The following is a 144179-nucleotide window of genomic DNA, read 5'->3' as shown; positions in this document are numbered from 1 at the left end:
AATCTTCCCTTTTGGGTCTTGAAGTATCTTTTCCAAGAAATCTTTTTGTTCCCTCCTCAAGGTTGCCATGATCTTCCATATCATGGTATGCTACGAATGGGGCACTCTGAGCATACGGTTTTGATCAAGTCTTTTGTTTGTTTTTTTTTTTTGCTTGTGGGTTACCCAATGTCGGTTCCACTCTGATTCTTTCGGGAATCATGTGTGATACTGGGACAATCCTTACGTGTTTGTTTTGAGTTAGTTCGTCAGTCCTTTGGACAATTAGTGAAAAGCCCTTGATGTTCTTGGTAACCTCGGCAATTAACCAACAATCCTATAGCAAATCTAGTGCTCAACTACATGGTGGTACTTCTCTTTAAAGTATCCCCCCGCTCAAAAAGCTTCAATGGTTTTCCTTCATCTCCATTATCCCCCATCCATATCCAACATCTGTCTCTCCTACCCCAGCTTATGCATCAGTGTCTCTTTGAATCACTCCTCACCTTTAGCTTTAGGGATACACAATCCTAGTCTTAGAGATCCACCAATCCAAATCAATCAACCAAGCCTCATCTTTCGAGATCCACAATCCTAGTCCTAGGGATCTCCAAAACCCATCTTTCGCCAATCTGACTCTTTGAAATCCTGTTGCATCAGCTTTTTAATCCCCTCATCCATCTCCCCATCCTGGATTCCTTTTATAGCGCTCCGCTCCTTCATCCTCCACCTTCCCTAAAGTCTTAAGCTTGCTTCCTCTTATGCATTTGATTCTCCTTTATCATTCTCCCATAGTGAGAGTTGAGCTAATTCAGCCCCTTCTCTTTGCCGATCTGAGTTTCCTTGCTCATCCGAGATTCTTGTACTTTTCAAGAAGTCGTCGAGCCTCGCTTTCTCTCCCTGCTGCCTTCTTGAGGGGGCATCTTGCAGTCCATTCTCTCCTCTTCTGCTCTAGCCTTGGGCACCTTATTTTCTTATCTTTGATGCCATGCCACTTGCGGCATCACATCAAAGAGGGGCAAAATGTAGACACCTAAAAACCTTTAGAAAATATAGTATTTTTATTTTCTGAAAAATCCCTGATGACATCATCATTAATTAATTAATTAATTAATTAATTTTTATGCCATTAAATCCCTTTATCTTAATTAAAAATATTTAATTAAGGAATCCCTCCCAAAAATGTTTAAATCTTATTTAAACATTATTTCCTTATTTATTAATTATTTAATTAATAAATTGACCAAAAAACCCAAAATAAATAAAAAATTTATTTTTTGCCCAAAGGTTGGCCAATTTTCTTAAGACCACTAACCTCTTCCAAAATCTTCTAATCCTTCTTTAATTTTGATTAAAGGCTAATCTCATCATTTCCTACCCCTAATACCAACTCAAAATATTTAATTAAGATTAAATATTAATCCTCATGTTTATTAAAAAAGTTTTAATAAATATCTCCTCAACCCAAACCCTTGAAATAAATAAAACTTTATTTATTTCCTAAAAATCTAATTTATCCTCATCCTAAGAAGTTCTAGACTCTTCTAGAAAGTCTTCATCCTCATCCTAGGAAATTCTAGACTATTCTAAAAAGTCTTTATCCTCATCCAAAATCTAGACTCTTCTAGAAGATGTCTTCAAACCTAATCCTAATCCCCTCCTAACCTTGTCACATTCCCTAAACATGGGTTAAAACTTACTAACCCAAGCCAAATTTAACAAATATCTCCTCCTTCACCCACTCTCATTAAATGCCATCCACTTGCCTATCCCTAAGCTAATCCTAAACCATCCTAATCCATCCTCTAATCATTTGCACAATCCTAAGCAAGCTTAAAACCTTCCTAATCAATCCTAAGTCAAAATTCCTCTCATCTCCCTCAAAATATTTCAACCATAAAACTTTATGAAGTCCACTAGGCCATAAATGACTCTTCCAAGCCCTTTTATTGCTCTTACAAGCCATTATGAGGGTCTTTATGAAGGTTTTATCCCTTGAGCCTCCTTTGTTGACTCATTCTTCCCCTTTCTTCCATCCTCTCACCATGTGACATGTGTCACTCCTTGATTGGTTGTAAGGAAGCACAATCCATGTGCTCTCCTCTCATGCAATCTGAGCCTTTCATAAGCTTTTTCCCATCCTTGCATGCTAGCCCTTGATCCCTCAAGCCCTTTGCCTATTTAAGGAATCCTCTCCCAAGACATTTTAACACAATCGATGAAGTAAAGTCATAATGCCATTTTAAGAAGCCATTTTACATCAAAACCATACACTTACACCCAAATTCCAACTCCATTTGAAGCCCTTTTTGAAGCATAAAGCTTGAGCATACATCCTATCTATTTAGACAAAGCTACTCAACAAGAGAGCTTCTCATTGAGAGAGCCCATTAATGGCTCATATTCTCAATTGAGAGCTCTTAGTCGATCTTGAAGTTTATGAATTTTTTTTAGTTTGTAGAAGCTTTATTTAAATTTGGTTTCTATTAGCATACTAACATTTCTCATATACAGTTGTAGCTTAGCAATTTCATAACTATGATCTTTCTTCACAATTTTGTATCTTAAGTTTACTGTAATGCAAGGCCAATCGGCTCAACTAATAGAACTTGTGTGTAATCAAACATATTGCAAACTCAATAATAGGGTCATCGATCCCATTGATCAACATGTCATGACCATTTGACTTCACCTTCATTTTCTGCTTGAAAATGTTTCTTGTGGCACTTCTTATTGACTTAGGTCTATCCAGAGTAGGATAACTAGTAACACAATGTATAATAGCCTTGTTAATATTAAGTGGTCTACCTTCTAAACATATCTTTATGTCATATATATGACTCAACACAATCTTGATCCATTCAACTTTGAAAACCTTCAAAAATGCTAGAGCATAGGTTAACCCTTTCTTGGCAACAATCTTGTGCTCATCCTTCAACACTCCATTATCACACAATTTATCATATGCTACACAAAATTTGTAGTCTCCAATTTCTACCACTTTGCATATATAACATGATCATACATCATGAGCCATGAATACCCTTGGTGGAATTGATGATAGGGTGCAAAATTCATCGCCATCCAATGTAATGTTTAGATATCCTTTGAAATTCGATGGAGGACACTGATCATTCCTCATAATCTATACATTACTCTCTTTCAACATTTCCTTCATAGATACATACACAAATGATTCCATCTTTGAACTAGGGTTCAAAAACATTTACTTCAATATCTTTGAAAATAACTTACTTGGCGTTGAAAACCTTAATTTACTGCTATCCTTCAATTTGCCAATGGCACACTATGATTCTCTTTTTATATCATTGAGATCACCTTTGAATTGCTTGAGCTCTAAAAATCACTTGGTAAAATCAAAATGAATGTCAAAATTTGATATATATACCTTCAAGCTATCCATTTAGGTCTGCAATAAATGCATTTTTACTCAGGCAGGTGCACAATAATTATCTTGACCTTTATGAGTTGTGTCTTCATCTCTTTTTATTCAAATACTCAATCACTATTACCGTACTTGATCAATACCAATTTTCTCAGTCAATACATCAGCTCAGTCTATGTAAGCTCTCAGTTTGTATTGCAATGCTTTCCTTTATCAATATAGAGTGTATTACTAATGCTCAATACTTGATAGTAAACCATACTCCATTGTCCAGTACTTCTCTCAAATTTTTCCTAGTGTAGATCGAGTGATCTCATATTTTCTTTCTCCACTACTTCTAGGTTCTACTATCTCTTTCCATATTTTGTTCATCTCAACTTTTCCTTTTTGCTTTATTTCATTCACTATTTGGGGCTGGTGCTCAACAACTACAATTCTTACTATCATGTCCAACCTTAAGACAACTAAAACAAACTAGGTTTCCATTCAACCATTTCTTATAGTTACCTCTAAAATGTGTCTTACTGCAATTCTCTTGGATGTGTCCATACTCTTCATAATAATGACAATTGTACCATATATTGTAATCCCAATTGTAAGAATTACCTTGCTTAGGTGCATGTGTTTTCTTTTCAGATGTCTATTTTTATTTTTCCTTGGATCTATATGCATGAAATCTATGTGCATATTTCTAACACTTATAAAAAATTTCTTTCAAATCTAGGTGTACTAGGTGAATCACTTTTTACTGATCCACACTCATGTTCTTGGTGTCCTTGTTTTTTGAAATTAAAACAATTACCAATAAAATTAGGTTTAGGGTTTTGCATATCATTCTTTCTTTTACATATGTTAGTAGTGTGTCCAAGTTTATCATAGTTATGACAAGTAGGTTTGTCCTTGGATTTTTCATTTCTTTTCTCACCACTCTTTGATGATTTTGTTTCCTCAATATATGAAGAGTGTTTGACATGTCCTAGACTAGAAGTATCACTGAATGACATTGGTGATCTCATCAGTTCTTCAAAGTATCTAATAGATTCACTTGGTTTGTTCATTCTTTCTTAGATCTCAACTCATTCCTTAGTTGGTTACTTTGTAATCTTAGATTTGTGATCTCCATGTCCTTTCTATTCAACTCTTAATTTATAATTAACAATTGGTTGATCATGTCCAAGTGATTGTTTGTAAGCTTCTGCACATCAAATGCACTTTCTTCAAGTCAAGTAGTAGTTTGTCTTTTGTCTTCTTCTACTATGATTTTGTCTTCTTCAACTTTCTTCTTTTTTCCAATCACTTCACATAGTCTTACTAATTAAATTTCTTGTTCTCTCTTGAGTTCTTTGGCCTCTTTGTTCATGATTTTGTTCTTCTCCAAGAGATCTTCTATTGCTACATCACTGTCATCAATATTACCAATATTAAGCAATCCTTGTGTATCAACTTCCCTGTAGAGTTTTTCATTTTGCTGAATGGCCAAATCTTTCATTTTCTTTAAGGATTTCCTTAACTCATCTTTTGGATGTCAATCATCTAGTTCTCAATTATTTTTCCCATTTTGCATTCCTCCACTTCAAGATCTTGTTCTCTCAAGTTGTTGGGCTTCATTCAAGATAATTGAGCTCTAATACCAATTTTTGGAAATTTTAATGGGAAATAGGATATTGAGGGGAGGGTGGTGGGGTGGGAGTCTAATCAAAATCTATAAATTTTATTCATCGATAAAAAAATTAACTATACTCACACCTAATCCATCCCATATTTAAGATCCCATACCATATAAACATAAACATGTAAAGCTGAAATGAAATCTGTCTAAGCATAACATCCATGTAAAATATCAACACATAACACAATAATTTTGGTTAACCACAAACACTTCATTTTGAAGGTAAAATTAGGGCAGGGATGAAACCCACAAATATTTACTACTGCAACAACAAAGTTTTCTTGTTAGGGATACAATTTGATCATGTTTAACGATCTATCCTCTACGGGGTCAGCTCTATTAAAAGTTCTTAAGACTACATAAGGTCTTATCTTGTTAAAGGATTTAACACTTAAAATAAAGTAAGGATTTTGTTAGGAGATTTGAAATAGGTCTATTAAAACCACTATGTTAAGATATTTTCCCTGACTCAATCTGTTAAAACTTTTTAAGCCCCTAATCCTTTAGTTTTCTTTGAAATCTTATTACAGATCTCCTCTCTTCAAAATATCAATCTGATCTTCTTATATGATATTTATATTATGTCCGTTATTGCTCTAGTTTCTCTATCTGATCTCCTTTCAGACTTAGCCTTCCTTTTCTCTATACTTAGCTTGTTCACTCCTTCATTTCACTTCCACTCTCTTGTTTCTCATATTTTGATCCTAGGGTAGGAACCCTTCTTAAATAGATAATTATAGGAAGTTCTAGATTAGGATCAATGCTCCACATTTCATCCTTTTTCTATTTTCCCTTCTATTTTTTTGATTGGTTAATCTTCTTTCCTAGGGATTAATGTCATTTGAAAAAACACATTATCTCCTCCTTAATCGTCTCTACAATCTTTAAAAATTGTGTAGAATTTGGGTAAAATTATTTAAATAAGTTTTGTGCAATTAAAAATTCATATGTCGAAACTAGTTTACTTAGTACTTTAATGTTCTGGCACTCGATCATAACTATCATTCATGTTGTGACTCAACTTCTACTCACTTCACATATACTAACTCACTCGGCATTAACTGACTTCCCAAATACTTAGTCTCTTTTGTGTTACTTGGCTTGTATGTTGACTTGGTCTCTATTGGGGTGTGTGGCAACCTCTGACTTGTTTGACTTATGATAGAATGTAGACAAGTCCTTTCTAGCTTGGCCTTCTTTGGATGACTTAGTCACAATGATGACCATCCAACATGTAGGCACACTAAAAATACCCCAATTTTAAAAACTTTTAAGTTGCCACCCATGATAAATGTTTGCTAGTGTATTGCTTGATTCTAAGAATGTTTCTATGAAGGATTGAATTGTTTCTAAGTCTAGATATGTAGATGTGGAAGAAAAATGGAAGTCAAAGTTAATCTTTTTCCATGGAGAAGTACTTCTTGAATTTTTTGCAATGGAGTAGTCGACTTGGGATTTTCCACCAAAGGAAAAATGCGTAGTGGAAAATTCATTTTCCACTATGCCTTTTGCAGTCATTTTCAGATTTCCCATTGGAGAAGCAAATGTTTCATTTTCCACCAAAGGGAAAAGCGTAGAAAAAAACTCATTTTTTGCTATGCCTTTCACAATCATTTTCAGATTTTCCATTGGAGAAGCAAATCTTTTATTTTCCACCAAAGGGAAAAGCATAGAAGAAAAATCATTTTTTGCTACACCTTTTGCAGTCAAAATTTAGTTTTTCACATGAGAGAAAAGGGAATCTCAATCCAAAATGAAGATATATGGGGTCTAGTATCAAGATCACTTCAAAAAAGTAATTTATGACTCAATCTACATGAAAATTGTGACCACTACATCAAAGTGGAAAATTGAAGATAAGGTGCACTTTCTACACTCAACAATGGAATTTCTACCAAGCATCAAATCCACAATAGAGAGATGGAAAAGAGCTCTTGATTGATTAAAAAAAGAATGATAATCTCATAATAATTTATCACTTGAAGATTTGGACATCAACATGACATTAAATATGAAGTGGATAATTCATTTTCTGCTATGCCTTTCACAGTTAGGTTGAAGTTTTCCATAGGGGAGAAGACATAAGTCAAATTTCTGCAAAGAATGAATTGGAGTGTTTTATAACTAGTGACTTGATAGCAAAGAAGAAGTATTGCTTGTTAATTATTTACAAAGTGTAACTATTGCTAGAATGTGCAAATTTCACCTACAACAAAGAAGTGGAAAATTGAGAACTTGATACGCTTTTCAATCTCTATTCAGGATTTTCTACCACAGACATTCTAGAGGCTCACTCCCAATATTAAGTAGAAAACCAACATGGTAAGCATGGAAGATAACATACTAGCAAATTGAAGACATCTAGGTTACATAGCATGTGAAAGAAGAGTGGCTGGAAACTTTATTTTATCAATTCTGATTTTTTAATAGTCATATAGACCAGCATTCAATAGGTCATATCTTTTTAGTTAGTGGCTATTTTTCTGATTTCTCTTGTTAAAATTAAGATAACTAGGTTTGGAAAAACATATCCAAAGCTGAGCTCAATCCAATAGTGGAATCAAAAGATATGCCCCCCACAATGAGACCCAATTTTATAGGTAGAATTATTTTTTAGTTCAACCAACAAAGGAACATTTTGATTTGAATTTAATATATTTTGATATCACTTGTCCAAACATCATTCAAATATGTTAATGCATATCCTTATAAATCATAGTTTATAAGTATGTTTGTTTTCAAAAGAAAAAATATGGGAAATCAAAGAGACAATCTTTCAAAACTAAAAAGTCACCAAAAGAAACCAATCAGAATGTGAAAAGAATCTCCATGAAGAAATAGTTATAGAATTGAAAGGTCACCATTGGAGAACTAAATGGTTAAGAAGAAGTCTATTTATTGTAAATATTTGCTGATATGCAGGGTTCTTCTTTCTGTGAGAAAAAGAGAGCTAAAGTAGGGGGAAGGGACTTAGTTTAGTTTTCTGCATTTACATTATGCATGTTAAGAATTTGAGTTTTAGTTTAGTTTTTTGCATTTTCATTATGCATATTAAGAATTTGAGTTTTTGTAATAGATTTAGCATAAGCTATGAGCAAATAAAATCTAAGAATTCTTATTTGTGATGTTCAAGGCAATAGGGGTTTTATTTTGAATTGAAGCAATTACTTATTTCTCCTTTGATTATAATCAATCAAAGTATTGTTATTTTCAGTTTTGGGCATCATCTTGCATCTTGTGTTGAATAATGAATGGGTTGTAGATTGGAGTATTTTTAGACGTTCCTATTATAGGAATTGGGATTATTTAACTTTCTCTTTCATTTCATTTTTACATTGCATTTGCATACATAGCATTCACATTGCATTACCAATGTCGGGGAGTCATAAAAAATGTGAATTCCTAGGGTTGGCTAGGTATAGAACTAAATTCTCTATTTGAGTTAATCCTATCTAGGGCTAGTTTGGTTTTCCTCTTTGGTTCTTAGGTTAAGAACACAAGGATGGAGACATATGTTTGTAGATTTGAGCATCAACTACATGAATGTAATACTACTTTTTGTATTAATTATTGGCAATTAGCAATTTAGTATTTAAAATTGCTACAGTGAATTAGCACTTCTCTAATTTATATTTGTATATTGTATATTATATTATTGTTTAAGCATTCAAATTTTGATGGTAAGAACTCATTTTATTGATTCATTTAGAAAGAAAATTATTTGACTAATACATTGTATTGTTTTTTTTTGCACTACACAAATTCAACTTTTATTATTTGGGTTCCTTACTAAAGATTAGGTAAAAAATATTCATAATTTTATAGTTTTATTAAGGATTTTATTTTAGTCTATCTTCTTCTAAGTTCTACTACATTCATATTTGAATATACCATTATTCTTTTGTGAGGTCATGCCCAGGTATAAAGAATGATAGTTAGTCAATGCCATACAACTTTTGTTCTATTAGGAGAACCCAAAATAAATGGAATGTTGAAAGGGCTAGCTAATATTATTTGAACACAAGGATGGAGACATATGTTTTTAGGTATGAGCATCAAGTACATCGATGTAATACTACTTTTGGTATTAATTATTGGCAATTAGCAATTTAGTATTTAAAATTGTTACAGTGTATTGGAACTTTTCTAATATATATGTATATTGCATGTTATATTATTGTTTAAGCATTCAAATTTTGATGGTAAGACATTGTTTTATTAATTCATTTAGAAAGAAAATTATCTTGTTGAGTTGTTTTTTTTTCATAGATTGTCCCTTCAATTGTTGTTGGCTTTTCTGCATATGATGGAATGAAGTCTTGGTTGGGTTGCCCACTTGGGTAAGACTTAGTTTATAGGGTTGTCCACCTGGACAAGACTTAGTTTCCAACTAGTATAATGTGTCAATCTATAATCAATACTAAACCTAGTATTATATCTTGACTTGTAACCTACACATTATAAAAATGTGAAGAAGTCACTATCCTTAGAAGTAGCTATGCCTATTCATAAGCCAATCGTACTCTAAAAATATTTAGAGAAAAGGTGCTACACTCAGTCATAAGATAATATTTACTCTTAACAAATACCTAATATTTTTTAATTTTTTGTTGTTAAACTAGGAATATTTCAAAGCCTCTGCAAAATGTTTTGGTAGTCACACTTATCAACATTTTTTAGTAGAACCATATATTGATGGCTTAGTGTTTACTATCTTATGCAACTACAAGTACAATTTAATGTTAGAAATATAGGGAAATATTTGTTCTTTAAATGACAATGTTGATACTATAATTGATCAAATAACTTATGAAATGGATCAACTACTCTTCCATTGGTTGAGCTTTGATCTCAGAAATATAAAAAAGGCTAATCAAACCTTTCAACTAAAGTTAACTTTATGGCTGAAAATTTATGGCAAAACAATTTGCATTTTAATTGGCCTAGACATTGTATAAAATCATTGTTTAATACCTTGATATTTTTGTAATTTATGTACACCCACCAAAAGGATTTTATTAGCTTTTCTAGTGTGGAAACGTAGTATGTACCATTGATAGCTTGGTCTCTTCAAGAGGCTCTAGGAGGAATTGTGCTATATAAATAAGCATTAAATATAAGCTAGCAATAATCATTAAATTTGAGCTAAGAGCACACATGAGAATAGACCAAAGTTTTTCATTACATATATTCATTCAATGTTGGATCTATAATTAATTTTTGGATTTTTTTAAAGTTTTTTTTTAATTTACTCTATTGCAGTTGAAAAGGAATCATGGACATATTAACCTTGGACTCTTTTAGTATAATAAATCTAATCCTGAGAAGGATGTGAAAAGGCTTTGAATTACTTCCTAATACTTATAAATATCCCTTTTTAAAACTTGAACTTCAGGATAACTTTGTGCATCAAGTCATGTTGCCCACCTTCTTTTTTTCTTTCAACCTTAAGGTGTATATATGGACATTAGGGTTTTTAATTCTATTTTACCTTTCTATCGTGAATAAATTTCTTAATCTTTCATTGGCTAGAATATGCCCATTCCTTTTGTCCTTCTATCTTGGATAAGTGACTCGTTATACAAACTAATCTCCTTTAAAGCTCCAAAATAGTCCAACATGAAAACTAAAGTATCGATAGTCTTGGATAAGCTACATTACTCTTTTATCACCTTGATCTATACAAATCTACAGTTTCTTTATTCCCTAGATTATCACGCAACTTCCTAAAGCTTCCCCAAGATAATAGCTAAACTGCACAAGGTTAGTGCTAAAGATGTTATATAAATCATTCCTTAATCAATCATAATCACTTTCTAAATTGGTTAATTGATGAGATATCTTCTAATTTTTGGGTATCTAACTAGAATATTAATCTAAAAAATTATTAAATTTAAGCATCAACTTTATCAATCATTCAACTAAAATTTGTGTGACAAACTTAATCTCTCAACAAAAATTCCTAGTTGAAAGATCAATTTCTACCTTGAAAAGATCTTATCGAGTGTTGTAGATAAATGGGTACAATAATTAACATTATATTTTATAGTTATTCTGCCCATTATTTTCTCCTTGATTTGTATTATGCTTATTATTCATCTATTGAGTTAGTGTTGTTTGTTGGTAATTCTAGTCTTGCATATAAAGCCAAATCTGTAATATTTTATGAACAACATTGCCTTGATTTGTTGTATTATTCTCTTCAACACCAATAACTTGGCTGATTTTAACTTTGTATTTCTTGATTTGACGGTATTAGTAAGATTGAATTGCTTGAGTTGAGGATTCCTATAAATTGCCACGTAGAAAATTAGTGAGACACTATGTATAATCTTTCTTTATGTTTTCTTTATCTTCTCTTATTTTTTAAGACCACCTTGCTAGCTCTTGGTAGAAACTATGCTACCCTGCAACTCTAGTTCAACTTGTGCTAGTTAAGGGTTGAATTTCAATAATAGTAGTGCAATAGAGTTCAATAAGTCAAAGAAATAATTTTTATTAATTTTGAAGATAATACTATAATTTATATACCTAAATCTCCCATTATTTAGTTTATAATCAATTAACAACTCTTCATTTGACTCATTAGTAGAGTTAGACATGTAATTGACCATCCTATTTTCCTCCTCACATGAATTCTCATTTAGGGAGAGGGATACAAGTAATCCATAAGTTCTTATAGTTTATTGATAATGCTATTGAAATTCTAATTATTTGAGCCATGGTTGCAAAATGAATTTAAAATTATCATGAAGCCTCCTTTAATCTATATAGAAGTTCTACATTTATAGACCTAACTATAAAGTATGGGAATAGACCTAAAATATTTATCCATGATCTAAACTTTTTGGAGTAAAAATTATACACCATATAATAATCATTTTAATTTTTCTCATTCTTCCATATTTTCTTTGTCATAACTATGTAGGTGCCCTTTTTATGCAATTAATTTGAGAAGACTATGAAACATCCCCTTTCTAATTTTATATGATATTTAAAGCCTCTAATCAGATTTTAAAATCAAACAACCAATATTTCAAAAGATCAACCAATTTCTCAATAAACCCAAATTGGGTATGCCCAAATTAGTGCCAAAAACTTCACAGCTTCACATATTATTAATAAATCTAAAAGTAGACTTTTTTATGTAAAATTTTCCAGCATAATGGCCCACAAAAATTACATTTCCAGATCTATATATAATTTACACAATATCTCCCAAATGGAGGACAAAAACAATGCTCATTGGGCTTCTGAAAACAACGCAAAATAGCCCAGAAACACCACAAAACACTAATAATATATTACAGAATAATAACCACAACTCAATACCTATATTCACCTCTATTTTAACATCTAAATTTCTAAAATACAGCATTAAAAAAAACTGATATGAAATACTCAACCCAAAACACCAAATTCTTACAATAAACACACCTGAAAATTCACAAATTTGCACTGTTTAGCACAAAGGAAAACTCTACATGAGGTTGCATATGGAATAGCCTCAAAGTCCCATCCTTAGCCTCCCTAGAATCCTAAAAAATCTCATCCTAGGGTCCCCTTCTCCACAGGTTTGGCAGCCTCTGAAGAACAACAAAGTAATGAGGAAAAATCAAGTTCTAGAATGAGCCCGAAATGCCTCCAAATCCCTTTAAAAGAGGGAAAAACCCTAACTCATGACAAATATGGGTAAATAATACATATTTTAATAATAATTTTCATTTTTTAATCCATTGGTTTCTAAATATTAGCCCCTTTTGCCAAAACTTCACTTTTTTGAGTTTGCCTACTTTAGCACAAGTTATTATTTTTTAATTATTTGAAAAGGGGACATGACAAGTCCTTCCCTCCTAAATATTGTTTTTCCTCAAGCAATGAAGGTTGGGATGATCAAGAATATGTGCTCCTTCCCAAGTTTCATCCTCTAATGGTAATTCTTTCCATTTGAAAGTGCTCTATGATGCTCCTATTTCTTAATCTTTTCTCTCTTGTATCTAGAACCTCTTCTCGTATCAAAAATAATTTACCTTCATCATCAAGAGGTGGTAATTCTATAGATACTATGGTTTGCTGGCCTTGAACCTTCTTCAAGAAAGATACATGGAAAATATTATGTATTTTTCTGTTTGGTGGGAGCACAATTCATAAGCTACCTCTCCTACCTTCCTGATGATCTTATAAGACCCATAGAACCTTGGCTTGAGCTTCTCTTCCCCACTCCTCTTCAAGGTGCTTTGCTTATATGGCTGCAACCTAACAAATACCAAATCTCTGACCTCAAAAGATCTTCCAGTCCTTTTGCTACCAGCATACTACTTCTGTTGGTTCTATGCATGTTGTAGATTATCTTTGAGGGACCTTATTATGTCTTGGCTTTTCTTGACAAAATCACTTGCTACAGGTACTCTGGTATCTGAAAGTACTAGATCAACAAAGGAAAGGGCATCATAACTATAACGAGCATGAAAAAGAGACATACCAATAGACATGTGATGAGATGTATTGTAACAATACTCCCCTAAGTGCGACCATTTCACCCAAGCATGTTGTTGATTTAAAACATAGTTCCTCAGATATCCCTCTATCCATTTATTAACTATCTCTATTTGTCCATCTATTTGAGGGTTATAGCTAGTACTGAGAGTAAGTTCATTTCTTGCTAAATGAAAGAGCTAGTTCCAAAAAGAGCTAAGGAATCTATTGTCCCGGTCACTAACAATATTTTTAGGCAAGCCATGTAATCTAAAAATTTCCTTGAAGAACAATTCAGCCACTTGTGATGCCTTGAAATCAGATGTGATGGGAAAGAAATGTGCATACTTAGTTAGTCTATCTACCACCACATATATGCAATCCTTACCTTGAACCTTGGGCAACCCAATGATGAAGTCCATGGAAATACTTTCCCATTTTTGCTTAGGAATAGGAAGTGGCTGCAACAACCCTACAGGAAAAAATTGCTAACCCTTGTTTTGTTGGCATACCATACATTCCTTAATGTGTTTAAGGAAATCCTCCTTCATACCCTTCCATGTGAACCACTCTCAAAGTTTCTTGTATGTCTTGAAGTATCCTTGATGACCAGCCAAAGGTGTGTCATGAAAGGCCCTCAATATCCTCTCCTTAATTTTTGATCCTAGCACTAATAAGATCCTGTTCTTTTAATAAATCAATTCATCAAAAACCGTGTACCTATTATCATCCACTAACTTATCCAAAATCTTGGTTGCAAAGGAATCTTTAGCATACTTTGAGATTATGGAGACCATCCAATCAGCAGAGATAGATGTTAAGGAACACAAAGTGGGCTTTCTTGAGAGAGCATCAACAACCACATTATTCTTTCCTTTCATGTATTCAATATCAAAATCATAAGCTTGCAATTTTCTTACCCATTTTTGTTGAAGATCATTCAAATCCATTTGGTTCAAGAAGAACCTAAGGCTATTATGGTTTGTCTTTACAATGAATCTCTCACATACTAAATATTGTCTAACCTTATGAAGTGCATGTATGATTGCCAACATTTCCTTATCATCAATGGAGTAACCTTTCTATGATTGATTTAATTTTCTACTCTCAAATGTCATTGGATGTCCCCTTTGAGTTAGGACATCCCTATACCTTCTCCAGAAGCATCACATTCAACAACAAAAGGTAAAGAGAAATCTGGAATTGCAAGCACAGGGCATGAACTCATCACCTCCTTAAGCTTATCAAATGTTTTTTGTGCCTCTTCTGTCCAAAAAAAGCCCCTTTCTTTGTCAAATTAGTTAAGGGATAGAAAGCTGAGAAAATCCCTTGGCAAATATCCTATAGCAGCTACACAACCCAAAGAAACCTCTCAACTATGCAAGATTAGTGGGCGGAGGCCAATCCAAAATTGCTTGGATTTTTTGTTGATCAACCTGCACTCCTTTAGAACTTATAATGTGTTCCAAATATAGGATCTTTGTCACGCAAAACTCACATTTAGATAGCTTAGCATAGAAGGATTTCTACTCCAAGATTCCCAAAATAGTGCCTACGTGCTTTAGATGCTCTTCCCATGTTTTACTATAAATCAAGATATCATCAAAAAGTACCAAAATAAATTTTTGAAGATGCTTGCTGAATACCTTATTCATACAAGATTGGAATGTTTCTAGTGCATTAGTGAGGCTAAATGGCATAACAAGAAATTCAAAGTGCCCATAGTGACATCTGAAAGCGGCCTTTTCCACATCTTCCCTCCTCATTTGGATTTGATGGTACCCTGATCTTGAGTCAATTTTTGAGAAGTGTACAACACCATGTAACTCATCAATGAGTTCATCTATTTGTGGTATGGGATACCTATTTTTTATGGTCTTCTTGTTTAGAGCCCTATAGTCTATACACATTCTCATTGTACCATCTTTTTTCTTGACAAGTACCATAGATGATGCAAATGGACTAGATCTAGGCCTTATGAATCCCATGTCCAAGAGTTGCTTAATAGTTTTTTCAATTTCTTCCTTATAACCTCTTGGATGGTGGTATGGAGTTTTTATAATTGGGTTGGCACCCTGTTCTAACTCTATAACATGCTCAAAATCTCTATCTGGTGGTAATCCCCAAGGAAAATCATTGAAAACTGTAATATGCTTATCAAGAATATTTTGAATTTCAAAATGGAAATTACCTTGATTCTTTGGAGAGCTTGTTGGATGGATTATGACTCTTGTTTCCCATGCTACTTGTCCTCTTCAAAAAGTCCTCTCCATCCTCTTTGCAGTGACCACCTTAGGTGCTCCATTCGATAAACCTCTCAATAAGACTTCTTTCCCATTGGAATGGAATTTAAACTCCATAGTTTGATGGTTCATGTAATAGCCTCCAATAGAGTGCAACCACTAAACACCCAATACAAGATCTGTCTCCCCAATGCCAACAACATAGAAGTCATCACATAACTCATAATTTCCTAAGGTTATCTTGAGTTGTTTCACCACCTGTGTACAAGGCATAGTGAATCCATTAGCTATAGTAACATTGAATCCCTCAAAATCTTCTTCTTTAAGCCCTCTTTTCATGACAAATCCCTCATTAATAAAATTGTAAGTTGCCCCACTATCAAGAAGAACTATCAACCTTTGCCCTACTAGTACCCCTCGAATTTGAAAGGGATGGCATCTTGCGACTCCTAATAATACTGCTAAAGTGCTATCCTTGCTGATTTCTTTTTCCTTCCCTTTTTCTTCCTCCTCCTTAGTGTTATGAAATTCCTCATGCTCATCCAAATTAGATTCTGAAACAACTTCAATATAGTGCACTTGACCTTTTCCCAAACATTTGTGTCCTAGAACCCATGGTTCTCTACAAGTGAAACAAAGCTTTTTCCTTCATAATTCACTCCTAGTCTCTTCATCTACCTTCTTTTTTGCTATATATATCACATTCTTTGGTGGTAGTGCTGGAAAATTATTTTTTTTAAATTTCTCCTTATGTTGCCAAATATTCTGGAGGTTTTTGATTAGTGACTGGTTTCATAGGGACACAAGTTTCAAGTTGCAAGCTTCTTTTGATAGCTTCTTGTAAGGTTGAGGGTGAGAAAGCCTTAAACAGGCCCTTAACATAATCTTCCAAACCATCAAGGAAAAGATAAACAATCCTCTTTTGACTCATATTAGGTACCATAACAACCACTTTTTGAAACTCCTCTATATACTCATTAACTGATTTGGTTTGCTTCAACTTTGACAATTCTTTAAAATACTCTTCATCATCCTTGAGGTCAAATCTATCTATCACTCTTTGACTAAAATCATCAAATGTAGTTACTTGATCATGACCTTGAGTAGTCATTCCATGATACCGCCAATCATAGGTTGCATCTTTCAAGTGTAGACTTGTGAATTTAATGGCATCACCCTCCTTCATGGGGTTAAGTGTTAAAAAGGTTTGTAATTTTTGCAGCCATGCTCTCGCTGAAATTTTATTTGTTCCATCAAATGTAGGTGCTATAAACTTACTTATTTTACTTTTGAGCTCTCATCCACTTATGTCATGCTCCCTCCTGTACTCTTTCTTGGGCATCAAAGTGTTCATCATATTCACATATTCTCTAAAAGGAACCAAACTCTGAAAGTCATCATCTAAGCCATTGCAAGTAGCTCTTAATGCAATCAAGTTACTTGTAACCTCTTCCACAAGACTAAGGGTTGGATTTGGTATTGTTGGATCATCTATAGGTAGGAAAATAGTTTTTGTTGATTTAGATGGTGTGGGTTTCAAATTTCTTGGCTCCTCAGAAGTGCTCCCTTTCTCATTAGTAGATGCAACTCCTTGCAGTTTTTCTATCAATATCTGCAAAGCCTCTCTAGTTTCTGCCAAACTATCCATTGTTTGTTTTTTAGTATTCTGGATATCTTGGAAGAATTTATTTTCTATCTCATTTGGGTCAGCCATACTTTTTCCTTCCTTGGATTTTGTACTTTTACTCTTAACTATAGGTTTGATCAAAATTTCTTTATTCTTTTCTCTCTATGAATATCTCTTTTCTCTTTCACTTAGTTGCATGCAAACTTCTACAAACCCTCAAGCTGGCAAGATCATAACTCTAGTACCACTAAAATGTCCCCTTTCTGATTTTATATGATATTTAAAGCCTCTAATCAGATTTTAAAATCAAACAACCAATATTTCAAAAGATCAACCAATTTCTCAATAAACCAAAATCGGGTATGCCTGAATTAGTGCCAAAAATTTCACAGCTTCACATATTATTAATAAATATAAAAGTAGAAATTTTTACAAAAAAATTTCCAGCATAACAGCCCACAAGAATGATATTTCCAGATCTGTATAGAGTTTACACAACAACCCCCAAATGGAAGACAAAAATAATGCTCATCGGGCTCTCAAAAACAACACAAAATAGCTCAGAACACCACAAAACACTAATAATCTATTAGAGAAGTATAACCATGAACCAATACCTATATTCAGCTCTATTTTAACATATAAATGTCTACAATACAATAGCAAACCAAACTGATATGAAATACTCAACCAGAAACACCAAACTCTTAAAATAAACAATTCGAAAACTCACAAATTTGCAATGTTCAGCACAAGGGAAAACTCTACATGAGCTTGCATATGGAATGGCCTCAAACTCTCATCCTTGGGTCCCCTTCTCCATAGGCTTGGCAGCCTCTGAAGAACAACAAAGCAATGAGCAAAAATCAAGTTCTAGAATGAGTCTGAAATGCCTCTAAATCCCTTTAAAAGAGGGCACAACCCTAACTCATGACCAATAGGCGTCAATAATCCATATTTTAATAATACTTTTCATTTATTAATCCATTAGTTTACAAAGATTAGCCCCTTTTGCTGAAACTTCACTTTTTTGAGTCTGTTTGCCTTAGCAAAAGTTATTTTTTTTTAATTGTTTGAAAATGGGACATGCCACACTGAATGTGCAACAACTTTTATTTTCAAATTCAACAGAAAGGTTAAAAATGTCCTTTCACTTTTCTTATACAATATGTTTTTATTAAATAAACCCTATAGCACAAGTTAATCATTTCCTAATGGTTAAAGTGACAAATTAGAGGACATTATATCATGCAATGGTTCAGATGATTCTTCGATGGAATATTGTTCATATTGATCATGGTTTATGTCCTTCAAGGCTTCAAGGAGTCCAACTTGGTAACAATAAATATGACTATCTTATATGCCATTATGTTATATCTTACTTGTTCAACATATGCTTCTAGGTTTTTTTTGAGGTTAATTACTTTCATCTTTATGTTTCCTCTATAATTTAATAAGATAAAACTACATTTCCTTTAGATGTGCATGTAGAACAAGATTTTAGTGTGCAAGGAACATTAACATTAAAGAAAATATTCACAAACCAAAACTAAGTTCACATATATGCTTAGACAAAGAAAACAAACAAGAGATGCAAACCTCAAAAGATGAAGCACTTCATTGCTTTCTTGATTTTGTAGATGTGTCGTTTGATGTGGATGTATGCTCAAGATGCTCAAAGTTGCTTCAATGGTGGAGATGGGTGATGGAAAATTGGTAGCTTTGTGAGCTCTCAATTTGGCATTATAAGGGTATGGGTATGGCTTTTGGATCTCAAAAGGGCATGATAAATTTACTCAAATGGTTGTGATTGAAATGGCTTGGGAGGGGATTCAATTTATAGGCTAAGGGCTTGAGGGATGGAGGGCTAAGATGCAAGGAGAGATGAAGGCTTAAGGAGGGCTAGGATGCACTCAAAGGAGAGCACATGGATTGTGCTTATTTAGCACCAATGGGAAGGTGACACTTTTCACAAGGAGGATGAGTGTGAGAGGGTAGGGTAAAGGGTTGGTTAAAGGCATTATGAGTGGGGTTGAGTATGTAAGAGAGATGTAAGAGGAATGAGTGTGAAGAGGGAAGAGTGTGGAAGATGGATGTAAGAGTCATGAGTGGGCTTGTAAGAGTCTTTTATGTTTTGTAAGAGCACTCATGACTTGGTGGTTGGGATTCTTTGAGGGAGACTTTGGTTTGGTTTAGAAAAGTCTTAAACTTGTTTAGGGAATGTGACAACATTAGGAGGTGGATTAGGCTTGGGTTTAGGATTAGATTAGGGATTTTAGAGATGTGCAAGTGGATGGCATTAATGAGGTTGGGTGAGTTAGTGGCTAAGCTTGGTTAGTATGGGTGGATGGGGTGGATTAGGCTAAATGGAGGATAAGTTAGGGGTTTTTGGATTTGAGGATTTTATTTATCAAATAGATTTATTTAATAAATGGGGATTTTTGGAATTAGATAGAAGGATAGGATTTAATTGATAAATAATAGATTATTTGATTTATCAATTAGGACTATAGATGATTAATTAAATTAATCAGCTAGGGGATGGCAAAGGATTAATTGAATAGGAATTTAATTAATGATGCCTTTAGAGATAACTAAATTAGATTACCAAAGCAGTGTAATCAAATTTAGGTGTCTACAGTGCAAAATTATTTCTGAGGACATTTTATTGTATTTATTAATTAAATCTCAATGTTTTTCCTAATTTTTTTATATGATGGTCAAAATAAATATAAGAGAAGAATATCAATCAATAACTCTTTAATATTTTTGAAATTAACTCTTAAATTTTAATTTAATGTTTATTATATTTGATTTTTTATAGATCACAATTAGATCAAATTGGTGGTAAACTATAGAAATAATAAGTATTTACCTACTTTTCACTTTTCCATCTTCACGTATAGTGACCTAAAGTATAAGAAAAGATTGTGCCTCATTTTAATCATCTTATGAATTTACTATCATTAATCTATGCTCATATTTCAAATAGTTATATCCACACCTATAACCTCATCCTTACTTTAGTCCATATATTTTTTCCACATTGGATGATATTACAAGTGGTCATATTTTCAACATTTAGAAATTTTCTTTTCATATTTGAACTCTTGCATTTCTAGTTCAGTTTCATATGTTAACTCTACTCCATGTGTTAATAGTTATGTGATCAAATTGAAAAATTACAATAGATATAAATGGAAGTGAAAGAATAATAAATCAAAAGTACACCAAATGAATGAAAAAATGTAAAATTGACAATAACCACACACAAGAAGAATCTTCACGTATAAAGGGTCATTACTGTATTGCCACATTCATCTTGTACCTAGAAAGATAGCTTTGAAGTATCAACATAAACTTCAATATTCTCTTTGAGTTAGTTTTAAGGATTATTTGATACAAGTAGCCAAATATTTTGAAGTAAAATCATATTCATGAAATAGATGACTCAGGACAATCATGTATTATATGTAATTGAGAGTAGAATGTTAGAATTATAGAAAAATTATAAGAATTTTCCAATTATAAAGAATGTCATTTTGATAGACAATATACTCAAAGTCATATCGCACAATATCATATTTACCATGATATTGCTACCATTTGTCTCATCTTGATTAATATAGAATCAATTAAAAATATTATCAAATGTATATGCCCTTCTAAACATGATCATTTTAAAATCATAATCAAGCATCAAATTAGACATACATTTGAGTTCTCCTTGTAACATGTTATGCTCCTCCATTCAATTAACAAATATAATAAATGTCATGAATACACTCATATTTATAAATTTTCTTTTTAATTAAAATAAGAAATGCATTCCATCTAGTTCTTATGATTGATCACCTTTTGTATTTAATGGCTACAAAGATACTGAAATGAAATATTGTTCTTGTTGAGGACAATAGAGTTGTTAGAATATGTTCACTTGTGAATTTGATATCTCTAAATTAAAAGCCATGATAATATAAATTTTGGATTAATAATATGTTTGATTATATTGTATTTGGTTAATGCTCTTATTTGATGGTTAAACTTGTGGTTGAAATGAAAGTCAATGATTCATAGATTGCACAGATGATGTATATTTTGGAGTTATTATGAATAATTAATCATAGACCATGTAATTTTTTTGTTAGTCATATTATTCAAGAAAATCATGTACCAAATTTTACAAATATTTACTTAGTTCATAACATTGATTTGATAGTTGCAATTATAATTGGAATGAAAATATAGTGGTTCTTAGATTGCATAAATCATGTACTTATGAGTCATTAATCATATATGACTTTAGTTCTTACTAGTCATATTTATTCGATTATCACAAACCAAATTTTGCAAACATATGTACTTGTGTCTCTTTATTATGATAAATCACTAGATGTGATTTGAAATGTTGAAAACAAGACATACATGATTTAATCTAAAAAAGTCTCAATAATATATATATATATATATATATATTAATATATTTAATACATAATAATATTTATTTTAAATCATTTTTCAAAAATCAATAATTTAAAAGTTAAAAATACAACTTTATGAAAAACCAATTAATTTTTATGTTCATTTATCTTGCTCTTCACAATACAAATGATGACAATAATCATGTCTAATATCATTAAGCAACAAGAAAGACATTAACAAAATTAGGAGTAGAATCTAAAAAATCAAATAAGACATGAACAATTGATATAGTGAAAATTTTAATTCAAAGCATTCACAAATCAAATAATACAAATGATGACAATAATCATATCTAATACAACTTTATGAAAAACCAATTAATTTTTAAGTTCATTTATCTTGCCCTTCACATACAAATGATGACAATAATCATGTCTAATATCATTAAGCAACAAGAAAGACATTAACAAAATTAGAAAATCGAATCTAAAAAATCAAATAAGACTTTATATACTGAAAATTGTAACTCAAAGCATTCACAAATTAAATAATAACTCCATCCATGGATTGATGTTTTCAACACGAATTGAATTTTAAAAAAAAAATCATTTACACTGATGTTCCCAAATATGAACTATAAGAATTTTTCAAACAATTAAAAAACATTGATACATTTTTGTTTTTAAAATTATGTAAAATGAAATAATTAATTCAATTTGGAGTAGTTGGAAACTTTCCGTCTTAGCTAGCCCCCAACTTCTAACCACCGAAGACTAATCAAAAGCTAAATTTAGCATAGTCAAGCTTTAAAGTGTTTCTTGTATTTATTTTCTAATTTAAAAAGAAGCTGTGAAGTTTTCTAAATCTTTTAAATTGACATTTTGAGTAATAATTATATTATAAGAAATGACGCTCTTTGTCTGATGCATTGAACCCTAAATAATATATAATCAATTTGACCACCTTAGTCGGTCTCAATGATTGTTTTGTTTTACCTACCTTTATATTAGTGGTTAACCAACCTTATTCTCTTGGAAGTAAACACAACTCTAAACTCTTTCTCAACATATGACCCCAAAAATTGTATTTAATTTTGTGGATTTATGTTAAACGGCTTTAATTTATTGCTGGAATTATTTGGTTTATAGAAAATTTGTTAGGTACTTTGTTGAATACATCGGTATGATGTATATTTGTTGGAGTTGTAATTGTATCAAAATAAATATATTGGAGTTATTATTATTTGGTGATTAACATTAGGTTGAATAAGTTCATTTATTTGTATAACTAATCAATTTTGAAAGAGTTGTTGCAAACTTAATTGTTATCAAATAATGGTCATAAATAAAGGTGTGCTCTTCATTTTAAAATCTAAATCAATGTTGGAACCATATGCATTGATGAAGTCAACAATTGATGGATTGAGATTTCATAGATACAAAAGAGAAATACTTTTGCTCCTAATATGAAAACTGAGCTAGATTTCATATGTTAATTGTTGATTTCTATATTTATTTAGTAGATACAAAATAATGAAATTAGTTAAGCATCTATTCAACATAAATAAGTGAAAAGGAAATAAGAACTTACATGTCCAATGTACAATTAATAAATGCTTACTTTGAAAAAACTTACACATGATTGAAAAATTTGGAGTGTGAGAACAATGTCTATTTTATTTTTACTTCATTCATTTTGTAGGGAATTGTTAAAATTTGCATATGCTTTGAATTGTGTGTGACAACATTATGACATTACAACTTTCAATTTCTAGATTTTGACTAGTCAAAGTTCCATATTTATGATTTTAGTCTCAATAAACCTTCAATAAGCTACATGGAGTATCTCATGTGCCCTAGTTTATTTTCATGAGATTTTTGTTATCATATTCATCTTTATTATCCCAAGAAGCTTAACTAGATTAATACTAGATTTTTTGGTACTAGAACAATGAGTCATGCATTTGATACTTTTACCAACCACTAGTCTTACCTACTTTATTATGGGTCTTAAGAGGCCTCATGTAAGAAACCAAATTAATTTTGGCAACTTCTAGCTTGTGATATAGTAGAAATGAAGTATCTACATATTATTAATGGGTCTAAATTCTCCACTAGAGTGGTGTTCCATATCCCAAGGCTAATTATAATAAATAAATGATATAATTTTCTATGCCTTTGATTATATCCAAACTTTCATATGATGGTATTCTCAAATTCTAGTTGAAATACATCATTTCTATAATTTCTATAGAAAGAGAAGTTTGATATCATTTTGAAGATGAAAGTGTTAGTAGAAAGTAGTATAAAGGTAGTTGAGGGAATCAATGTTCTAAATAAATTTTATTTTATTTATATTCTATTGACGAACAATTTATTTTTAATTTTTATCTTGGATTAATTTCACATGAATACTTACATGTCCCTTGTAGGTGAACCAAAGTATAGCACAATAGTAGGGTACTCTAAATGATCCCCTCTAAATTTTTAACAAGGTACAAATCCCTTGATTAGATGTTCATTGAATTCTAGTAAAGTTAAAACAAGCAAGCACTTTTTATTAGAAAGAACTAAAGGCATCTCCATTCATCATATCAATACATAACGAATGCATTGTATAACAATCAATCTCCTTATGTTTAATTCAAAGACACACATATGTTTCAATCAAAGACAAATAAATACCACAAAATGACCTGCATACATTCTTTAACATATATGGGTTGGAGCATTTATGAAATATGAAGATGAACATATCAATTGGAAATTACTTTCATTAGGCAAGATACATTTCAAAAATCCCTAAATGCACACATTTGAAGGGTCAATTCATTTGACACTCAAGAAACAACTTTCATTCACAAATAAAGGTTCCCATCATTCACCATATATTCATATCCCTAGAAATACAAAAAAAATAAAAAATTCTTTAGAATGCATTAATATACTTAAAGTATTGGAAAAAGTTGTCCCACCCTTCACCAATTAGCAAATCAGCCATATAAAGTTTTTACATAACCATAATTAAACTAGCAGTTGCATGTTTACGTAGGTGCAACAATTAGCTGATTGTAGTAATTTGTGTTATTGAATGTAATGTATAATATTTCTATTTCCACATACCGTTTTTACATAGTAAAAAGTATTAAACACAAGAAATGATTAGAAATAGAACAATAACTATAACATAACACTAAGTTTTGTAAATATAGTTCAATTGTAGTTTGCATTGTTGAAAACTATGATGTGCAGCAAAGAAGATCGCATAAGAAAGTTTGAACTTTTGAGTTGATGTGGTATACTGTGATCTACAAAAGAAATATTAGAAATATGTTATGTTTGTTAAAAAAATATTTTCATGCAATTTTTTTGTGTGTGGTGTAGATATGTAGATATATACAAAGAAAATGTAAATGTGGTATATAAATAACTAGCTAAAAAAAGTTTTGTATAAGAAGAAGATTGTGAGTAGATAGACTTACAAAATATTGCAGTAGGTAGAATGACATGTGTTTGATTCTAGATATCTTTTATTCAAAATCAGATATGTTGTACACCTACATTATAAATGTAGTATTAGTTATAAACAAGAGGAAAGTAAATTTATTTATAATTTTATCATGAAAATTTGGTGTATATATTTTTTGGAAAAATGGATATAAGTTTGATTTGTTACCTTTTCACATATTTGTTCTCATGTTGTCCATGGTGTACCTAGTTGGAGAGGTGATAGTAGCTATAGGCACACCTTTTTTTTCCTAGATGTTGTGTAAGAATTATTTTGTAGTTTACAATATCTTTTAAAAGACAATGGTAGTTTTATATGAAGGGCTTCAATAGATTTGGCTCTTGAAATTGTTGTAAATGTCAATCCTTGATGCTCTTTTTTCCCAATGTCTATTGTAGCATTTTGTAGAGTGAGTCCTTGGGATTTTTGAATTGTTAGGGCCCAAGCCATTGCTCTTGGTAGTTGTGTACGATTTTCTCTAGTAATTGGAGTAATAGGAACATACTTTGGGTTAAGTGTATCCCATGCTGGACCAATGTAATTTTTAAATTTGACAACAATATATTTTGAAAGATATGGAGGCTTTGAATTTGCATCATAAATTATTTCCTTGATTTTCTCGAGTGATCTATTTAAAATTCCAACCTGGATCCATAGGTTTGTTGTTAACATGATCCGTCACCCGATGCATAGTAGCACCTCTTTTTGATGTTATGTTGAAGAAGATTAATGAAGTATAGAAATGAGGAAGATTGATGAAACCTATCATGGAAAAATCATTATTTTGTCGCTGATATCAAACATACTACTTGATGGTAAGATAATTGCAAATTTGGTTTGAATGCTATCATTTCATTGATTGATGAAGAGGACTTGAAAATAAAGGATAATGAGAGTACCTAGAGAAAGGTTGAGTTATATGGTGTATAAAAGAGGTACTAAGACCAAGAAAGACTTTGATAATATAGCATATTACTTATCTATTTAAGGCTATAATGAAAGGATACTTGAGAAAAGACTAGAAGAAGACTAAGAAAATAAATGTTTCTACCAAGCCTAACTAAGCAAATAGTGGAAACTGAGCAAGTTAGTATAGGCCGAGCAGGAAGTTAGTTCAAGTCAAGAAAAGGAAATTCAATATGTGTTGAGCAAAGAGAAATCTAGTAGGTACTGAGTGAAGAAATCTTAGTGCATGTTGAGCACCAGTAAAGACTTAGTCTATACCGAACAACCTAGTGTTGACCAAGCATCAAAAGATAGTGAGTGCCAAGAAAACACCATGTTATTGTCGAGTGCTAGTAAAATGAGTTTGATTGAAGATTTGACAAATCTAAGCCAAAAAAGTTGATTTCTTGAATTATGTGTAGCATGTGGAAGATAAGTATGATGAGCTGGTGGCACAAAATTCAAGATAAACCATTTCAAGAAAAAATTGAAGAGGATTGTAAAGGAAGTTTCTAGAAGAGAACAAAATGGAAAAGAGGGTAGATTCGATGAATCTGACTTAATCCTAAGATGGATGATTGTGGTTAAGCAGAAAAAGATCTAAATTATCTATTTAAGGAGATAGTAGGCCAAAAGAAAAGTGTTATAGTGAGAACCAGAGATAAACAAGGAGTCTTGAGGTGTTGCTTCATTTGGTGGCCGAAGGGATGAATCTGTAGTTAGCATACTAAGTAAGAAGGCTTAAGGATGTGAAGGCTTCAAGGGTGAATAAGTTGTTAGAGATGAATGAGATTGAATTTCAAGTAGTATGGATGATTGAATAATTGATCCATCATTGAAAAGTGAGTTTTTTTGTTATTAGAACAAGTCCTATTAATTTCAAACAATTGTATTAATCTAGATAAATCCTTTAGATTTAGGTTGACCTAACAGTCATGAGTAAATCCTTTAACAAGGTGACATTCTAATAAAATTTTCTAAAGTCCTCTAACAAGGCTCATTCCTAATAGGGTGATTGAAATCCTTTAACCAAGGTCACATTTAATAGTGTGCATTGTAACCTTTGTGAAAGAAAAATTTTGAAGGTACTTAAAGCAAAGATTAAGATGTATAGAAAGGAGGTGCTCAAGTTAAACATGGAAAAATTTCCTGCATGGAAAAGTTTGATGAAGTTGCATCTATGAGGACTTGGAGATTATGCATAGGCAACCATCACCACCAAATACATTGTAGTAACTAGAGCCCAAATTATTGAACAAATCAAACCAAAGAAAGAACACAGTCAGACAATGTTGAAGATTGCATCTTGCCTTAACTATTCTGAGTTTGAAAACATCAAAACTTCAACCACTTCTAAAGGAATTTGGGATGCCCTATAGAAGATCTATGGAGGAGACAAGAATGTGTTGAGAGAAAAACCAAAAAGTCTAAGAGGAAAATTTGATGAAATGAGAATGCAAGAAGATGAGACTATAGTTAAGTATTATGGAAGAATCAATGATGTTGTAAATGTAATCAGAGGAGAAAATAGAGTTATTGATAATGAGATTATGATAAAAAAAGTGTTGAAAACCCTACTACATATCTATTGTATTAGAGTCTCTACTATACAAGAACTGGGGTGTACTCCTGGTAGTGATCTAACTCTTGAAAGACTGGGTTGTAGAGTCACTTCTTTTGAACTTTCAAATTTTAATAATTTCAAATATAAGATTATTGATTTTACTTTCAAAGCTAAGCTGACAATCAAAGAACCTAAAGGAAAGAAAAAGTCAAGCATGTTGCTAGTGATAGTGACAGAGATGATCAATATCTAGAAGAACTAGAAGCATTGCTAGCTAGGAGATTTCATAGAGGCAAAGGAAAATACATAGGTAAGTTACCCATCATATGTGTTTTAATTGTAATGAAGTTGGTCATCTTGCAGCAAGGTGTGCTAAAAAGAACACCAACAAAAATGAAGACAAATCTAGAGGTGAAAGATGAGAGTAACAAAGACTATAAAGACAAGGCAAAGAAAGCTTCTTACATTGCTGAAGAAGAATCTAATGAAGAATCAGATGATCATGATGATGAAGTTGTGTATGTTGCTATGAAAGATGATTAAGATGAAGATGAGGCAACTACATTAGTATCCTAGGTAACCAAAGGTGAAAGGTGGATCATTGATAGTGGATGTTCTTATCACATGACTAGTGACAAAACTAAGTTCATTACCCTTGAGAATTACAATAAAAATTGTATTAGATTTGGTAATGATGCACCCTATCCAATGAAGGGTAAAGGATCAATAATACTAACAAATAAGATCATGTGTGACAATGCTTACTATGTAGAAGGACTTAACAATAATCTGTTGAGTGTTGCACAACTTGTTCGTGATACAAGGCTAAATTTGAACACAAGAAAGTTAAGATCTATGATGCTAATGGAGAACTCATTGGGAGTGGATATTAGACAAGAGGTAATCTATTTTATCTTGAAATGCATGAACCTATTGGTCTTGTTGTACAATTTGATGATGTATGGCTATGGTACAAAAGATTATGTCATTTAAATTTTGACAACCTAATTAGTATTAGTAGAGTGAAAAGAATCAGAGGTTTGCCAAAGATGAAGAAACTTGATAATGTGATTTGAAAACAATGTTAGTTAGGCAAGATGAGAAAGTCTAGTTTTAAGAGTAAGGCTCATACTTTAAAATAAATTTTGGAATTAGTTCATACTGATCTATGTGATGAGCTATCATTTTGCATGATGCTTAACGATAGGAATCCTTTCAAATTCCTCTATTGAAAATCTAATCTAGGATCAACTCCAAGGTTCTAGGCAATCTTGTGACCTACTAAAATCCACTTAGTTGAAGATAAATGAGTTTGTTCATAGGGAGGCCTTTGTTAGTTTTGACCAATTTCAGATAAGATGTTCAATCTGCTTCTTATTTCAAAATTAACTACAAAAGAGATATGTTTTTGGTATTTTCTATGTTTAAAATGAATGCAATCTAGCAGTGTAACTATATGAATTCGTAACTTAAAAAAAGTTTAGTAAAGAAAATAAAAAAGATAAGGTAATGGGAGATGAAATAAAATAGCATGTGAAACTTAGTAGAAACTAAAATATGTTTCGCTTCTCATCAAATCGCAAAGCCATAGAAAGTGTGCTCATGTGAGACAAGAAGCTATGTAGGAATAATAGGGTGATCTCTTCTCCAACTTGGTATGTCAGTGAAATTCATTAACATGTGAAAAACACTAGAACTAAAAGATCACACAATCAAATCAACACAACAAAACCATTGGCTCAATTATTATCATGAACAAGAATCCACAAAAAATAACACACTCCGACAAGAATAACTACACTTAGAATGAGAACACCAATAGCATATATTATTGTATAAAAATAATGGCCTGGAATACATGTTACATTCTAGAATCTATAAGAAATCAAATCCTTAATTTTTAGTAAAACAAATCTAATTATATACAAACTAACTCTCTAAATGATTCTATGTAGGACTCAACCCTTGTTTATATTAATTAATGGATGCATGAACCTCTACATGTCTTAAAAAAGAAGAAGAAGTAGATAGGAAGAAGGAAGCTATAAGAGGCTCTAAGAGTTGCTAGAAGCTCTAAAAATAGAAGCCTGACCTTCTCTAATCAGTTGTAGGAGTTAAACTATCATTAGGATGTGTTTTCGATGCACGGAAAACTCTAAATTAGCAACTAGCAGTTAATTGTCAGCGCACTGTCACTTCCTAAAAATTGGTGGGCCACCTCTAGAATTGTGCACCTTGTGCATGCACCTTGGTGATAGGTTCAAAAAATCTAAAAATTTCTTAAGTGTCAAAATTGAAATTCTAGCTTATGGGTTTTCTTTCCCTTTATGCTAGAGTTATGTCTAGATGTTTGCTCTTGAATTTCTCTATAATATTTGTCACTTAACATCTAAAAAATATAGAGCCTTATATTTATGCTTGACTATTTACTAATAATTATTGATATCAATTCCAGTCTCCGCAAAATTATCAAGTCTAGCGTCTAGTTCAAACAATACCTCTTTAGTCTTAAATCCTTGCCTAATATCTTCATTAGAAGAAGCATTCTTGAAAGTTCTTCAAAATTGCTTGACCATTGATTGCACTAAATATAATAAAAAGAGGGGTAAATGCTTTGACCTGGAGCTATGAACCAGTGAGGCCAAAAACGGGGGACCTCATCCCCATGAGATTTGAACCTTGATGGCAAGGATAACAACAGAAAAACTTAACCATCACAACATGCCACTATTGGCAGACCATTGATTGCACTGACTTGAGCTTTATTTTTGAATTATCTTCAAAAATCTCAAGAGTAATAACATCATAATACCTTTTTGCTTCCAACATTGTCTCTTGAGTTTGGTATTTTAACTTTTGAATATCTTCATGAAGTCCTTCCATGACCTTATTTCCCACATTTAGCTTCTTAATCCAAGCTTCTAGTTTATCCAACTCTTCTGCCATATATACATCCATGAGAGTGCAATATCTTTGACCCTTTATTGCTATAAAAACTTTAAGGTCCTTAGTCTAGGTCTACACTTCATCCATCAATCCAAAATCCTAGTTCATCATAGATACCAACTTCTCCACACTAGAATGAATGTAATGTAACAAGTTCAAATTACCCTGTATTATTTCTATACCATTTTGCTCAAAATTGTCACACCATTGTTGACATGATCCTAGAAATGAATCAACCTGCATATTCCCTTTATCTTTCATTTCCAATACTGTAGGAGTAAGTTCTAGGTGATCTTAGTCCAAAGGGCCTACAATATCATGTAAATAGCCTCTTAGAAGCTCATTTTCTTTACACAACATCACCAATTAAGACTCACTTCCATCTAATTTCCTAAACATCTTTTTGAAATCCATAGTGAACATTACATTAGCCGTGTCTATTTTGGGCTTTCCTAACATGACTTCTTTAATCTGATAGTCCTTAAGAGTCAAATATTTGGTATATGCATGTGGAGGAGGAATGACTATATGGGCATGTAAGTCCTAGTCTTTACTCTTCATTATGAAGGAAAATTGTTGCACATCACCTATAGGTGGCTTAGGATTCTTGATTTGTTTTACCAACTCATCCATACTCTCCTCAAGAGTCATATCCAACTAGCTCTTTTACCAAATCATAACCTCCCTCTTCAGCCATATTGGTTTAGTACCCATGATAGACATGTATTTAACTGAAGAGGAGGTTTACACTACTAGCCGTTTACCCTTATCACTCCTTTCTAGAGTCTTCTCCTTTTGAGAGAGATCTACATTGGGAGTCCCTATTGGAAATGATTGAAGAGATCATGAATGAAGAATAATGGAACTGGTAAAGAATGTTTTCAATCATTTTTTTGTCATTGATGTCAAACTTGCTACTTGTAGGAATTAAAATCTCTTTAGTGATCCAAATACTATCAATTGGTTGATTGACAAGGAGGTGGAAATCAAAAAGATGTAACTAGAACACCTAGAGAAAGGTTGAAGTTATGATATTGTAATGAAGTACAAGGATCAGCTAAGCCATTGATGAAATAGTGTATTGATGACATATTCTAAGACACAGAGAATGGACACACTTAAACACATCAAAGATGTAAAGGTTTGGCGAAGTCATTTGTAAAGCCTAACTAAGTTCATAAGAGAGTGTTGAGCAAGCTAGTTAGAGCCGAACAAATTCTTAGTTGAAGCTAAGCAAGTTCACCTTTAGAGTGTGCTGAGTAATCATCAAGTGCCGATTAAATATAAAGTGCCGAGTGATCTTCAAGTGCTGAGTAAATATGAAGTGCCGAGTAATCTTCAAGTGCCGAGTAATCTTCAAGTGCCGAGTGAAGATTAGGTGTCGAGTGAAGATCAGATGCTGAGCAAAATATAGGAGTTGAGTAATACAGAGGGTGTCAAGCATTAATAAACCAATAGTTCCAAGGTGTTGCATTATTTTGAGAGTCAAAGATTCGCCAGATCTGAGCTGACAAGGTTGTTATATATAATTCTATGAATCAAATAGAAGATAAGAATGATGAGCTGGTGGCACAGAACTCTATGTAAAATGTTTTCTAGATGAAGATGAGATATGGGACAGATACATTGTATCCTACCTAATCTATTGAAACCCTAAAGATGGAGAGGGAGAATCGAGCGGGAAAGGTATTCCAGATTTCTATTTAAGGAATCATAAGGTCACGAAACAAGTAGTTGGTCAAGCATGAAAGCATGAAGTGCTGAAGAAGGTGCTATGGAGAAAGAAAGCATAGAAACTGTGTTTCAATAGATGACCAAAAGGATGATTGTATTGGTATAATGAGCAAGAAGACTCAAGGGGACAAAGATTGAAAGGAAGACAAGCTATCAAGAGCCGTAGTGATTAAAGCCAAGCAAAGAATTGAACTGAAGTGTGATCTGTAATCTACAAGATATGTTGTAAGTTGTATTAGATAAAAAGTCATTATTGTTACTCTCTAGGAATTGTAATAGTTAGTCTAAATCCTATGGACTTAGGTTGGTTTAATAGCCATGTTATAAATCCTTTAACAGGGTGACATTCCAAGTGAATGTTCCAAATTCCTTTGACCAGGCCTAATCCTAACAGTATGGTAAAATCCTCTAACAAGGTCACATTTAACAATGTGTTGTAAGCCTTTAACAAGGCATCACTTTAGAAGAGTGAGAATTGAGTAGCATGTTACTGGTGGTTTTTCCCAAATTGGGTTTCCACGTAAATCTTTGTGTTATGTGTTAATCTTGCATGTTTTATTCCTGCATGTTGATTTACTGTAACTTGCTAAGATGGATGTTTTAAGCTTGGATGGATGAATAGTTCAATGGGCTCAATATAATTTGTGAAAAAGTACTATTAGGGCATTTATACCTGGATAACTAATTCACCCCCCCCTCTAAGTTATTATAAAGAGTTCTAACAATCCCTATATCTCTTGTAGCCAAAGTCCTTTCCTCTATATCTTGAGAAGTTTGCTAAGATTCTTCAGGTATATGTCCCTCCTTTTATAATTCATTGGTTGGCCTCTATTCTGGCTCTTCTTTAGGTCCTACTTGTTCTTATCCTTCAGTGAGAGGAGGAATAGGAGTGACCAAGCATTTGTCTAATAAAGACAAGTCCTAAAATGATGGTGGTAATGTACCAAGAGACCCTTTGTGGAAGAGGTGGGATTTAGGTCCAATCCTCTCCCAAAGGTTGGTTTTTGGGTGTATCTTGTATCTTATTAGCCACCATTTCAGTTCCAATGGGTGTAAAACCAAATTTAGAAATGTTGAAAATAACTACTTCTTTCCCTTCTTGAGAGTCAATCCACTATAGCTGCTCATCCTCATAAATGGTAACCCAAATAGGTTCCTTAGGAATGGATGGCATCATCATAGTGGAGCTTCTTCTTCTCTCTTCTTGAGTAGCCCTGGCTAAATGAGTCCTTTTACTCAAGGGGAGATTATCTTCTTCATCTTCTTCATCGTCCGCCTTAGGGATTGTTTGAAGAATTGAAGGAATGGGAATAACTTTTATTTGTAATCTCCCCCTTCATGTCCTTTTCATAGTAGGTCCAACCTTAGCCATCTTAGTAGATGAAGGAGTGACCTCTTCCTCTTGTGTAGGTGGTAACATCTCTTGTGTTTCCTACTCTAGTTCTTGCTCCTATTCCTATTCCTATGGGGGCAATTGTGCGGTACCTTGGGCTTGAGCCACTTCTTCTTCTTGAGGCTCTTCAACTTCGGGCTCAAATTGAATTGGTGAATATATTTTTCTCTTATTCTTGTCTTTATCTTCTCTAAAGCATCCAACATCCCCGTCATGTTGATATACTATTTTCGACTTGACTAGAGATTAAGCAGGGAAAGTTGGTACTATAACTTTTGCACCTTTACCCTTAATTGGGCATGTTGTGGCTTGAAAGGCAACAATTTGTAGAACTAGGTTGAGGTTAATAGGCTTCTTGATCCAATCCCTTGTCAACTAAATTATGTGCCTATCCCTATGGCTAATATCTATATATTCATCCTTGTCAATCTTTGTGTTCATAATCAACCTATCATATATCTTCTCTCAGTTATTCAAGGGATCCAAGACCTCTTGAGTGTCTTGTTGAAGGGCCTTGAGTTTCTTTAGATTCACTATCATATCAGCTACCCTTAGGTAAGTAAATCTTTTAAATTAGATATAATAGGTGTCAATCTCTGTGATTCTTATTGCTGCCTCTATTGACATCCTCTTACCATAATCACCCTCTATGAATTAGATGATTGTAAATATGAAAGAATCATTCACTATCTAGAATTCCTTGCTCTAATTTAAGAGCTTCTTCTTTACCAACTAAGGATATAATACATAGGGCCAAGCATTGGCATCTTGCATGCTTCCCTTCTCTTTTAGTACTAGATAGTTAGTTGTCCTTGGTACCAAATAGTACACCAAATATGATGTCATGTAAAACTTTTGGTTGGCTTTAACTCCTACCAGTTGTTCTTGTAAGTTTTCACTTAGTATTATGGCCCAATCAATTGGCATTTTGGTTGTTTTGATGGTGTTTATGAAATGGACCATCTAGGTATGAAGATGCCCAAGTACCGATAGACCCATAATTCTACTCAAAAGTACAATGGCATATATCATGTCATCCTTCATATATTCCCTAATCATGTCTAAATTTCTAGCTCTACATGCCACCAATGTTCTATCAATAAAAAATGATAATTGTATGATCTTTGTGGCCTTCTTTTCATTCTCCCTATATCGTCTTTGTGCTTGATGATAGATTATCTTTATATATTGATCAGCTCTAGGGAGATGGAAAAAATTCTCAATGTTCCTCGGTCTTAGGTCCAAGACTATATTCCCTATGAAACTTTTGACAAATCTTTCTTTGGACACATAGTTCTTGGCTAAAGTCATAATGAGCTCAAAGGACTACACATATGTGGGATGTGATGTGGCATTCACCAACCCTGATTTGATAAGTGCCGATACCATCAAGGATCTCTCTTTAGGCTTATTATAGAGTAGAAGGAAATCATTTTAGTCTATGTGTTAGAAATTAGTATCACTAATCTCTGAATGATTATCCTAAAAATGTGATTTCTTTGGTGCACATTGAATCTTGAAGACAAATATGTGTTTCAAAGAAATCTTTTAGGATGAACCTCAAATTGAAATAATAGTTATATGAAAATATAAGCAATACCAGAAAATATTAGATCACATAAAAGAGAAAAAAAGACACCAAGATTTAGTGTGGTTCACCCAATCCTTGGGCTATGTCCAACAATAACAAGTCCAATATTATTATTATCCAGTGATTACAATCTACCACAAGAAGCTACAATATCACCATTACATTATGAAATCCCTAACCCTAACCCTTTTTATCCAAGTTTTTTCCACTTACAAAATTAGGGCTAGAATAAGTCATCTAATAAGAAAAATAGTAGCCACTGCCTTTTACAATATAAGGTCATTTTTGTCTTTGGCAGCATTGCCCCTAAAAACCCTCATTGGGGCATTTCCCCTAAAAACCCTCATTGGGGCATTTCCCCTTGATCCTACCCTGTACTACGATAGGGAGCCTACCTGGCATGTTTCCATAGTATCCCATAGTGGTATTGCCCCTTGTCTCCATCTTGGTGGTGTTTCCCCCAAACCCTTATAGAAATAATAAAGGGAGAAAATCGTGCCGAATAGACCTTGGAGTCTGATTAGGCTCCACATTACAATAATCTCCCACTTGGAGACTGATCAGAGTCCACAAAAATAACCTCCCACTTGGAGATTTATCATAGTACTGCTAAACCTCTAGCTCTCACTAGAATATTAAACCACCCTAGACTCTATTGTTCTTTTATTTTTTTCAATCTAAAAGACCAACTTGAGCTAAAGAGGAGTTTAGCTTCTCCCTTGTTATAAACATATTAGCTGGATTATCATATGTATGTATCTTCACCAACTTTAACTTTCCATCATCCAATGCTCAATTCCTAGATGACTCATATACCTACTAACGAATCCCATTGCATGTGCAATATCTAGCCTTGTACATACCTTACCATACATCAAGCTTCCTATAGCTGAAGCATAAGGTACCTTGGACATTATATCCTCTTTTTCTTGTATCTTGGGACACATCTCCTTAGTCAACTTCAAATGACTAGGTAAAGGTGTGCTAATAGTTTTAGCATTGTCCATAGAGAAATGTTGCAACACCTTTGCAATATAATTGCCTTGAGATAATGTCAATTTCTTGTTCTTCCTAACTCTCCAAACCTTCGTACCAAGGATTTATTTTTCTGCCCCAGAATCCTTCATAGAAAATGAATGTTCTAACTATTCTTTTAACCCCTTAATGTGATCAATGTTAGACCCAACTACAAGCATATCATCAACATATAAACATAAAATAATGTAGCTATCATCATATAACATCTTAAAGTAAGCACAACAGTCTGAATGACACCTACTATATCCATGCTCATGCATAAAACTGTCAAATTTTAGATACCATTGCTGAGGTGCTTACATCAAGCCATATAAACTTTTCTTCAATCTACACACTAAGTTCTCCTTATCTTTGACCTCAAATCCCTATGACTATGCCCCATATATATTCTTCTAGATCACCATGAAATAAGGCTATTTTAACATAAAGTTTCTCTAAAAAAAATATTCAGTAGCCACAATACTTAAAAAAGTGCGAATAGAAGTAATTTCAACAACAAGAGAAAATATCTAATCAAAATCAATGCCTTTTCTATGAAAATCCTTTTACAACTAACCTAGCTTTAAATCTTTTCTTACCTCCATCCTCTTCTTTCAACCTATATACCCATTTATTTTGTAAAGGCCTTTTACCAACAAGTAATTTGCAGAAATCCCATGTCTAATTTTTTCAGTAAAGAGTCCATTTCCTCTTTCATTATAGACTCCTACTAAATCTTTGTATCCACCTACATAACTTCATCATAACATTCAAGTTCAGTGGCATCAATAAGAAAAATAGAATACAAAGAGGGAGAAAATCTTTTTGGAGGTCCACTTAGCTTTGTTGACCATCTAACATTCACTGGTGTGCATGGTATTTACTATTGTGGTTGTTGCAGATTAGGAGAATTGTTGGAACATCATCTTTTGGAGTATCATCCAACACTACATAATCATTTTCTTTTTTCTCATGTTGCTGTAACGAATCTTTGTACAACACTTTGCCATTGAATAAGATGCCCCTTACAATTTTATGATTTTCAAAATCCCAAAGCCTATAACCAAATTCATGTCGTATCCAACAAATACACATTTCTTTGACTTAGCTTCTAGCCTGGTTCTATTTTCAGAATCAACGTGGGCAAATGCTTCACAACTTAAGGTTTTGAGAAAAGAATAACTCGCCTTCTTACGAGTCCATTCTTCCTCTAGAATACCACAACCCAAAGGAGTAGAGGGACCTCTATTAATCAAATATACAACAATATTGATAGCCTCCACCCACATGTTTAAGGGAAACCCAACATGCAACCTCATGCTTCTTTCACACTCCATTATAGTCCTATTCATACATTTAACCACTCGATTTCCCTATGGATTCCTTGGAATAATTTTTTATCTATGAATACGATTTGTGGAGCAATAATCTTCAAATTCATGACTACAATAGTCACCACCCTGATCAAATCTAAGACATTTTAGTTTCTTACCAGTCTCATTTTCAACCAAGCATTTCCATTTCTTAAAAGTTCAAAATGCATCAAATTTATGTCTAAGGAAATAAACCCATACTTTTCTAGTCGTATCATCAATAAATGTAACATAATAATGAGAACCACCAAGGGAAGATACCTGAGCTGGTCCCCATACATCTATATGCACAAGCTCTAATCTCTTACTTTTCTTTTCCTTCCCATCTTCACAAAACTCACTATCTTTTGTAGATAGTAGTTTTCCACAATCCATTAGAATTCTTAGCTGTGTTTTCTGGGTAGATTGTGTTACAATTTTTGCATCAACGTTTTGGATCACACTCTGTGATCCGTCATCAGGATGAGAGAGCTGAAGGAAAAAAGTGGAAAGATTGCAGACCCAATGAGGATAAAAAGGTGGGGAAAGGAAGGGGGGGTAGGTGCACCACAATCAAGAATAGTTTGAGGTTCAACAATAAGGTAAAAGAGGGAGGAGAACCCAAAGAGAAAAGATAAAAATATCCAACCACATGAGAGAAAACAACATCAAGAAATAATGACAGATTTACTAATAAAAAACCAATGTGAAAGATCTAAATGTAACAAATGAGGGTAACCCGAAAGGTGAATAGGAAGGTTGGAAACAAAATATTAACACAACATTAGATAAATATATACAAATATGCATGATATTTATTATGTATATATATATATATATATATATATATATATATATATATATATATATATATATATATATATATATATATATATATATATACAACCTCAAGAAATGCTAAAGAAATTCTAAATAAATAATAACCAAATAATATAATAGAAATTATTATTATATAATAATGGTCATTATTATATAATAATAATCAATATTATATAATAATAATCATTACTATATTATAATAATGAAAATAATAGTAATGAAAAAAAAAAAAAAACTAGAAAGGGACTATAAGACAATAACGACATGGATACAACCTAAGAATGCTTAAGTGTGCTTTTGTGTGTGTGTGTCTAACACAGACACATGTGTAAACACCAAAGAACAAATTTTGACGTACACACACACACACACACACACACACACACACATATCATGAAATAAAATGAAAAGAAATTGAAAATAAATTAGTAAATGAATAAATAAATAAAATAAATTTTTTAATAATAATAATAATAAAAAATTAAAATAAATAAATAAAAATAAAAATAAAAATAAATAAATAAATAAATTAATTAATAAATAATTTTTTAAAAAAATTGAAGCTGAAAATATGAAAAAAAAAGATAAAATAAAAACTATTAAAATAAAACTAAGGGAAACTGGAACGAAAAATTGGGGGGGGGGGCAAGAGCAAGAGAGGCAGAGTGGAGGATGATGAGAGAGAGAGAGAGAGAGAGAGAGAGAGAGAGAGAGAGAGAGAGAGAGAGAGAGAGAGAGAGAGAGAGAGAGAGAGAGAGCATTAGGGGTGGCAGGAAAAGTTTCTGATACATGATAACAGGGGTGTCCATGAATGGCTAAGAAATAACCCTTCATCTTGATTAAGATTCCACGAGTGGATGCCAATTGCAATGGCCTCTTTGATTTTTCGTTTAATCGAGTTTTGATGGCGCGCCCTATTTCTCCTATATAGGGAACACCACATGAACATTCAATCTTGTAGACTTCAGATTGCAAAAGGGTATCTTTTGAGTCTTTTAGAGAGCGGATAAGATACGATGTTTGATCAACGAGAAGGGTTTGAACGTACTACGAATGCCTTTATTGGCAAGAATTTTGGCAAACTTATGGGAGATACCATTGATGAAGGGCAGTGAGACCCTATGCGAGTGAGAGATTTTGGGAGGTTTGGATTGAGAAAGAAGAAAGATTTTGGTGTCTTTGATAGCTTTCGTAATTTGCCTGCTCGAGTACCCATTCATTTGGAAGATGTGGCACATATGTGAGAGCTCAAGGTCTAGGTGTTTATCATCAAAAATATGAAAGGCTCTCAGGATGAGTGTCTTAAGAACACCAAATTTTTGACTAGGGTGGTGGTGTGAAGATGAATGGAGGTATAGATCCATGTGGGTGGATTTTCGAAAGACATGACGGCCTATGGATCCATCAGGATTCTTGATGAGTAAGATGTCCAGAAAAGGCAGTTGGTTGTCTACCTCAATCTCTAATGTGAAGGAAATGCAAGGAGAGATACTATTGAGATACTATTGAGATGGGATCACTATCTTTTGTTTTCCAGACACACAACTTTCATAGAAATTCATATTAACACATTCCAAGCCTAGTAAAACTTGCTTTGAATGAAGTATTTTCATACTTTTCTCACTTATGTGCCCAAATTTGTTATTCCATAGCTCTGTCTCAGAATATACAACTATTTTTTCTCCCTATGCAATTGCAACAACTATTCTTGAACATTCATCTTTCTCTGAAATAATCAAAGTAGAAGGAACAATATGACCTATACAAAGATATATGGTACCTGCTTTCACAGCTTTTTCTACTACAAAGGAACCTTTTGAAACTTTCCAATTTTTATCATTAAAAGCAATTACACAACCCTCATCACCAAATTTCCCTTCTGAAATTAAATTTCTACTCACCCTTGGAACATATCTTACCTCATGTAGTAGCCAACAATTCCCATTCTACAACTTAATATTAACTTTACCCTTTCCAACAATCTAATAGGGTTCATGTGATGTCCCCATTTTGGAAAATAATTTAAATAATAATAATAAGTATTTTATATAAAGTAATATTAATAAATAATATTAAAATAATAATATTATGCTATAAGTAATATTATAAGAATTATAGTATGTCGTATTATAATAGTAATATGAATGAAATAGTAAATAATGATATAGAAATACTATATTAGTAAAAGTATTATAATAATATTATTTATAAGTAATACTATTATAATCCTATAATACTTTATAATCATATTAGACTTATAAATTCAATATTATATTATAATCATATAATAATGTCATATTATGTATAACGTATTATAATATAATCAATGAAATAATAATAATTTAATATAATGATATTATGATTACTAAGATATATTTCAATGTGACAATACTATATTAATAATGAATTATAATAATGTATAGTTGATATATTATTAAATTAATATATATTACAATATAATTATTAATATAATATATTAACTAAAGCTTATTAATATAAATATATTATTAATATAATATAATTATTATTATGAAAAGATGTGTCTTTTACCATTAAAATGTATATGTGTGGAATAGTAACTTTGAAAGGGTATCAGAGGGGAATGAGATAGAAATCATAAAAACCATCCGTAGAAAAATGATGGACCCCCAATTTGGGTTCATTACAGTTCATTATCCCCCAAATAAACAAGCCCAAAATCCCCTTAGAAATAATTAATAAAATAACCCCTATGAGGTGTAGCATGAAGTGAAACACTAGATTCTAAAACCCATGAATCATCAATACTTTCTAAAGAAAGAAGCAAAGCATCCTCTTCAGATTTTTTACTTACCACATTTCCTTCCTTGTTCCCTTCTAGCTTATTTCGTTCATTTTTCTTTTGAGTCTAGCAATCTTTCTTCTTATGCCCTAGTTTCCTATAGTACCAACATTCTCTCGATCCTCTAGATTGAGACCTCTTCCCCTTTGATTTTCCTCTTGATTTCCAAGATTTCTAGAATTATTTCCTCTCACTTGTTCTACTTCTACTTTGTGCATTCAAAGCACTTCTTGATGTAGATCCAATTAAGGTTTTCCTACAAGTTTCCTCACTCAAAATATCACTAATCACATCATTACATTTTAGGGTATTAGATCCAGGAACATAATTACTCATAGCTATTACTAGGCCATTCTAGCTTTCAGACAAAGAACACAAAATCAAGAGAACCCTAATTTCATCATCAAAATTGATACCTACAAAAAATAACTGACTAGTAATAGTATTAAACTCATTTGAATGATCCATAATAGATCCACCTTTTGCCATCTCCATATTAAATAAATGCTTCATGAGAAATAGCTTATTTGAAGTAGAGGTCTTTTCATACAGTTTCACTAGGGTTTGCATCAACTCTTTTGTCATCTTTTCTTTTTTAATTTTAAATGTCACTGATTGTGCCAAGCTTAATCGAATGCTTCCAAGTGCTTTTCTGTCTAAAATCTCTTAGTCCTCATGTGTCATAGTTCCCTATTTCTTGGATTTTCCTTCCAACAACTTCCATAAGTCCTTTTGATAAAGATAGTCCTCCATTTACATCTCCCATAAATAAAAGTTTTGCCCATTAAAATTCTTCACCTTTATCTTACCCTCATCTACCATCACTCCCACTCAACCATGAGACTTTCCTACAAAGGATCGCTAGAAAAAAATGATGACCATTTGGCTTTGATAACATTTGCTAGGATAAACCTCAAAGAAAAATAATAGTTACATGCAAATATATCCAATACCAAAAAATAGTATATCTTATAAAAGAGAACACAAGACACCAAGATTTAATGTGGTTCACCCAATCCCTAGGCTACATCCACCAACATCAAGTATAATAATATTATGATGCAGGAGCATCCAGAGGTATAAGGGCAATCCTGTGTCACCCAAAAAAAATGTACTTAGACTTAGTTTCTGTTTTATGTCTTTACATTTTTGGATACCCATTTGGCTCAAATAAAGGTTCCAACTCTCATAGTTCAACTATCAGTGCATTTGAAAATCCCGAAAAAATAGGAGCATGCAATTTGACCATCATTTTGGTGACCTAGAAGGTGTGACTTGGCCAGATGAATGTAATTGAGATTTAGAGCATTCCAGAAAAAGAATCAGGTCAAAAGGCCCCACGGTTTGAAAGTTATTGCAGTTTTTTGGGTTTTGGAGACCTCCCAAGAATGCTTCAAAGTCAGGTTTGGGGCATTAAATGGCCTCGAAAAGGGTCAAAAAATGGGGGACGAGCAAATCTAGTCCATAGAGCTATAGAGCGCTTCGAGAGCTTTCCGAAAATGTAAACGGTTCGTCAATCGGAGCTACGGTTCAAAAGTTATGCCTCCCAGAAGTTCGGCTACCGTTTCTGGATTCTTCTAGATTTGCACGAACTTCTAACGCGGCTTCTGGAACCTTCTATTTTGTCGGTGGATGCCTACTAGCACTTTCTAGAATGTACTCCTAGTCCTTAACCCTCCGGGGTCTATTTAAGGAGATTTTGGGCATTGTAAAAGGCAGTTCGGGGTGGAGTTTGAGAGGAGGTGCTAAAAGGAGAAATATTCTCCAGAGTTATGCTATTGTAAGCCCGTAGGGCATGTTTTGAAGTTTATTTTCTCTGCACTATTTGTACTAGCTTATTTTCTCAGTTAATATAATTCCCCTTTTCTATTGTGTCCATTCTGTTGTTGGGTTGTGTCCCCATCATATTATTATCTAGTGATTACAATATGTAATCCCTTATAGCTCAATACTGCCATAAGAAGCTACAATATCACCATTACATTATGAAATCCCTAACCCTAAGCCTTTTTATCCAAGTTTTTTCCACTTACAAAATTAGGGCTAGAATAAGTCATCCAATAAAGAAAATAGTAGCTGTTGCCTTTTATAATATAAGGTCATTTTTGGCTTCGAGGGTGCTACCCCTTGACCTCATCTTGGGGGCACTTACTTCCCCCAAACCCCATCACAACACAATCTTTTCAGCAAGTGAGGATGATCAGGAAGCCATTTTATCTACACAAAATAGAAAATCATTAGTCTGGAGAATTGAAAATTAAATCCTAAAGAAACCCTAATTGCCAAAAAATCAAACCTAGAACACAAAAACCATAAAAAGCAACTCAAATCCCTTTTAAAGCTTGGGAAAGTAATTTAGCACACCTTGCCTACCTTGATAGGTGTGCTAGGTGCATTTAATAACCTTTAAAAGGTTATTCTGTGCATAGTTGTGCACCTGTGCACCCTTAGGGAATGTGCACATATGTATGTGTGCTACTATGCATATTATTCTTCCATGTGCAAAGGGGGAATGTAGTTAGTTTTCAAAATGGTAAGGGTGCGCACATGCACACCTTGATGGGTGCGTATGTGTGCATCTTTACTTGCTCTTTGGTGCTAAGGGTAGAAAATGATGCATAGATGCACATCTTAATAAGGTGCGCATATGCACACCATTATCTTAGGATCCTTTAGTTAATATTTTAAAAGGTGTGCACATGCACACCTTAGATAGGTGTACATGTGTTGCATATGTGCTCACCTTTGACTCAGGTGTTTTTTAGGTTTTTTAAGAGTTCTAAATAAAGTTGTGCATCTACATACCTATATAGTGTCTTAACACTTGTGTGTGTTCTTGTAGGTTTTGTGCACCTTCAAAGGTGTGTACGTGTAATTCTCAAGGGCTTTGAGGAAACAATGAGAGAAGGGGAGGGGGTTCCTGGGCTTTCATAGGCCTAAGGCAATGCGAACTCTTTGGAGTTGTACACCTACACATGTGGGCATATCCAAAGGGAGATGGAAGTGCATTGGCACATCTAGCATACTTGCATGCCTAGGATAGGTGCACATGTGCACTAGGTGTGCTATTGCATATTGTTGCATTAAAATCACCCTTTCTTCTCAAATTCCCTAGTTATACCACGTGGGTTTTCTTAGTCTTCTGGACAAGGGTTGGACTCTAAGTCCAAGTGGAGTTCAAAAATGACTTAGGCCCTAGATTAGGGGTCTGGGAAAACAAAAAATTTACTAGGGGGTCACCATTTCTAGGAGAAATGGGGTGTGTGTTGTGAAACCACAACAAATAGCCCCAAAAAAAGGGAAGAAATGAAAAATGCATTGATTCATCAATAAGAATTCTTCTAACATGTATCAAAATACCAACTAAATCCCAAACACTTCAAGAATATTTTGAGTTGGTTTATAGTTAAAACTTTAGAATCTCAAATCCTTAAGCTCAATGTGTGCTCAGTGTATTCATTTCCTTCAATATCTTAGATACAGTTGATGATGAGCTTCTAGCAACTTAGAGAAAATATTCCATCCCACTAGTCCATTCATTAGGAATCCTTGCAAAACATATTTCTCAGTCACTTATCTGAATAGATAATATAATCCATTCTAAGGGCTCTTTATGGGTTATTACCTTTTCACATTTGAGGTCCTGGGTAATCTTCTAAATTTTGCTTCATATAGCTTGCACGTTTCTATTTGATTCTTTCATGAAGCAATTTGTATAAATACTCGATAGCCAATTTTGAGTGCATATCCCTAATGTTAGATTACCATTGTCAAACCATTTGAAATTTTTCATTCTTAACACCACCTTTACCTTTCTTATTTTTTTCTATACGCTAATCATGCTTAGACTATGTGGTCAAGGCATTGGTGTCATTTCTTAGATTCATTCTTTATTTATTAACCTCTATGATCCATTTTAAAGAAATTTATGAAAAATCTCATGCCAAATAGTGACGTTAGCAATTCGTTAAAAAGACCTTTTGTCTAAATTGGTAGTCTTTAGACTATCCCTTGCTACCTTTAACCTTGATTTGAAAACACCAAGATAATCAACCTTTTAAATTTGAAAAATATCAAGAACTCTTGATTTGCAATTCTAATTTCAAGACTAAAAATCCTCTATTATTGCAAGTAACATCATTTTTGTAGTTGGTACAAGAAAAGAAGATTATTCCACTAATTAGACGAAGAAATATCTCTTTCGAAAAGTCAAAACAAAAAATAGTGGTTTATGAAATGAGTCAAGATAGAATCTTGATTGCAGCTAACCCCCAGATTGACTCAACTTTGAAAGAAAACACAAAATTGAAATTAGACACACAATTAAAAGCAAACACAATTGCAAAAAGTAAACACACATGAAAAAAAAAATTTGAATTTTTTTTGGGTTTGAAATTTTTTACACTTTTAGGCCTCAATGTAATGTTTTAGGAACTACCCATTGACTAGAAATGGAACCAATTCCTCTTGTAAGGAACTCAACTTAAAAGTATTTTCTCCTAGAATTTCCATGATTTGATAAGGGGCAATCCACAAGCATTGAAACTTAGTGTGGTTGCCCAAATTTTCTTTTGCCTTGTCCTACAAAAGAATAAGGTCAAATATTATGAAAGACTTGAATGTGGCCCACTAATGAAGCTACCTTTTGATGACATCCTAATATCTTTCCATTTTCCCTAAATCAATTGTCTATTTCTCATCCATTTCTAAGAGATTCATTAATCTAATCTAAACCCTATCAACATCTTCAGCATGCTCACTCATGAATTTGAAAACAAGAATCTAGAGGTTAAGTGGGAACACTGGCTTTGTCTATAGATGAATAGATATGGGGATATTCCTAAAGCATTCTTGACCCTAACTCAATCTATCCATAATGCATATTTGAGTTGAGTATGCCAATCTCTAGGGTTTTCCTTTAGTAAATATGTTATCATCATGATCAAGTTCTTATTAGTAGATTAATTTGAAGAGAACTTGATTATAAATTGATTATCCAACACTTACTAGGTAAGGAATAATGATGAAAATGTTGGTCCATTATTGCAAACTAGGAAGAACGACATCCCAAATCTAGTAACAATGTGTTCTTCCATGAAATCTGTAACCACCTTCACTGTACAATTTCTAAAAGTTTCAACTTTTGTCCAATGTGTGCAATAGTCTATAGTTGTGAGAAAAAATGTATGTATTGTTGATAATGGTGGGCTTATAGGACCAAAAAAATCTAGCCCCCACTTTGCAAAAGGGCATACTTCAAATGCTGATTATAATGGCATCGCTAGATGTCTCTCTTTGTTAGCACTAGTTTGACAAATGTGGCAAGTACACACGTGTTCAAAAGTATCCCTGAAGATTGTAGGCCAAAAATAAGCTGACCTTAAAATCATACGAGTTGTAGTCTTTGCTGATCCATGGCTTGTGCCATACTTATCGTGAAACTGCTCCAAAATTTCTTTTACTTGTTTCTATCCTAAACACTTTAGATAAATGCCTTCATAGTTCTTTTTATATAGTTTCCTATTTTGCAATATGTAAGATTCACACTTCATCTTGAGACTTCTACTCAAGGAACTATTCATCTACTTAGGGTATGAATTTTGTAAAATATAGTAAAAAATATCTTGATAGAAAACATCTATTATTATACCTTGATCAATATCAACTTGAGATACGATAATCTTCTTTTGTTGATCTTATGTGTTGGTTTCATCATCAAATCTGAATTCATTTTCATTTCATATCTCATTATCAGCTATCATCTTTCTTAACCTTCTCTACCCACCAACATCATTGGTTGAATCTCTAAATCAAGCTCTTATAGTATCGCTATCTATTTTCCTTGTCTTTCACCCAATTCTCTTTGCATTAGTAATATCTTAACCACAGGATTAGGCACAATTGCATACACCTTTCTACTTAGTATATAATGGCATATTTTCTTGATGTCATTTATCAAATAAAAATATTGTTTGACAAGATTAGAATAGTTCAACTTAGCATTCTTTAGAGGACAACTCATGAAAGCAATGGGTCTTTCATCCTCTTTGTCTTTCTTCTGCATAAGAATCCCAACACATGATTGTTCTAAAAAAAGAGAGTATATTTAAAATGGAAGCTCATAATCTAAAATGCCATGGTATTGGAGCTATGGAAATAGCCACTTTTATGTCCTCAAATGATTTCTTAATTTTTGGAACCCATTCTATTTTCTCTCACTTCTTGTGAAAATCATTAGGGGGGTGCTCTATCTCAACAAATCCACTTATAAAATTTTGCACAAAATTTATCTTTCCAAAGAAAGACTTGAGTTCTTTACAACTATGTGGAGGTGACAACTTTAGAATGGCTTCAATTATCTTAGGATCAATGGAGATTCTGAATTTTTAGATAATGTGACCTAAGAGCTGTCCTTTAGTGACCCCAAATGAACACTTTTGGGATTAAGTGATATGCCATATTTTTCACATCTATTGAGCAATTGTCTTAACTCAGCAATATGAGTGCATCGATCCTTTGAAAAGATAGTTAAGTCATCCATGTCGATGAATATACATTTTTTTATTAGTCCCGTAAAAGCTTTATCAATGGCTTGTTGAAATGTGGCCCCTACGTTGATGAACCCAAAGGGTATTCTTCTATAGGAAAAAGTCCCCCATTTTGTCATGAAAGAAGTTTTCAGTTTGTCTTCTTCATCAACCATCACCTAGTTCTATCTAGAATGTCCGTCTAAGAAAGACATCACTTTGGCTCCATTGATAATTTGTAATACTTCATCAAGTGAAGGCAAAGGGTAGTTATCCTTTTGAGATGCTAGGTCCAAATTGTGAAAATGCACACAAAGAAAAATTTCTCTAGTCTTTTTCCTCACTAGAACCAAGTTAGCCACCCATATAGAATGAAAAATGTGGAAAATTATCTTAGCATCGAGAAATTCTTGATTTCTTTCATTATCAATGGTTCAATAATGGGATTAACTAACCTTTTTCTTTGTCAGAAATGTTTGTCATCTAGTTTGAATGGAATGTCATGTGTGATGATATCAATATCATATGTTTTGAGTTCTTCATTACTCAAAGAAATGACATCTTTGTACTCCCTAAGAAATTGGATCATATCTTCTCTTTCCTAAGTGTTGCACGCCTTTTCAACCCTTACCATTTTAGGATCTTAATCAATACCCAGATTATACAGATCACATTCCTCGATCCCCTTTTCTTTGACTATTCTCTTGCTAAGTAATAATTCATCACAATCAAATACATGAGCCAACTCAACTATCCCCTTAGGGATAGCTTTGGTTTTCAAATTAGGGATCCCATCTTCATCTTCAAGTTTTTCATATTTAGGTTTTTCATCCAAAGTATCATCAATCTCTTTCCCTTTAAAATGGTCATTGCACATGATAAAATAAAGTATGTGTTGATCATCTTGGAAAATTTGGAAGTTCTTAATGTTTTCTAGGATAGATGGGGCAACAACTAGTTCTACTAAAAATATTTTCAATTTTTTTCTCTAAACTGGTTATAAAGCACTAGTTGAAATCGCTAGGGCATTTGCTACCATGTTTCTGCTTCTAGGAATGGACATTATGTTCAAAGCTTCAAAGTCATTCATTAGATCCCTTACTCTTTTATTATAAGTGATTAATCTCCTATCATTACAAGAATAAATTGATTTCACTTTTCTAGTCACCAATTGGGAGTCTCCTTTGATTATTAGAGTTTTGATTCCCTTCTCTAATGCGAAGAGATGTGCACGAATCAAAGCTTCATAATCTTCAACATTGCTAGTATATCTAAACTATAATCAATATGTTTCATAAAAAGACCTACCTTTTGGGTTGATTAATTCAATACCTACACTGGCTCTTAATTTCCATTTAGAGCTGTCGAACTTGAGTGTCTAGATTGGTTCTTCTTTGGGCTTCCTAGACTTATGCTTGTTTGTTCGTAGCTTTTTTATAACTTGAACCTTAATAGAATATTTCTTTTGGATCCACTATAATCTCTCATACGGTGGAATTGATGATTTTCCATTTTTTATCTTTGATGTGGGGGGCTTATGTCTCTCTTGCTAATCTTGAATTTCCCCAATCAATTATGTAATTTTGTCAACTTTAGGCTTAGGATGAAAGAATACTAAAGTCTTACCTTGGCCTTTTATGAAACATCTCCTTCTTTGGATCTTAATTGTTCTCAGTGGAGGAGAAGATAAACTTATACCATTTGAAGAGGTATCACCATATGATGCATTGAGATCTTCTACCTCTTCTCCATCTTTCCCCACGACTTTAGCTGTATATGTGGAACTTAGATTTTTTTGGATACTTATTTTGGAATGCAGTCTCCCTTTATTTCTATTATCTGAGTTAGAACCCAAGAAATTTCTTCTTGGCAATGTGAACATTCAAACTTTGAATGACTAACTTTGTGTAATTTATAAAATTCGAGAATGATAAAAAACACTTGGGTCTGCTTCTTCCTAGGCACTATAATTTTTCCACCATGCTATCTATGAATTGCATTACAATCTCTTATTTTGGAATTGGAATCATGGTCCTTTCATTTCAATCATCTGATGCTTTAGTTGATGTTTTATCAAAAGTCATCACTTTGTAAGAGCCTAAATCAAATTATAAAAATGCTAAATCATTTGGTGCATTGTATTGTGAATCATCATTTTTAATTTTGGCTTAGCATCAATCTTGATCTAATTATTCAACCCTTTGCAAGGTATCCATAGTTTAGTAAAATCAGTTGAAAAACCATCCTCTTATGTATTTTTTCCACTCTCTACTTATTATCAATCCATATGTTTTAGGAATTTTAACCACATGTATATCAATGATTTCCTAAATTTGGGGGTCAACTGTCAATTGTATCCAAACATCTTTCAGAACACCATAAATTTTACTTCCATTTTGTCAAGTTGTATCACTATTTGGTTATAGGGTTGAGGAGTGACTCCCAACCTTTGTGTTGTTGATAGTGGCATGGCATTACAAGAAGCTCATGAATCAATTAAGTAATTATGAAGATTCTTCCTATAAATTTTGATACTAAGCAAAAAGGGAGACACCTCAACCTTGTCTTTAAACATAGTTGGCATGGCCTCTGAAGTATTTAACTATTGTGACACCATCTTTTGAGGGACAATATTTAGATTAGGGGTTGCCTTTATATGATTGAGAGTTTTCATCAGTGCTTCACACTAGTTAGGATAATTTTGTAGCATGTCAAACATGGACATATTAGGCTTTGTTTGTTTCAAATCTTTCATTGCACCATACTTTTTAGTAGACCATGTGGGATTCCTCAAGATTGTAGGCATATTTCCTTGGTTCTAATTTTGATGTTCTCCATTTAGGGATTTGATAGGTATTAGATTGTTACTTCCTCTCAGATCTGGAGGAGTTGGTTGTAATGTGGGAGGAATACCATCGATCATGGGTTCCTTCTAACTTTGCAAATTATAAGTATTTTGATTATCATTTTGGAAAGAAAATACTTCTTCAAATTGAGTAGTTGGTTCTTGACTAAATGGAAAAGATAAATCTTCATTGGCTTGTTGTTTCATTCCCATGTTCTATGAAGAATCATAAGATTCTAGCAGCATGTTAGAAATAATAGTCCACCAAGATAACTGAGAGGGGTCGGGGGGCTGAATCAGTTATCCAATAATTAAAACATTTATCAACCTTAAAAAATATTATCCATTCAACTAAAGTAAACATCAAACATAATAAGATGTACATAAACAATTACACTAGATATGTTAACTAGGGAAATCCTTGATTAGAGGGAAAACCCTAGTGGGAATGATTCCCACAAGATGATGTACTAATATAAATATTCCTTGTTAGATGATGGACCCTATTGGGAGTCTATTACAACATTTAGTACATATAAGTCCCTCTTAGGAGACTTTGAATCCTTGTTAGAAGATTCCAACCATGTTAGGAGTTGTGCCAACCCTATTAGGAGTTGTAGAAGATAGAAGGATTGATTGTCCAAAAAACTTTTGGGGCAAGATCACCAAACTCATTTTCCAATTGATCTCTCGACTATTCCTTGCAGAATAATTGTATGTACTCTACTTTAGCTTCTTTCCCTTGTCCTGTCAACTAGACCTAATCATTGTTTGACCTTGTAGACCAGGTCATGAACCTTAGATTCAAGTATCCAACTTCAGATCACACAACAAAATCTCAATAATGAAGTTTCCTTCACTTCCACTCTACTCAGCTTATCATTGCATTCTACTCTTTTTCCTACTTACAATCATTCAAATTACTGCATACATCCATTATACATGATAAAAGTAAAATTTCCTTCCTTTATACTAAATCCATGAAACAATTCCTTGAGTAAGTTGTTACACCTTCTCAATTAATTATAATCGGACCACATTAACAATACGTCAAACTTAGCAACAACATTAATCTTTCACCTTGCAACTTGAATAACTTTATGTACACATAACATTATGATGAGTGAGCTTAGTAATATCATTGCCAATATATCTTATTCAAATATTTAATGTTAGCTTCTTAGAATAATAAATCTGCTAAGGTATATAACAAGTTTACCATAACATGCCTCTGTAAACTCTATTTTCAGAATAGTCTTCACTGAAACTTGCATAAATTCTTCTAGACTTAATATCTTATACTTTGAGGTTAGCTACAAATACTAGACACATGGTATGATCTCCATTTAACCTCACTACTAAAAGTACTCAATGATCTATCTGTACCAACTTGATCTTTACCACTATTCTTTTGTCAAATACTACATAAAACTATTATGTTGACATCAATGACAAACATAGTCATGAATTTAACATATCATCATGATAATGATATAATCATGTTTCTATAGTACTCCCCCATAGGAATATCATTAGTATTCATTCTTCCAAAAATCTCCCCCTTTGGCATTGATGGCAACATAGGTAAAAAAATTCTAGTTCTAGGAATACCAACTGCAAAAGTTTGTTAACCTTTCTTTTCAAATCCTCTTCATCAATTATTCTCCCCCATTGATACAACTCAATGTGCTTTACATCAAACTATTTTTCCATGTTGTACTTCTCCTATTGTACTTCTCTCCAACTAATTTTTCGAACATGCTATACTTGTTTTCCATGTTGTACCTATTTTTCATACTATTCTTCTCCCCCATTGACATCAATCTCAAAGGTTTCAGCAACCATCAAACTCTACAAAAAGTATTTATGACTAGCTCAAGTGTCCAAAGAAACTATTCAAAAACAACATCCAATAAGAGTCCTAGATTACTCTATCCATCATAGATACTCCCTCATATAGAAAGCATCAACATTTAGTCTAGACAAACAATAGTGCTATATTATACTAGATAGATGCACTCTTGCATCATCTACTCTAATGTAGGAAGGGGCATAACCCCTAACATACCTCACAAATACTTAAAAGTCTCTTTGGTAAAAGGCTTAGTGAAAATATCTACAATCTTCTCTTTAGTGCTCACATACTCCAATCTAATTTTCTTTTTTGCAACTTTCTCTCTTAACATGTGATACTTGATAGAAATATTCTTGGTCTTAGAATACAACACTGCTTGTGTTGTCACAATGTATGGAAGTAGGTTCACTGAATTCTATCCTTATATCCTTTAGCATCTATTTCATCCAAACAACTTGACTACAATTGTTTGCTACTGCAATATATTCTACTTATGTTGTACTATGTGAGGTACAATCCTATTTTTTTCTTAGCCAAGAAACTAATCTTCCTCCAAGAAGGAAGGGTCAAACATTTGTGCTCTTTTTGTCATCCATACTGCCTACACCATTAGCATCAGTATAAGCATATAGAGTGAAATCATTAGATCTATCATACCACAATAAAAAATCTAGTGTTCTTTTCAGTTATCTAAATATTCTTTTGACTATTGCATAATGTGCTTCTCTAGGATTAGCTTGGATCTTGCAACAATTCCAACTGCATTTGCTATATCTGGCCTTTTATGAGTTAGATATTGTAATCCATTGATTATATATCTATACTATATAACCTTGTAGATGAAGTCACAAATCTTGGATCCAAGTATCCAACTTTAGATCACACAACAAAACCTTGGAAATGAAGTTTCCTTCACTTCTACTCTACTCTGCTTATCTTCACATTCTACTCTTTTTGCTACTTACAATCATTTGCATTACTCCATATATCCATTATACATGATAAAGGAAAATATCCTTCCCTTATATTGAATCCATAAAATAATTCCTTGAGTTGACTGCTACACCTTCTCAATTAATTAGTATAGGACCAAATTAAGAACATGTTAAACTTAACGATAACATTAATCTTTCTCCTTGCAACTTGAATAAATTTTCGTACACATAAAATTATGATGAGAAAAATTAGCCATGTCATCCATGTCATCACCAAAATGTCTTCTTCACATCTTTAACTTTGGATTCTTAGAATAATAACTCTACTAAGAGATATAACAAGTTTACTAGAACACAACTCTATAAACTCTATCTTAGAATAGTCTTCACTAAAACTTTTATAACTTCTTCTAGACTTAATATATTATGCTTCCAAGGTTAGCTACATATACTAGACATATAGTATAATCTCCCTTGAACCTCACTACTGAAAGTACTTAATGATCTATCAATACCAACTTGATCTTTACTGTATTTCTTCTGTTAGATACCACATAAAAATGCTATGTTGTCATCAATGACAAACATAGTCATGAATGTAACATATCATCATGATAATGATCTAATAATGTTTCTATAGTACTCCCCCATAGGAATATCATTAGCATTCATGCTTCCAAAACAACATGGAATTGAATTGCATAGGGGTCTAATTACTATTTCTCTATGAATTTTGATTTAGTTGCTAATTTTTATTGTAATATGAGCCATCATTATTAGGTACATTTTGGTTACTGTCATACTAATAGATGTCCATATATTGGGCATTGTTGTTGTTGTTGTTGTTATGTCCAAGAATGCTTCCATTGTTTGGATGAGTATTTTATTTTTAGTTCTATCTTTGGAAACCATTGTTGTGATCAGGAGGATTGGAATTGTTTCCTCCATTGTTGTTTCACACATTTTTATTTCCTGCATTATTGTTTCCATTGAAATTCCTATTGTGGTTCTGATCATAATTTTTGTTGTTGTAGGGACCATCATTTATTCTCTAAAATTTGTTATTCTATCCTTGCAACAACCTCAAATGGGTCAGCTCATTGGTAATTTGAGATATGGTCTTCTTCATTTGACCAAGCTCAGATGTAACATTATTCTTTGTTTCAGCAGATGTTGCAACCTTTTACTCAAAGAAAGTAGCTTTTGGAGGTTCATATCCTAGGTATGTTAAAGCTAGAGCTTGTGGAGTGAGTGCCTACTATAGTGGTGTTGGATTCATTGGTATGAATTGGATAGGCATCATTGGTGCTCCAATAAGATATGTTGGTATTGTGCTAATAGATTTAGTTGGGGGCATCAATCCTCCTCTATTAATATTCGCTTGTTTTGTGAAGGTAATTGCTTCTGAGAAGACCTTGTCCAATGTATCAACATTTGTAGTAGGAAGTCTTCTTAGGAAAATAGTTGTAAGATGGTCCATACAATTTAGATAAATTTGAATTGTGGCTTCAACTTTTATAATGTATAGCATTTCTAGCTTGCGATATGCCATATGAAAGCAATGATTGAAGCATGAAATTGTTTTAGCTGGGTCCCTTTTGATTGATATGAATTGATGATCTATCACAACTGGGTTAATGAAGGTTTTGAATTATTCTAAGAACAATTTTTTGAAAGTGTCTTAGTCTTTGATGTATCCTAATGGTAAATTGATGTACCAATTAAAGGAAAATTTTCCCAATGAGTATGGAAATAAGTGAAGAACTAGATTCTCATTATCAATTTGCTTTTAGTTGTGAATTTATTTGAATACCTTATGTTGATCTTCAACTATTATTTTCTCTCCGTAGATGAATCTTGGGAAAAATATCTCAAGATTCTTGGGAAGGTCATTGAGTACTCCTATCAAGTTGATGGGTGAGTCTACAACATTTTTGAAAAAGGCCATTGGTGGAGGATTTGGTAGAATGATGGGTGGTTGGTTTGGAGGCAGAATTGAGGAAGATGATGAAATTTTTAATGGAAGTGATATAATTATGAGAAATAATTTGTCACTATGGGGCTTACAAAAATGATTGATTTCTAAGAACTTAGGCTGACTATTCTAAGATCTCAAAGCTTGCTAAAATGAAGATGTTGGATTAGGATCTTCCATCTTGCGTCAATTCTAGAAAAAACACACCTTTGTAAAAGAAAATTTTCTCAAAAATGTGGCACACCTTGCACGCCTTGTGCACCTTCAAACAACAATAGATGGAAAATATGTTGATCTTGTAAAAAATGAATAATTTTGAATTTTCAAGTTGTTTTTTTTCTATTCTGAATGGTTCTTTAGCCCTCCTTCAAGTGCCACTTTTTTTGATTTGTCATTTTACACAATGCTTAAGGATAGCAATCGTTTCAAATTCCTCTCTTGAAAAGAAAATCTAGGATTAACTTCATGGTTTTGCATGATCTTGTAACCTACTAAAATCCACTTAGTTGAAGATAAATGTGTTTGTTCACAAGGAGGTATTTGTTGGTTCTAACCAATTTTATATTAGATGTTCAATATGCTTGTCGTTTCAAAATTAATCACAATAGAGATATGTTTTTGGTATTTTTTTTTTGAAAATAAATACAATATAACAATGCAACTATATGAATTACTAATTTAACCAAGTGTTAGTAAAGAAAATAATGAAGATAATGTAATGAGAGATGAAAGAAAATAGCCTAAAAGGGAAATTTCTAACAGACAAAAACCACGGTAACAACATGTCTATGAGTTAAATCATCAAAAAGATTGGGTAGGAAACCAATGAAAATAGGAGTAGCACTTCCTTAGATTCACCGATGCAATCATCAATGGAAAATTAGTAAAAACCAAAAGATGTTTCACTTCTCATCAAATCATAAGGCCACAAAAAGTGTGCTCATGCAAGACAAGAAGCTACATAGGAACAATATGGTGATCTCTTTTCCAACTCAATATGTTAGTAGAATTCATCAACACATGAAAAAATAACAGAACTAAAAGATCTCACAATTAAATCAACACAAAAAACCTATTGGCTCCATTATTATCATGAACAAGAATCCATGAAAAATAACACACTCCAGCAAGAATAACTACACCTAGAATGAGAGCACCAATAACATATATTATTGTATCAAAATAATAGCCTAGAATAAATGTTACATTCTTGAATTTATAAGGAATCAACTCCTTAGTTTGTGTTGAGAGTGGGACATCCTTTAATGAAAAAATATGCTTCTAAACTAATAAAATAAATATAATTATATACAAACTAACTCTCTAAATGGTGCTAAGTTCGACTTCACCCTTGTTTATATCAATTAATGGGTGCATCAGCCTTTACATGTCTTAAAAAAATAAAATAATAAGTAGATAGGAAGAAGGAAGTGATAAGAGGACTTGAGAGTCACCAAAGGCTCTAAAAATAGAACCTTGACCTTCTCTAATCATTTGTAGGAGTCAAAATTGAAATTCTAGCTTCTGGGTTTTCTTCCCTTTATGCCAAAGCCATGTTTGGATGTTTGCTCTTGAATTTCTCTATAATCTCCATCACTTGGGTAACATCTGAAAAATCTAGAGCCTCATATTTATGCTTGACTATTTGTGATAATTACTGACATCCATTCGAGTTCTGCAAAATTATTAAATCTAGCATCCAGTTCTAACATACCTCTTTAGTCTTAAATACTTGCCTAATATCTTCATTAAATGAAGCATCCTCAAAAGTTCTTCAGAATTGCTTGACCACTAATTGTACTGACTTGAGATTTATTTTTGACCCTTTTTCAAAAATCTCGAGAGTAATAGCATCTTAATACCTCTCTACTTCCAAAATTGCCTCTTGAGTCAGGTCTTTTAGCATCTGAATATCTTCATGAGGTCCTTCCATGACCTTATTTCCCACATCTATCTTCTCAATTCAAACTTTGAATTTATCCAACTCCTTTTCTATATGTACATCTATGAGAGTGCAATATCTTTGACCCTTTATTGTTGTCAAAGCTTTGAGGTCCTTAGCCTAGGTCTACACTTCATCCATCAAACCAAAATCTTGGTTAACTATAGATGCTAGCTTCTCTACACTAGACTAAATGTAATGTACCTAGTTTAGATTACCCTATATTATCTATAAACCTTTTTGCTCAAAACTATCATGCCATTGTTGACATGCTCCCAAAAATGAATCAACCTGCACATTCCCTTTATCTTTCTTTTCTAATGTTGCAAGAAGAGTAATTTTTGGGCGATCTTAGTTCATAGGGCCTATAATCTCATGAAGATAGCCTCTTAGAAGTTCATTCTATTTGCGCAACATCACCAATTCAGACTCACTTCCATCTAATTTCTTGAACACCTCCTTGATACCTATAGTGATCATTAATTTAGCTATATGTACCATGGGCTTTCCTAACATGAGTTTTTTAATCTGATAGTCCTTAGGAGTCAAACCTTCAATATTCACATGTGGAGGAGGGATGGCTATATGGGCAAGTAAGTCCTGGTCTTTATTCTTTGTTATGAAGGACAATTATTTCTCATCACCTATAGGTGGTTCAGGCTTCTTGATTAATTTTACCAACTCATCCATACTCTTGTTAAGAGTTATATCCAACTACCTCTTTAGCCATATTGGTGTAGTGCCCATGGGAGACATATATTTAGCTAAAGAGGAGATTTTCACTGCTAGCCCTTTACCCTTATCGATTCCTTTCTAGAGTCTTCTCCTTCTAAGATAAATCTACATTGAGAGTCTTTGTATCTATTGTAGCCAAAGTCATGGCCTCTATATTTTGAGAAGCTTGTTGATGTTCTTCAAGTATATGTCCCTCTTCTGATACTTCATTGATTGGCCTCTGTTTTGACTATTCTTCCAGCATTGCTTGCTCTTGTCCTTCGGTGACATGAGGAAGAGGAGTGACTCAGCCTTTGTCTAAGAAAGATAAGTCCTAAAATGATGGTGGTGATGTATCTAGAGACCCTTGTGGTAGAGGGGGCATTTGGTTTGAATCCTCTCGAAAAGGTTGGCATGTGGGTGTATCTCATATCTGTTAGTGTAAATAATTAATTACTATTTACACTTTACTTAAGTTCACTTCGGTTAATGCATTGTTATATTAGTTTTCATGTAGACACCTAAGAGTATGTTTAGTCATATGAGTTGTCTTGTTGACAACATTGGAGTTTGCATATTCATCTAGGTTGTCATGTAGAGAACACAATTGTTTGCACTCTAATTGAGCACATGGTGTCTACAACATCTCTTTATGAGATACACCTATGTAAGCTTATCCTCTCATCATCACAAGAACTCCTGTGCTCAATGGAGAATAATCCACTCTTGGTGGACATGTGCTTAGTTGTCAAGCTTATCACTTTTCTAACTACTAGTCATTCTAGAGGCCTTTATATAAAGGCACTTCTAGTGTGTATTAATCAATTATTCATTTTTATATTGTTATTATGATCATACATTATTGGTCCATATTGTGCTAAGTTCTTGAGCTTTCTGATCTTGGAGTCATTTTTCCCTAAGGAAAATTTTTACATGCTATCAAAGCTGAGGGAGCTTCATTTCATGGCCATTGGAGACCATTTTTGCTTCACCTCTTGAAGGACCATATTTAGATCCAGAGTATCTATAGCTATTGGAAGCATCTAGAGCCAAAGTGGACCTCACCATTGTGTAAGGAGAGTCAATTCAGTGAATTTTGACTATAAATTTACCTACCCTAGGCCATATTCAAAATTGAGGAATTTTTTTTGCAAACCAGAACCCAAAGGTTCGATGTGTGAAACTGGGATTATTTTTCAAATCTGTGCATTTAATTTTTGGATCTATATTTTTTATTTTAGTCTCTGCATTTTTTTAGAATTGCAAATTTTTTTCAAAATTTTTCGGTCATCAGGCCTATAGGAGAGCATTTATTGTAGGCAAATTGGGTGGTCAAATCCTAGTGCCTATGGCTAGAATACTCCATATTCTATGGCATATTCAACTGGCTTTCATCACAAACCATCAACATATTCCATCACTCCCAGTGAATCACACAAACAGGTAACACATAACAACTAGAATATACACATCACAATGGACATACAATGACAACCTCTAAGCCACTTAACCCTCTGTGACCCTTTAATTTTGAACTCCTCGACAACCAAAAGTTTGGTGAATGTGGGACTAAAGTTCCACACCCAACTGCCAGCCATACCTCCCACCAGCTTCACCAAACATTGACAACACCAATTCTGGTGAGCTCCCCACTTACCGTCTCTAGTAGGTTCCACTTCTTGGCATGAAATATCTACCACCTATGACCAAAGGACCATCGATGCCCAACTCCATGGCCGCTTTGCCACTCCTCAACGTTGCTCTATCTTTGTCAGTCGACAAAGCTCTACCATTGCTTACTTAGCTACCACATTTGTAGGGCCCCACCACATCAACATAGCCACCTTGACCTTTGACACAGTGTGATCTACCATGATAGAGAAACATTGTTAGCAAACACATTAATGTCCCCTGCCAATTTAGCAACCACATAATTTTCCATGTAGCAGGGCCAAGTCGACACCCCTGGACACATGTATAGATTGCCACATCAGTAGTATGGACTACCATGTTAGCTACCACATCAGATTAAACATGCCAAAATCTATATTCCACATCATTGTATATCTCTGCCACGTCAGCATCCATACAGACATTTCAGCTAGAAGGGCATTTTTTGTTGATGTCATCTTTTTCATGAGCCTAAAATTGATGGTCATCTAACTGTCAAAAGCAGGCCATATTTCACTACCACAATGGCCATTTGGACATCAAATTTAACCTAGTAGTTTCCTCTACAAACCCCTCACCACATGTAGTTTTGATTTGATAATCCAATTTTGGGAGGCCATATCTCAGTCATCTGAACTCCAAATCAGGTGCAATTTTTTTGATTTAGGCTAGAATTCTTGAATTTTTTAGTGGTGCTATTATTTTCTAGTTTTGGTGAATGGATTTGTCAGAATATTTAGTTTTTTGAAATTTTACCTATGTAATCTTTCTTTTTGCAACTTCAAACGCTCCATACAAGCTCATCTAGACACATAATTAGGTTCTTTTTTTTGAAATTGCATAATTTTTCGTCTACTTTCCAAATCAACAATCAAATTATAGGCTTGTGTGGACAAAAATGTCACTTTTAGAAATAGGTTCTTTTTTGCATTGTATTGCTTTGATCAAACATCAAATTGTTGTATATCTGAGCTACTTTGCTAAGTACTAGATTTGAACTCCAAGAGGAGGTTGTAAATAGAAAAATCAAAAGTCCACTAAGGCCTAAATTGGCAAGTGGCTACTGTAAACACACTAGGTATAAAGTGTCAAAATCATTCATTAGGGGAGGTTTTTTGATTGAGTGAAAAGGGGGGGGGGGGGGGGGGGGGGGTTGTTGTGTATCTTGGTGTTGCATTCCTCTTTTCTTGATGTTATCTTTCTTTCCTTTCATTGTTAGTGTTGTGGTATTCACAACACATGCCCCATTCCTCACCAAGAATGGGGATCCCCTACTTTTTTTGACTCTCATACTCACTGTTCGAGAGTCAGGAGAAGAAAATTTGGTTAAAGTTGTATCAAATTTCCAAAAAATAAAAAAAAATAAAAAAATGAGAAAACTAAAAAAGGAAATAGTCAAAAAATCCAAAAACAATAGAAAACTCAAAAATGGAGAAGCAAGTTTCAAAAAAAAAAAATGCTCCCCTCACCTGCGTGCACGTGCATTGAGGCACGACACGCATGGTTTTTCAAATGCAAGGGGAGGAGGGTTATAAAACCGTCCCTCCCCTCCTTCTTCATTTTTTTTGAAGTGTTTGAGGAGGGAGAGGTAAGCCTTTCCCCCCCTCTCTCTTTTGTCGTAGTGACCTCATGTGCACGTGCTACACACACGCAGCGTGCTCATCCGCTGAGCCCTTTTGGGCACATGCGCAACACCTATGTAGTACCAACATAATGCCTACACATACACCCACATAGAAATTAGTATAGTTCTCACACTCCTACTCATGTGGTGCCCATGATCATGCCCTCCTAGCGCTAAGTGCGGTGCCCACACAATGCTAGGCACATCAACCACCTCGTGCCCTCATGGTGCTAGGTACAGTGGTTGTGTGACACCCTTTGGGACACTAGTGTGGTGCTCATGCATCTGCCCTAGTGGCATTGGTACCAGTTCCTACAGTCGTGCATCGACACTTGGGCCTACACGGTGCCCGTACCCTTCATTCATTGTTTTTTAAATTTTATTTTTTTTAATTGCAAAAGGTGTTAGTTTTAAATTTTAAAAATTTTAAAAATAGAAATAAAATTTTAAATTAAAACTAAAAAATAAAAATAAATAAATCAATAAATAAAATTAAAAAATAATAATAATTCAATAATAAATAAATAAATAACTAAACAATAAATAAGTCCCCAACGGGGACTTTTTTTTTCTGTTACATTATTTTTCGCTATCTAATAACTAATTGTGTTTTTCTTTTTCTCATGATGCATAAGTAACACAATCAAATGGCATCCACATCCAGATCAACAATGAAACTAGTTTACAAATTTCAAGGCGTGACCCCAAGATCAAGATTACATGATGAGTACACTGAGATCAAAGATACTAACCTTAGACACACAGACTTGGGAGAATTCCTAAGAGTTTGCAACAATTTGACAGAAAGGTCAATCTTGGTGTTCACATTGATTTGATCGAGATTAGTGAATACAGTGTTACATCGTATGTCGGTACAGTCAGCTAAGTTAATCATGACCTTATCTCGACATTTTGTTCCTAACGAGAGGGTAGTTAAGAGTGCCATCGGAGAAGTGGTCTTAGATTTATGACCTGACAATATCAAGAGAGTTTTTCATCTGCCTATAGCCAATTAGTTCATCAGACTTTCCTATGAAGCAACTAAAAGATGTTATAAAGATCATCATAAGGAAGCCATCAATATTATACATTCCTTGTACTTCATTGAGAAGCCACCTCAGGGGAAGACAATCAAAAAAGTGGATATGACTCAGGGATACATGAAGGATGACATCAGATATTCTATCATTCTTTTGAGCAAAGCCATGGGCTTACCTACAATGGGTCATCTTCCTCCATTCATGGTCAACTTCATTGAGACCATCAGGCATGCAAAGATACCATTGGATTGGGCCACCACACTTAGTGAAAACTTGTGTGAGCAGCTGAGGATGGTAAAGGACAAGAAGAAGTTATATATGACTTCTTATGTGGTGTACCTACTTGCAGCAAGGGCAATGAACTATCCCAAGTTATACAAGAAAGGTAGTATGCACAACCCCAATACTTGGCGATACATAGTCTATCCTTAGCTAGTGAAGAAGAAGCTCTCATCATAGAGCAAGCAGTGCATAATTGTGAATGATGCTTTCATCTTTGCAATCATTTGATTTGTCAAAGGGGACTATGGGAAGAGATTGTCTAAGGAAGCCAAGGCAAATGTCATAGCTCTCGGAGCATATTTTATCTAGTTCAAGACATTTACATACATTTGGGTAGGTGATGCATCTATCAATCCAAAGAAACTCCCAAGGTACACAAGTGACAAGTTGGTCCTAATAGAAATATCCCAACAGATTGAGTCAGCTTATGAGAGGATCAAAAGACAACAGAGACCTTGTTGGGATTGGTATTTTGTAGTAGGAGCATATCAGGTGAAGAGGAAACAAGATATTTTGACTTTGAAGTGGGAATGGGAGAACTACCCTCTTGAATAGTATAACTCTCCTCGGCCATTCTTCGAAAATGTTGGTAAAGTGGAAAAACTAGTAGGGAAGGATTTCTATCATGAAGATGCCAACGAGGATCATTGGATGAATGCCACAAATGACTATGATGTTTGTATCAGAGACTATTGTAGGATGACTTTGTATCTAGAAAAAAAGGTTCTCCATTTGATCATCCCTAATGAGATAAGGCTATAGGACTCCAAGGAACTACAAGATGCCCTACTCAATATAGATAAAGTTGGTGAGAGGCCCATTCTAAATGTAGAAGTTGATAGAGAGGAAGGAGATGATATTAATCATCGAGTGAGACATGTCATTCGAATGACAAAGATTTAGATTAAGAAACCCTTTCCACTTGATCCAATTCCTGATACTGTAATCTTCCATGAACATGCTCAACTAGAAAGGGGTAAGGGAAGGAAAGTCACAATTTTTAACTTTGCACTCTAGTCTCCTATTAGGTCAGAGATAGTCTACCAACTTGATCGCTCAATAGGATATTATCACCCTTTAGAGAGAAAGGGAAAGAGGAAGAGAGCCTCTCCTCAGAGGATTTAGAAAGAGCATGTTGTAGAACAAGTCTATTCCCAGCAATGAGAGCCAAGTCCACAAGAGCCACAGGATGGTTGAGCTACCCAAATCCAGGTTGACCTTTAGTTGCCTCCAAATTTGCTGAGCCAACCAGTAGAAGGAGAAATTCAAAAGACCTCTATTCCTCCTATGCAAGAAGAGTTTGCTTCTCCTGTGGTACTAAAGAGGCAACAGAAGATCAAGATTAGGATGAACTAGAGGAAAATAGTTAGTAGGAGATTAGTGCCTAATCCATCAGTTCTCAAAACCATTCTAGAGGGAGAAATAGATGAGGAAGAAATAGAAGTTGACGAGGAGAAAGAACAAGTAGCCTTAAAAAGGAGAACTCAGTTGGCAAAAGCCACAAAATTGGAGAGAAGGGAGAGTGCCATGAGTACCCTGTCACCCACCCAAGCAGAACCTGTAGAACTCTCTTCTTTTGAAGATGAAGTGTAATTATGGGTGAATGAGAAAAGGGAGCAAGGTGAAGATGTTTTCTCCATCCTAGATTTTGATTTCATGCCTATGGGTACAGAGTTCATTGGGGATAAGATCAGAGACACCCGTACATGTGAAATTCAATGGCAAGATAGGATACAAATTTCACCAGAGACACAAGCTCCTCATCTCACTCCTCCATCTCCACCATGGGTCATGGTGGTAGATAAGGGTTTAGTAACTCCCCCACCTCCAAGTTCAAAAGAGGAACATGTTCAAAAGGATCCATCATTACAAGAGCAACCAGAACTAAGAGTTACTAATGAGGCATCAAAAGAGCCACATATAGTAGATTATGCTCATCAACCTTCTCAGGAAGTTGAGGATCAAACTACAAGTTCTATAGAGATCGAGACTACAAAAGAAGAGTCCTCATAGAAAGAGACTCTGAGCAAGAGTGATAAAGGGAAGGAGGTGGTTGAACACATCCCTTGGTCATCAAGAGCTAAGGTTGTAGAGAGACACATCCCAAGATGGTTTCAAAAATAAATAATGAGAAGTGCTAAGCATTAGTTCTGTGCTTCAGAGGATGAAATTTGTGATATTGTAAAGATCCTGAACAAGCTTGAGTCTCCATTACATGATGCAATAGTGTTTGCATTTGTCACTTCCATATGAAACTAGGACTTATTTGCACAAATGGCTCACCCTCCTGAAGGTATAGATGCAAAAGTTGTTAGTCTCGAGGACTATGAAGTAAAAGATATTATGTTGTGAAAGCCTACACAAGATACATCCCGATAGATGATGACCATGGGAGTCAAAGAGGGTTTCAGGCATATGGAACAAGATTAGATTGAAATTAGACCACTTCAAAGGCAAGTTGAGATCCTAAAGGGATATGTAGCTAAATTTTTTGGTTCTCTTGATCCTAAACACCCCGAGGAGACTTTGAATACCATTCTTAAATAAGGGCAAAGTGTACGGCTCAATCCATTTTTTAAAGCTTGTCAAGAATGGTGAGATAGACTTGAGGATAAAGGTGTTACTATAATCACAAGAAGTTTGAAGTTTTTGCATGCTACACAAGAGAATGTGAATAAGATTGTGGCAATTTTGAGGCAAGACATCAATAATATGGATGAGGTACGGGCATGGAGCAAAGATTTACAAATTCTACGAGCCATAAAAGGGAAAAGATACCACATTCTGATTGATGTATATACTAGAGAAGAAATAGACATGATAGATGATTGGATAGAGAGAATAGTAGATGTTATAAAGTGATCAAAACATTGCATGATGAGATACATAGGCTCAAGGACCAAGCCCAAGAGAAAATTATGGAAGTAGAAAAGCTGTATAGTGATGCATGCTTGGACATCTTTGAAAATAAAGAATGAGAGAAGTTATTGCAAGTTTAAGTAGTAGTGGAGAATTTCAAGAAGAATTTAGAGGAAGCATCCAATGATGAAGACATCAGATAAGCCTTTGGGATAGAGGAAGCACTGTTAGAGTTGGACACCAAACTTAGAGATTTTGCAGAGACTCAAATCAAGGTGGACAACTATAGACAGAAGGTCAAGGACAAGTACAAGGCTTTAGATCTTGTAGATGCTACTAGAATTATTGAGATGATAGAGAAATTCAAGGGTAAACATCAAAACATAGCTTTGGGATGAAGATAAACAAAACCTAGATGCCAGAATTTCAATTTTGACACTTAGAAAATTTTTGACCCAATTGAGGTCCATAGTTCCATAGGTCTGTAGCTCCACATTTTTATGTAGCTCCACAAGTCCATAGCTCCACAATTTAGAGGTGTGGTGATAGTTGACTTCCAATTCCAAAAATAACACTTTCTATGCATTGAGAATGTGTTTTGATGGAAAGTTAACTTTGACACACAGCTAGTGAAAGGCCATCTTCTATTTTTGGTGTCTCCATGCACTTCCACTTTGATTGATGGCTTCCTCCTACTTTCTCTCTCATTCTTTCTTTTTTTTTGACATGTAAAGGGCTCATGCATCCAATTAATGAATAAAATATGGATGGAGTCCCTCTAAGCACTAGTTAGATTGTTAGTGTGTATATGATTAGTTTTTTTTTATTGTTAAAAGCATTTTATTGCATGAAAGATAACTCTCACTGTCAACACAAATTGAGGAGACAATTTCTTATAAATACCCCATTGTAAGATGTAACAAGGGCTGCCATTATTATGTAATAAAATTATGCTTTTTTTGCTCGCATTTGGAGTGTAGTCATTCTTGCCTGAATGCATCATTGTTTTGTGGATTTTATTCATGAGATTGTGATTGAGCCAAAGGTTTATTGTGTTATTTTTGGTTGTGCAATCTTTAAGTTCTAGTGTTTTCTATAGATATACAAATTATATTGATGTAACGAGCTTGAGAAGAGTTCATTTGATTGTGTCTACATAGCTTTTTCTCTCGCATGAGCACACTTTCCATGGCCTTATGATTTGATGAAGAGAAAAACATCATTTGATTTATTAAAGATTCTCACCGACAATTGCAGCAGTGGATTCTAGGAAGCACTGCTCCTATTTTGATTGGTTTCCTACCGATTTCTTCAAAATTTTAACTTGCATCTTGTTATGTTCTGTAGCTTATGTGTATTTAGGAATTTCAATTTCAAGCTATTTCAATTTTATGTTATTTTCTTTACTGATTCCCTATTAGAATAGGACCTCATAGTAGCTACATTGTTAGACTTGCATTCATTAAAAAATAGAAAATACAAAAATATTGTTCTTTTGGTGTGATATTTTGAAACAATGAATAAATTTAATTTGATCCTGAGATAAAAGAGTTTTTTGAGCCAGCAAAGGCCTCCTTGTGAACACTCACCTTTTTTCTTTTATTGAGTGGATTTTGGTATGTCACAAGACAAATACTGAACCTTGGAGTGAGCCCTTAAAAATATTTTCTTTTCAAGAGAGGAATTACACAATAGATTCCTGTCATTGATCTCATGCAAAATGAGTGCCCAATAGAAGTGGCCCTAGAAGGAGGGCCACAAACTAAAGAACATACTCCCAAAAATGAGGAAAAATTGACAAAGTTTCAAAATTTTTTGCACCCTTGCAGTAATCTACACTCTGTACAAGTTTAGAAATTACTTCTAAAATTTTCAAAAATTTAGGTATGCAAGTCTGCAGGTTTGTAACTCACAAGTTCATAGGTCCAAAGGTATGCAGGTCCACAGATTTGCAAAACTTTGTAGTGCACAAAATCTAGAACATTGAGAAAATGTACTTCTACAGAAGTGCATTTTTTTGCATTATTTGATACAAGCTGGAGGATATTGATCCAAAATCCCCATGCCAGTGAGAATTAAGATCTACACCAAGTACACACAAGTTTCTCAAGGTTACCCAATTCTGTAAACCACTTAGAGACAAGGGAACATCCTAAGTTCGACCACTCCCTTTTGAACTTTCATCATCTTCTTCAACTCCAGCTCCACTCCAACCACTTGGTGAAACACCACATACTCTAATAGCTACTCCCCAACAACCATTGTAAGTTCCACCAAATCCTCCCATGGCCTTCTTTGTGAATGTTGTAGGCTCGCTAATAAACTTGAGAGGTGCACTCCATGACCTCCCAAAGAATCCCAAGAAATTTTGCCCAAGGTTCATCTACGAGGAAACATGAACTGCTGAAGATCATGTCAAAATTTTCAAAGAAATTTGCAACCAAAAGCAAGTGGCTAATAAGGATGTGGTTCTTTTTTTATTCCCCTACTATTTGGGAGAAATTGCCTTCAATTAGTTCATCAATTTTCCACCCAGATGCATTGGAGATTGGGACACATTCAAAAAATTATTTTTGGAACAATTCAAAACATTCATCAATCTAGCTGTGATACATCAACAATTCATATCAATAAAAAGGGACCTAGTTGAGATAGTTTCATGCTTCAACCATCACTTTCATATGGCCTATCGCAAGTTGGAAACACCATACACCATAACAGTTGAAGCCACTATTTAGATTTATTTGAATGCTATGGACCCTCTTACTGCGATCTTTCTAAGAAGACTTCCTGCAACAAATATTGACACATTGGACAAAGTCTTTGCAACAGCAATCACATTCATGAAGCAAGCCAATCCTAATGGAGGAAGAATGATGCTTCTAGTACAAGCAGTACTTATAATGCCAACATACCCCATGGGAGCACCCACTATGCCTAGTTGGTTCATACCTATGACCCTAGTTTCATTGCAGTAGGCACCCGCTCCACAAACTCAAGCGATAACATATCCAGGGTATGAGCCTCCAAAAACATCTTTCTTTAAATAGAAAGCAATGGTTCCTATGGAAGCAGATAACAATCTTCTTTTGGAAGTTGGTCAAATGAAGAAGACCATGTGACAAATGAACAATGAGTTGACATGTCAGAGATTGTCACAAGGACAAAATAACAACTTCTAAAGAAATAATGCTAGCCCCTACAACAACAATTTTGGTCAGAATTACAATAGGAACTTCAAAAAATAACAATGCAGGAAACAATGGTGGAGGAAACAACTTCAATCCTCCTGATCACAACAATGGATTTCACAAAAAAACTAACAATGGAACACTCAACTAAATAATGGAAGCATTCTTGCTAATAACAACAACAGCAATGTTCAGTATGTTGATATCAATTAGTATGATGATAGACAAAATGTGCCTAGCAATGATGGTTCATACTACAATGGTAATCAAGAGGTAAATCAAAACTCACAAGTAAATGAAAATCCTCCTCCTCTTCAATTCAATGCTATGCTATTGGAATCTTATGATTCTACATAGAATACACAAGTGGAACAACAAGCAAGTGAGGAATTTTCATTCCCATTCAGCCAAGAACTAGACCTTCAACATGACAAGATGTTTTCCTTTCGAAATGACAATCAAAATACACACAATCTTAGAAATAGAAAGGATCCCTTGATGGATGGGATTCCTCTAGGTCTATAACCAACTCCACTTGATCCTAGAGCAAGTAACAATCCACCACTGGTGAGACCAGTGTAGGGAGGACAACAATATCAGAATCAAGTTAATGTACTAACAATACTGAAGAATCCTACTTGGTCCATTGAAAAGTACAACACAATAGAATATCTGAAGAAAACTAAAGCCAATATGTCCATGTTTTTCATGTTACAGAATTGTCCACATCAAAGACAACTGCTCATGAAGACATTGGATAGTACAAAGGTTCACCACAATACAAATGTTGTCCCTTAAAAGACGGTGCCGCAACAAGTAAATGCTATAGAAGCAATGCCCACTATGTCCAAGGATAAAGTTGAGGTACCCCCATTTTTACTGAGCATAAGGATATATGGGAAGAATCTTCACAATTTCCTCATTGATTCAAGAGCTTCATGTAATGTAATGCCATTATTGATAGCCCAAAGGCTAGGAGTTAATCCTCAACTCTCTAATTAAGTGGTGATACAGTCTGATAAAACAGAGGTAAATGTCATTGGAGTATTGAAAGATGTGCAAATACAATTAATAGTTGATCCTCAGATCTAAGATATTATTGACATACATGTGGTTGATATCCCAAAGACATATTGATTACTTCTATGCAGAGAAAAGAAAAAATGTCTAAGAGGATGGTTCTCTACAAACTTCATTCAATTATGGTTGCCATGGAAAGGATTGAACAATGAAATCAAGATAGATGTTGAGCCCAAATTGAAAATAATGATTACAGATTACAATTCCCTGAATGAGATAGCATTCTTACAATCGAATTTGGGTTCATACAAAGTGATGCTATTGAATATGGTTCCAAATAATACACCTCAAGATCAAAATGAAGAACCTAAGGTGTGGGTACCCAAAAGTGAAACCATAACACAATTCATAGATAATATGGTGACTAATTTACAATGTTTAGGAGAAGAAGCTGACCCCAACATCCTCCTCCTTCCAGGATTTTGTCATTTATACAAAATTAGTCACTCTAAATTTGAATGTTCATCATGTCAAGAAGCAGTTGCCAAGGTATTGAATCACATGATGGAAAACAAGGATAAAAAGACCTCAACATATGAACTCATAGAAAATCAAATCTCTGTGAACTCATCCCACATTGTTGAAAAGACTAAAGAAGAAAGTGAAGATCTAAATTTTTCGTACTATGATACATCTTTAGATGGTGGAGGTTTTTCTTCTCCTTCTCCAGGGACAATCAAAGTCCAAAGAAGAAGATGATATGTGAAAGGTAAAGGATGGACCTTAGTAGTCATTCATCTTGAACCTAAAGTTGAGAAAATCAAAGAGTTGATAGGGGGAATTCAAGATAAATAAGAAAAACACATAGTTCCTCTATCTATAGATTATGAAGGGGACTCATCAAATCCTACACAAGGAAAGTTACAATGGGTTCCTAAGAGACAATCATTCAAGGCTCAAGAGAAAGAGAAGTTAAGGATGAATAAACACAAAGTCAAAAAACTCAAGGAAATTGTAGTTTGGATGCTTTGCTTCGACAGTTCCAGATGCAAATAAGGAGCCAGTGTAGGTATTGAACTAATCAACCAAAAAGGTAGGTATTTCTGTGCCACATATTTATTACAATTTAGATGTACCAACAATGGTGCAAAATACAAGGCATTAATCTGAGGACTCCTTTTTACACTCAAAAAAGGAGTCACAACTCTTAAAATCAAGGTGGATTCCCAAGTGGTCATATGAAAAGTAAAATCCATATATTCTTGCAACAATAAAAGATTACTTGTTTACAGGAAAAGGGTATGGGACATATTAGATGACTTTGAGGCTTTAAACATCAAATCCATTCCAAGGAGAAAGAACATGGTACCAGATTCTCTTGCCATCTTAGCTAGTGCATTGCAGCTAGTCGAAAGGACCAAGTTGAAAGGATTTTTAGTAGAATTAGTAGCTATTCCATCCATCCCTAATAATATCATGAAGTTTCAAGTCTTTCAAGATGATAAACATATACTTGAGTTTATCATGTGTAGTCGCTATTTTCAAGGACAAGAGATTGATGATACGCCTAATGAAAAGCCTAAAAATGATGAGCTTGAGGATGAAGAAAAAATCTTTAATTTGAAAAACAACACCATTCCAAAAGGAATGGTTTAACTTGAACACATCTTTGATTGTGGTTAACCGACACTCAATAGAAGGGAAACTCAAGAAAATGGAATCGAAGAATGTGATTCTTACAATTTGGGTTCTGACAAGGAACTTAAAGTGGTATAGATAAGAAAAGTGTACAACTCACAAGAAAGGGATGATATGCTCAAATTATTCACTGAGTATGAGGATGTCATTGTTTGGAGCTATGAAGAGTTAAAATCTTATGATCCTAAGATTATCACATATGACATCCCATTGAAACTAGATGCTAAACATTTCTGACAAAGACAAAGGCCGATAAATACTCTCATTGAACCACTGATGAAGAAAGAAGTCAAGAAGCTACTTGATGCTAAGATCATATTTCCTATTTTCCATTCCACATGGGTCAAAAATTTGGTTCTTGTGTGGAAGAAGACTAGAGAGATTTGTCTTTGTGTTGACTTGCACAACCTAAATTTAGCATCTTAAAAAGACAACTATCCTTTACCCTCATTAGATGATGTATTGCATATTGTGAATGGCTCAAAGATGATGTCCTTCTTGGATGGTTACTTAGGATACAACCAAGTGATGGTCGATGAAGAAGATTGATTAAAGGCTACTTTCACAACCAAGTGGGGAACTTTTTCTTATAGAAGGATGCCTTTTAGATTGATAAATGTGGGAGCTACATTTCAATGAGCAATGGATGAAGCTTTCGAAGGATTGATAAATGTATAGTCACCTACATGGATGACTTGACTATATTTTCAAAATATCAAAGTACCCATATTGCTGATCTAAGGCAAGTATTTAATAGATGTCATAAATACAACATATCCCTCAATCCCAAGAAATGTTCATTTAGTGTTACTAAAGGAAAGCTCTTGGGACATGTCATTTATGAAGCTAGAATCTCCATTGATCCAGATAGAGTTGACTCTATTTTGAAGTTAGCACTTCCATATAGTCACAAGGAACTAAAGTCTTTTTTTCAAAAGATAAAATTTGTTCGAAAATTCATAAGTGGATTTGCAGATATAGTTCATCCCCATAATGACTTACTCAAGAAAGGGGCTAAGAAAGAATGGGTACCATAAATAAAGAAATCTTTCAAAGATATTAAGGTTGTCATTTCCATGACCCCAATTTTGGTAAGTCTAGATTACCAATTACCTTTCAAGATCTATTCTTTTTCTTTTGAACACTCTTGCGTAGGGATCCTAACACAAAAAAAAGAGAAGGAAGATGAGTGACCAATTTCTTTTATGAGTTGTCCTTTAAAGAATGTAGAATTAAAATATTCAAACCTTGATAAACAGTCCTTTGCGTTGATCAAGGTAGTACAGAAGTTCCATCACTAAATACTTAGAAGTAAGGTGTATGCAATTGTTCCTGATCCAACAGTAAAAACACTTTTGATGTAGAATGAACTTGGTGAAAGGAGAGGAAAATGGATGGCCATACTTCAAGAATTTGATCTTGAAATTCAATCTATGAGATTAGTGAGAGCTCAAGGGTTATAAAAAATGATAGCTGAAAATGAAAAGGAATTCAAGTTTGACGATGAGATAGATGAAGATGATCAAAAGAAGATGGTTGATATTAACCAACGAGTAGTCATAGATTTGTGGTACCAAGACATTGTTTATTATCTCTTACAAGACCAATGCCCCAAATGGATGAATAGTTCATAATGTAGGAGACTTAAGATGAAATGTGAGTCTTACATGTTACTTGATAACAAGTTGTATAAAAGGAACTACGAAGCGATCTAGCTAAAATACTTAGGACATGAAGAAGCTAAGGATGTCTTAGAACATTTCCATGAAAAGTATGGTATAGGACATGGATCAATAGAAGCAATACCTCACATGATTTTGAGATCAGGTTACTTATGACCCTTGATATTCAAGGATACTTTTGAACATGTGCACTCTTGTCATATATGCCAAACCAGTGCTAACAAAGAGAGGCACCCAACAATGCCATTAAAACTAGTATATGAGGTGCACCCCTTCGCAAAATGGGGACTAGATTTCATAGGTCTAGTAAATCCACCATCATCGATTGGACATACATTGATCCTTACAGCTATAGATTATTGTACATGATGGATGGAGTTAGAGACATTTAAAATAGCACTGCTTAGGTGGTGACTGACTTTTTGGAAGAATACATTGTTACCAAATTTGGAATGCCTTTCACCCTGGTGTGTGATAATGGGTCCACATTTGCATCTGCATTCCTAACCCAATGGGCATTTGAAAATAAAGTCATCATCAAGTTTTCTTCAAATTACTACCCGCAAGGAAATGGGGAAGCAGAATCTACAAACAAGAACTTGGTCATAGTAATAAAATTATTGCTGAAGGAGAATCCTAGGGATTGGCACACACAACTGAAATATGCCTTGTGGACAGATCAAGTGAGAATAAAAAATATCTTGGGGACTTCTCCATATTTTCTTGTTTACAGACAAGAACCAGTGTTCCCACTCAATCTCAAAATTTTGGTTTTGAAATTCATGAGTGGGTATGTTGAGGATGTTGATAAAGTTAAAATCAAATTAATGAATCTCTTAGAAATGGATGAGAAATGAACAGTTGCATTGGAGCGCATGGATAAACATCAAGCAGTTGTAAAAAGATGTTTTGAGAAGAGGGCCACAATCAAATCATTCAAGATTTTTGAACTTGTTCTACTTTGGGATAAGGCGAAAGAAAAGCCAGGTAGTCATATGCATTTTCAATGCTTGTGGATAGGCCCTTATCAAATCATAGAAATTCTAGGAGAAAACACTTTTTGGCTTAGTTCCTTATAGGGGGGATTTCTTCCCTTGGTAGTAAATGGGAAGTTTCTGAAGCATTACTTTGAAGCCTAGAAGACCAAAAAAGAAAAAAAAAAAAGAAGTTAGATTTCATTTATGCATTAAGCTTAGATTTTCATTCCTATAAGTGTGTTTATTTTTGCAAGTATGTTTTCTTTCATGTTGTGTGTTTGATTTCAGTCATGTGTTTCTTTAAAGTTGTGTCAGTCCTAGGGGGTAAGGTGTACTTGAGATTTTCTCTTAAGACTTCACTAACCACTTCTTGGTCTCAATTTCAGGAAGAGGTATTTCTTTGTCAAAACATTTAGACGACTATGTGTCTTATACCAACCAAGCAGCTGATATTTCATGTGAAAATAGGGGACTGTCAATTTGGAAATAAGAGGCCTAGACCACCAAGTTCTCAACACTTTACAAATTTAAAGATTTCATTATTTTAGGTATTGTTGATTTGAATTCAAAAATGGTGAGGGACAATCCAAATTTCAACTAAGTTCAAATAGGAAGGGTCTCCTCAAGAGGTTACTAAGATCATTGATTTGGCATGAGAGTTTTCCTAAAATTTCTAAAAGAGGAATGCAAGGGATGTTCACAAGAGATCAAATCTGAGAAATGACACCAATGTTCTAACTACACAGTCTAAGCATAGTCAAGATAGCAATCAAAAGAATCATGAGATATCTAAAAGGTACTAAAGACTAGGGTTTATGGTACAATAAAGGAGGAAATTTGGATTTGAAAACATTCACAAATTTTGATTGAGTGGGAAGTGTTGATGACAAAAAATGGACCAGTGGTGGAGCATTCTTTCTTGGTAAAACAATACTGTCTTGGACAAGCAAGAAACATAATTGTATGTCTCAGTCCACAAAAAAGATAGAATATGTGGCAACAACAAAAAATTGTTCAAATATTGTTTGGTTCAAGCAACTATTGGTAGGTATGAAGATAGAAATCAAGGATCAACAAAACAAAAAAAAAATAATAATAATAATAATAATAATAATAAGAATGCAATGTTAAGTCTAAAGGATTCCAAAGAACTAAAATGGCAATAGATACACTCTCAAAATGGAGTATCTTGTATTCAAAGTATAGTTCCATCAAAAATAACATTTTGAATGACATGGAATGATTATTCAAAAGGAAAAAAATTCAAAAGAATGTGGCATCCTGCCAAGAGCCCTCGAACTGATTCTTTCATCTAATCAAGTAATTGATTGATAAAAAGCCTTCGTGGAGATCTTGAATGAATGAGCTGGGAGGAGTGGAAGATTGTTTCAGGTTAGAAAACTTTGATTGATTGCATCCTGGCACATCAAAAGGAAATGAATACACAATGCACACACTAAGTTGGAGGGTTTTGAATTCTGAGATTTTGAATGAAGAGTCATTTGAAAGACAATCAAAATGTTCACAGTTTGGTTAGTATTTGACACATGTTGGAGGAATGTTTGCCGATGAAAAAATGCCTTAGTCATTTCTTCCTTTTTTTAGGGCTATTTGTTGTGGTTTTCATAACACATTCCCCATTCCTCAGTAGGAATGGGGACCCCCTACTTTTTTTGACTCCCAGACTCACTATTTGAGAGTCAGGAGAAGAAAATTTGGTTAAAGTTGCATCAAATTTTCAAAAAATCACAAAAAATCAAAAAATGAGAAAACTAAAAAAGGAAATAGTCAAAAAACCCAAAAATATTGGAAAACTAAAAAATGGAGATGAAAGTTTCAAAAAAAAATTTAAAAAAAAAACACCCCTCCCCTCACCCGTGTGTGCGTGCATCGAGGCACAATATGTCTGGTTTTTTGCACGTGAGGGGAGGAGGGTTATAAAACCTTCCCTCCTCTCCTTTTTTTGAAGTGTTTGAGGAGGGAGAGGTAAGCCTTCCCCCCCCCCTCTCTTTTTCCATAGCACCCTCATGTATGCGCGCTACATGCACATGACGCGCTTGTGCATAGTGCCCTTTTGGGCACATGCATGTTGCGCTTGCATGGCACTGACACAAAACTTGCACCCACACCCATGTGGCACTAGGCATAGTGCCCATGCGGCACTAGGTGTAGTGCCCATGCCCACATGGTGCTATACATAGTGCCTGTGCCTGTGCCCTCCTGGTGCTAGGCATAGTGCTTGTTCCCATGCCCTTGTGATGCATGTGCCCTAGTGGTGCTGATGATAGCACCTGTGCAACGTACCCATGCTTGTGTAGTAGCACTGCATCCGCAAGCGCCAACGCGGCTCCCCCACCCTCATTTCATTATTTTTTAAATTTTATTTATTTTTAATTGCAAAAAGGTGTTATTTTTAAACTTTAAATTTTTTTTAAAAAAATAAAAAAAATAATTTTTAAAAGTAAAAATAAGAATAAATAATAAATAAATAAAAAAACCAAAAAATAAATAAGTCCCCAAGGGGGATTTTTTTTTCTCTTACATTTTTTTTCACTATCTAATAATTGATTGTGTTTTTCTTTTTCTCATGATGTGGAGGCAACACAATCAGATAGCATTCACATTTGGATCAATAGCAAAACCAATTGTTTACAAATTTCAAGGAGTGACCCAAAAATCAAGGTTACATGATGAGTATGCTAAGATCAAAGATACTGACCTCGAACACACAGACTTGGGAGAATTCTTGAGAGTTTGCAACAATCTGACACAAAGGTCAACCTTGGTGTCGACATTGATTCAATCCAGATTAGTGAATGCAATGTCACATCTTGTGTCAGTTTAGTTAGCTGAGTTGATCATGACCCTATCTCAACATATTGTTCCTAAGGAGAGGGTAGTTAAGAGCATCACCAGAGAAGTGGTCTCAGATTTGTGACCTAACAACATCAAAAGAGTTTTTCATCTGCCTAGAGCCGATTAGTTCACTTGACTTTCCTATAAAGTAGCTGAAAGTTGGTATAAAGATCATCACCAAGAAGCCATCGTTATTATACATTTCTTGTACTTCATTGAGAAGCCACCTCGGGGAAAGATAATCAACAAAGTGGATATGACTCAGGGATACATGAAGGATGACATCAGATATTCTATCATTCTCTTGAGCAGAGTCATGGGCTTACTTATAGCAAGTCATCTCACTCCATTCATGGTCAACTTCATTGAGACCATTAGATATGCAAAGATACCACTGGATTGGGCCACCACACTTAGTGAAAACTTGTGTGAGCAACTGAAGACAATAAAGGAAAAGAATAATTTCTATATGACTTCTTATGTGGTGTACCTACTTGTAGCAAGGGAAACAAACTATCCTGAGTTATACAAGAAAGGTAGTATGCATGACCCCAATGCTTGGCGATACATAGTGTATCCTTAGCTAGTGAAGAAGAAGCTCTCACCGTAGAGCAAGGAGTATAAAATTATGAATGATGTTTTCATCTTTACAATCATTTGATTCATCAAACGGGACTATGGCAAGAGATTTTTCAAGGAAGCCAAGGCGCAGATCATAGCTCTTGGAGAATTTTTATCTAGTTCAGGACATTTACATACACTTGGGTAGGTGGTGCATCTATCAATCTAAAGAAAATCTCGAGGTACCCAAGTGCCAAGTGAGTCCTAATAGAAATATCCTGGCAGAGTCACTTAGCTTATGAGAGGATCAAAAGACAATAGAGACCTTGTTGGGATTGGCCTTTTGTAGTAGGAGCATATTAGGTGAAGAGGAAATAGGATATTATGAGTTTCGAGTGAGAATGGGAGAACTACCCTCTTGAAGAGTATAACTCTCCTTGGCCATTCTTTGACAATGTTGGTAAAGTGGAAATCCTGGCAGGGAAGGACTTCTATCATGAAGATGCCATCGAGGATCATTGGATGAATGCCACAAATGACTATGATGTTTGCATCAGAGACTATTTTAGGATGACTTTGTATCTAGTAGAAAATATTCTCCATTTGATCATCCCTAATGAGATAAGGCTACAGGACTCTAAGGAACTATTGGATCCCCTGTTCAATGCATATAAAGTTGGTGGGAGGCCCATTCTAAATGTAGAAGTTGATAGAGAGGAATGAGATGATATTAATCATTGAGAGAGACATGTCATTCAAATGACAAAGAGTTGGATTAAGAAACCCTTTCCACTTGATCCAATTTTTGATACTATAATCTTCCATGCACATGCTCACCTAGAAAGGCATAAGGGAAGGAAAGTCACAATTCCTATCTTTTCACTCTAGTCTCCTATCAGGCTAGAGATAGTTTGCTAGTTTGACCACCTAGTGGTATATTATCACCCTTCAGAGAGAAAGGGAAAGGGGAAGAGAGCCTCTCCTCAGAGGATTTAGATAGAGCATGTTGTAGAACAAGTCTCTTGCCAGCAATAGGAGCTAAGTCCACAAGAGCCCCAGGATGGTGGAGCTATCCAAATCCAGGTTGAATTTTAGTTACCTCTTGTTTTGCTCAGCCAACCAGTAGAGGGAGAAATTCCAAAGACCTCTATTCCTCTGATTCAAGAAGAGTTTTATTCTCCTATGGTTCCAAAGAGACAAAAGAGGATCAAGGTTAGGATGAACAAGAGGCAAAGAGTCAGTAAGAGATTAGTGCCTAATCGATTAGTTCCTAAAACCATTCTAGAGGAAGAAACAGATGAGGAAGAACAAGTACCCTTACAAAGGAGAACTCGGTTGGAAAGAACCATAGAGTTGGAGAGAAGGAAGAGTGCCACGAGTACCCCACCACCCACCCAAGTAGAACCTATACAACTCTCTTCTTTGGAAGATGAAGTATAACGATGGGTGAATGAGAAAAGGGAGCAAGGTGAAGATGTTCTCTCCATCTTGGATTTTGATTTCATGCCTATGGGTATGGAATTAGTTGGGGATAATATTAGAGACACCCCTATAGGTGAACTTCAATAGAAAGACAGGACGTAGATGCCACTAGATACATAAGGTCCTCATCTCACTCCTCCATCTCCACCATAGGTCATGGTTGCAAATAAGGGTTCAGTAACTCCCCCACGTCCAAGTTCAGAAGAGGAACATGTTCAAAAGGAACCATTAGTACAAGAGAAACTAGAACCAAGGGTTACTGATGAGGCATAAAAAGAGGCACAAATAGTAGATTATGTGCAACAACCTTCTCAGGAAGTTGAGGATCAAACTATAGGATCTACAGAGACAAATACTATAGAAGAAGAGTCCTCACAAAAGGAGACTCCAAGTAAGAGCAATAAAGGGAAGGAGGTATTTGAACACATCCCTTCATCATCAAGAGCCAAGGTTGTAGAGAGACACATCCCAAGATGGTTTTGGAAAGAAATAATGAGAAGTGCCAAGCATCGGTTCTATGCTTCAGAGGATGAAATTTGTGATATTGCAGAGATCCTAAACAAGCTCGAGTCTCCATTACATGATGCAAGACCATTTGTGTTCATCACCTCCATACAAAACCAAGACTTATTTACACAAGTGGCTCACCTTCCTTAAGGTACAGATGTAGAAGTTTTTAGCCTCGAGTACTATGAAGTAAAAGATATTATGTTCTGAAAGCCTATATAGGATACATCCTGAGAGATGATGACCATGGGAGTCAAATAGGTTCTCAGGCACATGGAATAGGATGAGATTGAAATTAGAACACTTCAAAGGAAAGTTGAGATCCTAAAGGGATATTTAGCCAAAGTTTTTGGTCCTCTTGATCCTGAATGCCTCAAGGAGACTCTGAATACTATTCTTAGTGAAGGGGAAAGTGTATGGCTCCATCCATTTTTGAAAGTTTATCAGGAATGGCGAAATAGCCTTGAGAATAAAGGTGTTACTATAATCACAAGAAGTTTGAAGTTGTTGCATGCTATTCAAGAGAACGTGGATAAGATTGTGGCAATTTTGAGGCAAGACTTCAGTATCATGGATGAGGTACGAGCATGGAGAAAATATTTGCAAACTCACAAGACATAAAAGGGAAAAGGTACTGCATTATGATTGATGTATATACTGGAGAAGATCTAGACATGACAGATGATTGGATAGAGAAAATAGAATATGGGAATAAAGTGATGGAAACATTGCATGATGAGATACATAGGCTTAAGGAACAAGCCCAAGAGTGAATTTTGGAAGTAGAAAAGTTGTAAAGTGATGCATGCTTGAACATCTTTGAAGATGAAGAATGAGAGAAGATAATACTAGTTGAGGTAGTAGTGGAGAATTTCAAGAAGGCTTTAGAGGAAGCATCCAGTGATGAAGACATCAAACAAGCCTTCAACACAGAGGAAGCACTGTTATAGTTGGACACCAAACTTAGAGATTTTGTAGAGACTCAAATCGAGATGGACAAGTATAGACAGAAGGTCAAGGACAAGTATGAGGCTTTAGATCTTTTGAATGTTGCTAAAATTATTAATATGATAGAGAAATTCAATGGAAAACATCCAAACATAGCTTTGGGATGAAGATGAACAAAACCCAAATGCCAGAATTTCAATTTTGACACTTAGTAAAATTTTGAGCTTTTGACCTAGTTGATGTCCAAACCTCCACAGATTTGTAGCTCCACATTTTCATGTAGCTCTATAGGTCCACAAATTCATAGGTTTTCAATTTATAGGTTCAATGACAATTGACTACTAGTTCCAAAAATAGAACTTTCCATGCATCGGGAACACGTTTTGATGGCTAGTTAACTTCGACACACACCTAGTGAAGGACCAACTTTTATTTTTGGTGTCTCCTTGCACTTCCACTTTGACTGATGGCTCCCTCCTACTTTCTCTCTCATGATTTCTTTTTTTTTGACATGTAAAGGGCTCATGCATCCAATTAATGAATAAAATATGGATGGAGCCCCTCTAAGCACTAGTTAGATTGTTAGTGTGTGTATATTTAGTTTATTTTTATTGTTAAAAGCATTTTATTGCATGAAATATATCTCTCACTCTCAACACAAATTGAGGAGATGATTCCTTATAAATACCCCATTGTAAGATGTAACAAGGACCGCCATTATTATGCTATAAAATTATGCTTTTGGTGCTTGAATTTGGAATGTAATCATTATTGCCTGAATGTGTCATTGTTTTGTGGATTTTATTCATGAGATTGTGATTGAGCCAAAGTTTTATTGCATTATTTTTGGTTGTGTGATCTTTTAGTTCTGGTGTTTGCTACAGATATATGAATTCCACTGATGTAATGAGCTTGAGAAGAGATCACCTAATTGTGTCTACATAGATTTTTGTCTCGCATAAGCACACTTTTTGTGGCCTTGCAATTTGATGAAGAGTGAAACATCATTCGATTTATTAAAGATTCTCACCAACGATTGCATCAGTGGATTCTAGGAAGCCCTACTCCTATTTTCATTTGTTTCCTATCAATTTATTTAAAGGTTTAACTCACAGCATGTTGTGTTCTATAGCTTATGTCCATTTGGGAATTTCAAATTCATGTTATTTGCTTTCAATTTTGTTATTTGCTTTACTAACCCCCTGTTAGAATAGGACCTCATAGTAGCTGCATTGTTAGAGTTTCATTCATTAAAATATAGAAAATAGAAAAATATTGTTCTTTTGGTGTGATATTTTGAAACAACAAACAGATTTATTTTGATCCCAAGATAAAAGAGTTTTTTGAACTAGCAAAGGCGTCCTTGTGAATAGTCACATTTATCTTCTACTGAGCAGATTTTGGTATGTTGCAAGATAAATACTAAACCTTGGAGTGGGTCAGTAAAAAGATTTCCTTTTCAAGAGAGGAATTACACAATGGATTCTTGTCATTGACCTTGTACAAAATGAATAGCCAACAGTTAGTTGAAAAATGGTGTGAATTAATGAATGAAGAAGTTTCTCAACATGCAAATGGATCTTTTCCAAAGCCAACATGTGATCAAATATCTCAAAGTAAAAATTGTAGTTGGGAAAAAATAGATAGGAAAGCCCTAGGACTCATTAGGTTAGGGGTTGATGACAAGATCCTCTATCAAATCATAAAATATAATACATCCAAGGAAATTTGGGATGCCCTTAAAAATGTATATGGGAAAGTGACTGAGGATGATTTCTACAAGATTGAAGATGAGCTTATCTCCCTAGATACTAAGAGCTTTGATTCTATCAAGGATTTTATTATTATGTTGAATGAGTTGAGAACAAAATTTAATGATTGTGGTAATCCGATTAAGGATGACAATTTGATTTATCTCATTCATAATAAGATGCCATCTGAATATTCCACATTTGTCTCTTCTTTCAACACCACAAAGGCAACCCTAGGGTCTTCTTATCAAAAAAACACTTTTTATGAATTTGCTTAGTTATTAGAGGATGAACAAGCTAAGTTGATAAAAATGGGGATTCTCAAGTTTTTAAAGTCTAAGGTGTTGGTGGCTAACAATGAGAGCTATAAAAATTCAACTAGTGAAAGTTCAAAAAAAGGCAAGGGCAAAAAGAAGAAGTGGAAAGATAACAAACAACGGAACATAGAAAAGTCACCACCAACATCAAATCAATAGCAAGGCAAGTATTCTCCTCATACCAACAAAAATGGGGACAATTATCAGGAAAATAAGAAGTGAGCATATTGCAAAAAAATTGGTCATGATGAACATCAATGTTATCATAAGCAGATTGATGAATTGAAAAACATCATGAACAAGCACAATGTTCCATTGCCTAATGCTTATAAGGAAAAGGGCTCTATATCTTTAGATTCTAAGAGAAAATGGAAAGCTTTACTCAAAAACAATATTAGTCAAGGATAATAGATTATTGACTCAGGTGCCACACATCACATGGGTGCTTCAAAGAGATATTTTTCTACAATGACACCTTCAAAGGTTCCACATATCTTTGTAGGGGATGATACTAAAGTGGAAGTTGAAGGAAAAGGTGAAGTTTAGATGGAAAATGGAGTATTCAAAGATGTTCTCTATGTTCCTAATCTGACCTCCAACCTTCTTTCAGTCTACCAAATCACTCACTATGGAGGTGGAAACAAAGTTGAATTTCTTCCAGATTCAGTTTTTGTGAAACAAATCAAAGATGATTCTATGGTTGCAATAGGTGAAGCTAATCATGATTCAAGGATTTACACTTTATCTTCCTTTGTGCCTAAATCTAATGTACAAACCTCATTAATGCATTCAAATATAGAAAGCAAACTATGGCATGAGAGGTTTGTACATCTCAACTACAAGTATCTTCAATAGCTTAGCAACAAGAAAATTGTTCTTGGTCTACCTCAAGTCCAGCTTTAAGATGGTGTTTATTCAGGTTGCACACTTGGAAAGCATCCAAAAAAAATGTTTGACAAGGGGAAGTCTTGGAGAGCCCAATGCATTCTTGAACTAGTTCATAGTGATGTGGAGGGCCCATTTCAGTGCCATCATTTGGAAAATATTGCTATGCACTCACCTTCATTCAGGACTACTCTCACTATAATTGGGTATTCTTCATGGCTCATAAGAGAGAAGTTTTTGAATGATTTCTTATCTTCAAGGCTCAAGTGAAAAAGTAGTTAGAGAAAGCCATCAAAGTCCTTCAAATAGATAATGGAGGGGAGTATATGAACTCAAGACTTATATAGTTTTGTACTCAAGAGGGAATTGACCTTCAACATTTAGTTCCATACACTCAATATAATGGTGTTGCCAAAAGGAAGAAAAGAACCCTCAAGGAGATGACCACTTGCATGCTATTACATAAGTCTCTTGATCAAGTCTTTTGGGAAGAAGTAATGAATTGTGCTAACTACATCCAAAATAGAAGTCCTCATAAAGATTTGGATGGTGTACCTCCTTTAGAAGCTTAAACTAGAAGGAAACCTTCTATAAAGCACTTTAGAGTCTTTGGTTGTCTAGCATGGGTACGAATACCTCCATAGAAATGCAAGGCATTGGAACCTCAAAGTAAACCTTGCATTGTTGTTGGTTATGCAAAATCTCATAAAGCCTACAAATTGATGGATCTAGAGACATATGATTTTTTTTTGAGAGGAGTCTACACTTTGAAGAAAGTTGTCCAAGCTTTACTTCTTTAACTCCTCCTCCTTCTTCCTCTTTCATTGAAGAGAGTGATAGTGATGATAGTGACTTGGAATATGTTCATCCATGACCCAAATAGAGGCATCAACTAGATGAGGTTGAGGATATCCCTTCTACATCTTCCAATAGACCTAAATGGGCTCAAAAAAAATTGGACGCGGAAGGACCATTGGCAAGGAATCTTCAGATACTAGGAGGACAATATCACAACACAACTCACTCCCTCATACTTATATAGCTGTTGCTTTTGATCCTCAATTATTCAAAGAAGCTTTAGGAATTCTAAAATGGGATAGAGAAATGGAGGAAGAATATAATTCTCTTATGAGAAACAACACATTGGACTTAGTCTCTCTTCCTAAGAGAAGAAAATTGGTTTGGTGTAAGTGGATTTGTCAAACCAAGTTTCTAGTAGATGGAACTGTGGATAAGAATAAGTCAAGATTTTTTACACAATGTTTCTCTTAGGCTCTTGGCATTGACTAAACTAAGACCTTTGTACCAGTTGCAAAAATGAACTCCATTCATTTGACACTAGCTATAGTTGTAGCTCAGAGATGGGTTGTTCATTAGATGGATGTGAAGAGTGCATTCTTGAATGGTGATCTTCATGAGGAGATTTATATGGAGCAGCCATAGGGTTTCATTCAAGATTCTATCTTGGTTTGCAAGTTGAAAAAGTGTATCTATGAACTAGAATAAGCTCCTAGAGCTTGGAATGCCAAGATGGCTTCTTTCCTTCTCTAAGCAGGGTTCACCAGATGTCATTCAAATTTGAATGTCTACATTCTACATAGAGATGATTCTCACTTGCTACTTGTACTTTATGTTGATTACTTAATCATTAGAGGGAGTACAACATCCATCATTGCTAGTGTCAAGGCTACTTTGCAGGACAAATTTTCCATGACCGACTTGGGTCTACTTGATTACTTCCTTGGTATTGAGATACAATAGTCTTCATCATGGATCACATTATCATATCCCAAGTATTCTCTTGATCTACTTTCTTTATTTCACATGATTGACTACAAGGATGCATCTAATTCATTTCTTTCAGGTGTTAAGTTAGAAGCAAAGTGTTTCATTCGACTTATTGATGTTGCTATCTATAGACAGTTGTTTGGAAACCTCATCTACTTGACACATACAAACATGACATATCCTTTGCAATTGGTATGGTTTCTCAATTCATGCAAGAGCCACATGAATTTCAATAGAAGGCAGCCAAAGACATCTTACACTATATCTAGGGTACACATACATATGGGATATGCTATGCAGCTAGTACTAGATTACAATTAGTGGGTTATATAGACCTAGACTATGTAGGAGATCTTGATTCTCACAAATGAACTTTAGGATACATGTTTAATCTTGGATTTTAGCCCCATTTTTTAGTAGAGTAAAAAGAAAAAAAGTATTTCTCTTTCATTGATTGAAGCTGAGTATCGAGGAGTTATCACTATGGCTATAGAGGCTATTTGGTTACACCAAATTCTGAAGTAGTGGTTTTGACATACCTAGACCCATAGTCATACATTGTTATAATCAAAGTGCCATTAAAACCTCAAAACATCTAGTGCCAAATCAACACACAAAACACATTGAGGTTCATATGCACTACATTAGAGAGTCAATATATGAGCAAGTCATTGCATTGCAATATAGTCCTTTAGAGCAGTAGATTGCTAAAATCTTCACCAAGCCCTTCACAAAGGTCAAGTATCTTCATTTTCAAGATCTCTTGGGGGTGTGAAATTTTTCACCAAGGAGGGTCACGTGACTCTTCTCTTCTTTATTGTACTTATCTCTCTTTTTGGGGGAGGGTTTTTGCCATGAGGTTTTCCCTCTTTCTCCATTTTTAGAGAGATTGCATTGCATTCCATAGCATTGTATGTACATTATTGCATTTGTACATGGGTATCTAACATGGCCTAGTAGCTAGAACCCATCATAGCTTCTATGACCTTTTCCCCCTAAGTTGCACTTAAGGAAGGGTGTTAGTGTAAATAATTAATTACTATTTATACTTTAATTAAGTTAACTTAGGTAAATGCATTATTATATTAGTTTTCATGTAGGAACCTAGGAGTATGCATAGTCATAAGAGTTGTCTTGTTGACAACACATGAGTTTGCATATTTATCTGGGTTGTCATGTAGACAACACAGTTGTTCACATTGAGCATATGGTGTCTACATCTCTTTACAAGATACACCTATGTAAGCTTATCCTCTCATCATTCCACAAATGCTTGTGCTCAATGGAGGATAATCCACTCTTGGTGGGCATGTGCTTAGGTGTAAGGCTTATCTCTTTTCTAGCTAGTAATCATTCTAGAGGCCTTTAGATAAAGGCACTTCTAGTGTGTATTGATAAATTATTCATTTTCATATTATTATTATGATCATACATTATTGGTCCATATTATGCTAAGTTCTTGAGCTTCTTGATCTTGGAGTCATTTTTCCCTAAGGAAAATTCTTACAATATCTTGTCATCCACCATTTCAGTTCCCTAGGCATAAAATCAAAAGCAAAAATGTTTAAAATATCTATTTCTTGTCCTTCTTGAGTTTCAATTCACTACAGCTGCTCATCTTTAGAAATGGTAACCTAAATAGGTTCCTTTAGAATGGATGGCATCATCACAGTGGAGCTTCTTCTTCTCTCTTCTTGAGAAACCTTGGATAGATGAGTCCTTTGACTCAAGGGGAGATTATCTTCTTCATCTTCCCCATCATCTACCTTAGGGATGGTTTTAAGAACTAAAGGAATGGGAATAACTTTATTTTTAAATCTCCCCCTTTATGTCCTTTTCACAGTAGGTCCAACCTTAACTTTCTTAGCATTTGAAGGAGTGACCACTTCCTCTTGTGTAGGTGGTGACACCTCTTTTGCTTCCTACTTTGGTTCTTACTCCTATTCCTATTCCTATGAGGGAACTTGTGTAGTATCTTGGGCTTGAGCTGCCTCTTCATCTTGAGGTTCTTCAACTTTTGGCTTAGCTTGCTTTGGGAAATCATTAGTCCAGTGAAGTGAAAATAAACCCTAAATAAACTCTAATTGCCAAAAATCAAACCCAAAACACCAAAACACTGAAAAGCAACTCAAATCCCTTTTAAAGCTTGTGAAAACAATTTAGTGCACCTTGTGCACCTTGATAGGTGTACTGGGTGTGCTTAATAACCTTTAAACGGTCATTTTGTGCTCAATTGTGTACTTGCACACCCTTATGGGGTACACACATGTGCATGTGCTCTACTAGGCACATGCTTCCTCCATGTGCAAAGAGGGAATGTAGTTAGTTTTCAAAATGCTAAGGGTGTGCACATGTGCACTTTTATGTGTAGGAAATGGTGTGCATATACACAACTTGACAAGTTGTGCATCTACACATCATTATCTTGAGAGCCTTTAGTTAATGATTTTGAAAGGTGCGCACATGCATTCCTTGGATAGGTGAGCATGTGTGAACCTTTCACTTAAGTGTTTTTAAGGTTTTTAAGGAGTTACCAATAAAGGTGTGCCTGTGCACACCTTGGATAGGTGCACACATGTACACTTTTATAGTGTCTTAAACCTTGTGTGTGTTCTTGCAAGTCTTGTGCACCTTCACAGGTGAGAAGGTGTAGTTCTTGAGGGTATAGAGGAAACAATGAGAGAAGGGGAGGGGGTCCAAGGCTTTTATAGACCTAGGGCAATGCACACCCTTTGGAAGTATGCACATGCACATGTGCATAGGTGCACATCTCCAAAGGGATATGGAAGTGTAATGGCATATCTAGTGCATTTATGCACCTAGGATAGGTGCACTCATGCATACCTTTGCATAAAACCCACCCTTTCTTCTGAAATTCCCTAGTTCTAACACGTGGGTATTCTCAATCTGAGTATAAGGGTTGGATCTTAGCTCCAAGTGGAGTTCAAAAATGACTCATGCCTGGGATTAGGGTTCTGGGCAAAACAAAAATTTCATAGGGGTCCCCATTTCTAGGAGAATGGGGTGTGCATTGTGAAACCACAACACTATGTGGATGAATTAATATGTAAAGCTACAAAGGTAAAAAGTATTTTATTATATTTGTTGATGATTACTCAAGAATGATGATAGTTATGCTTTTGAGAAAAATATCTAATGCTTTTGAAATGTTTGAGTGGTATTTGGCTTAAGTTGAAAAGGAAACTAGTAAAATTTTGAAATGTCTAAGATCTGACAGAGGTGGAGAGTTTACATCAAATGAATTCATTAACTTCTTGAATGAAAAAGGAATCAAAAGAAGAGTTTTTGCACCTAGACCCTGATGCAGTGCAAGGAAGAAGTATCTCTAAAGGAGATGTCCTAGCCCCCAGTTATACAATCATGTAGTAGAAACACAACAAGAAGAAGTAAAAATGTAAGATCTGATACCAAATTACAATACTTGATTTATAAAATATAATTGATTAAATGCAATATGCCCAGCTATAAAGCCTTCTAGGTTAGGGAAACATACAAAAGAAATTACAATAACAATTAGTTCTACAAGATCCCTCAAGATCCAACTTACAAACCAATCTCAGTTAGCCTAGATTTGTAACACAATAGCAATCTGGAAGAAACCACCAAGGAAATCTAAACTTGTGTTTGCAATCCCACCAATAAACCTCCTTGTTTTCTAGTTGCAACCCTAGCTCTTATTTAAGATCCAAGATCCAAGTCTAAACTACCTCACATTTGGCATTCTATCCACACATTTGCAACTCCATCACAATCTTGTTGTAAACTACCTCACATTTTGTGCTCTATGCACAAACTCAGGAAAAATTGCCCTTTAGCTACTCTCATGAATCATTCCATCATAAATGAATGACTAAAAGACTACACAAGACTACCACTTATACCAATATAAGCCACAAGTTGTCCCAAAACAAAAATTAAATAAAACAAAAATTAAATACAAATACATAAATTAAATGCCACAAGTCATCCTGTAACAACAATTAAATGTCCATTAATTGATATCTAAGTAAAATCATGATATCTCCTAGCTTTGATTGAATTAGAAGTCATGCTTTGAATAATAGTTAGAAATCTAGGTCCTCTACAATAACTTAAATGTACAAATTTTGATTCCCCAATGAAAAGTGCACATCCAACCTGAAAGTCACCCACAATAGGCTATCGTGAGAAAATGTCAGAAATTGATACTTCGGGAGAATTACCATATATCCCAACCTATAATGAATTAGGACTTGTGCACTTGATACAAGGAATTAATCTAGGCCCTATTCAATACTCAAAGTGTGTAGCCTCTCATTTATGAAGGATAATTAGTTACACCTCTCACAATAGGCACCTAGAAACCAAAAAAACACAATTTCAGCAACAAGGTTCAAACAGCTCAAACTTCAACTCAATCCATCCAATCTCTATGAAATCATGAGGAGAGGTTCTCCAATGTGTCTTCAACACATCCCTAATGATGAAAAGCATACCCCCAACAAAATCCAAACTCAATGCTCCTAAATTAGACTCTCTAGGTAAATAGAAAAGTATGTCTCATACTTTGATGCCTAAAGAAAGATCAACAACCAACTTCATCTTCACCGAAGGCTTCCACTTCATCAAAGTAAATAGAAAAAATCTAAAGATCAACCATCTATGCTTCATCCATTGAAACATTAGAATTGAATACATATCAACAAACCAATTAGCATGCTTACACCCAAGAAGAAATTGAACACAATGCCTCATCAACAAACCCTCATCCACATAAACAACTAGTGAATCCACACTAGCAACAACAAACTCCAAATCAAAAGAAATATGTAGATCTACATAAACTCATGCCAAACTCACAACCCCAACAAGCACATTTCTCACAACAAGATGCTCTAGAACACACAACTCATCACCAATAATAGATGGATCATCCATGACCAAGTTCTTTGCAATTTCCATGTCAGATCCAACGAATTGGTCATGAAAATCAATCTCTATCCCAGCATCAACAAGGTTAGGAATATCTTTAGCAAAAACCTCTATTTTCTTTGTCTAATAAAAAAAACTAACCTCTTCCATCTTGACCTTTTCATGTCATCTTCTATTATGAACAAGTCTCTTAACCAACTAAAAAAGTCTCTTCTAGATCAATATACTACAGCTCCAAAAACATCTATAAAATGCCTTCCTCATCCTATCCTTATCTCGATTAGAAGAACTAGTTTCAAACTGAGAAACCACCTTCTTAGTTTGATCAGCCAAACAAGCCTCAAACCAAGCAGACATCTTAGAAAAATTCCTCTTCAGCACATCATGGAGATTCACAATCATCTTAGGGTCTAATTCTCTTGGAGCCATCTCCAAAGATCTTCATAAACCCTTTGTAACAAATTATTCCGACACTCCTTGTGAAAACCAAAATTGTTTGCAAGTCAGATTGTAACCTGCCACCTCACATGAAAAATCAAGAACCACATCACAAGTCTAGGACCATGGATTTGCGATCCACAAACTCTTTATGATCATGCCTCAACAAGATTAGTCATCCATCTTTGCATCGATACATCCATTTGTAAGCCCTTTGCAATTTCAAGTTAGAACCATGATCTGCCACCTCACAACTAAGAGATCTAAGATCAAATTAGATCTACTTCTCCAACCCAAGTCTTGGTGTAAACTACCTCAACTTTGGTGATCTATGTACATACTTAGGAAAAACCTTCACTTTGATACCACTTGATTTAGTACCAAAAATTGATAGTTTGGGAGAATTGCCATATCTACCAGCCTATAGTGAATTAGGACTTGTGAACTTGAAAAAACGAAGAAATATAGGCCCTTTTCAATCCTTGAAGTGTATAGCCTCTCATTCATTAAGGATAATTAATTAAATCTCTCGCAATAGGCACCCATAAACTAGAAAAACACAGTTTTAGCAACAAGGTTCAAACAACTCAAATTTCAACTCAATCCATCCAATCTCTATGCAATCACGAGGAAATGTTCTCCAATGTGCCTCTTGCATACCCCCAACAAAATCCAAACTCAATGCTCCTACATCAAACCCCTTCACAAAATGGGATAATTAAAAGGAGGAACAAATCTGTGATGGATTGTGCCAGAACACTGATGGTGGAAAATAATGTTTCTTTAAAATACTAGAGAGAATCTATCAATACAACTATATATACCTTGAACTAAGTACAAGTCAAGAAAGGTACAATTTTACACCTTATGAATTATGGTATTGATACTCACCCAATGTTAGTTTTTTTAAGGTATTTGGAAGCAAGTGTTACATTCTTAAGGACAATAGAAATGGTAAAATTGATGCTAAAAGTGGAGAAGGTATATTCTTAGGTTATTCCACATTAAGTAAATCTTATAAGCATTTAAATAATAACACTAACAAAGTTTTTGAAAGTACAAATGTAAAATTTTATGAATATACAAAATACATGAAGATAAACAAAAGAAGGAACCTGAGAATTACAAAACCTTTATGTACTGCTATTAAGGCATGTCTATTTATGTTGATGATATTGTAGCTACTAATCAACAAGAATCAATGATTGTTGAGTCACATACAATAGATGTCAAGTTGCATTTAGGAGCCAAATTACAAGAAGAAGTTGAGGTACATTCTAATGCCAAGATTAGTTTAGAAGAGAGGAATGCTACGTTACCTGATAGAGAAGTACATAGTGAAACCGAGATTTAACTTCATGAATAATCTATTGTTGAAAGAAGAATATAGCCAAGATTATCAAAATATTTCAAGAGAAATCATCCTGCAAAACAAATCATTAGAAAAAAATAGGTTGGACTAATGAAAAGTAATAGATTAAGGAATGAGACATGTTTGTTAAGCATACATGAACCTAAATTAGTGAAGGATGCATTAGAGAATGAAGACTAGAGTCAAGCCATGAAAGAAGAAATTGACCAAATTGAGAAGAACAAAACATGGACACTAGTACCAAGACTAGAGGACAACAATGTTATTAGAACCAAGTTGGTGTACTAAAACAAATTGGATGAGAATGGTGAAGTAACAAGGAATAAGGAAAGGTTATTCTGCAAAGGTTATGTACAGGATGAGGGAACTAACCATGGAGAGACATTTGCCCCAGTTGCAAGATTAGAATGAGTAAAAAATGTGCTTGCTTGTTCTTCCTATAAAGGATTCAATGTTTATCAAATGGGTGTTAAGTCAACATTTCTAAATGGTATAGTAGAAGAGGATGTTTACATTGAACAACCTAAAGGATTTTTTTGATCCCAAGAATAAGAACATGGTGCATAGACTACACAAATATTTATATGGTTTAAAGAAATCTCCTAGAGCATGGTATGAAAGACTGCACAACTATCTTGTGAAGATTGGCTTTAAGAAGACTAATGACAACAACAAACTATACTTGAAGACAAAAGGAGATAAAGGAATTTTACTAGCTGAAATATTTGTTGATGATATCATATTTGGAGGACAAAATGCATTAAACATTTGAAAATGAAATAATGAAAGAATTTGAGATGTAAATATTTGGAGAAATAAAGTTCTTTGTTGGATTACAAGTTTATTGGATGAAATATGGTATTTACATCACTTAGTCCAAGAATATAAAGAAAATCTTGAAAATTTTTGGTATGGAAGATTCAAGACCAGTTAGTACTCCTATGGTGATAGGACATAAACTATCCAAAACTAATGATTCTACTAAAGTAAATCAAACATTGTATAGGTCTATGATTGGAAAACTGCAATATGTAGCTCATAGAAGACCTGCCATTGCACTAGTTGTTGGGATTGTTGTAAGATTTTATATAAATCCTAAGTAGAATCATTTAATGGCTATTAAAAGGATTATGAGACACTTGATATATATAGAAGACTATGGTCTATACTACAAGAAAAATGACAAGTTTTAATTGAAACCATTTACAAATGCTAATTGGGATATAAAACATTGATGAAAGAAAAATTACAAGTGGAGGAGCATTTTTCTTAGGAAAAATATTGGTTACTTGGACTAGCAAGAAACATAATTGTATTTCAAAATATATTGAACTTGTGGTCATTTACTGTGACAATACAAGTTGTATAAATATATCTAAGAACCCTATGATGCATACAAAGACAACTCACATTGTAATCAAGTATCATTACTTGAGAGAGTTGGTTCAAGACAAAGAAGTGAGACTAGAATATTTGAATACAAAGGAACAAATAGATGATATATTCACAAATGCTTTATGTAAGGATGGACATGAATATCTTAGAGGTAACCCAGGGGTGATACCTCTATCCAAAGCTACTTAAGAAGTAAGAGTAGTGTCGTGCACAAACTAACTTGGATGAGATATTTTAGAACTTTATGTAGTGGATCTTACTTTAGGACCTATTTGAATTAAGGAACTAAAACATAAGTTTTATAGTCACATGAAAGGTGATAGAGGGAGAACCTAAATTGTTGATATTTGCATGAAAAGATGTAAAGTCTTTGGCATTTTTTTCAAAGAGGGAGAATATACTAAGGGAGAATCTACATAAAGAAATCAAGGAGAATGTGAAAGAGAAAGAGAAAGAATTACACTAAATATCTGAAGAAGAAGAGTGATTGTAGCCTATAAAGAAGAAGGACAAATATTGATAGAGGGATAGATTTCAATGCAAGGTATTAAGTTTCTTTTTGGTATTGTTGTTGGTATTGGTTTTCCATAAATGCTAAAGAGGGAGCTTGTTGAAGTTTAGAAATGAGGAAGATTGATGAAACCTATCACAAAAAATTATTATTTCAAATTACTAATGTCAAATCTTCTACTTGCTGGTGATATAATTGCTAATTTTCTCTAAAGTCTATCATTTGATTGATTTATGAAGAAGGTTTGAAAAGAAAGGATAACATGAGTACCTAGAGAGAGGTTGATTTATATGGTGTATAAAAGAAGTACTAAGACCAAGTAAGATTGTGATGATATAGTGTAATGCTATAATGAAAGGATACTTGAGCAAGGACTAGAATAAGACTAATAAAATAAATGTCTCTACCAATCCTGACTAAGAAAACATTGAAAGTTGAGAAACTTAGTGCAAGCCAAGTAGAAAATTAGCTAAAGCTGAGTGAAGGAAATTCAATATGTGCTGAGCAATGAAAAATCTAGTTGTTGTCGAGCAAAGAAAGTTTAGTGTGTGTCGAACACCAGTAAATAATTAGTGTATGCTAAGAAACCTAGTGTTGACCAAGCTCTAGAAGATAGTGATTACTAAGAAAACAACATGTTATTGCGAAATACCAGTAAAATGAGTTTGATCAAAGATTTGGCGAATTCGACCCAACAATGTTGATTTCTTGAATTGTGTGAAGCGTGTGGAAGATAAGCAGAATGAGCTAGTGGGACAGAATTCAAGATAAACCATTTTGAGATGAATTTGAAGAGGATTACAAAGGAAGTTTCTAGAAGGGAACAAAATGGAAAAGAGGGTAGATTCGGTGAATTTGACCTAACCCTAAGATGGACAATTGTGGTTAAGTAAGAAAATATCTAAATTTTCTATTTAAGGAGATAATAGGCTAGAAGTAATGTGTCATAGTGAGAACCAGAGATATAAAATCACTCTTGAGGTGTTTCTTCATTTGGTGGCTAAAGGGACGAATCTGTAGTTGACATACTAAGAAAGAAAGCTTAAAGAGGTGAAGGCTTGAAGGGTGAACAAGCTATCAGAGACAAAGGAGATTGAATGCCAAGTAGTATGGAGGACTAAATAAGTGATCTATACTCTACAAGTGAGTTTTTTTGTTATTAGATCAAGTCCTACTGTTACTTTCTAACAATTATATTAGTCTAGACAGATAATTTGGGTTAAGGTTGACCTAATAGTCATGTGTAAATCCTTTAATAGGGTGAAATTCTAAGGGAATGTTCTAAAGTCCTCTAACAAGGCTCACTCCTAATAGGATGATTGAAATCCTTTAATCAAGGTCACATTTAACAATGTGCATTGTAACCTTTAATAGGGTCGGCTCCTCACAGAGCTTACTTTAGAAGAGTGAAAATTGGTAGCATGTTACTAGTGGTTTTTTCCAAATTGGGTTTCCAGATAAAATCCTTATCTCAAATTGTGTGAATGATTTTGTGATATTTCATGTCTACATTTCTGAAAAGTTCATTTGACCTAGGATAGTAATATACTATGATTTAAGATATTGGATGATCAATTCATGCACAAGCATTTGTTAAGTACTAAAAAAAATTATTTGTACATTTGTACCTTGGATAATTGATTCACCCACCTCTTAGTTATTCTAAAACATTCCAACAAGTTTATCATCTTCATAATGATCCTTTGACTTTAGTGTGGGTATTCTAGCTAAACTAAGTGCTATTGGGAGGTTCAATTCTTTTAGATTTTTTTTATTATGTAGTTTCATCGATTCATTGGTTGCAAATAGATGTGTTTCCATGTCAAAATATTTTCTTTGTCAGTGCTAGAGAATTTTTTTTTTTCAACTCATGAGTGTCTCCCAATAATTTTTAAGGGGTTGAGCATTTCTAATATTGTGTACAATTTTTTGAAATTATTGTTGGGACTGAGTTTTCCCTTGTTGATGAAATATTGTATCTAATGTAATTACGATAGTGAATGCTTACCAAAGCATGATGGTTGTAGAGTTTGAGGCATATATTGATTTATCGAGAATAGTGGTAGTTTCCCTAAGTCACCAATGAGAATGATAGAAGTCCATCAAAAGGTTCTTGTTATCTTTATGGAAATTCTTCATGCAAGCGATTTCCAATTTTAATGAGAAGTTTTGGTCCTAAGAAACTCATTTCATCTATAAGAATGTATTTAATAAGTTTGAAGTCTTCTTGGAGATTTTTTAATGTTTGACCTTGCAAGGGATGCATTTATTTTATTGGTATTCAAAGGCATGTTTGGATTGTTGATGCTTGTATGCTATAAGTTGCGACCCCTATTGGTGTTAGTGCTGGCAATGGTTTCTTGTCATTTTTTTCTATTATATTTATAGTTTTCCTAATATAGTCAATGAGGTATGAGCTGGCAGTGCTTGGTATTCCTTTGATAATCATGCGCAATGGGATCTTTTGGAATGGGTTTGTCTGATGATTTTTGATGATGTCTAAAGCTAATTGTTGTTTTGGGGCAAGTTGGTAGGTTATTTGGGTAATTTACAAATTGGAAGTGTTGCCATTTGTTTGTACTTTTATTTTAGATATGAAATTTGATGTAGATTCATGTCATTCATGAAAAATGGTATTTGTATTCTATTGGTGATTAATATCAAGGTCTCATTTTCAAAGAAGATTGAGCTCATTGATTGTAAAGTTTTTGGTGGCACCCATTTGGGAGGGTAACTCCCATTCATGTAGGTTGGTGTTTTGTTCAACTTCAAATTTTTCATTACGAGTGTCATCATTTTGTTTAGCTGTGGGTATTTTTTCAATTCTGTTAATGTGCCAAGGAGTGTAATTGTTTTCTTGTGGTGCTTTCCAATTTGACACTATTTATTCTTTTATAATGCCAATGTCTATTGGGAGGTGGCAAAAGTTTTTGTCAAGAAATAATTTGCTACAACAAATTTTTTCAAAGTTATCAATAGTTGCTTCAGGAATGGTCTTAAAAAGTGGGTAGACATTGACAATTACATTGGTTTTCCTCTTTTTCCATTAATTCTTCTTTAGAGTTTTAGAGATGTGTTCATTTGGGCTATTTGAATGAGTGATAAATACTCAATTTCAAGAGGGCAATCCATGTATGATTTGATATAAGTGGTGCCTAATTCTTCTTCATTGTTTGTATTGTTGATTCAATGTAGGACCTCTTTGCTGACATTTAATGATATGAAGGATTTGCTGCAAATTAATAGTAGCAATTTTTGTAGCATATGGCATGTTTCTCATGCTCGAATATCATAGTTTGCAATGATATGCATCATGGAATTTCGATATTCTAGTAAAGCATCATCACTAGTTTGGGTTGCATTTGCTATGTTTTGTAAAATGGTATTGTAAATTTATGATTTTTTCTGCCTTTGATGCATATTTTAATATATAATTCAGAACAACTTTTCTTGAAGTAACTGGATGGAAATCAACATTTAATCACTATATTGCAAGCATCTGTGGGTTGTGTATATTTAGGCAATCATCATTTCTTGCAACATTGTAAGTTTTGTTATTTTCATTGTTGCATGTTAGTGTAGATGTTGGTTTCTCTTTCCAGGGAGCTTTGTAGTGACATTGTGAGGTGCTTCTTCTTTTTCGTAAGCAAGTTTGATCTATGCAGTTGGTATGTCTTTGCAAAATATTCAATAGCTGTTCATAATCTAGTGCAAGATCCAATGATAGTATTTGACTACTTTTTAGTAGGCAAGGATCATCATTAGGTGTGTGATGTCTTATGTTTTGTCTTTCTACTACACAACATGGATTCCATGCTAAAACATACTTATTGAAGAATTTTTCTTCTTACTCTATTTCAAAATTGTTTGTCCAGTTTATTCTTTCCATATTAGGTGCATTGGAATACATATAAAGCCATGTAAATGAGAACATCCTTTGTATTACCATTCATACCTATACCAATAATATGTTTCTTGTAATAGTTTTTCTATGACTTCTTCACAAGATATTGTGAATATTTGGTGAATGTATAATGATGTGATCTGTGGGTTTTGGACAATATTATCTATCAAGTTTTTCCTTGACATTTTATTGTTGGGTTTCTATTTTGTGAAAAAAATGTATGTAAATTTTCCCACTTTGTGTTAGTTGTGCTCAAGGTGAAGAAAAGTGTAGGTGTCCCTAGTTGGTGTATCATATTTATCAAGTGTACTCTACTTATATTCCAATAAGCTTGTGTTCTTTTTAATGAAGTTCCAAAACATATTAGCTCATCTAATAATTGATTGTATAGGAATTTTGTAGATTTTGATGAAGGGTTTCAATTGTTTTTGGGATTATTTATTGAATGTTTGATTTGAAGAAAACTGCAACTATTTTTTGGTTGTGGCGTCTCGTAATTAAATTGTGTATGAAGTAGAAAAATATCACATTTTTTCCAAACCTATTGCCATAGTACCTCAATAAGTGCATGGCATATTCATGCATGTGAACTTTCTTCCTTCTTGGTTGAAGTGGGAGTAAACATCCACTTGGAAATAGTGTTGGAAAATCCATGTTTAATAGGCCCTTAGTGTTATATTCATTAACCAAGGAGTTGTATATTTGTGGCCATGGTATGATTTCCAATTGATTTGTGTTCAAACCTAACAATGTCTTTGATAGTTTGCATCTCACGTTCTCCATCGGGTAATTTTGGAATGAATGATGATATATGTTGTAGTTTAATATCATTTGTAAAGGTTGTTTCAAAGTCATTTTTTGTTTTAGTGGCTTGAAATTTTTTGGTATGTGCATAGCATGTGTGATATATTAGTGGTGGTTTCAAGAAATAAGTTGAGGGCATCAATATCAATTTCTAAATATTTGTAGCATGAGTCATTTTTTATTTGTATGATAGTGCATTTAGAAGATTTCTTTTTTAGACATAGCAATCATAATTGTTTCCCTCTAGATTTGTGCGTCGTATAATAACAAGTTCAAGCTCTTGTACTCTTCTTGGTAAAATATGTGCAATGATTGAAATATCTCCAGGGAAACTTATAGTGTGTCCAGTATATTTATATTGTCCTCCTCTTGCATGGGTGACTTGTAACATTGGGCTAACTCTAGCAAATAGCATTTTTTCTACTTGGGTAAGGTTTTTGAGGACATATGGTTGTTTTCCACAGTCCAAGTTATTTTCTAGAGAGAAGTGATATAATTATTTTTATGAGAACCTACTATAGCATATGGTTTTTGCAATGTTTTTTCTTATTGGCATACATGTGTAGTATTCAGTACATATGCTACATGTGCACACTATTAATAATGCAACAATACATTCTTAAAAAAAATTCATTGATTTGCAAAATTCTAGCGTGGAATTCAGATTTTGCATAAGTAAGGATGGTTGTTGTGGGGTGATGAAGTTTCTGATGTTGTTTATATGTAACGAGAGGGGTATTGCTTTAGTTTGTTTTTAACTTTTGAGTTCATTCACTTTGAGTTAGTTTATTGTAGAAGTAGTATATTATTGATAGCTAGTCGTGACATTCAGTAAAGTTTCTTTTATTATTTTCTATTTGCCATAGTACATAAAATTTGATGTGGTGTTTCATTGTTTTTAGTTTACTTTTGTTGAATTCTTTTTAGGCTACACCTTGCTAAAATTTCTTGTTTGTGTTGATAGCAATATTTTATTATTATTTTCTCTCATTTTTTGTTTGATTATTTCAAAATCTATAAGTTGGATTTGCATTGTTCAAAGTTTTGGCAAGTATTAAAAACTAATTTTTCCATCATCAGAAAGACAATATATTTATAATGAAATATTTAACAATAGAGTGCAAAAGTTTTTTATTTTGAGTATAATCGGCAAACACAAAAAAGCAAGAAAGTAATGTGTCAATATAGTGAAGCATAGAATAGTTCAAAAAAATTAGATAAATGTAAAACAACCATAGGAGCATAAGAAAAACAATTTTTTAGATTGAATTTAAAGACAACTTTTTCTATAGGTGTCCACAAAATGAATAAAGAAATAAAACCTTCAAAACTTGGAGTTCAAAATATTAACTATATTAAGATGATAAGGGAATACATTATTATGAAAACTATAGGTTACAAAGGAAAATAGTACAAGCATAGTTTATTTTTTATTTGTATGAAGACTTGTAACCTCTATTAATGGATGGTTGATAATACACTTTATTTTGAAGCACCAATATTTGATATTTCAGCAAGCAAACATTCACTTTTAGATTTGAACTCCAATTTTGTTGCCTTTGTGATGGTAGTTTTTAATTTATCTTTAAAGTTGTATAGTCCATTTGTTATTGATAGGGTGAATCTAAACTTCTTGAAAAATATAGCTTTGATGATGGCTTTAGGAGTTGTATTGACTTGGGTATCATATTGTAACATATATAGTTCCATGGCAGGGATGTGCAATAGGGTTTCTACTAATCCATCAAAAGCAACAACTCAAATATCAATAGTATGATCTTGGAGCCTCCCCTACAAGAGGTACTTGTAATTCCACTCTAGAATGGTCTTTTCACATTTAGAAGAAAACCATGTATTGTCATTAATTTCAACAACTTTTTTCTTGCATTCTTTGCCATTGATGACTATTGGACAAGCTGGATTACAAAAAAAATCTAGTTTAATGAATTTTATGGTGGCTTTTATCATTGTCTCCAAGGGTTCCTTCATCTGAATACATTGTTCAAAGACACTTACAATTGTGATTGAACTTGCTAATGTATTACTACTTGTCATTAATGTTGAGAATAAAGTTATGCCAATATCTTCTCCTTCAATCCTGGATCAGATAGTTTCAACTTTTGGTATGAAATGATCTATTGTTAATATGGTTGTGGTAGTAGCATTGATGAACTTTCTTTCGAATTCAAAAACATGACCATTGCTTATAGAAAGAACAAAAACCTTTTTAGAAGCCTTCAATTTTTTTAATCTGTTCACCATATTGTACACAAATGGGATGCCACAAATACACATCAATGGTTGCTAGTGACATTGTAGTTCTTTCCATGTTTGAATTATGTACCTTGTTATATTTTGGTTTAGAGAGATACTTTGATACTCATGTTTTAGGAAATTTGAGATGACTTGATGGTTAGATACTTTATTTTGATATACTAGTAACATAGATGTTAGATGCTATTTTGTTTAGTTTGATCATATATGCATGATGATTCATATTGATGTGACATGATGCTTTATGATGATATCTAGTTATTTTGTATTTAGACATATACTTTGTTTATGATTATATGATGGACTTATTAGATTTTGGATACTTTGATTTGATGCTATGACTATTTACATCATTCTTGCTTTAGATGTTTTATGATGTAGTGAGTGATTTAAATACAGAATACTTTAATGTTATTAAGTAATGGTTATTAATGTGATTTAATGCATTTATCATTTCGGCTATATTATTATATGCAATTGCACTTGTTCGTGTAGTGTAGTGTGCATGATTTATATCCTTGGTAGTGGCACATGGAGTTAGTGATTCAACTATTCTTACCTAGCCAATGTCGTCCTTGTAGGTCGACGTATCATATTTAATTGATTAATTAAAATTTTGAGTGATTTGATAAATTTGAACTCATTTGCATTATGCGATTAGACTCGTGAGTGTGTCTGTGCATTTAGATGTTTGCATATGTTACAAAATCTATTAAGAATGTTGTGATTTATTAGTTTACAAGAATCTTATATTTGGATTTAATTATTTTAATTCCATTTAATTGGAATTGCCCAATTTTGTCTCAACTAAAAAGGGTTGTTTTAGTGGGTCAGTTAATTTTTCTAGTATTATATCCCACTTTTTAAAGTGAATATATATATATATATATATATCCCAAAAGGGAATTATTCCCTCACTTGACTTGCAAAATAGGAATTTAGAGAGCAAATTCCAAAATCCTCTTTGATGGATTTTCCATCATGTTTGTTGTAGGAGTTACAGGCATGGGATTATTGTGAGGTTGAGCTCATTGGATCCATCTCGGGGACACCTTCATTTGTTGAGATTTTTGGCAGTGACCGCGGGGTGATTATTTTATTGCACACATTCTAGTTTTAGCCCTTTTGGCTACTAGGTAGGGCTCTCCAATTTTTATTTATTTTCGCTTCATTCTAGAGCTTCTTTCTGGTATTAAGTTGTTGGGAGGCTGAGAACTAGTGTTCCCTTCAATTTCTACATGTTGGCTCTACTTGATTGGGTAGCTATGAGTGTTTGTACCTTTTTAGACTTGAGGGTTTGGGGTTTTGTGCCATTTTTGCATATGAACTCTAAACCAAGACTTGATTTTATATTTGTGGCTTTTATACCCAATGAAATAATGGCTTTTAAAATTCTTTTGGAAATTTTTGGTTTATCCTTAATTTGTGTGCCACTTAGTTTTCTCAAGTTTTCTTAGCACTATGGTTGGTTGTGGATCTATACTATCCATTGGGATATCTTTTCAACCCTTATTGTATTTTTATTGCATTGGGATTCATTTCAAATTTGTACTTTCAAATATAGGCTAGTTGAGTGAATTGTTATACTTATGTTTTATTTATTTCTCATCCAACCCTTTTTATTTATGATCATTGTGTATGTGGTGTGCCCACACATGATCATGTGAGCATACACTTCTTGGGTTCTTGTGAGACTTGATCTCCTAGTTGCTTGTCGATTGAGTTATGTTCATTGGGGCTAGGTTGGGAAACTGCATTGCCTATGGGCACTCATCATGCAATGAGCATAGGTATGTAGGGTAGGTTAGTGTGGATGGTCTTCTCTCATAAACTTGGGTCATGTTCCCATCAAGGTATACGTGAATAAGTTTCTAATGAATTGATAATTAAATAAATTCACGAGTAATTAACTAAGATAAGAAATACTATATACCTGTATGACTCCTTTGAAGGTATGTAATTTTTGGGTCTTCAGAGGGGAGTGGTCCTTATGATGTTGAGCTTGGGAGTCCCAAGAAATATACTCTCCACTAAAGTCCCTACATTGTAGACCCATAAAGTGTTTAACCAAGACCTATTGTATTGCACTGTCTCATGATCTTGGATCCAGTCCTCTGTACTATTTGGTGTGAGTGTTAGCCATAGATGAAAATTTTGTGTCTATGAGGTCAGATCACTATCTTCATTAGCACAATGTGAGTAGGCCTACAAGTTCTACATGGTTGGAAGGTGTAGCTACTTTTATTACTACTAGGGAAAGGCATATAGAGTTGGCCTTTCTCCATGTTCAATTCTAGAGTTGGATTCTTAAATGGTTCTCCATATCTTTCATAGTATGTTTCCATGTGATTTATGTTATTTTAGTTCATAGATATAGTTTATTTATGCACATGTATGTTCAGTACGATGTTTCTTTCTACATTATTACATTAGATGCTTGGATTAGATGTTATGGTTAAGATGTTAGATCTATGTGATCTTCCTTATGCTTTAGAGTGTTTACTCCTCGACTATTGTGGATCCAGTACTCCCTAGTCTGGAGATTTTAACTTCTTTTCCCTTCTAGTTGTTTGTTAGCTTGTTTCTTTGTAATCTGGTGTGACAAAATTTTAGCATTGGGCAATACTAGAAAAGTATCACACGACTTAGAGAGAAATATCATGTGATATTGGAAAGTATCGCATGATACTAATAAGTTCTATCATGTGACACTAGTAAAGTATAACATGATAGTAGTAAGTTATATCATGTGATACTAGAAAGTGTCACACAATATTTATAAGAAGTATCACATGATACTGGAAACATATCGCTCGATAGTATTGAACAGTTTCGTATGACACTAGAAAAGTATTGCCTAATTTATTTGCAAAAACCTACTTAAGGAAACAACAGGTATCTCTAGACTTGTTGGTTGAAAGTTGAAGGGTGTTTTGGGTACCCTCTTGGGTTGCACCTTCCTAGGTCCCGATAGGTCAAATATTATTAGTTTTTCATTTGCGTAAACTTTCATAGTTAGTTTTGGATGTGTTGGTAAGTAGTGATGCTTGGAGATTTGTTGGATGTCTGGATTGCTTGGTTAAGTCCTCCATTGCAATCTTTTGATTGATTTCATGTTGATATGTTTGATTCCATGATTGTTCTAAAAAATTGTATTGAATTTTATTTATCCTTGTTCCAAGGATCTTTGAGTGGGGCACTATATACATGTCCATTAACTTGATAGTTCTCTAATCAACTTTACTTGCATCCTTTCGCTAAACTATTGAGATATCTCCAAAATTGACTACGATCCCAATAATATCGACCAAAGTATTGTTAGTGATGTTTGAAATGTCATTTATTGGCTTAAAATTGTATCAAATACTCCCAATACCTAATTCAACATAACAATGTTTCAATATTAATGTATGGTCAAGAGTGATTTCCATGTGGCTATTCAACTTGTTTTATTGGTTGTTTTCTTATTTAATTGAACCTTTGGAAATAGTATATATGCCATCAATCTACACTTTATCATAGTGAAATTCTAAAATGTCATTGAAGTAAGCTATTCATATTTATGTGGCTTGACCATCTAATATGTCAAAGCTGAAAACCTAATATCTACCTTAGTGGTTATTAAATTCTTATTTATTTTTTGGTTATGACTCTCCCTTTGATAGTCTATCTGCTATGATAAGGATTTAAATCCTTTATAGGGATGATACCATCAGGTAGTGTTAGTTCTTTACAAGGTGTATGGATGCCATATTTTTCTCTTTTCCTAGGTGAAACAATTGTTTTCTCTTCCATCATTTGGTCCTTTTGATACTTATATAGATATCTTGGTTGTCCAATTATTTGACTATCTCGATGTATTATTTGTAGGATGAAGATGATTATGGTCCTATTTGATGATGTTTGAAGGATATAGAATTAGTTATATATATATATATATATATATCAAAGAAGATTGAGAATGGTAATGGCTAGCTAGAATCTCCCATGGCCCAACAAACATAACTTGTTAATGATACTATAGATTGTATTTTTAGCATGCTGAGAAGAACAAGTCATTGGATTTGTGTGGCAAATTTTCTAATTGCATGAGAGTGCCATCAGATAAGACAATCTTGTATCGATTAGTATGATCTTAAAAAAATATTACCCTCTTGAAAAAATCATTACCCTCTTGAATGATAAGATTTGAAGGATTGGATTTGTAACAAGATCTCCAGTATTGATTGAACAAATTGTATTGGTAGTCAATATTGCTTCAACTTTACATTCCTAAAATGAAAATATTTAGTCAAATAGTTGTTGTTAAGGTGATAAATTGTTATATTATTATTTCTATAAAAATAAAAATAAAATGATATTTACATATAGAGTAATAATGTTAAATGTATGCACATACATAAAAGGAAATAAATTGAAAATGAAGATTTATAGATGAGTACATATATAGAGGTATAAAAAAAAATTATATTGAGAATATAATTTTTTTGAAGGGTTATAAATGAAATTAAAAAAATGTAAAATAACTATAGCTTAATCCATTTGTGTTCATTCCATCTATGCTCCCTGGTTGGTTTGAAAAAGTAGAACTCATTTCCTTTGACATAGTATTGTGTGGCATTTTTTAACATAGAATTGTATACATCAGGGGTTAGTTACATAGAAACATATTTGGACATATATGTGACATACCCATATATTACATAGCTTTGCTATCCAAAAAAATCCTATATATATATATGTTTTTCCAAGTTATGTGAATGAAAATTTGGAGGAAATAGTGATCTCACAATATTTGTGGTCCATCCATGGTTGGAATTGTCTGAGCTTTTATCTGTCGACATAGTATCCTATATGAATATAAAAGTAGCAAAACAAAATGTGTCAATGATTAGAACTCGATACTTGTAATGTTTTAAATTTACAATTAATAAACCTAGAATCAATAAGAAATAAGTGATAGGAGATATGCAGAGTCATAGAAAATATTTTGCTACATATTAGTAGTAAGGTATTTTTTTAGTATTCATATAAATATTTTGGTGTTCATATAAATATTTTGTTTATGTAGAAAAGTATTTTGCTAGATATATGTACAAAATATTTTTCTACAAAAAAAATAGCTTGTTGAATATTCTATAAAAAATTTTGATCGATATATTCTCTAAAATTTTTAGAAGGTAAAAGAAAACTAAAAAAAATTAAAAATTAAAAATTCTATTTAAGTTTTTCATAATATTTCATTTTAAATTAATTAATTTTTTTTATTGGTAAACAACCAAAGCCTTTGATTATATTAATTTAAAAATAAAAATACAACATAATATCTCCGTTCAAGAAAGCACTGTTAGCAAAGAATGAAGAAGAAAACCTCTAGTTTTTCCTAAGACCATAGTCCTTTATTATTACATCATAAAAAGGGCATACCTCAGTTTTCATATTTCAAATTTGATTTGTATTACAAGGAAGCAGACTAATCTAAATTTTATCAGTTCTGATAGTACCTTTACCAATCAAACATAATCCTATTCCAAGAAAATTGTTCTCACCATAATTTTTATGCTCTTAGAGGGTACCCTTTCTTTGTTATTTTGTCTAAAACTACATAGCTTACTATTCTGCTAATCAATTAAGCAACTTAGAAAAAACCATTAGTATTGTTAGTTAAAAGCAAATGAGAATTTGATTCCCTGGTAGGATACTAAAAGGCTTTGATAACCGAGATCACTCCAAAACAACTGATCATTTTCAAATTTGATCAAAGTATTCACTTAGTCCTAATATTTTTAATCATATCCAGATGCCAGTTTAATAATTTAGAGTCCTAGTAAAAATTGGGTTTTAATATGTCTATATAAATTTCACTGGAAAAAAAGAGGGGGGGGATGGGGTAATCCTTACTTATGTCAATAATAACATCATGTTAAAATATTGTTCTTACTTGAATTGCATTTGTAGAATTATTGTAAATTAAAATTATTTGAATGATATAATTATAATTAATTTAAACCATTGTTCCATCTTTTAGTATTATTTAAACTTGGACAAGAAATCTACAAATATTAAGATGCTAAATAATGTGTTTTATATTAAGAAGCATTAACTATCTAAAAATATGTTATATATCAAGAAGATTCTATATAGATGCTATTTTCAATTCTCTAAATTGACATCTAATAATATAACAAAATAAAATATACCTTATAATAGTATTAGAAAATAACTTATAAATTAGAAATTATTTATTTATAAATTTAACTTTATGTTTGTTTAAAATTTGTGAAGAAAGATATTTTGATATGTCCCAAATTTGAAAAAATTAAAGAATTTGATGCATGTATAATTTTTTAAATAAATTAGAGAACAAAAATAGATAGTTACTATATATTGTATTATTATATTAAGAACCATTGGCTATCCAAAAATATGTTATCTATTAAACATATTCTATATAGATATATTCCAATCCTCCAAATTGACGTCCAATAATATGACAAATAAATTATACCTTATGTAATAGTATTTGAAAAAAACTTATAAATTAGAAATAATTTATTTATAAATTTGTTTTTGTGTGGATATTTTATATGTTTAAATAAATATTTTTATGTATATATAAATATTTTGTTTATGTAGAATTTTTTTTGCTACATATATGTAGAAATTATTTTGCTAAAAAAAAAATACCTTGTTTAATATTTTCTAAAATTTTCAAAAGGTAAAAGGAGAATAGCACTACCCAAAAAAACAACCTAGCTAATGAGAAAACTCAAACAAAATTTAAAAAATCCATTTAGGTTTTTAATAATATTTTATTGTAACTTAAAATTATTTGAATGATATATTTCTAATTAAACATTGTTCTATCTTATACTATTATTAAAATTTGGGCAAAAAATCTACAAATATTAAGATGCTAAATAATGTGTTATTATATTAAGAAGCATTGACTATCTAAAAACATATTATATATTAAGAAGATTCTATATAGATATTATTTTGATTTTCCAAATTGACATCTAATAATATAACAAAATGAATTTTTTATTTTTATTTTGATGAATAGTCCTTTTCTATTAATAAATAATATAATTAATATACTTAGTAAAGAATTTGATGCCTTTATAAATTTCTAAAAATATTAGAAAACAAAAATGAATACTTGTTAAATTAATAAATTTTTAATTACTATATTCACTTTATAAATCAATAATTTTTTAACTATTATATTTTTATTTGAAATTTAAGTATAATATTTAAAGTGATCTAAAAAAATTTTAATCTGTACTTTTCTCAAAAATATAAATAAACTATTATATTATATTAACTTACCAAAAATAAAATTCTTTTTCCAAAACATTAACATATTTATCTATATAAAAAACCCCACTCACAAATTATACAATCAACTAAGAGTAATTTTTTAAAAAAAAAGAATACTATCATATCTTTTTAACATATGATACATAATATACAATATAATTCTAATAAAGATTCAATTTCATAAATAGTAGATTAGTTAAAATTTTATTATACAAATACAAATAGGATAAACATATTATCTTCAAATATAAATATAGATAATATAAAATTATAATTAAGATTTGAAACAATATTTTAAGCTTATAAAGAAATCATTCCTAATTTATAAAGAATATGAAGAAATCTGTAAAATATTTACAAGATAATAATAATCAAACTCTCTCTCCTTACAAAATAGTTTTCAACAATTTTCAATTTTTTTTTTTGCAGTGCACTGGGTAAACTTTTTAACATGACTGGTAGCACTGGTGCGACACGCCCACCGGTACCACGGGGATGGGGGGAGACTAGAACCCGTGACCAACCCCCTGTAACAGGGAAGATTTAGCCAATCGAGCTAGGGCCCCCACCCCAACAATTTTCAATTTTCAATGTAATCTGTTTTTCTATTTTTAATGAAGTGCAAGAGTATTAATAGTATTAGCACTAAGACAATCTATTGCTAATAAGTCATAATAGTAACATTGGATAGAAGTCTTAGAAAACAATTTTGTATACCAACAATAGAGCAAATTTGAGGAAGGGGGCTAACAAAAAATGTCATATTTTTCTATTATTAAATTAATAATACACATGTATTGTACTTGCAAAATAGATAAGGGGATGCATTATTTTAGCTCATAAAGACAAATGGAATCGTGTTTTGTTCTGCACTTATTTTAAAAAACTACAATAAAAAAAAATCCAACTTAGGATTTCAAATGATATAAAGAGGATGGATTTTTCCAAACAGTATATTATATGAAGAACGCTTAGGATTTTGAAATGAAATATTTTATGTAGCCATGCCACATTTCTTACTTCAACAAATTGTATGTTAGACAGTCTAAGGTTGTGAGCAATCGACGTTTCCAAGCGAAAGTGATTTTTTCGGTTAGATTGAATAACCCAAACAAAACAAAAAAAATTTCTTTTGAAGTAGAGATTTGAATGGCTCGAAAGAGTTTTTTCTTCGCTAGGGTTTCAGGCATTCTTTGAGTTTTCTTGTGTACAACTCTCTTTCTTAGCTCTCCTTATGTGTTTATCACCTGTCAAACTGCATTTAGTGTAGGAGTTTTTAGGCTAGTTTATAATGAGCCCGACTAGCAGTGATCCAGTTGTTAATATTGGTGTTCACATTGCTACTTCAGCCATGGCACCTCCATTGAAAAAACATCCTCACAAATTTTTCGTAAATTTCTTTCACGAGGTATTCTTGATATTATCCTTCTTTTGCAAGAATTTGATGCTACTTGTGATTGGTTAGAACAACATACCTTGATAGGGTATTTTGTGGGCAAGACTCCTCTTGAAGCTATGCTTCAAGAATAGGTTAACAAGAGCTGGACCCCTCATGGAGTCTACCTTGATGCTATGCAAAACCTTGCTAAAGTTTTTTTTTAATTTTATTTTGCCAACCCGTTTGAAGTAGATGTGGTTTTTAACAATGGCCTTAGTCAGTGCATTCCTTCCAGCTAGTTTTTCAAAGATGGTCAAGAGACTTCACTATCTCTGACAAAAACAAGCTTATGATTCCTATATGGGTTGAGTTCTTGGGTTTATCCTTGCCATGTTGGCCTTTTATTAAGTCCATTGTCAATACTCTTGGCAAAGTTATTACCAAGAAACATGAAAAGTTTTTCAATGCTTGTCCTCAGAAATGTGTGTGCATTGAGGTTGATCTCTCCAAGGATCTCAAGGATTCTATGGAGATATAGATTGGTTCTGAAACCTTTTCTTAAAAGGTGCTCTATTTGAACCTACCCAATGCCTATTATAGGTGGCGGTCAGTGGAATAGAAGATTAGGGATTTCCCTTTGCTAGTGCCCAGGGTTAAACCCCCACCTAAGGAGGCCCCTATCAAACGATTAGAAGGGAAACAAAAGGAGGAATGGAATATAGTTGGGTACAAGGGAAAGACTCCCTCAACTCTTAAACTATCATATACTACTGTCATTTTAGTTCCTTCTATTTCAATAGGAGCATAAACCCCAACCATTGTAGGGTCGACAATAGTTTTTCCGCAATCAAACCATGTTGTTTCTCAAGTTTTAAAGCTTGGTAGCTCATAGGGGATCAAGGTGACTGCAAGGGCTACCACTTATATTGTGGTTTGCACTCCATTACCTGCATCCCCCATTGTGACTTAAAATGTGTGACATTCTCATAGTCCTTCCATATGCATTGAGAACCCAGATGAGAAATGACAGGCTATTAGTTCAAAGGAGTTTCCTTCTAGCTTCAACCAAGTTTCAACTTTCTTGCAAAATAGTTACCCCTCTCTCGAGGATGAGGAAGATATGGAAGAGTTTTCATGAAATTTTTACATGGAATGTGTGGTCTTATAGACCTCTCTAGAAAGTACTATGTCAGGGACACCCATCATAGACTTGGTAATTTAGATTTTCTTTGCATGCAAGTGGTTAAAATTTCTAGTTTCATGCTTTCTTCTACATGTCGCATCATTTGGCCAAATGACATTATGTTTTCTTCTCAGTACAATACTAGTAGAGGTGGTGGAGTTACTCTGCTTTCACCTCATCTTCATTCTATTATTATTTCACATGGTTCCGACCCCATGCACAAAATAATTTGGCTTTTTCTTTCTATCAACAATCATTCCTTTGGAGTAGTTAATATTTATATGCTTCTAATGATGTTGTGAAAAGATCTCAATTGTGGGGCTAGATGGCTGAAAACTTGGCTCCAACTACTTGGGTTATGTGTGGTGATTTTAATATGGTTGAGTTGGCCTCTGACAAAGATGACATTTTTCCTTTTCACTAGACTACATGCATAATAAATTGGGCCATTATGATCCCAATAGTAACTGCCACTAGCATAGTGGGGTCTGACACACTTGGTCTCACTTTCAAGCTGGTTGTGACCGAATTTTAAAATGCCTCGATCATGCCATGATTATTGCACAATCTTTTTTCTCCTATTGTAAGGATCAAGATTTACCTATCATTCCTCTGCTAGATGTGACATTATTAGACCACTATCCCATTTATTTTACCATTTCTTGGCACACAGTTGTCTAGTGATCTATCAGGACATAGTTTTTCCTCAATATGTCAGTGTTGACACATGCTTCTACTATTGCTTATATCTTATGTGTCTAGAATTTGGAGCCATGTTCGCTTTCTCAAACAGGTTGGATTCAATGGTGGAATGATTTTATTACTAGAAAAACTAGATTTCTATGCATCTATGGGCAGTAGTTGGCAGTTTTTAGATGACAGTCTTTTGAATCCACTACCACAACTCTCAAGAAAGCTTTTAAAGCTCGCATCTTAACCCTTTTGATGTTGATTTACAAATCATGCATGTCAAGCTTCGTCATGACAAACAGATTGAAAATAATTATGCTACTCAAGGGGCCCAAATCAAAGCTCGCCTTCATTAGTTGAAAGATGGAAATAAGGCTTTTAAAGAATTCTTGCAGGCTCTTAGAGCCCATCATACCAATTTTGGGATCAAAAAGATCAAACTGGGTAGTTCTATTCTCTCCAGTCTTCCTGACATCCTGCAAGCTTTTGTTCACCACTATGAAAATGTTTTTTCTTCGTAGGAACATTTAGTTACGCAGGAGGAAGACCTCAAAAAGTTTATTTATGTTACTCCAAACCACTTAGTGGTCGAGTAACATGTTTTTTGTGAGCAGTGTCTCACCATCTGAGACCTCAAGGATGTAGTCTTCTCCATGGTTGATGACAAATCCTTTGGGTGTGATGGGTTTCCCTATGAATTTTACAAACACCTTTGAGAGTCTATTGGTCTTGACCTGCACAAAGTTTATCTTAAAGATTTTTATTCTAAGAGTCTAGGAGCCATTATTCAAAAAGAAAACATCAAATTCATACCTAAAGATGGCAATCCTAAGGATATTTGTAATTGGTGGCCCATCACTTTGCTTAATGTGTCTTATAAGATTATTGCTAAGGAAATATCTCTTAAAATTCTCCACCTCTTGCCTTTAATTGTGTGGCTAGAGAAAATTGGCTTTATTAAGTCTAGGTATATTCTTGACAACACCATTATTGTCTAAGAAGGCATTGAATGGACTCACAAATCCAATCAGCTATTTTTGGTTTTGAAAATGTATTTTGCTAAATCTTATGATCAAATTGAATGTCCTTTCATCTTGGCTATGCTTCAAAATCCAGGTTTTGGTCGCAATTTTCTTTAGGCCGTGGAGATTCTTTTTGGAGATGTTAATGCTTGTATTACTATCAAAAGCTCTCAATCTGCAACCTTTGGGCTCTATCACTCCATCTGGTAGGGTTTCCCTTTGGCTCTGGCTTTATATGTTCTTGTAGCTGAAGGGTTTGGTTACTTGCTATCTCACTCCATTTTTTCTAGTTTGGTCTGTGGCATCTCCTTGCCAGATTCCTCAGCTTGGTCAATGGGCACTTTGCTGATGATTCCTTTCTGAATCTTTTAGAGGAGGAGGAGAACATCACTAATGCTTTGCAATTCCTAGACACCTATTGTCAAGCCTCTAGTTTTTTTATTCAATGGCACAAAACACTCTACTATAGGCAATCTTTTCTCCCAGCTCTACCATGGCTTCACCAGTTTGAATGGAAATGGATCACTCATGGGGATACCTTTTGCTTTCTGGGCATTCCCTTCACCTTTTAAGCTTCACTTGTTGATTTATGGAACTCTGTGCTTGTTGTAGGGTAAAACTACGGTTCAATTTGATGGTATATTTATAGATATGATTGAATAAAAATACCCTAAGAATGTCAATCCAGGATTCGTAAACTCATGAGAGATATAATGGCTATTTTCTCAAGGGATGAAAATGATAAATCAAGAGGTTTATGAATGCAAATTACTACTTGCTAATAAATTAAACTATCCAAATTATCACACATCTAAGATTACTACCGCAAATAAATTCTAATCTAAAGTTTAGGTTCTCATTAACAAAGTTCTAAATAATTAACCATCAAGTAAAATGTTTTTATGAATGCTATTACAAAGCTTTGTGCAATTAAGAGATGATCTGATTAAGAGTTGAAATCCACTTTGATTATGGTAGGAGTTTTAGTGGTAGCAAGAGGTTGTTTACAACAAATTGGTCCTAGGTACATAGTGATGAGGCCAAAATTTGCATTTATTTTATAATAGTTTTAAGATACTTTGTTGATACTCTATTTTATCTTTGTCAAAACATTTGTAGACCTATGTTTACCAAACCTATGATAAACCTATGGGTAGGAACTATGCCATTTTTTTCTAATATTATATATAGTATGCAATATTTAATATAGTTATCAAAATGTACGTTCTTATATTTGAATTTAATTTGATAAATGTTTATTTGCAAATATGTCTATGTATTGAAACTAACCTGTTAATGAAGATTGAAAGATGACTAGAGGAATTCAAAAGTTACGCACCAACATCATTCAAGGAGAAGAGAATGCTAAGGAGTAGCCACGACAGATGAAAGTTGCAACGGTTCCAAAGGACACGACAATGAGTAAGGAGGAGATATGAAGACTTATTACCTTCTCTACATTTATTCTTTGGTGAGAGAATGTTCAAACTTTATTATTCCCACCTTTAGCTGTTATTCTCTCTTCTCGCCTTCATCTGTTATCCTCCTATTTTCTCTCTTGCGAATTTAAAGCTAGGTCATTTACTTTTCTGTTATGGAATAAATGTTGATTTCCTATATATATAGGAATTGACCCAAGTGTGTTAAGCTTTTGAACCAATTAGAAGAAATAGTTTAAGAGAATAGACTATTAACTTTTACAATTGTGTTTTTATAGTTCTATGTTATGTAATGAATTTCTAAAATCTAGTGAAATAGTTTTTGGCTTCTATCTTGTATTAGTAGTTTAGTGAAGCTGACCAAGAGGGCCCACTTGGAAGGTGGATTAGATCAAGATAGAACAGATTTATTTCTAAGAATTCTTAGTTTCATAATTAGAAGTTGTAAGTTCTTTCCTATAGCATTGCACTTTGTGAATGTTCCTATAGCATATGTGAGAATAGTTATTGTGGATGAACCAAGTTGGAATGTTTGTTATCCCTTTATTGTATTTCCAATATTCATAGAGTTAAGTGTGTTAGTTTCCTATAGAAATAGTGTACGTTCTTTTCCTTGCATTTTACTTTCCTGTAGCATAAGCTTAGTGACTCATTAAGAGACCTAGTGCACATACTGTGCCGACCATTTCAAGTATATGTCCCTGGGTTGACAAGATTAAATGCACCTCATAGTAGGAAAAATAGTCCTTAGTTTGAATATACTATTCCTAAGCATGACCTAGAGCATGACTATGATACACCTATTGTGAGGAGGATCATTTTTGGTGCTATTTTTAGGGATGGTGTCAAGCTAGGAGCATTTTTGAGTCATAGTTCTTAGATAAAGTTTTTTATTATTATAGAAATATCCAGTTTGAAGTTTCTTTCACCAGTGTCAAAAGTTTAATTGCATGCATTGAAGAGGAAGATGATGAGATGAATATGGTAGATTTCTTCCATGGGAGTCTGTTAATTTGAACAAAGAAATTGACGAAGAAGAAGTTGAGTTACATTTTGAAGATGCAAGCCCTATTTTTCTCACAACATCATCATTAAGAGCTAAGCCAATAAAGATAAGCGGTCTTCAACCGTTCACTGAAGTCTTGGCTAGTTTTCTTGATAACACTGCTCTGAATCCACTAGTTGTTAATCATCCTATACTCAATGTCCCTTTTCAGCAGCAACCTCATAATCTGATACCTCTAGTCATGGCACAACCTAATTTTCCATTTGCATTTCCAAGTCTTGTAACCAATGCTAATCTTAAGAACATACCTCCCATTGCTCTTCCAAATTTCTATGGCCTTTCAACTGAAGACCCTAATACTTTCTTGTTTGAATTTGATATCCTTTGTCATAGTTTTGACTACAACACTGATGCCCATAAGCTTAAATTGTCTCCAACAACATTGAAAGAATTAGCTCTACACTGGTTCATGGGCTTATGAGCTAATGTAGTAGGAAGTTGGGATGAGATTCAAGCTCTATTTCTAGATAAATATAAAGAATATTGCAAAGCATTTGGTTCAAGAGGGGATGATATCTTTATGATATCATAGAAGGAGGAGGAAACACTAGAAGATTATGTTTCACATTTCTCATATACATGATAGAGAACCCTCAGCACACGTTGTTCAAAGATTCACAAAAGCTAGTTTTTTTGAGAGGTGTGAATGATGACTGTTTAGAAGCATTGGACCTAATGGCTGGTAGTGACGTATATCAAGCTTCCTAGGATGATCTCAAGAAGATCTGTCAAAACTATTCAAGGTCAACCATGAAGAAAGGCTAAGGACCTTGTTCCACAATCACCAAAGGAATCACTCAAGGCATTTCAAAGCTTGAGATATCTAACCTATTGCTAGATTTCAAACAAGATATCACCAATGATGTTGCTACACATTTGGAAACAATGACTACAAAGAAGAAGCAAGCTGAAATTGAGTTACAACTAGCTGAATATTGCCCTCATTGCTAGAAGAAAAAGAAGGATTGCCAATGTAAACTAGTCGCAAGTATGGTGAACCGACATCTTTCTACTGAATACATCAAGATAGATGGAGATAATGAGCAAGTATTCTTTGTTGCTCAATGTTGACCATGGGACCAACATCAAGGTATACCTAAGGACCCATCACAAAATTCAAATTCATATTGTAATCAATGGGAAAATTATAATCCCCAAGGTCCTCCACAAAATCAACCCAATTGGAACAATGTTGGGCATAACAATCAACAACAATCCCAATGGCCTCAGAATTCCCAACCACCTTGGCCTAACCAATAGAGTAACCAATGGTAGAACTAATAGAACTATTGGCAGAACCCAAAAAGCCAATGGCAACCACCCCAAGGGAATTTGAAACCTACAAACCAATGGAGGGGATCTCCAAAATAGCCTAACAAAAATACTAGTTCTCTACAATTACTGCCTCTAGTTCAACAACTTGCTTTAATACCACCACCTACAAATCCTGGACCTTAAAAGAAAACACTATTACTAGCACAACCTTAGCCAAACCCAAATAGCCAACAAGAATAGTAGCCCATGTATAGTGTTGATGCTCAGTAATATCCTACTTACACCTTGAATGTTGTTGATATACATCTGAGATCTAGTACAACTTTACCAACACCTAAACTGCCTCTTATAACTAAAATACTAGATTCTCCTATAGCATTAGAACCCTCAGTTTCTGAAATTGTTGACCCAACCAATGTTACTATGTCAACCCTAGCTCAACTAGCAGTGGAACCTCCTTTTCCAGAAAAAGATGATACAAAAGAAACATGAAAAAATAGAGGAACACTATTTTAATATTGTTGATCAGTTGAAAACCATGCATGTCCAAATACCTCTATTTCAAGCCATTAAGGATGTTCTAGTTTATGGAAAAGCTATTAGAGAAGCCTACTTAAAGAAGCTTGGAAGGAAGAAAAAGGACCCCACCATAGTCCATGTTGTGGGATAATTGGCTGACATCATACTAGGAAAATTGATTACACCAAAATATTCAGATCTAGGAAGTCCAGTAGTGAATGTCAACATAAATTGTCAGTTTGTTAAAAATGATTTAATAGATCTTGGAGCTACTATAAATGTTATGACCAAGGATACCATGAAGAAGTTACAAATAGAAGGACTAAGGGCTACACCAACAATTTTGCAACTTGCAGATAGTTCTACTATTACCACTGATGGGATGATAGAAAACATAGTTGTAAACTTAGATTCTCTAGAATACCCTGTAGACTTCATAATTTTATCCCCCAAAGTTAATCTATTTGGTTACCTTGTCATCTAAGGTAGACCATGGTTAGCCATAGCCAATGCAAACATAAGTTGTAGATCAGGGAATATGACCATATCAAATTGCCAAGCAATAAAGAAATTTGATTTATATCCTCCAGCACAACCATTACTAGTACAACTCATGATGTTGCATAGATAGTTTTTTCTAAAATTGCAAGAGGAAGATTTAGTACTTTAGAGTATCCTCACTAATAGTTGTGTGGTACAAAAAGATGTATCTAAAAGTTTTATATAATTGGAATTAATCGCATATGAAGAGTGTGATAAGAATTGTACTTTTCTTAAAGAGCTTGAAATTCTTTATCCACTTTTACCTTGTGAATTAGAAGCAAGCCCAATTTTTGAAGTTTCTATGATAGAGTCCACCACTACTGTTGAATTGACTAAAGGTCATAATCTCCATGTTAATCCTAAGTTAACACCCACATAGATGGAACAATTAAAAGAATTTCTTCGAAGGCATGAAAGGGCCTTTGCATGGGATTATAGTGATATGAAAGGGTTGAGTCCTACACTATACACTCATAGGATATATATCAATGAAGGCTATCTACCACTCCATCAACCCCAGAGAAGGATAAATCCAAGCCTTAGAGAGATAGTTAAAATTGAATTGCAAAAATTACTTGATGTTGGTTTTATTTATCCTATATCTAATAGTAGATGGGTGTTACCCCTAGTTATTGTGGCTAAAAAGGGAGGAAAATGGAGAATTTTTTTAGATTACAAAGAGTTGAACAAAGCTACCAAAAAGGATCACTTTCCTTTACCATTCATAGACCAAGTTTTGAACACACTAGCTGCAAAGAAATATTTCTCTTTTCTAGATGGGTATAGTGGTTATATTCAAATCAGTATTACTCTTGAAGATCAAGACAAAACCACATTTACGTGTCGATGGGGTACTTTTCCATAGTCTATTTTACCATTTGGTCTATGTAATGCTCCTGCAACATTTCAAAGAGCAATTATTAGCATCTTTGCTGATATATTGCATGATTGTATGAAAATCTACATGGATGATGTCACAACATTTGGAGTCACTTTTGAGGAAGCAATGGTGAATCTTGAAAAAGTTTTGGTCAGATGTCAAGAACATAATTTGGCACTTAACAGTGAAAAGTGTTTTATGCTTATGCAAGAAGGTGTAGTACTTGGTCATTTCGGATCCAACTAAGATAGAGGTAATTCAAGCATTGCCCATACCTACAAAGTCAAAAGATGTACAATCTTTTCTAAGTCATGCTGGATACAAAAGACATTTCAGAAAAGATTTCAGCAAAATAGCTAATCCTTTGTGTAAGTTACTCAAGAAAGAAGTTGAATTTAGTTGGACATTCGAATGTGATTAAGCCTTCCTGTAGCTTAAGAAACTTTTGACTACAGCCCTAGTCTTACAAGGCCTTGATTGGAATTTACCTTTTCATACATACAGATGCCTCTAATTATGGCATAGGTGTAGTCTTAGTGCAGCAATTCCAAAATCTTGAAAATGCAATCTATTATATCAGTAAGAGCCTTCATGGCCTAGAACTGAACTACACTATGACTGAAAAAGAATTGCTAGTAGTAGTTTATGCCCTCAACAAATTTTGGCATTACATAACTAGCTATTCCATATTTGTTCATACTGATCATGTAGCAATTAAATATCTCATGAACAAACTTGCTATAATAGGTAGGTTAGCAAGATGGTTACTATTTTTGCAAGAATTTGATATAATTATTATTGATAAGCCTGAAAAAGCCAATGTTGTAGCTGATTATTTATCAAGAATCCATCATGATGATAATGACACTACTTTGGTAGATGATGCATTTTCAGATGAGCATTTGTTTCATAGTTCTGTTCAAACTGCATGGTATGTAGACATTGCTAACTACATTGCAACCAATAAAATACTAGCACATTTTTCTTACAAGGAAAAGAAGCTTCTTGCAGAGAAAAGATTTTGTTTCTCCTAGATAGATAATCTCTTGTTTTACATTAGACCTAATCAAGTTATGAGAAGATGTGTGAGAGAAGATGAGACATATGAAATTCTACATGCATGTCATAATGAACCATGTGGAGGACACTTTGTAGCAAAAAGAACAGCTTTCAAAATCTTGACAACTAGTTATTATTGGCCTACACTTCACAAGGATGCGGTCAACTATACAAGGAAATGTGACAAGTGTCAAAGGATGGACCGACCAACAAGAATAGATGAAATGCCTCTTAATACTCAAATGGAATTAGCACCATTTGACAAATGGGGAATGGACTTCATTTGACCAATTGATCCTCTATCTAATGGGAAAACCTATATTCTTGTGTGCACTGATTATCTAAAAAAATGGGTTGAAGTTAAAGCTATGAAGCATGCTTATGATGAAAAAGTTGCTGAATTTATGTATGAAGAGATCTTTACTTGCTATGGTGTACCCAAGGAGCTAGTCACTGACCAAGGTGCACAATTCACCTCTAATCTAATCTCAAAGTTGACACCCTCAAGCTAATGGACAAGCAGAGGTCACAAATCGTGAACTAGAGAACATCTTAACAAAAATAGTCCATTTGCACCATAGGGATTGGACCAACAAATTAAAAGAAGTTGTTTGGGCTTATAGAACAACCTAGAAGACTACTACAGGATTTACACCATTTGAGCTCTTATATGGTAAGGTAGTAATGCTTCCAATTGAATTTGAACATAAAACTCTAAGGACAACATTGGCATTGGATATTGAACTTCTTGTAGCACAAAGAGAACATCTTCTGCATCTTAACTCTTTAGATGAAATGTGCAAAGTTGCTTTGGAACATACTGAACTAATTTGTTAACAAAGGAAACAATGGCATGATTCTCATATTATTAGTAAACAATTTCAAGTTGGTGATTGGACACTCCTATATGATTCTAGATTCAAAGATATGCCAGGAAAGCTATAGATAAGATGGCTGGAACCATATGAAATTAGTCATGTCTTTGATAATGGAGCTATTCAACTAATTACCATTGATCTAGTACCCTTCAAACTGTTACTCAATGGTCACAGATTGAAATTATACAAATGGCTTCAAACAAAAGCGGAGTTTCTACAACAGTTTCAATAGTCAGATTCAAAACCAAATCAAGTAACTCTTCTTATAGCTGAAGGTGTCAACCTTCCAACTGCCACCCTTCAACATTAGTTTCTTTGTTCATGCTCATAATAAAGACTCTATGTTCACATAAATTTCACTTTTCTATTCACTTTTTCTTTCCATATCATCTCTCTGCCTTCCACCCATCAACCTCATCTCATTTCTTTATCTTCCATCCATCCACTTTCCACGTCATCAATTTTTCATGTTGTCAATAACCACTGCTAGATGCTGAAAGATGTTGTTGATGATGATATCATTTTCAACACCTTTTTTTTGGTACGTGTGATAATCAGAATGACAGGTATAACATTTTCAAATTATCATTCACTTATAGTCTGCAGATTTCATTAATTAAGTTTAGTATTCCATAGTTTATATGATGGCAACATTATGCCAGTCCCTTACCCATACTAGGTGTGACAAGTGAGGACACTTGTCCAAATTTAGTAGGGGGCAAGGAAGGTCACTAATATCTAATGGAATTTTTATTTATCCATAAAGATTTTTCAAAATCTTCACATTCCCTTCATTAATGAAAATTAATTTCCATAAGTACACAAGTGAGGTTTCTTACTCTCTATTTTTGAATGATTTTCTGTGTCAAGCTATCATGTGAGTAATGTTTAAATTTTATGTGATCTGAACCCTATTTTCGAACAATTCTCACACATATTCATAATTTTCCTTCATTAAAAGTCATATAATTGTGCATAACAATTTGTTATGTCATTAATTGCTTGGTTTAAGAAAAGAAGTGTGAGTTAAATCTACAAAATAACAAAGCAGTTTGAAGCCTAAATTCAAAAAGGGGAAAACAAAGAAAATAGACGAAGTGTTAAAAGAATGGGTGGATAGTTACAAAGGAGAGAACCAGTGGAATACACTGTGTTACTCTCAGCCATAGAAGTTGTGAGAAGGTTTAATGCATCTAGATGGCTAGGGTATTTTTTGAGTCTAACCACATTTGATGAGGAGGCAGCCGCATAATTTACAAGGGCATTTGACGAGGCTGAAGCTTCTGTTTGGGGTTTAAGGGTGATTGCAAAAGAGGAATGCATTGCTGAAGTGACTAGATTACCTGCAGTTGGAGAACATTATCCTAGCACACATGATGCAAGGTCAGCAAGAGTTAAATTTACCAGGTCACCTGCTCCTTAAATGGACATTACAAAGCAAGACTCCAAGAGAATCTCACTGCTGCCACCATACAATGAATTAGCCATGCACATAATCAAGTATTTTACATGCAAAGATAGATTCTCATACTTTCATGCACACCATTTCAAATTACTTCGTCGTATAAGGCATAATCTTATAGTAAATATTCCAAAATTTATAATATGCTTTGTGTTAGTGCAGAAAAGACCCAGAAAGGAAAAGAAAATTTTGTTACACATCATGCTTTAATCAAATTACTAATAGAGAGGTTTCTTAGGGATGTGTCTCTCGTGACATGGGATGAATTTGTGCAAGCCAAAACTCTAGAACCCCAAGCTACCTCTAGTGAATAGCCTAGTGAGAAAAATGTAGCTCCCACTAGTGAGCCTACTAAACAAAATACCCAAGAGGTTGAAGCTGAAAAGGCCCAATAAAATGTGCAAGAAACTATCCCTATTCAAGAAAATGTGCCTTCACCTATGCAAGAGACTCTAAAACCTACTACTAGTAGAGCTAAGAGGAAACAAAAACTGCAGGAAGAAATATCTATTCAGGAAAAGGAAGAACTGAACCCTACAATTGTAAGAAAAAAGAGAACAAAGAAACATCTTGTAGTAGAGAAACCCAAAGGGAAACATAGGAAAAAGGCTATGATACAAGAGGAAACCCTTGTAAGGAGAAGCCCTAGGATGAGAGGGAAAGTTTCCAAAGATTCTACACTATCTAAAATATCCACCAGGGAATCACCTATGCAAATTATTTATGATCACTCGCCTCCCTGTCCTAAGATTGCAAGTATTCTTGAAAAATCCTACTGAGGAAGATAGGGATGAAATCAAACAAAATCTAGATGATACCCCAGTAGACCTACCAGGTACTTCTAGCTATAGGGATGAACCAGTTCCTGAATATGTTGATCCAAACACTGCTCTAGTTCCCCATAAGTCAACATGGATTAGAGGTGTTGTAGAATAGTTATGGTGGGAACAGAGAAAAAGGAAAAGAGATCATGAAGAAGATAGTTTTTCCATCATGCTATAGAAACTCCTTTTTCAATTGTATGGACAACATCTATTTGTTGAAGCCTTGTGGAAAGAAGAGAAGAAAAAGATGAATAAGGTTGTAGTATCTCAAGGTCAAGAAATTGCAGTTTTAAAGGAATAGTTAGCAAGCCAAAAGCAACGAATGGACCATGCCCTCAAGCTAGTTGACCAGGCCCTTGCTTGTAGACCACCACCAAGAGTCTATGCTCTTTGTTTGAAAGAGAAATTTATTTTGTTTCAATTAATGTTAACTCTTAAGAATGTTAATGCAGAGTTCAAATCAGTACAAGAATTTTATGGACTATATCAAGCTCTGCCACCTTGGTAGCATAATTTACTTTGTGAATTATATGTTCATAATTTTTTTATCCATTCAGAGACTCAATGGAATCCCTTGCTTTACATAGGAGATATACACTTAAGAGCCCTCATGTCCTGGATGTCCAATGAAGTGAATTATGATAGGCAGCTAAATAATTACAGGGATTAGGAAAGGACAAAACCTTTGCCTTTAAGTGTAGAGAGTAGAAAATTAGATGAAGTTCTTAGGGATTGGTTCACATTAACCTATGGAAAGAAGAATCTATAAGTAAGGGATAGGATCTTTGTTGCCAGAGCTAAAGTTTATGCTAATTATGAAAATCTACCCTACTTTTCTTTTTAGAGAGCTATGACTAGTGCAAGGAGTAGATGGGCTAGACTGCCTGAATCTCTTAAAAAGTTAGAACCACACAGTTCCATTAACTTGGAAGCAACACTTAACAAGGTTACAAAATATTTAGAGTTAGAGAAGCAAGCCAGACCATAGTTGTGGTGTCCCATAACCATCCAGCCTCCTATGCTCTTGTGGCCTTTGTATGACATTAATACTGACAAACTCGATAAGCTTCAAGAAGATCATAGAAGGGAAGTGTGCAAGAGAACTAGAGGATTTTACTACACTTTCAAGAGCAATAGAAAAGGAAGGACAAAAATTGGAGAATTTAGGTCATTAACAAGGAAGTGCAATGCTTGAGGATAAGCGTTAGTTTAGCAGGGGGTAGATGATGAGACCAAAATTTTCCTTTATTTTATGATACTTTTAAGATACTTTGTTGATGCTTTGTTTTATCTTTGTCAAAATATTTGTGGACCTATGTTTATCAAGCCTATGATAAACCTATGGGTAGGAACTATGGCATCTTTTGCTAATATTATATATAGTATGCAGTATTTCATATAGTTATCAAAATGTGCATTTTTTATATTTGAATTTAATTTAATAAATGTTTATTTGCAAACATGTATTTGTATTTAAACTAACCTATTAATGAAGACTGAAAGATGATTGGAGGAATTCAAAAGTTAAGCGCTAACAACAATCATGGAGAAGAGAATGCTAAGGAGCAACCACAGTAGATGAAAGTTGCAATGGTTCCAGAAGACACAACAACGAGTAAGGAGGAGCTATAAAGACTTACTACCTTCTTTGCATTTATTCTTTGGTGAGTGGATGTTTAGGCTTTGTTATTTCCACCTTTAGCCATTATTCTCTCTTCCCTCCTTCAATTCTTATCCTCCTATTTTCTCTCTTGCAGATTTAAAGCTAGGTCATTTACTTTTCTATTATGGAATAAATGTTGATTTCCTATATATATAAGAATTGACCCAAGTGTGTTAAGCTTTTGAATGTGTTAGAAGAAATAGTTTAAGAGAAAAGATTGTTAACTTTTACAGTTGTGCTTTTATAGTTCTGTGTTATATAATGAATTTCTAAAATCTAATGAAATAATTTTTGGCTTCTATCTTGTGTTAGTAGTTTAGTGAAGCTAACCAAGGGGGCCCACTTGGAAGGTGGATTAGATTAGGATGGAATAGATTTATTTCAAAGCATTCTCAGTTTCCTAATTAGAAGTTGTAAGTTCGTTCCTGTAGCATCCCACTTTGTGAATGTTCCTATAGCATATGTGAGAATAGTTATTGTGGATGAACAAAGTTGGAATGTTTTTTATCCCTTTATTGTATTTCTAGTATTCATAGAGTTAAGTGTGTTAGTTTCCTATAGCAATACTATAAGTTCTTTTCCTTGCAATTTACTTTCTTGTAGCATAAGTTTAGTGACTCATAAAGAGACCTAGTGCACATACTATGCTGACCATTTCAAGTATATGTCCTTGGGTTGACAAGATTAAATGCACCTCATAGCAGGAAAAATAGTCCTTAATTTGAATATACTATTCCTAAGCATGACCTAGAGCATGACTATGATACACCTATTGTGAGGCAGATCACATAGTGTGACAAGAAGTATTATAAACGGATGGATGCGGTAGGAAGAATGCAGTGAAAAGTATTCTATAATAGACAAGGGCCTTGTATGTTATGCAGCAGTAGAAAAAGTTGAATAGATAAGAATGTCACAACCAATTACTTCATCAAAAAATTAAATCCTTGATCAAAAACATCAAGCATTGCATAAATCTTACTTAATTAACAAACATATATGCAATAAGCTTCCTAATAGGTACAAACAATTAATGAATATATAAATGCACACATTCGATTCAATCTGAAATAAACTTCAAACATAGATAACCAGTCAATATGTAAAAGCACACAATATAACACAACTTGAAATGATCTCACCAAGCTTCCCAAGAGGGGGCCCTTCCTCTGGTCCATGTGTGAGAAATATTCTAATGTTGGCTACTACATAGACTTCACTTTTGTTAATACCAAGAATTTCAAAGATAGTTTAAACAGAGTTTATATATCATATGCACATCATCTTATAGAGTTTTTATATTATATGCATATCATCTTATAGAGTTTTAATATTATATGCACATCATGTTACAAGCTTATCATTTGTTTATATAGATTTCCATTTGTTTAACTAACTAATAACCAAACTTTTAATGTCCAATCACCTTTACCCTAAATATGCATAAGAAACAATTTGGTTTGGCCATTGGCCTCATGTCTCTAACCATTCTATTCAATATTTACAAAATGATTTAATCAAAATGAAATAACAAAACAATGGCTCCCAACTATTCATTTCTTCACATGATCGGTCCATGTTCATCCATTATCTGTAGTTTTTGTAGCAAAATAAACCAAGATGTATCATTATTTCGGCATTAACCATCCACTCTTTAGGAAATATTTTATACCTTAAAATTTTATTGAATGCATTATATTATTTAATTATTAATGGCATAATAGGGATTAGGATAGGCTTAAAGCAATGCAAGAATGTGAAAAGAATGTACAAAAACAAAGCACATTTTCACACCCATCATTCCCCCCAGCTTAAAGATTTTGCATGTCCTCATGCAAATGAGGTGATTGGCTAGATCCAATAGGCTCTACATTTAGTATCTCAGTATTCTCTTCAACTTCAGTCATATCAGTGGTTCCCCTATTATGAGAAACAAGTGCTTGCAATTGCAACTATAGCTATTGATTGGATTGTTAGAGTTGAGTAATGGTCCATAACTATGTATTAGAGAGAAGTGGCATGCCCTATTCTACTTTAGGAACTCCATGAGTTCTACGCATTCTTGTAGCAATTGGATTGAAATCATTCTAAACTATAAAAGCTATAGGGGGTGTATTACCACTAGTATTAATCATTGCAAGAGTTGATTCATGAAGAGGATGCTCAATTTGTGTATCTTGGTAAAGAACCATATTAGTATTGGTGGTTGGATGTTTCTTCATCATGGCCTCATCTTGTTGAGTATTTTCCACATGAGAAGCAGGGCATACCTCTTCGGTTGTTTGCTAAGCATCTTCCTATGATTTTTCAATCTCAAGATTCTCTTGTTGATTTTCTGTAGTGCCCTCATCTTCATTAATCTAAATATTCATATTACATTGTCGAGTCTCTTCCCCAATCTCTTCACCAATTCCTTCACCAAACTGAGTATCATTCTCATGGTGTTCCATTTCTTCTTCGTCCCTTTGTTCATGTGCCTACTCTTCTTCTAAAATTAGATCCTTAGTAGTAAAGTCCTCTTTTTGTTACTGTTGTTTTTTTATCCTACACTGCTAGCTTATCAATCTTCTTAAAAGCTAGGCATTCTTTGTTTGAGGTTGTCTTGTACCCATAATTTCCATATCACATACATACCCCATTGTTTCAACTAATCCTTACAACCTATTAGGGGTATGCTGCATTAGATAAGTAATCATAGGATGTAGGCTAGGATTTTGGTTTTTATTTCCCATTTTCTTTTTAGAAATTTTAGATTTTAGGGCTTTTCATTTCTGTAGGCCTGGAGATTTCAAACACCATTTCCTAGAAGGACTGACTTTGAGGGTATTATTAGCGACAAGAAGTTGGGGGTCTTCTATATTGGTTTGGTTAACAAATGCATCCCATTCTAGAATAGGTTGAGCGAAATAGAGGTTATGGTCAATAATCAACTTAATTAACCCATGGTGAGCCAAAGAATCAACATAACCTTGATTATACTAGTCTCAAGACTGCTTCAAGGAGTAAAATAGGTAATATGGAAGATTAATAAGAACACCATAGTGTAAGTGTAACATATAATGAAAATGGTGGGAAAATACATACTTGTAGCATCCTTCACAAGTGATGTAACTAATCAGGAATTTAGCAACAACATCCCATGGCACTGGCAGAGATTTTTGCGCTACTCCTTGCCCTTGGACATTCTCAATCTTACGAGGCTTTAAATTTGTAATCCTTGATGACAAATTGGAAAAGAAATGGTCACCAATTTGGGGTAGGCTAGTGACCTTTGGAATAGTCTACAAATTCATAGGAAATTGTAGTCCTCAAACCGTAGCATTAATTCCCTAAAATCATGTACCAAATTCCACAACTATGGTACCATCAAACCCACACAGACATTCAAAGAACTTCATCCATCTAGAATGAGCAAAGATTTTTAATGCTTCTTCCTCAATATTCAACTTATCCAATGAGTCTAGTTCAAAACAAAGGTGTTTACCCCCCATGGTGATAGGCGATAGAGTTCAAAGAAAATTTAACACAGTGGGAAATAGGAAAGGAAGCAATGATGAAAATGATAGGAGGTGCAAATGGTTTTAGCAGAAGAGAATAAAATAAATGAGAATGGTACCATCAAAAGTGGTAATAATGATAAGGTGATCTCAATTAATATTAGGACAAAAAATTTGTGTAAGAAATGACCTGACACATAACCCACAAATGATAATAATGGAAAGGGGATTATAAATAATATATGTGGAAGCAATGGCCTGGCATAGAACCCTCCCCCCCAACTTAAGTAGCTAATCTATCCTAGTCATGCCAAATAATTATTAAAAAGAAATAAAAAGCATAAAAAAAAGCATAAGGTAAGATGATACTCCCTGACGTGGCAACAATGAGGAAGGAAGAACCAGAGATGTCAACAAATCCAATAAGTTTTCCCATCAAGGAAAGGATCTAGCCACCAACCTCAAGGAAAGAGACATCAGGCATGTGAGAGGAGTAAATAATGACCCACAACAAAAAGATTTGAGAAGGAATGGTCATCAGAGTTGAAGATATCAATCAGAAATACATGGCAGGCATAGCAGTGGAGTCCACTTCAAAACTTGGAGTGACAGGAGGACCACAAGTAAGGAATGCCAAGAGAAGGGTGATAGGAACAAAGAGACCTTCCTATCACATTCAGCAGAGTTGATTGTGGGTAGCTTCTTTTTTTTTTCTTTTTTCTTTTTCTTTTTTTTCTTTTTTGCTTTCTTTTTTTTTTAAATTTATTTATGTACAACACTAGACTATCAAGAAGTCAATTTTCAATCAAGTGTTGCCTAGAAGCATTAAAAAACCAATTTTTCACTACCAGAGAGTTTGACAACTACAAGTCATTGGAGCAACCAATTTTCAACAAGTAGTTGGCCAACAATGCCAGAAACTAGTTTTCATTTTTGGATTTTTTGATTTGTTTATATATACATACATACATATATATATATATATATATATATATATATTCTAGCAATGTTGAAGGAGACCAAAGGGAACCATGGCAAGTTCCTTTGCAAGTTCCAGAAAGAAAGCTTCCTTAGAGAGTGGCTTCTTGTATAGCTTCAGTTGGTGACCATTAATGAGGAGCTTGTGACATGCAAAGTCCACAGTGCAAAGCTAAACTACACCATTTTCATATACATGCTCAATTTCATAAGGTTCAAGCCATCTTTTATGAAACTTTCCTTTAAAATCCTAGAATCATGAATCATATAGAAGTGCCCAATCCCTAGTCTAGAAAGAATGTTGGTGAATGTGTTTGTTATGCCATAGTGCTCATTGATTCTAAACAAGTCCAGTATGAAGAAGTGCCTCTTGACATAACTCATCAAGGGAGTGGAGTCACATTATATGTTCCTTTTGAGTGTCAAAGAGATTCAAGTTGAGTCGAAGGGTAGTTTGAAGAGTGTTAATCTCGAACTCAATAGGAATTACAACCTTCTTACCATAAACCATTTCATAAGATGTTAGACTAGTGGTGGTCTTCCATGTGGTGCGATAGTCCCACACAGCTTTAGGAAGCCATGTGGCTCAATCACGCTTATTAAGTACAACAGTTTTAGAAAGAATATTCTCTAGTTCCCAATTAGTTACTTTGACTTGGCTATTGGCTTGATGATGATAAGGTGATGATTTTATATGGTGAATTTCATATTCTTTGATTAATGTAGCAATGAGGTCTGAAGTGAACTAGGGTCCTTGACCAGTAGTAATCTCATAGGGAACACCAAAGTGAGTAAATATTTCAGTATATAGGAATTCAACAACTTTGGTATCTCAAGCATGCTTAAGCACAACCACCTTAACCCATTTTATGACATAATCTATACAAACAAGAATATATTCCTTATTTTTAGAAGGTGGGTTAATAGGTCCAATGAAATTGAGCCCCCATTTTTCAAAAGGTTCAATAGAGAGCTAGGGGTGAAGTGGCATTTCATCAGATTGTGTAGGATGACCTATGCGCTAGCACTGGTCATAATGTTGAACATAATGCTTGCAATCCTTACGAAACATAGGCCAGCAATAACCTACAGTAAGGATCTTTTGAGTAGTCCATTGAGCAGCAAAGTGTCCACCACAAGGTTTAGTATGACAAGCACAGCGAATATCAAAGACATCTTCCTCAGGAATACATCAATGCATGATATTATCAATGTCAGTATGGAAGAGAAGACCATTGATCCAAGTATACTATCCACTGAGGCCCACCAACTTACGACACTCATGAGGAGAGAAGTGTAGTGGAAACTTGCATGTAACCAAATAGTTAGCAATGTCAACATACCATGGAGTTTTGGTAGACATTGCAAAGAGGTGTTTATCAAGGAACGATTCATCAATAGGAACAACTTCATTATAAGGCTATTGTAACCAGGATAGGAAATTTGCAACCACATTTTCTCAACCGAGTTTATCAGGTATAGTGACATCAAATTCTTGTAATAAAAGAAACCACCTAATAACCCTACCAGTTACTATAGGTTTATTCATTAAAAATCAAATTGCTGAGTGATCAGCATGAACAAACACTTTATAACCAGTAATGTAGTGCCAAAATTTATTAATAGAATAAAGAACAACTAGAAATTATTTTTTAGTTTCCGTATTATTTACCTCAGCACTAGTGAAGTTCTTGCCAACATAGTAGATTGAATAGAAGAGGTTATCTTCCTTTTGTCCAAGTACTACTCCCATTGAAAAATTAGAAGCATTGATGTGAATATGAAATGGTAATTCCCAATTAGGACCTCTAAAAATAGGAGTAGTTACTAGCTTGGTCTTACTGGTTTCAAAGGCTTCTTGACACTCAGGGGTCCAAGTGAAAATAACATCTTTAACTAAAAGAGCAAACAAAGGAGAAGTAATCTTACTGAAGTTTTGAATAAATCTCATGTAACTTACGCAACATGACCAAGGAAACTCCGTACATCTTTTTGGGTCAAAGGTATGGGGAGGTCCTAAATTATTTGGATCTTTCTAAGATCAACTTGTATACATTTTGAGGAGATTAAGTGACCTAAAAAAATTCCCTCTGTCATCAACATATGACATTTCTCATGGCTTAGAGACAAATTAGTGTTGATACATCACTTAAGCACTTTCTCTAAGTTATCTTTAGCTTCATCAAAGGTATTTCCATGAACAATAAAATCATCCATATTAACTTCTACACAATCATTAAATATATCAGCAAAGATGCTTAATATTGCATGTTGGAATGTCAAAGGGGCATTACATAGCCCAAAAGGGAGAATGTTGTATGCAAAGATTCCCCATGGATAAGTAAAGGCAATCGTCCTGATGTTCTAGGGTGATATAGATTTTATTGTACCTATTGAATCCATCTAAGAAAGAGAAGAATCATTTTCCTGCAAGAGTGTCCAAAACTTGATCAATAAAGGGTAATGGAAAATGATCCTTCTTAGTAGCCTTATTTAAAGCTTGATAATCAACAAAAATATGCCACTTGCCATTTTTATTTGAACAAAAACCAAAGGAGATACCCACCTGGTATCTAAAATTGGATAAGTGAAACCAACATGCAAGAGTTTTTGGAGTTCTTCTTTGATGATATCATGCAAGGCAAGATTGAGTCTACATTGCAGTTGTCGAACTGGGTGACTTCCTTCTTCTATTTAAATGTGATGGGAACAAGTGTCAAGATGAATAGCTCACATGTCTTGATAATCCCATGCAAATGCATCTTTATGTTCTTTAGGCATACTTATGAGATCTTTGACCTAAGCTGGTGTTAAGTATGGATTAATATTGAGGGTACACCTAGGTAGGATCTCCATAGGTTTTGATGATGTAGGAGCACTAAGGAGGGGTCTTGATGATGTTTCCAATTTTTAAAGACAATAATGGACTATACAAAAATGGATGTTGTAGACGTTGATGTAATGTGAGGAAGTTTTGAATGGATTGAGGATTGCTAACTAAAGGAAAATTCCCAAAAGGACAGTCAAAAGTCACATGAGAAGGGAAGACCATAGTTTCTAGGATATCATTAGACTCATACCTATTTTGAAGGAAGTTTACTAAAATGGCCTCATCGGTTGGGTCTTCAAAATATTGTACTTGCTCAATGGTAAGGACTAGAACATAATAGTCTGAATCACTATCGACCCATGTTGGATCTTCAATGTCTAATAATGATTGAGCAAGAGAATACAAGTTTAACCCTTTTTTTTTCTCACCATTGGAAATAATCATGTTACTTGACTAACAATTAATGTGGGCATTGGCTACTGCTAGCCAAGGTCTTCCAAGAATGAGAGGATATCCCCCCAACTTAGCTTTGGGATTTAGGATCATAATATTGGTTGGATAATCCCAACTATCAACGGAAAGAATGACATCTTCTATAACCCCCTCAGGTTTGACTAAGGACCTATCAACCATTTGAAGTATCATAGGGGTAGGTCTAAGTTCATCCAAGGATAACTTTATTTATTTTTCATTGGTCATTACATTTATAGTAGCACCTAAATCTACAAGTGTATTAGGAATAACAATTGTACTAATACTTACTTCGGTGACAGGACTACCAAGATCAACATATTTTGGAATGCTAACATTCCCCCACATCAAGTCTAATAATTGTCCAATAACTTGGATAGTCTTTAAATCCTTCTTTCTATGGAATTAGGTACATAATTCCCATATCATCTTATTGTACACTGGAATGTCCTTAAGAGCCTACAAAAGAGGAATTTTGATGTTAACATTGTGCAATTCATTTAAAATATCAAATTTCAAGTGTGTTGGGTCGTTAGGCTCTAGTTTAGGAATGAATTAGTCAGGAAATGGAGGCTCCTTTTCTAATTCTTCTTTAGGTTCATCATGAACCTCTATAATAGTAGGTCCTTTAAGAGCCTTCCAAGATTTGAGGTGTACACCATCCAACTCAACCATGTTAATAGGATGGGTATGAAAATTAGCCATCTCACTATGATAGAGTAGTTGAGGAGGCTTATTATTAGGGTTTGGATTTAGTTGAGTTGGCATGGATGTAGGTTTAGGCAGTTGTGTTGGATTTGAAGATGGATTTGAAGAAGATGGAGGTATGGGGGGAACAAATCATTCAATGGTGGTGGAGGAAATGATTGTTGTCAAAGATAGGGTTGTATATAAGGTTGTGGAGGTGGATATGAAGGTCATGGCCTCCATGTCTAATGTCATCGTTGTGTACTAGGTTGAAAATTTTGAGATCATTATTGATAAGGTTAGGGTTGTTCATAACCTCCATACCATGGACCTTGGTTAGGGATTTGCTGAGGTGGTCCAGGAAAATATTCGTTAGAGAAGCCTCTAGTTAAAAACTAGTGTTATGGAGCCATATATTAATAGCTTCTTTGGTATATTCCATAGGAATCATCCCTTCAGGGAGAGGTTGTAGTTCAAAGTCTTGCTAGCTTCCCCGAGTGATGCTACATGAGTTCGATTATAAGGACAATCTTGCAGTCCATGCTTCTTATGATAGGATGGGCAATATACTACCAAGGCCTTTTCAACTTCTTCATGTTTCTTGTGAGAATACAAAGTGTCAATTTGTTTTCCCATATGATTTAATAAGACATTTTTAAGATCTTCGAGTAACTTACCAATCTTAGACTTAGAGATGCCTAATGCATTACCCATAGTGGAAAACTTACTTGAGTTCTTGTGAATAGATTGATGAGACCATGAATAGTTCCTACATATATCACAAATATCTTCAAAGGAAATTTTAGAAATATCACCTTTGCCAATCAAATTTAAAGCATCCATGGCTTCATCCTAAATCTCTCTTAAGAAAAGCATCTTGATGGTGTCTGAAGTTAAATTAGCATGGCTTGAGTGTTGCAAGCTAAAGGAAAAATGTTCCAAGAAATCTTCAACTGACTCTTCTTCTCATTGAGTCATGTGAAAGATTTCATCCCATACTTCTTTGGTCTTACATTACTCTTGATATTTTTCTACAAAATCATCTTTCATTTGGTTCCATGTTCTAATGTCCCTAAGACTCATAAACCATCATAATACAACATCTTTCAAGGTAGCTAGAAATAGATTAAGTTTTTGTGGATCACTTTGACAATCATAGCTATTATAAAGGACATTGAATTCAAATAGGAACATATTAGGATCCTTGGAGGTTGACCCTCTAAATATGGGAAGTGCTAAGTGAGGAATGTTTTTCATAGGGGTATTATCCTTAGGAGGCTAAATAGGAAACTCAAAGGTCATTGTGTTGGACAATTGCATTACCATTGTTTCCAGCATCATTTCTTCTTGTGTTATTATTTTTGATATTGTCAGCCATGACTTTTTTCAAAACTATGGTTGCCCAAGGTGTATACTATGTCTTAAATTTTTCTTCTAGAGAAAAATTTTAGAAGGTGTAGTAGGAGAGGTGGATTGAGAAGATGGTTGTATTCTAACTTCATTCTTTGGTTTGATTTCAATGGTTGATGAATTTTTCTCTTTTTGTGGTTTTTGAATTTTTGAACTACCTATTGATTCCTTCTTAACAAATCTACCTTGACTATCTCTAGGTCTATTCATGTACCTAAATGATTTACTATAGTGGGAACCAAAGGTACTATCCTAAGTACGGTCAACAATTTCTCAAGACTTCTCAAGGGATCACTATTCCTATCTTGACCTATTATAATTTCACACCTTTAATATCTCTCCCTAGTAATGGTGCCAAAAATGTAGGGTAAAACTATGGTTCAATTTGATGGTATATTTATAGATAGGATTGAATAAAAAATACCCTAAGAATGTCAATCCAAGATTCATAAACTCATGAGAGATATAATGGCTATATTCTCAAGGGATGAAAATAATAAATCAAGAGGTTTATGAATGTAAATTATTTCTTGCTAATAAATTAAACTATCCAAATTATCACACATCTAATATTACTACTGCAAATGAATTCTAATCTAAAGTTTAGGTTCTCATTGACACATTTATAAACAATTAACCATGAAGCACATTGTTTTTATGAATGCTATTACAAAGCTTTGTCCAATTAAGAGATGATCTGATTAAGAGTTGAAATCCACTTTGATTGCAGCAAGAGTTTTAGTAGAAGCAAGAGCTTGTTTACAATAGACTGGTCCTAGGTATAGAGTGTGATGGGAAGTATTATAAAGAGTGATAGGAAGTATTATAAATGGATGGATGTGGTAGGAAGAATGTAGCAAAAAGTATTCTATAATAGATGAGGGTCTCATATCTTATGCAACAATAGAGCAAGTTGAACAGATAATAATGCCGCAACCAATTACTTCATCAGACAATTAAATCCTTTATCAACAACATCAAACATTGCATAAATATTACTTAATTAACAAACATATATGAAATAAGCTTCCTAATAGGTATAGACAATTAATCAATATATAAATGCACACATTCAATTCAATCTGAAATAAACTTCAAACACAGATAACCAATCAATATGTAAAATTGCATAATGTAACACAACTTGAAATGATCTCACCAAGCTTCCTGAGAGGAGGCACTTCCTTTGGTCCACGTGGTGAGAAATATTCTAATGCTGGTTGCTATAGAGACATCACTTTTGTTAATGCCAAGAATTTTGGAGATAGTTTAAACAGAGTTTTTCATATATCATATGGACATCATCTTATCATTTGTTTATATATATTCTTATTCATTTAACTAAATAATAGCCAAACTTTTAATGGTCGATGGCCTTTATGCTAAATATGCATAAGCAACAATTTGGTTTGACTGCTAGCCTCAACTCTTTAACAAAATAGAACAAATCATGAAGTCTCTAACCATTTTGTTCAATATTTACAAAATAATTTACTCAAAATGAAATAAAAAAAAATGGCTCCTAGCTATTCATTGCTTCACATGATTGGTTCATGTTCATCCATTATCTATAGTTCCTATAGCAGAATAAACCAAGATGTATCATTATTTTTGCATTAGTCATCCACTCTTCAGGAAATATTTCATACCTTAAAACTTTATTAATAGCATTATATTCTTTAATGATTAATGGCATAATAGGTATTGGGATATGCTTAAATAAAGGCAAGAATGTAAAATGAATGTACAAAAATGAAGCACATTTGGACACCCATCACTTGTTAAAATTGGAAAGAAACTTGACTATTGGCTTATTGAATTCCTTTCTCTTGCGGGTAAATTTCAGATTTGTTCAAACGTCATGGAAGCTACACATGATTACTTTCCTTCCTATTGGGCTCCTTCTAAGCCTCTTATCTAAAATTAGAGTGATTTCTCCATGCCTTTCTTTGGGCTTCTAGGTCTAACCATCATGGCTTTTACAGAGTGGCTTGGGATTTTTGTTGTCTCCCCAAAGAGTCTTGAGGCCTTGGCCCTCTTTCCACACAAAAGCAAGGCCTCACTCTTTGTACCAAGTGGATTATATGTTGCATTAATTAATATAAAGCTTGAAAAGTTTTGGTTCGACATTGCATTTCTTTTCAATTTCCTATTAATAGGCTTACATGGAAGGGGACTAGCTTTTAGACCCTTCTCATCATACAAGAACCTATGTACATACAAGGCTCTTTTGTTATCAAAAGAATATTGAAATCTTGGGAAGTTTTCAAGCCTTGGATTTGCTAGTATGGTGATGGGTTCCATGATGGGCTCTCTTTGAATCAAGGTGCTCTTCATTATTTTCCATCTAGGGCGTTCCTCTGGCCAAGACTCAAGGTGCTAGTGCTCTATGTTTTTTCAAACATGGCATGAAGACACCTAAGGATCTCTTTTCTAGGGTCTCTATGAGTCTCAGATCTTGGGAAGATATGAAAGTCCAATTCCATCTTGCCTATTTAGATCGACAAAATTTTGATTTATTGCTTTCTACAATTCTAGATCACTTAATTCATAAGGTGGGTATTTAGTTTGTTCGACCTTGGTGGATAGACTAGAATTGGTATCCTACCACTCCCTTCACCAATTAAAAACTAAGGTTTGGGTATCAATAGCTTTCTCCCCATTTGCAATTGGTCGATACCCTTAGCCAGTACTGGCATCTACAATCTTCCCTTTCTCAATGGAGAAAGCATTTCTACACTATATGGAGTGTCATTACTGAGCCCAAGATAGCCCATTTTTCTTGGGGCTTGGTGTTTAAAGGTCTTCCCCTTGTACCTTAGCTCAACCATATTTGGGTTTTGGATCCTTAGTGTCCATTTTGTGGGCAACCAAAATCTTTTTTGCATATTTTTTGGTTCTTTAGATGTGCCCAAAACTATTGGCACTGGATTCATGATTTTTAAAAGTCATTTTTGCCAGAACCTTTTTCATGGCATATGGTTCTATTGGGTGACTCCCCTAGGTTCTCTAGGAAATTTACCTAGATCTAGCATACATTCAAGATGAAGATTTATTTTACTTTGTGGAAAGATAGGAATTTTGTTCTTTTCACTCATAATTTTCTTGACATAAATGTTGCTATGTACACTAAAGCATGCATTTGTTTCAATTAATGATGTAGATCCAAGTCCAAGCCACTAAGGTGGCTCTATATATCGCCCACCTTTAGAAGTGACTCAATCATTAGGTTAATTCTCCCTATACAATTGCTAGAGTGCCTTTTGATGCCTTAAAAGATCACACTCTAGCTAGGGGCCACCACCAGGGTTGCAACTCTTCTACGACTAATACATTAGGGGTCAATTTGTGACATCAATTTGCAATGGCAGGCAAATGTAATGTGTTTTTAGATTATTTTTTTTCAATTATAGCCTGATGACATCTCAATTGCGATGCTAATGGGATATAAGAAAAAAAAAGAGCAACTTCACAACAAATTCCTCTTAGACCAAAGTGATCACTTCATCATCCTCAACAAAGAACTCTTGGGTGGACTCTCAAGGATTCTCAGCCAAGTATGAAAAATGTTTACAAAGCTTCTTTACCCCTCCTCTAGTTTTACATCATCAACTTCAATTAACTATTTTTTTCCTCTCCATTTGGTAAGAATGTCAACGTTACAGAGTTATATCCCTGTACTTGCCCTTTTGTGGGCTAATGTTTATTTGTGTAAGTAGAATGTGTTTCTTTCACTTTTTTGTTCTCTCAAAGGTTAATCAAAACATCAACTAGCCTAGTCATTTCTAAGGATGGGGAATGTCTAGGTCTGGACATTGAGAAATGCTTTTGTATGATTTGTAGACCTTTCTAAGGATGGATATGGTCTAGGTTTGGATGTTTACTAATGCTTCCTATTTTTTAATTTTCAAGGTCAATTTGGGAAGAAAACGTTGCTCATTTGCATTGGATTGAAAATGACTGATCTTGGACTATAATATAGGAGGGCATGTCAGATATCAATCTATCTTTATATGTAACAACTCATCTGCCTTGCCACCTGAGATCAATTTGATTGTAGGGTTGGTCATGAATCTGCATGTAGAGGAACTTTGTTTCATGATTCCTATCCCATCCACCCAGCAGGTCAGGTGTTCGTAGATTGATTCTGCAGCTACAAAGGTGGGGCTCGCCACTGTCTTATTCTCTGCCACCAGACGCATTATCAGATGGATGGATGATTTAGGGCAAGTTTGAGGCAAAGCCATTTTCAGACTCCTATTCACATTTTGACCTGAGTTGGCTTTGCTTTTTCTGGTGAAGGGGAGCAATGGAGCTGCTAAAGAAGTAGATAGAGTGGAAAGCGTCCTTGGCCAACCCCTTGTAGGTTTTGCTCAGTATGCTAGCTATGTGAGCATTAATGAAAGGAAGGCCCTATTTTAATGTTTTTTCGAAGCTGTGAGGGATTTTTCAGAAAGGCCTCTTGTTCTTTTGTTGAATAGAGGTATATTCGATCTTATTAATTAATGTCTTTCATTTTTCGTTCATTAGAACATCTTCAATTTATTTATTTTCTAAAAATCGGGGTTCTAATACTGACAATTAATTTGGGGCTTTTGTAACTCTTGCAGGGCCCGACTGCTCATCTATTGGCTATGGCTCAACGTTGGAATTAGGGTTGTTTAAAGTGCAAAAGAATTTACCTTCCCTGCGTTTAAACCCATATTCATGAAACAAAGGTTATTATCATTTCTCAATCCATTTTATTTCTCAGTGAACAGATTATTTCTATTTTTGTGTTTGTTTCTATTCAAGGACTTATAAAAGGTGGTGTTTTTAAGTAAGGGTAAGAAAGACAACTATAATAAGAAGCTTTGATGAAATAGAAATGCTAAATAATTAGATATGAGAATTATGGTTTATTTAAAAGAAAAGGGTAAAAAATATATTATAACCAATTTTGACTTGAAATTTGAAGAAAATAGTAAAAGAAACATCCAACCAATCAAGCCATAGTCCCAATAAAGACTCTCACTAGATCTTTTAAAATCCTAGAGTACTCCAAAGATATGTCATTTCAATCCCCAATATTGCATAGCCCCATCTCGTAAGAGACTCATTTAGCTAGATAGTTGGGCACATTGTTCCATTCCTCCATTCCCTTGAGCCAGACCAAAAAGCTACACATCTCAAATTTTGATTAATCACCACAGTCAATTGCCAATTCATTCCCTCCACTTCTGTCTTATTTAGATGAAAGTTGGATTCTTTATTTTTCAATTTTTTAAATCAATTTATATATGGAGGATTCAGACATTTAAATATTGAAATTTATCAAAATAGTTAGATCAACATTTAACTAAGTATAGTTAAATCAAAGTAGTGACATATATTTTCCTTAAAGTTATAGCAATTTAATTTGATAAAGTAGTAAAGATAAAAATTTAATGGTTATATTTGCGAATGAAATAAGCTTAAAATAATTTTAATGATTTCAAAATTAAAAATCTCATATATAAACATTAGCAAAATTAGAACTTTAAAATAAAAATACTTGGTTGAAATAAATAAAAAAGTTGAAGTGATTACAATGGTATAAGAGTCTTTCATGAAATGAAATTTCTAACTAATCAGATCCATGAATTAAGGTTTATTTAAACTATCCAATTCACCTTGCCTTTATTTAAAATTCTAACTTGCCAATTCACCTTGCCTTTGTTCAGCTTCCCTCTCCTTGGGAACACTCCTAATTCACCCTTCATCCAACCAACTCTTGATTTATGTATTCAAGGATTCCCCTAATCCTTATAATGCCTCAATAACCTTAAAACAACATAACTAAGGAGTTCTAACCCCTACCAAGCATCAGTTCTATCTCAATCTTCAAAATTGCCTTTAATAGGCCTACCCAATTAGCCTTGTCCTGCAAGTAATCTGTACTTTACTCTCAAACTTCCCAAACAACCTAGTAACCTCTTCACCTTTTCAAATACCCTTTACTAATTTTTTGAAACCCTATTAATCTCAATCCTTCAACCCTTAAATGATGTATGTTTCTATGGCTGACCCTACATGCTTCTAGGCCTAATTAGCCCTCCATGTACAAAGCAAGCCTATCAAGGGTATATAATCTGACCCTATAACTTTCAAAAATCCTTAGTTATGAATAAAAACAAAGGATTTTGTCATCCTTTGGGCCATGGAACCCCTGGTTACAATCCAGCACACCATTCTTCTCCAATTCAAGCTTTTAACCAGCGCTTTTGTCACAAATAACCCTACACTCACTTTTGGGATGCAAAATTTGATCCTACATATTGTACTTAACATATCTTGACATGTTCAAAAGGAAAATTATTTCCTTATTCAGCCCAAACACTCACTGCTATACCCATGGCCCATGTTCCATGCACCCTTCAACCTGTCAACTTGCAAATTTAGTCAGCCACCTTGCTTATTCTTCAAAATCCTACATTATTAGAACCAATTACATATTGTACAAGGGTTGGATCCATCCCACAACCATAGTAACCACAAAAAGTGGATGGATCCACCCAATTACATGTTTTTTTCAATACAAAATAGTGCACTGTTTCAGGACAATAACCTTAAAGAAAGCAAAAGCTATTAAGAAATGATTGCAAAGGGTTCTAAGAAAATTATTAGATGTTCCTAAATACTTCCAAAATATTAGAATATAAGAAACATAAGAAAGAACCTTATTTGATACCCAACTGAATCTTAAAAAACTAGAAAAACAGTCACTGTGACAGTGAATAGCAAAATTCCTTTATTTATTTCTTTTCTTGATACATTCGCTACTCCCTAGACTACTACTCTTGTGTCTTATAAAGATCTTACTTTTCTAGACTTTTTCCCATCTAACTGATTCATAAAATTGAACCAAAGATCCCTTGGTTGCCAACTATCCCTCATAACTGTCACATGACAGTAACAAACACTTTTTAAACAGCACTCATTATTTGTTTTGTTATCTTTTGTGACAAGGACTTCCCACTCACAAGCGTCCTGCCACTACTCTCCTAGTGGTGGTGATGGTGGTTGGAATCACCACTTGGCTTCTCCACCTTGTCATGGCTCAAGTTGGTCCCCATGTCTAGTGGCTCTACTTCTTGGTGCTCCTCATGTTGTTTCTAGCAAATGGCCTTTTCACCTAGAGTTGGCTATTTCACCCTCGTGAGCTGATATAAAGTATGCAAACTAAGACCTTGCTAATATTGTTGGGTGATGGATTGTTCTCAGATCACCTACCAATCCCAAGATTAACTGGGGATTCCATGATCATGGTGAACCACCCCCCTCAGTTGGCATTGTTTTGGCATCTTAAAGGGTTGCTTAATGTTTTTTTTAATGAATAGTTGTTGATTCTGGCTTTGATTGTGTGAACTCTCACAGGGTGATCTTGTATCCCCTAACCTATTTTTGTGAATTATTACTAGTGTATTATTTATTAATAGAAAATGAGTATTCATCAAAAAATTCCAAAACAATAGAGGTTTACATAATAATTGCAAATGAGAAAACCTTATATAGAATTTAATGCAAATATGTAGGAAAGGAGTCAAAAGTTGAATGATAAGTTAGAAAGTTGAAAAGCTAAATCATAAATTAGAAACTTGCATTTTCCCATAAATAGTAAAGCTAACAAAAGGGGAATTAATTTTATTCTTTTAGTAATTGTTGAAAAACAATAAAGCTAACCAAAATGGAATTAATTTTATTCTTTTAGCAACTATTTAATATATTTATGCTTAATCAATAAATCAAAAAAGCTATTAGAAAATCAAAATCTGGCTAATACTGACAAAATTTTGGGCAAAGATTTAAATTCTAGGAACAAAGCTAACATAAATAGCCTATTAGCTAAAATATGGGTTAGTCATTAACCCATAATTTTCTTTTAAAAACTTTTTAAAGAAATTCATAATATTTGCAAGTTTATACCCCATTACCTAATTCCTTATTCTCCAAAACTTACTGCTTAGCCCTTTATTCTTATTTATTTTTTTCAATGTTGTGACCCAAACATGAGTAATAGTGAGTGTTTGGTTAAGATGTTCAACCCTTGGACTTGACTTCTGGGCTTTACTTTAGACCTCACCTCCATTACAAATGATAACAATTTTATCACCTTTCTAAGAGATAGGCTTATTTTTCTTATGAATATTTTTAGGTTCTTCCTCCATATCATTTAGGCTCTCATTTCTCTTCTTATATGACCATTTTTCAATCTACCTTATAATTTGGAAGGTTTTGAACTTTGGTCGATCACATTCTAGGACTAACTAGACAATGTTTTCTACATGAAAAGGACTTGATTCAATGTAGATAGGGTCAAGGATATTTCCATACCCCTCTTCATCTCAATTAATGTTCCTTTTTAGACCAAAATTTAAAATTTGAGGTAAGGTGAGCCTACTCCAAAATATTTTAAGCATCTCATGTTCACTAGTGCAGTTGACCTAGTAATCCTCTAGGTGTAGAATTTGCATATATTCTAGCTTTAGAAGCAAGAGGTTCCTCACAAACCCTTTGTTATAAAAATTTATGGGAGGTTTATAAAATAGAAATTAAAATTTGAACAAATCTACTACAAAACTTAGAGCACCTGATTCGATTGTGCATTTATACACACCTAGTTCAATGGGAAAATAAATATCTTCCTTTCTCTTTGGTGAGTATATTTTTCTGACATAGGTAAATTTTCTAAATAATTCCACTAGGGAAAATAAATCTTAAGAATATCTAGGTAGCTTCATAGGAGATCATTCATACCCTTCAACACTTAATAATGTGAAGCATGGGAATTGTATATAAGAACAACCATATACACCAATGGATTGGATAGATTTTTCTGACATTCTCTGATGGGGGGTTTCTACTATTTCATATGTCAGTTTTCCCAAGAAGGTGTCATTTATCCTTTTATAGTTGAAAATATGATTCTTTCTTTGTAGGTAGTAGTAGTATTCATATTTTTCATGTCTTGTGTGAAGGGCTCATGTGATAATCTAATCCATTCATTGGTGCAAGAATGGCTATAGAGAAGGTGAACCGAGTACCATATAGAAATTTAGCTAAAAAAGCACATCCAGTGTTTTAAATGATTCATGGTTAGCTACCTTAACCCTATATAATAGAGCTACCAAGTCTTTGATGTGGGTTCTTGTATTCTCATGCATAAGGGGTTTTGGTAATCTTGAACCAACTCTTTGTGCCTTAATGAACTAGTTCTTGGTGGTCATAGTTCTATGTAATTATTTATTTTGGAAAAGTATGCCCAGGAGGAAAAAGTGTTAAATTCTGAGTACTCATCCCTTACCATAATTATTAGAGATATCATAATAGTCTCTCTATTGATTGGGAGTAATACCGCACCATGAACATTCATAATGCACCTTTTCTTGTGGTCATACAGATCTATACACTCCCAAACCAAAGTTGTGCAAATAATTAATGTTGGAAAAGATGGGACTTCAATGACTTTGCTCTTTATCATGATGCTCATAATAGAATCTAGTTTAGGATTAATGACCCTTCTTAAAAAATCATCTAAAAAAAATGGATCTAGTTGACATCTTTGGACTTTAGGCTATTGTATACCAAACTAGAGACATTTTCAAAGATTTGGAAAGCTTTCCTCTATCTTTGTTTCAAAATGGGAGCAAATAAACCCAATAAAAATTCTCTGTATTACATATTTGATGTAAAAAATATTTCAAAAAAAACCAAATCTACATATCTATGAAATAAACATTTAAAATAGAGGCATTTCATGAGGTAAAAAATAACTGAGCTTAATACTTCCCCATTCTCATAGCCTAGTTTCTATTCCAAATTCCATTATTCATAACGTTTCCTTCAAAAACTTTCTTGAGAAATCCTTTGGAGGAATTATTTAAAATTAGTCCTGCTAAATCATATCCAAAGATCACCCTAATAAATAAAACCCAAATATACATATCTCTAACATTAAACATTTATAATAGAGGCATTTCATGAGGCAAAA

This window comes from Cupressus sempervirens, chromosome 9 (assembly GCF_028749045.1).
Source record: "Cupressus sempervirens isolate cs-2001-9-10 chromosome 9, ASM2874904v1, whole genome shotgun sequence".
In the NCBI taxonomy this organism is placed as follows: Eukaryota; Viridiplantae; Streptophyta; class Pinopsida; order Cupressales; family Cupressaceae; genus Cupressus; species Cupressus sempervirens.
Note: the sequence above shows the minus strand (reverse complement) of the source record.